The sequence below is a fragment of the Hemicordylus capensis genome, chromosome 1 (assembly GCF_027244095.1).
Source record: "Hemicordylus capensis ecotype Gifberg chromosome 1, rHemCap1.1.pri, whole genome shotgun sequence".
Lineage (NCBI taxonomy): Eukaryota > Metazoa > Chordata > Lepidosauria > Squamata > Cordylidae > Hemicordylus > Hemicordylus capensis.
The window spans coordinates 334,610,823-334,755,001 of NC_069657.1; positions in this window are offsets into that span (position 1 = coordinate 334,610,823).

Genomic DNA, 144,179 nt, shown 5'->3' on the forward strand with positions numbered 1-144,179 from the left:
TCCACCAAAATAACACATTGACACTCACACAGCTACCTGAGGGAAGAAAGACTGCTGAGTGCAAGTGGATTTTTAAAATTAAGCAAAATGCAGAAGGAGATGTCCAGCGTTACAAAGTGAGACTGGTGGCAAAGAGATTCTTGCAAATATATGGGAAGATTATGACAAGACATTTGCTCCCATTGTAAAACACACCTCAGTAAGGACACTCCTAAGCATTGCAGCAGCAAAGAAAATGCAAGTGGGTCACATAGACGTCAAAATTGCATTTCTTCATGGAGACATCAAAGAAGATATTTATATGGAGCAGCCTCCAGGTTTTGTAGAACCTGGTAAAGAAAAACTTGTATGTAAGCTGCAGACATGTATTTATGGACTAAAGCAGGCTGCAAGAGCCTGGAATATAAAACTATACCAGTTGCTAGTCAATGAGGGATTTACCCAAGGAAAGGCTGAGCCTTGCCTGTACCTGAGGCTCAAAGACAACAGATGGGCCTATATACTTAATTTAGTTGATGATCTGATAATTTGTTATGAAAACAGAAATATTTCAAATAGCCTTGAAATAATAAAGAACCTGAATAGTGAGATATAAGTAAACGCACTTGGGCCTATTTTACACTATCTTGGGATACACACACATAGAGAGAGAAGAGGATGGGAGCTGTTTGCTTAACCAAAAACAGAAAATAAATGTTTTGCTAGCATATTTGTGACTTACAGAGGCCACAGCAATGAGTACACCTATGGAAACAGGTTACCTAAAACAGGAGGAGGAGAGTGGACTTCTGCCAGACAACAGTGAGTACAGGACAGCAATTGGAAAACCTTTATATGTAGCTATGATAACAAGGCTGGATATAGCATCATCTGTGGGAATCTTGAGTAGGAAAGTAAGCACACCCAGCAAAGATGACTGGACTGAGGTAGAGAGACTAGGCAGGTACCTAAAAGGGACAATCCATCTAAAATTAAAGTTGCCTGCTAGAAGTGGACACAAATTACTAGGTTATATAGATGCAGACTGGGCTGAGGATCAAGCAGACCAGAAGTCAACCAGTGGTTATGTATTCTTTTATGATGGTGGAGCAGTCAGTTATGTAACTGCAAGCAATCAATAGTTGCACTCTCATTTACTGAGGCAGAATATGTATCTGCCGCTCAAGTATGTCAAGAGGTGGCGTGGCTGCACAAGCTAATGTTGGATTTCAACACACATGAGCCAAAACCCATTGAGATGTTTAAGGATAATCAAAGCTGCATCCAGATTTCACAAATGGAGAAAATTAAATTTAGAACAAAACACATTGAGACCAAATATCATTATGTGCGGGATGCACAAGAAAATGGACTTGTAAAATTGATGTATTTTCCAAGTGAACAAATGGTGACAGATGTGCTAAATAAGTCGTTGCCCAGGGATCGTTTCAAAACCTTGAGAGAAGTTGGGACTTATAGACAGCAGCTCGAACTGATGAGAAAGAGTGTTGGACCCTGGAAGCATCAGCAATCAGCTGCAATGTCTCATAGTGACTGCTTGGGTGTGTGTGTGTTAGGGTCATGGATAAAAATGCTGGACTCCACCCCTCTTTGGTCTTGCCGTATTAGTCTCCATTTTGTCTCTCCAGAAAGGCTATTTGTTTTGGTCTCTCTCTTCAGCCATGAGCTACAGCTGACATTTAGCTGCAGATTTTTTCACATTCGTTTCAATGTTTTATTCTAGATTCAAATACTGTTTCTGTGTTGTGTATGTTGTATGGTTGAAATAGGTAAATGTTATACAAGATATACATGTTAGATAAGAGGAAATGCATGTGTGATGAAGCATTATGTGATGTTTTTCTTTAAATGTACAAAGAAATAGCATGAAGTTTAATACAAATTGATGGTGGTGGTGGTGTGTGCGCATGCTTTAATTTTATTGTTCTGGTATCTTACTGCTCTTTCTGGTGCTGTAACCATTACTGCACCTCCCCCCCCCCGCCCGGTCTATGGACCGCAGTAAATTGACTTATTGATTGATATATAGATAATCGGCTAGGACCCATAAACTTCCATGGAAGTTACACTGGAATAAAGACTGTCATGCTCAGTGTTCCCTCTAACAGGGATTCCCAGATGTTGTTGACTACAACTCCCAGAACCCCCAGCTGCACTGGCTTTTGCTTGGGGATTATAGTCAACAACATCTGGTAATCCCTGTTAGAGGGAACACTGGTCATGCTGTTACTAGATCATTAAAAACAGGGAATTGTAAAAGTGGCTGACATTCTGAAAAAAAATACTCAATGGAAGTCCCATTTAATTTAAGTAGATCTTTAGAGTAACTCCTAAATAGTACTATCAAGTAACTTTTCTGGCTGTAAGTCACTGTGACCTGGAAAATGTAAGCCATAGCACAAAGCTTCAGTGAACCCGGCTTTACATATAGTCTTATTCAGACAGTGAGGCTATTCTCACATACAACATAACCCAGACTAGGGAAGAGAACCTAGCCGGGATTGGACCTGATCCTGATGGTGCAGCACTTTCTAGCCTGGCTTTGTTGCCCAACTTTTCGCCTGGGTCTTCAGTGTGACACTCCCTTAACCCAGGCTCTGTGATCACAGAGACTGACTCCTAGAGTGCCTGTCTCCTGGAGCAATCTCCTAATGCACCATTGTGGGATATGTGGAGGCTGGTATGCATTGTCCCAGCTCTCCAGTGATTGCTCATTTGGGAGTGTGGTTCGTGCTCCCAACAACATTCCCTCAGCTGTTTGTGGGGAAGGTGAGTGAAACACTGCCTTCCCGCACACACACACTCCCCCTCAACCACCCAGTTGTGTGAATAACTAGTAGTGTGCATGGTTTTGGTTCGGCGCAATGGAAAAGCCCTCCGGACCGGTCCGGAATTCTGGCGGTCCGGAGGTTCGGATGGGCGGGGGACTGTCACTTTAAGCAGGGGGGTGGTAGTACTTACCCCACCCCCGCCGCTCTTCCCCCTCCGGCGCTGGTCCTTTAAAAAATCATCTTGGGGCGGCAGAGTTTCTCCCTGCCACCCCTGCCCTTGACGTTGTCCTTTCAGCCTCAAACAGAGTAGAGTCTCTGCCGCTGGCGTGCACGCGCCACATACATTGTGACTATTGTGATTTCTTCTGAAGATATCCTAATGCCTTCCTGGCAAGTCCATTTATTAGGTGTGCATGGGAAGGGCTGTTCATCCGAATTGCCACTCTACACATGCTCTGAATAGTTTAAGCTAGTATTTGGACTAAATGTAGAACAGTCATTGGGTTGAATACCACCTCCCACCCCATGTGACAAAGGGACATCAATAGAAGACATCACAATGGGTGCACTCTCGCCACATCTCCTTTCTAATTGCATGGAGGGTAAGGTATAATCCATACCAGCTGTGTGCATAATTGTACAGATCTGTACGTGCATACACAGTACTCGGATTGTATGTGAGTTAAATATAATATGTAAGTAGGCCTTAAATCTGATAGTGTTTGCATGGTACATGTTCTTCTGCATAGAGGTCCAAATCCCAAGATCCATGTACATTGCACATGCATTGCTGTTTTTTTATTATCTGTGTGTTTCTCATTGAGCAAGTATTATTGGGCCTATAAATAGCATTGCAATTCTTGACAATAGGAATGACCTAGGAATGACCTATTAAGGGTGATGGTCACCTTAAGTGGTGCAGCAGGGAAATGCTTGACTAACAAGCAGATGGTTGCTGGCTCAAATCCCTGCTGGTAAGTTTCCCAGACTATGGGAAACACCTATATTGGGCAGCAGTGATATAGGAAGATGCTGAAAGGCATCATCTCATACTGCGCAGGAGGAGGCAATGGTAGACCCCTCCTGTATTCTACCAAAAGAAAACCACAGGGTTCTGTGGGCGCCGGGAGTCGACACCGACTTGACAGCACACTTTACCTTTATTAAGGGTGATGAGGTCATGAGGGGTCTGGATTTAGGGCTTCTTCCAGTCAAACACATTGTTAGTCGTATGAGCCCCTGGTGGCGCAGTGGTAAAACTGCCGCCCTGTAACCAGAAGGTTACAAGTTCGATCCTGACCAGGGGCTCAAGGTTGACTCAGCCTTCCATCCTTCCGAGGTCGGTAAAATGAGTACCCAGAATGTTGGCGGCAATATGCTAAAAATCATTGTAAACCGCTTAGAGAGCTCCGGCTATATAGCGGTATATAAATGTAAGTGCTATTGCTATTGCTAAGTGCTAGTCCTGTCAGATCTGACTATGTTAATTGTCCATCTGGTCATGTAATAAATGGCTGCATTTGCAACCTTGGGTGTTGCATATTGAGGGGCTTTTAAATTTTTATTTTCCATGCATAGGAACCAATCCCACAAGGATCTCTATAAAAAGCCTTATTTCTCCATGTGGCTTGCTCTTGACTGATCAGGGTTTGAACTCTAAAATCGGGGGAGGGGGGGAGAATCTGACTAGGATGCAAGTGTGTGAAGTTGCTTTCATTTCTGTCCCCCCTTCTGATGTATCCCATAAAAGCCCCTCCTCCCTAAAGGGGGGAGCCTCCAGAGCAGTTTTTTTTGGGGGTGGTGGTGGTGTAAGAAGCTGCTCTTTTCATTTTCAGACAAGGAGAATGGACTCAGGATATCCATCACAAGATATCACAAGATACCTGTGATATCCAGTCATATGATAACTTATAATAAGATCATATGTTAAGATATAAAGTGACAGCTGCATTAATCGTGTAGATAAGTTGGTGAATTTACTGAAATGTAGACCAAAAGGGGGAGAGAAAATCCTTCTGGTCAAAGTTATGGATTATTATAATTTGATGAAGATATATTAGTTTTCATATTTGAATATTTTAAATGTGTTTGGTTGCTCTCTGTCTCAAGAATATGCCCTAGTCAGAGGTGGGATATTATGTGGGTTTGGCCCTAGAGAACTGGGATAGTTCTCAGTTATAGGTTAGACAATTCTGGCTGCATGGACTATGCAAGTTGAAGGGAAATTATCCCTGTGAGGTTTTAAACATGTAATAGTTTGTGAGCAACACCAAAATCAGCAAGCTAATTAATGTAAAAAAATTAAGGTTGCACCAACAGAGCAATAAAAATTTATTAGGCTTGCCATTGCCACATGTTTCTAAAAACAAACATTAATTCAAACTACATGAGAAACAGTAGTTGTTGATTACAAAACTGTTGTAAACAAATGAATAACTGCCTTTTACTCTATATAGCTATTTACCTGAAATATCATGTGGATAAGGAGAGATATCACCACAACACTTTTAGTCTCCCACTGTGCAATGTGGAAATCTATAATCTAAAAATGAACTCTAATCACCTTCCAAACAAGATAGGTAGATGGATTTTTAAAATATAAATATATTTATATAAAATCTGTTGGCCATTTTGGGGGGGAAATTAAAATATATATTTTCACCATAATCACATGGCTGCAAAGATGGGGAGGTTCATTTTCAGAGATTGCCTGGATAGGAAATAATTTCTGATAAGGGATGTGCAGAATTGGTTCGATTGTGAACTGGACACTGTGATTCGCAATCACTGAATCAGTTTGATTGTGACCCGGATGGCTGGTTCGAGCAGTTCGACTGGGAATCGCTTCAAACCAGTTTGAGCTGGTTTGTTCAACTGACCAGCCCAGCTGATTGGTTTGACTAAACCGGTTTGCATACCTGCGATTTGGTCTGATTCAGTCCAAATTTGGTTCAAATTTGGACCAAACCACACCAGTGCACACTGTTTGTGATCTCCAGTAACTGAGCGTCTGTAACAATGTACTGTCTGGTTTACATTAGTGATGTGCTATATCCTGCCCAACCACCCCCACACAATTATTTGGGTTTTTTAAGCATTCCTCTCAAGAAACCCAAATAGTTAAAGGGCAAACCCTCTTTCTTGACAGTACCTCCCTCTCTCTCTCTCTCTCTCTCTCTCTCAAAAAAAAAAAAAAAAAGCATTACAGTAATAGACAGAAGGGAGGACCCTCTTATAATCACATCTTTCCCCAAGGAAAGACTTTTCTAGTCCCCCCTCCCCCAAAAAGGGGGTAATCTCGGAGCAGGCAGGGGAGCAGCAAGCTGCAAAACCCATTTCAGACTGGATCCAGCTTGAAGGGGTTTCAGCCTGATAAGAAATTAGTCCAGACTGTTTGAAGAGGAGCAGTTTGCATACCTAGCTTCCTCCATTTGAAGTCCTGCACTATCACTTGTACCCACAGGCATTTCTCTATTTTGTGCTGTACTATAGAAAGGGTCACATGGACAAGAACCAAACATGGTCATCTGCACTATGACCTCATTTTCATCCAGCTCATAAAAGCCTATGACCAACTCACCAAATTACATTGGTATCAAAGGAAGCTTCCCTTTTGGGGCTAATATTTAGGGCTGTGGTTTTGATTGGGACCATGAGAAAGAGAGGGAGAACTAAATACAGCCCCCTCCCTGCATGCTGCAGTCTAGTGGTGTGCAAGCTGGCTTGGTTTGAGCTGGGTGTGACATCGAGCCAGCTTGGCTCAACCAGTTCGGAGTAGAACCGGGTCAGCCTTCGCTGGTTCAGAATTCTACTGGTAAAGGGGAATCGGGTGAGATTCCCCTTTACAGTAAAGAGGGCTGTCCTAAATGTCGAGGGGCAGGAGGGAAGTAAATAGGTACTTACAAGTGCTGCATCCAATGGCTGTGGCAGTGACCACAGGGAGGTGTAGGGGTGGCTCTACCCCACTGGCCTCCCCCAGAATAGGCAGGGCCAGTGGCCCAGTTTGGGCCTCTGTGCATGCATGGAGACCATTTTAGCAACCTCTGCGCTTGTCCAAAGGTCATTTGCATGAAGCCATGTGCATGTGCATGCATGGAAGTCACTAAAATGGCCTGCACACATTCACAGAGGCCTGAACTGGACAGCCACTGACCCTGCTTACTATGGAGGAGGCCGGTGAGGGTAGGGGGAGCCAAACCTGCCCCCGACACACACCCCCATGGCCTGCACAGCCACGTACTCTGGCCCTACTTCACTCGATTCCCCTTTACCAGTAGAGCTCTGAGTCAGTTTAACCAGGCTTGGTTCGACCGGGAGCAAAACTGAACTGCGCCAGGTTGACTCTAATCTGGTCCGGATTCAAGCCGAACTGGCAAAACTGTTTTTGTGCACACCCCTACTGCAGTCCTTATCCTGCTCTCTACCCCATAGTTGCTGTTTAATGTTTTTAAAATGATGGACCAAACTGCATGTTTTCAATATAATGCGTAATTTGCCCCCTTGCTTCTGAGTTATCCTGCAGACCTCCTGTAGATATATCTTAAATATGTATCTATATATCTTAAAACATGTAGTCAAACTTACAATGAGATATTTCTAGCTATCTTGTTATCTTGAGAATCCTGCAGAAATTACTGCAAGCTCCAGGAGACACCTTGATGAGAAAAATCAACACAAAACAAAGCTTGTAATGATTACATCTGCATTATCTTCAGAATGGATCACAGTTCAGCAGTACTGCTCTGTGGAGAAAGTGAGCAACTTGCCTAGGCAAGGAAAGGAAAAGCGGCATCCTGCTTAATATGTGATTATTACACTACACTGACTGTACACGAAATGACAGTTCCAGTCAGCGCACTTAATATATGAGTACATGTGCTTATTTAATGCTTACTGTAGTATGCATTACATTTGATGGGAGAGGACTTTTTCAGGGTAAAGAGATGCCAGAGTGAATGTGCAGTCATTGTACATTCTAGCTTCTTTTCTCCACCCCCCCAAAGCAAATGCTATAGACAAGGCTGCATTGCAATTTCCATTTAAAACCTGGGGGGCTTTACAAGCGCCAGTGGCATTTTAAAGAATTCTCAAAGTTTCCCAGAATTTATGTCAGAGCAGATGAAAAAAATAAGCAATAATTGAGAGGATTTTAGAGATTATTCAGAGGTAACTGTATCAGGGGAAACAAACTTCTACTTGTGCACCCTGTCTTATTATTCAGCTCCATGTTGGAAAAGGTATCATAATTGGTCTAGAGATTAGTTTATCAGTATTTGAAGGATAACTATATTTGGTTTATTGTTATCGTACCCTACTTCCAAGGAGCTTATGTTGTTGTACATGATTCTCCTAGTGCCCACTTTATCTTCACCACAAATAGGCAGAGAGATAGTGAGGCTGTTCTCACGCGCAGCCTAGGGAAGCCCAGCCTGGGTTAGGTGTCCAATCCTGGTGGGGCAGCAGCACCTAGCCTGGCTTTTAAGCTCAGCTTTTAGTTGGGGTTAAGGAAGCAAGTGCTCCTTTAATCCAGGCTCTGCAGTCGTGTGACTGCACGGGGTGTTTGAAGCCCACACGGTCACAGAGATGGGCGCCAAGAGCATCTGCCTCCTAGGGGAATCTGTGCATAGAGCTCTGCACTGCAGTGGAGGAGCACAGATAATCAGGCTGCATGGCAGATTGCTGAAGACTAAAAAAATAAAAAGATTGTCTCAGGGGAAGGGAAGTGGAGTGCAGCTTTCCACCAACCTGCCCTCCCTGCTGCCCACCTGGTCATGTGAATGGGCTCAATGACTGCCCTAGGGTCAGCCAGGTCTTGGTCCAACACACTAACCAGAACACTATACTGGCTCTCAGGATATATGTAACCCTTCTGATTAGCAATAAGGATTGTGACGTTTGGCTCAGATCCTGACCGAGAAACACAGAACTGGCTGTCTTCAGTGGCTGGGCCAAGAAGAACCCATTTCTCCAGACCAGTTAGAATAGCAGGTCATGGTGTTGGCATTATCTACCTACCTACCTACCTACCTTATTTGTCTATCATCTAGATTTACTAAGTGTCCAGTATATATATAGGCTGTTTTGGCCTCAGGTGTTCACAATGGCTCACAATCTCGCCTCCCACAATGGCCACATTCACATGTAATGTGAAACCAGAGGTTGCCAGACCCATGGTTAAGTTTTTCAAATGGTGCATTGCATCGCAGACATTCATCCAACTGCAATCCAGCAACACCTGTTTTCAGGGCAGGGGAGTCCATCCTCTAGTCCACTGAGGCCACATCCCAACAAGCTTTGTAGCCCTCATGTTGCCAGACTATCGGCAGGGCAACAGTACATCAGCAGGGTGGCAGCCATTGGCCATGATCTTCAAGGGCATGCCTTTTCAGAATAGTCCACCCACCCTCAGCCAGGAAAGGGCATATAAATCCCTTTAGATGCTATGCCATTAAAGCCCTTCTTCTGACAACAGCTGCACTTCTGCCCTTGTAAGAGCCCCGAAACAAAACTGTCTTGCACAAGCACAATTTTTGGGGGGTGGGGGGCACCTTTGGGAGCACTATTTTGCTGTTACTCAGGAAAGGGAGGGGAACATGATGACTTCCTAGGAGGGAATAGGGAGGACGAAGGATCCTGGGGTCTGGCCTGCTGTGACCAAGGATGCTCTTGCGATGGCTCACCCCGGCAAAGCAGTCCAAGGAGACCAAGCCACACGCCTGCCCCCATGGCGGCTTGCCACCAGGGGACAAGCACTCTGAGGGCCAGTCTACTGGGGAGGACCTTAGGCTTGCCAAACTTTGGTCTTGCATCGGACTGCATGCTCATGAGTTGAGCTAACCAAAAAAGCCCCCCTCTCGCTTGCGTAGGGGCCCTGTTCTCTTGGATTAATGATAGATCTTTTGCATAGCGAACCCCTCCTCTCCAGGGAAGCCTTTGATGCACCCAAAGGAGATTTTAACACTCCATGTGTCCAGGCATAGATGGGTGGATGGACTGGTGAAACACCGGGACTAGGGACAGAAATTCAAATTTTCTGGGCTTGGACCAGTGTTTTGCTGTATGCAGATTGAGGGGAGCCTCAATTTCCAGCAACCCCAGAAGAGTAGTGTTGCTATTCTGGGCAAATATAAAGATGGGCATGTTCAAATGGTTAAATGGGCTGGCAGAGAGCCTGCTTTGACAGCTTCTTCATGGCAGTCGCCTAGACAGGGCGAGTTGTTGCAGGGGTACTGTCCCCGTGGCTTGCTTGTATAGAGCAACCTGGCTGCGTGACATCTGCCATCCGGCCCACATGCATCGTGAGAGAACGGTCCCTGGGAGAAGGGATGTCAGCACACATTATCAGTGATTCAGCCCGTCACCCCTGTCCCCATATAATGGTTCTTCTCATGAGTTATGAAGGAGTATCCCCATACATTGTCATGTGTGAGAGGTCTGCTCAGGAACAGCATCCATCATCATAACAGATGTGGATTTGCTCCTTTCACTGGGGCAAGGCTGCTGCTGCTGCCTGACGCTTCTCACGAGTAAGCCTAGGGACGGCATACTTTCCCCCAAGGGGGAGGTGCTGGGTCCTCTTCCCCAACATCATTGTGCAAAAAAATAGAGCAGAGCCATTCAAGAATTCCTAGTTGTGGCTGCCACTTGGAGCTGAGTTCAAAATCTCCACTCAGCCATGAAACTCACTGGGTGACTCTGGGCTAGTCATGTATCCCAAGTCCTAACCTACCTTACAGGGTTGTTGTGAGGATAAACATAATCATGTACGCTGCTCTGGGCTCCTTGGAGGAAGAGTAGGATATAAACGCAAGTCAGTCAGTATGTAAACAATTTTTAGAAAATGTTGCCATCCCAGCACTCTGATGGGGTTGCCCTGCTTATGTTGCCACCGTGAGTGCATGTGCTTGTTAACATACATCTTCACTGCTTCATTTTCAGAGAGCAAATCACATAGTGCCCATCTTGCCATCCTATCCACTTTCTCTCCTGACTGCCAGGAGGAAGGAAAAAGGGACAGAGTAGGAAGAGGTCATGACCCATGTGATTTTGCTGTTTGGCATGCTGACAAGCTTGGAATGGGATGTAGCAGCATCCCTGTTGCCAGACAACTGCTTTGTTGGACTGGAGACAGGGAGTGGGCCCCTGTGCCATGTGCTCGGAGAGATGGCCAGTGAGAAGCATCGCAGTCATGGAGCAGGTGTGATCCCTGGTGGTTCTGAACCCCCCTCTCTATGATTATGGTTTCAGAAACTGCACAAAACTGCAGTTATGGTGGTATCCACATTCAGACATAACGTTGCCACCAAAATAACCTCAGGTTATGATGGCAAAACTCACTACAAACCAAAGGTTCAAACTGGTGTTTGGTGAGGCAAACCTCAGGATGTTTTTGCTGAGGAACCGCAGTTGCCCGCATTTGGATGTTCACAAATTCAAACCTCTGTGCCATTTAACTCCAGTTTTATGTTACGTGTGAATGCATCTAATGTTTTCTCTTTGAGTTCTGTGCAGCAGTTGGCCTTCTTATAAAGCTTCCAAATGATGCTAGAATGAAGCCCTGATCTAAACACCAGGATGATGGCCAACTGCTGCACATCATGATGGAGTGACTCCACTGATATCAATGCAAATTCTTTTGTTTGATACTATGGAATCTTGCCATATTTTGCCCATCTGGCCTAAATGTACATACCCATGGTCTTTGCAACTGAGAAGCCTTAATTTAAGCCTTGAAGTACACACACACACACACACACACACACACACACACACACACACACACACACTTACACACAGAGAGCTTTTATTATTTCTTTTCTTTTCTTTTGGGGTCTTGTGTATATCCATCTTATGCTTGAGCAAACTGCTTTGAGAACTTTTGTATTAGAAAGCGGTATAAATTGTACTAGTAGTATCTAATATTATCTCTGCTGATGTAACCCTTTAGCAACTTCCACCTGTTTATTATTTGAGTAGTGCCAATTACTAGTCAATTCCAGTTAAAGAACAAGGAGGAGGAAAACACTTGCAACAGGACAGTGTTCTCTCAGTCTACAAATCAGCTGGTGACTTGTTTGTAAAAGTTCATGTGAAGCTGTAGACAGAAAACGGTAGCATTAATTAATATCATCTTGACTCAAACTGACTTCCTCACAGAAATAAGAGAAGCAGCATGCCAAGCTGTCTCCTTTCTGTTCCTCACAGATCCACACCATGACTTCCTCTCCCACTCCCAAGCCAGCCTGAAGAGAAGGCCACTCTTTCGCCTTTCTGCAGAAGAAACTGCTAAACAGAAACCTTCTGCCGTTTCAAGGGGAAGAAGAAGAAAAAACCAAATAAGAGAATGCAAAGTGTCCTATGTGAAAGTTCTGTTTCTCAAAGCAAGCAGAAGTTAGATTTCCATAATAGTACATTTAAAGACACATGGACTAGCCATTTGTTGTTCAGAAGCCCATTTTAAATCTTCTGCTGCAAATACTTTCTTTTCCTTTCTTCATCTATCACAGTGTTATTGGGAGCACAAATATCCAATGGAAACATTACACTAGAAACTAGAAACTTATTATTTTTGTTAAAATATGAGTCTATAGAGACTGAGTAGATGGGATGCTACTTTGTGGCGAAATAATGATGATGCTGATTTATTGATTTATAGAATGTCTACTCTGCCTATTTCAAATAGACTTACTACAAAGTTACGGTTGCCAAGTCCAGATGATGAAAAATGTCGATATGCATCACTAAAAAATTGGAAATAGAGAACACCTTTCACCAAAAAGAGTGTCCAGAAAGTCTCCATTTTGCATGAAATTTGCATATGTTTATTGGTATTATATAGGCATATTTGGATAAAAATTGGATAATTTGAGAATAAATATAGCTCACCACTGTGAAAGTGATGACCACGTGAGCTGTATGTTAGGGATGTGCAAACCAGTCTGGGGGTTCAGGGGTTCGGTTAGATGGTTTGGGGTTGAACTGAACCCCACCAGTTCTGTCCGGACTGGAACCAAACCCCTTGCGCATCTGTGAACTTATAAATATGTATGTATGTATGGTATGTATATACCTTTTAGTCCCTTCGGGGGGCTTCGTCTAGGTCGCAGGGATGTCTGTGAAGGTTCCCTCTCCCCTCACCAGCCTCTATCATCACCACGGCGGCCCGTCCGGCTGCTTTTTCTGGCCTCCGTTTCTTGGTGCGGTGGCCATTTTGGACACCTCCGCACATGTGTAAATGCATTGCCCAGGGCCTCGCAGAGGCCATTTGCGCATGCACATCAGCATCCAAAATGGTTGCTATGCCAAGACATGGAGGGCTGAATGGGCCAGAAAAAACTGCTGGATGGGCCGCGGTGGTGATGATGGAGGCTGCCCCCTGAAGAGGCTAAAAGGTTAAAAAAAACCAACCCTACATTATTATTTTTTTAAAATCATGAACCACCTCCTGGACTGAACCGAACCGGGGCGGGGGGTTTCGAGGGGGTGCGGAACTGAACTGGGCCGGTCAGGTTCAAGTCCAGTTTGGACTCGAACCAAACCGGGCCAGCCGGTTCCATGCACACCTCTACTGTATGTCTGCTCAGTCTGCTGTCTAGTTTTAGAGTTCTCAAGGCCCCTGCTGCTTAACCATAAATTCATCTCCTGGTTAGGTTTACCAAACACACAGTCCTCTGTCCTCCTGTCCCATGGATTACCCAGCTTGTTCTCCCCAGCCAGGCCTTCAACTTCACTACTTGGCTCCAGGCAGGGCAGCCAGCTCGTTACTGAGCCAGCCTCTTTGCACGCTGGAGCAGTGGTGCATGCACCATCTCTCACCTGCGTGCTGTTCTCTACGGCTGCAAACCTTTATATATGGCTTTTCAATAAAAGGTTTCACAGTGGTTTTTAGAGAAATAATAATAAAATGCTCCCCTGTGCCCAAAAGAGCTCCAAATCTAAAAAGAAATGCAAGGTAACACCAGCATCAGCCATTGCAGGAATGCTGTGCTGGGGTTGGATATGGCCAGTTGCTCTCCCCATGATAAATATAAAAGATTCACCACTTTAAAAGGTGCCTTTTTACTCCATTGGCAGGGGTAACTGCTACCAGAGTCAAGTTAATTAGCTAACCGCTAACTTCTCACTGCCACCGCCGCCGCCACCACCACATGAAGAGAACAAAACCAGCATGGCTTCTGCAAAGCTAAATTTTGCATCGCCAGCCTTATAGAGTTCTTTGAGAGTGTCTACAGGTATGTGGATAAAGGCGATCCCGTTTACATAGTATACCTGGACTTCCAAAAAGCTTTTGACAAATGTACTTGTCAAAGACTCTTGTGAAAACTTAGCAGTCATGGGATAAGGGGACAAGTTCACATGTGGATTGGTAACTGGTTCAAGGAAATTGAGGTAAGCAGCAGTTGGCCAAATCTGCAGATAACACCAAACTATTTAGGGCAGTGAAATCCACAACAGATTGTGAGGTGCTCCAAAAGGATCTCTCCGAACTGGGGGAGTTGGTGACAAAATGGCAAATGAGGTTCAATCTTAGCAAGTGTAAAGTGATGCATATTGGGGCAAAAAATCCCAACTTCTTATGTACACTGATGGGATCTGAGCTATCAGTGACTGACCAGGAGATGGATCTTGGGTCATGGTGGACAGCTTGTTTAAAGTGTTGACTCAATGTGCAGCAGCTGTGAAAAAGGCCATTTCCATGCTAGGTATTATTAGGGAATTGAAAATAAAACTGCTAATATTATAATGGCCTTATACAAAACTATGGGATGGCCACACTTGGAGTACTGCATACACGGTTTTGGTCACCATACCTTAAGAAGGACATTGAAGGACTAGAGAAGGTGCAGAAGAGGGCAACCAGGATGATCAGGGGTCTGAAGCACCTTCCTTATGAGGCAAGGCTAGGCTACAACACCTGGGGCTTTTTAGTTTAGAAAAAAAGATGACTGCACGAAGACATGATAGTGGTCCATAAAATCATGCATGGTGTGGAGCAAGCTGATAGAGAGAAATCTTTCTCCCTCTTACATAACACTAGAACCAGGGGTTATCCCATGAAATTGATTGCCAGGAAATTTAGGACCAACAAAAGAAAGAACTTTTTTACACAACACATTAATACATTATTAATATTGGGCCCTTTGCCCAGTCCCCCTGAAATTGGGGTGGTAGCTTCCACCCATTGGGCACTACCACCCCACCCCAATATTTTGCCCCTGGGCCCCTTTCCCCCCCCGAATAGATTCAGATTTGGATTCAGATTAAATCCAAATCCGAACCGAATCAAGGGTAATTCGGGTGGCCCATATTTGGGCACAAAACAGAAAAGGGTGATTCGGTTCGGGTCCTGAACCGAATTACCCAAAATCCGAATTGCACACCCCTACTGCCAACACTTGGCCATCCATGCTCAAGACTGGCTCCAAGAGGACTCTCATGATCCAAATCCCTGCACTTCTAGATTCCAGAGTGCCATGGCACTCTGTGCTGATGCCACTTGTATGGTGTCTGACTTGTTCTGCAACCGTGCCCTCTGCTCTCCTTGCATTCACACTTGCCTGAGGAGGCAACCACTGAATGCGGGGAGAGTTTCTCACTAAGTTCTAGAACCCTGAACAGCCAAGATTATGAAATTGGTAATTGAGGAGAAAGTCTTCCCTGGTTCAGCACATGCTTCTGCACAACAACGTCATGGACTTGTGACGATCTATTCCAACAACGCAGGTGTGCTGGAGGCCATCACAGTTCTCAAGGACCACTGGGCCAGACGGACAGGCCCAGCAGCCGCTCTGCCCACCACAGGGAGTGGGGAGGGGAGAGGCCCGCTCGGCTCAACCCGACAACCTGGCCATGCGCATGGCAGCTGAAATTATGGAAAAGATCAGTGGTTCAGCATGACGAGGCAGCAGTGGGGAGGGCGTGGGGAGGCGGCAGGAGCCTCCCTGTACATTTGGAGCCCCCCCAGACCTTGGAGGCCATGGACTGGGGCCCCAATGTCCAGGGGTAAGAACACCTCTGGAGCCAGGAGCGGCCTTTATAAGTCTCTGCTTATGTCAAAATGTTCATGGGATCTGTCGTATCCTACACATGATCAGCTAATCTGAATGGAAAATTATAGAAAACTAAAGGTAAAGGTAAAGTGTGCTGTCGAGTCGATGTCAACTCCTGGTGACTACAGAGCCCTGTGATTGTCTTTGGTAGAATACAGGAGGGGTTTACCATTGCCTTCTCCTGCACAGTATGAGATGCATCTTCCTATATCACTGCTGTCTGATATAGGTGTTTCCCATAGTCTGGGAAATATACCAGTGGGGATTTGAACTGGCAACCTCTGGCTTACTAGTCAAGTCATTTCCCGCTGCACCATTAGGTGGCTATATGAAACTATAGCTCCCATAAGCCCCAGCTAACTCCACTTAAGCAGAGGCTGCAAAGCCTCTCTTGGTTTCAATGACCTCTCCCTATTGCTGGTTCTGCCACCCCATACGTATAAATTTGCTTGTAGAGGGAAGAACTGGCAGGGATGGCTGGGGGCAATCATTTTGAAGGATGCTCTGACAAAACTTGGAAAAACCAAATGCTCTCCAAGTCGAGCCAAGGGGTTCATGCATCACTGTATATTACTGCTAGCTGATGATAAAGTCAAGTGCAGTTAACAACAGTGCTGTCCACAGGCACATAGAAATTTCAATGGACAAATGCAGACTGAAGCATTGTCTTTGTGTTCCTTTTGCAAGTCTTCTGATGACATCCAATAACAACTAAGACACTGGCCTGGGGATTGCACATTGCACCTGATCTGAAGGTGAAACTATACATTACATGAAGCTGCATACTTCTTTCCCCTGACTTTTTTCTTCAACTGAAAAGCAAAAGCTAAAAAAAAAAAGTGGAAGGATGATCAAGAATGAAGGGAGGAGATCTCAAATTTGTTGGTCCAACACATTACACATCCATTGCTTCTTTCAAAATGTAACCAAACTGTCTTCTGCACCATTTGTTTATTTATTTTATTTACTAAAATTTTCTTATATACCGCCTCCTCCAAAGACTCTAGGTGGTGAACAACAACAACAGCAATACCAATTATTTTTTAAAAAAATTAAAGGGCAAATGCCTGGCAAAACAGATTGGCCTTAAAAACAGCGGAGGGGTCTGAATGAATCTGGGAGGATGAGTGTTCCAAAGAAGAGGGGCGGCCACAGAGAAGGCCCTCCTATGGGCCCAGGCACCACACACTACACCAGGGCACAGGACACTAAGGAGGGTCAGCTGAGAAGACCTCACAGGACGGGATACAACCGGCTGAGAGAGGTGATCCCGGAGAGTAGAGAGGATAATTTTGATTGTCTTTTGAAAGAGCTAATGGCTGATTCAAAAAACATTTCTCCAGTCCATAAGGTTCAAGGGACATGTCTAGAGTGCATCCATCCTGGCATATTTGGTGGACATCCTGACATCCTCCTGGTGCACTCCTTTTTCACATACGGAGGGAGACAGTTCATCTGAACCACTGCTGTACCACCACTTGTAGAGTGGCAATTTAGGCAAACTGTCCCCCACCCAATAAAGGAAAGCACCAGGAAGATGTGAGGCTGTCTGTGGAGGATGCCAGGATGGACACACTCCTGTCACCTCTACCTTTTAATTGTGTGGGCTGGGAAAATATTGTCTAAAGTGCCCCGAAATCATCGCTTGCCCCCTTTGGAGCAATCAACATTCTAAAAATGCATTGTCCAATAAATCATCCTCTGTGTTCAAAACTACACAGAGGTATCCTGTTATTGAAAAGCAGCCTTTAAAACTGCCATCAGGAGCAGAAAACAGCAGTATGAGGGGAAACTGCACCAGGCCCCTGGCTCAACTACTTTCCCTCAAATGTTATCCTGCCCCACTATTTTACCTCAAGTGAGTATTTTCCCTCTTGTGGAAAAGCAGCTGGGGATTTGAGTGAACAGAAACAGAAAGTGTTATCAGTCCTTCCCCTCAGTGCTCTTCTATGGCAGCCTCCTGCTATTCATTTTTTTAAACCCCCACCCCAAAACTTCTTTCTCCCTGAAAAAAAGGCCTATAGAAAGGCAGGATGCATGCAAATGAAACACAACAGCCAAGGCTTAGTTTTTTTAAAGGTGGTTTACACAATATACTTTGGTCATACAGTATACATAGATCTGCTCCCTCTGGGCATGTCCTCCTGCATCCCTCAGATGCTGTTGTAGCTGAAAATGTTGCTGTCCCTCTTAGAGGAGCAGCATCTGATCATATCTGTATAGTTACCTGGATCACATATTTTCTTTGTCCCCATAAACTTGTAGCCAGGAATGACCAGAAGTTTTCACTTGGACAAAAAAAGCTTCATGCAATTGAACAAACATTTAATGTAGAAACAGAAACCAGTATACAAACTTGACAGACACTTCAACATCTTACTGATTGTTACAGCACTTGGGAAACTCAGGCTAGCTTTACAGATACTCATTTGAGGGCTTCACCTAATGTGAAAGTCTTACAGAAACCCCACATCCAGTTTTGCAACATTCTTAGGCCCTGCAACTATTTTCAAGAGTTTTCCTGCAACTATGTCAGCCATTTCCCTATTAAGTAGGTCGTCTATATTCATGGGTGTGACTCAACAAATACCATACTTTCAGGGCAAAGTTCAAAACCTATAGATGCAAAAGTGGTGGTGGGGGATTGCTGAAATAGTTAACCAAACAAAACTTGGAAGTTAAATAGTTATGAACAAATGCCATTCATGAACATAAAAGTTTTACTTTTCAAACAAATGTTTAATATCAACAATATAGAAACTTAGAACACACATAAAAATGAGCTATGCACGGAGGGCTCGTGATCTAAAGGTTAACAGCTAGGACTGCTCACTAAATTTGGCCATTTGGATGGACAGTGAAATGAGGGAAGGGGGCAAAAATATAGGAGCCGCACTGGCAGTCCTGGGTAGGCATGTGGGAGCTGGCTTGATTTGAGATGGGCTTGATATCCAACTGGCCCAGTTTGGGTGGTCCAGGTTTGAACCAGCCTGGCCGCTGGTTCTTTAGTACCAGTTTGCTGGCTGGTTTGGGCATACTTGTAAATCCTCCAGAGAGGATTCCTCTTTACAAGTAAAGAGGGATTGCATAACATAAGGTTGGCGGGGGGGTGAGTGGACAAACTGGTTCTGTGCACATTCCTAGTGCTGGGGCTCCTCTGGACAACTGGCAGCCACCATTTTTCTTTCTCGCCATTCTTCTTGGAACAATGCTATGGGGAAATGTCTGTCTTTCTAGGGGATTTATGGGAAATAAAAATGGTGGTTGCTGCTTGCCCAGAGAAGCACTACAAACAAATACGAACGAGTTACAATCTCAGCATGCTTAATTTCTTGAACAATATTATTAGCGATTCCCACAATCACCTATATATGCTTATACATATTACTAGCCTGGAATTAGCTTAATTACTACTCAGTTCTCAAAACACTCTGCAGGAGAAAAACAGTCTGAAATACAAGAGCTTGATCTTACAACATACTAAGTTCGTTCACATGATCATAAATCCTTGGGTCAAGGAGGACAGGGTGGAAGGCAAGAGCATTCTTACCTTCCCTCGAATGACCAGCTGTTAGTTTCCTTCTCACAATGCCAGGTGGCCACAAAATTGTCATTTAAGCGAGCAGCATGGTGAGAAGGAAGCCTGGGAAAGGATGCCTAACCTCCAGAAAGCCCAAAATGCACTGCGCTGCTTGTGTGGTGCATTGCAGGCAGTCTAGAGGCCGGCACACTCCTTCCCCCAGCCTCCATGGTAAGATGAGCTGCCGGCAGCCTGAATAGGGCTGCAAGCAGTCTGTACTGCCACATGACCAGGGACTGGGGTAAGAGGGCATGCACAGACCCTCTAACTTCAGTAAAAGCCTGGGTAAAAATCCTGAAGGCCGTACACACAAGCATTGTTGCTGGTGGGTTGGAGGGCTGTAGAGGAGGCAGGCTCCTGCCTGCTTCCCCACACATGATCTCTGTCCCTGTCTAGGCTCTGCTGCTCGCTGAAGCACACGAGCTGTGCCACGGCAATTGGCAGAGCAGGGAGCTGGAAGAGGAAGTCCTCCGGCATCCCTCCATGCACTGCACGAGGAGCACATTGAGGGGTCTTCCCTCCGCCGGGCACAGTTAAGGGCACCCTTGCACCCTAAACCCCGGCTGAAGGCTGGGGTGAAAAGTAGGCTTAGGCAGGGTGGCAGTACTGGGATCGGCCCTGATCCCAGCGATGCACAGGAGCAGCCTAAGCCTAGGCTGGAGCAGCCTAGGAGCTACCCTAGCCTGGGTTAGGCTTTTCATAAGAATCGCCTTCTGGGCTACCCGGTGGGGCAATGCCAGGATCAGGTTCGATCCTGGCTCTCCACACAGCCTTACCTGGGTAGGCTGCTCAAGTCCAGGCAGTGTTGCTCATGTGAACAGCCCCGTGTTTTACTATACCATGACACTTATTAAAATACCCAGAGTTACCAGGGTTCCCCACCCCCCTTCCCCGACCTTGATCCTGCAATCATACACACTTATAGTTTAATTTTATTCACTTGAATAGCCTAATTGACCTGAATAGGTTTATTTAAGAGTGAAATATTTCTAGATGTTAACAATTTCCTGCTTCACAAAGGAAGTCATTTTGACTCTTACTAATTAAAACTGAAAACCATGGCTCTCCTTTGTGTTTTTGTTTGTGCCGTAGTACTTCAAATAACATCTCATCTGAGGTACTTTCTGCATATGATGTGCGGTGGAACTCCAGAAATTACAATATCAAGGCTGCCGTTTTCCCTTGTTTGTTTTTATTTAGTAAATTGGATGTGACTGATTTTCTAATTAACCACAAAATGCCAAACTATTTTAATTGCTCAATTTATAGAGCACATCAATCACACAAACAATTGTTGTAAATATAGACTTATTCCAGACACACCAGTTTCTACATGTTGAATATTTCAGGTTTCAGCTAAATGTCTATATGAGAAACACTGAGGGCCAATTTATTATTTTTCCTAACTGCCAGCCCAAGAGCCTGATCCAGATTTGGGCCATGGGATGGCAGCCAAGGAATTTTTAATAAAATCTTTCCCCTCCATTGTGGTTGGAACTGTTCTGCCACACTGCTATTTCCCTCAACAAGGAATCTCCCCTTGCTATCAGTGGGAACAACTCCCTGAGAGGAAAGGACAGCTGAAGGAATGCCAATCTGAATTGGGATTGCAGCAGAGCAAAGGGTTAAAGCTAGGGATGTGCAAATTGATTCAGGTACAAAATGACTTTTACCTACATCTGGCTGATTTGGGTGATTTGTAGACACAATCACCCCTGTGCTCAGTTGCCCAGATTTGGGTACAAAACAGTTCACCCCAGATTAAGAACCAAAAAATTCAGAGATTCAGAGATACGCCAACTTCAAAATTTATTTAAAATCACCCTTTTATCCCATTTCTTTGAAATTTGGGTGTTAGCTTCCACCCATTGGGCACTACCATCCACCACACTCTTTTGCCCCGGAACCCCTTTTTTGCCCCAAATCAATTTGGATTCAAATTCAGAAAATTAGGGTACTAATAAAATCTGGGGTGATTCGAGGAGGCAGATTTGGACCCAAAACAAATCGGGGTGATTTGATCTGGGTACAAATCTAATAGAAAAAATCAATTTGTGCACATCCCTAGTTAAAACTCTCCTTCCCACACATGGATGTCAAGAGGGAAAGAGAAAGGGAGAGGCTGGGGGAGATGGAGATAGAGATGCAAAGCTTATGAAGCATTTCTTGCTTTTTTGTTTGGGTACAATAAGAAAATAAATAATCTCTGAGAAGTGTCTGGATAGTTGGAGATAGCCTTGTTTAAGAGTCTCAGAGTGTGGTTATAATGCATTGGTAGAATATGGCATCTTCTGTTAAAAAGGGATCTCAAGAAGCTGAGCTAGGAACAATCTCTTTCTAAGACCTTGCAGAACTGCTACCAGGCAGTGTACACTGTGCTGCGCTAGGTTAGCTAAAGTAGGCTTGATGGACTAGGTGTGTTAGATAAACTAGTTTGATTCAGTATAAAGCAGCTTCATTTGGGCTGTGTAGGCCTGCCCTCTCACGTGGGAGGGTATAGCCCATGCCTTCCTCCTTGGCCCTTTCTGGTCATTCAGCTCCTTAAGGCTTGAAGTAAGGGATTTGAAGTAAGGGATAACTCACCCACCTCTGGTTATATGGCCCAGCAATGATAACTGACCTCCCATTAGCTGATAAGCTGGTGATTCTCAGGTGCCATCTAAAGAGATTTCCCCTAAGCTGCTCCTTCTTGCCTATGAGACCCCCAATCATTTTCAGGGAAGACTCACAGACTAGAACTAGATATTTAGCAGACATACAGATCAGGAATCCTACTTATGCACACACAGACTGCTTTTCCCTGGAGCTTTCAGTTGTTTCCCTTGTAATGTGTTGCCAGCAAGCCATATTTTGGGGAAGCACAGAAAGCACTCCTCTAGCCAAATGTCTCAATCACACTGGATCATGGGCTCATGATCTTAGTACCCACTTTGCTCTGTCTAGTCAAAAGAGTCTTGACTCTTGGCTCAAAGCAGGTCGATAAGCACAGTTTATGCTGGCAGTGTGCCTTTAGGTCTAAGCTATCAAGACAGACTGAAACCAGGGAGCACCCGTATCAAACTGAGGGATGCCAGACTATTCAGATCCTACTTCAAAGCCAGCTCACTGATGGGAGACATCTCCTCGCTAAGAGAGATAACAGTGAAGCACTCTTGGGAGTAATGCAGATAAAGCGGCACATGTTCCAAGCTCGTCATGAATTAACAAATTGGCTGGCAAGGATTCAGTGGAGAGGGTCATAAAAACTATATATATGTAATCTTTCCACACCTGGTCTTCAAGTAGTCAACCGATATAGTCCTATTCACCACATACATCACATTTACATAGCTTCTTCCTTCCTTTGTTGGACAAGCTACCCACAGAGGGATTAAGTTCGTGGCAATAGATTTCTTTGTCTTTCAAGAAATCTGCCACTCTCTGAATAAGCAGAATGGCTTGGAAACTGCCCCATGGTATGTTTCAAGGCTACCTCTAGCCAAAACACATAGCCTCAGAATCTGCTAGGATAATTATCCTACAGACTCTCATACACGCAGGTTGTAGCCCTTCGCTCCTTGCTCTTCTTCTTCACTTTCCTTCCTGTTCCCTAACAGGAATCCTCCCTGCCAATGGGCAATGAATGCACCATCTTACCTGGAAAGGATAGGTAAACTGACCTTCCAAAATCTCCTCATCGCTCAAACCTAGATGTTCCTAAGGTTCAAGCTAGGTTTGAAAACAAAGATAAGTCTCGAACCTAGGATGCACATCCTCTAGATGTTCATTTACATGGATAGATAACATTTCACCCTTAATAGCACATAGGTTTTGCACTGTTGAAACCAAGGAGACTCTTGGGAATGGGCAGAATAAGCTCAGCTGGAAACAGCACATATGGCCCCATACGCTGTAGCCTAGCCTTGTAAGGAAGGTGCTCCAGGCCCCTGATCATTTTGGTTGCCCTCTTCTGCACCTTTTCCAGTTCTACAATATCCTTCTTGAGATATGGTGACTAAAGCTGTACGCAGTACTCCAGATGTGGCCACACCATAGATTTGTATAAGGGCATTATAATTTTAGCATTTCTATTTTCAGCTCCTTGCCTAATGATTCCTAGCATGGAATTAGCCTTTTTCACAGCTGTTGTGCACTGAGATGACATTTTTAATGAGTTGTCCACCATGACCCCAAGTTCTCTCTCCTGGTCAGTCACTGACAGCTCAGATCCCATCAGTGTATATGTGAAGTTGGTGTTTTTTGCCCCAATGTGCATCACATTACACTTGCTTACACTGAACCACATTTGCCATTTTGTCGCCCAGTCCCCCAGTTTGGAGAGATCTTTTTGGAGTTCTCACAATGAGTTGTGGATTTCACTACCCTAAACGGTTTAGTGTCATCTGCAAATCTGGCCACTTTGCTGGTCACTCCAACTTCTAGATCGTTTATCAACAAGTTAAAGAGCACTGGTCCCAGTACCAATCCCTGAGGGACTCCACTTCCTACCTTCCTCCATTGTGCAATCTGTCCATTTATTCCTATACTCTGTTTCCTGTCCTTCAACCAGTTACCGGTCCACACATGAACTTGTCCCCTTATTCCATGACTGATAAGTTTACTCAACAGCCTTTGGTGGGGAACTTTATCAAAAGCTTTTTGGAAGTCCAAACATACTATGTCAACTGGATCACCTTTAGCCACATGCCTGTTGACACTCTCAAAGAACTCCAAAAGGTTAGTGAGGCAAGACTTTCCCTTGCAGAAGCCATGCTGGTTCTCCTTCAACAAGGCCTGTTCTAATCTATATTCTTAATAATTTTGTCCTTAAGTATGCTTTCCATCAATTTACCTGGCGCCAAAGTTAAGCTGACTGGCCTGTAATTTCCTGGATCCACCCTGAATCTCTTCTTGCCCACCTGAATCCCTTCTTGAAAATTGGAGTTACATTGACTACTTTCCAGTCCTCTGGTACAGAGCCTGATTATAGTGACAAGTTATATATTTTTGCTAGGAGATCGGCAATTTCACATTTGAGTTCCTTCAGAACTCTTGGGTGGATGCCATTTGGCCCTGGCGATTTGTTACTTTTTAGCTTTTCGAGACAGTTTAGAACATCTTCCCTTGTCACCTCAAATTCACCCAGTTCTTCAGCTGCTAAACCTGAAAAACTCAATTCTGGAGAGGGTATATGATCACACACTTCACAAATGCTTTAAACATCACCCCTTTACCCAATTCCTTTGAAATCTGGATGGTACCAGGCACCCATTGGGGCACTACCACGCAACCCACTCTTCTGCCCCAAATCCATCCCAAAGATGCACAAACTTCAGAAATTCTTTTAAAATAACCCCTTTGCCCAATTCCTTTGGAATCTGGGTGGTGGCAGGCACCCATTGGGGCACTACTACTCGAATCACTGTGGCACTCCTAGGAGGCACCCACAGGCACAATTGGGCACTGTCTGTCCCCATTGTCCCATAGGATGGATGCAGCACATATCAACAAGAGCAGAGCTTTGCAAAGAACAAGGTTTCCAAAGGTCATGCACATCCACTGTGTCACTCACCACACCCACTGTGTTCCACCATACCCCCCCAAACAGAAATGCAATTGATCTACACACAACAGTGTGCAACAACAACAATGAAATACACTGCACCATGCACCCCCTCCGAATGCAGGGTAACAGCAGCAGCCAGCAACAAGCAAGCAAACAAGCAAGTGTGATATCTCAGATGCAGCAGACTAGGGGCAATAACAGCATCAAATGTGCCCTGCCCTCCCTCCCCCAAGCATTTCATCAACAATGCGTGTGTTGACCACACGGTGACTTGCCTGCCTGGTGCGAAGGTTACAGACATCACACAGCATCTGGATAGGCTCTTAGGCAGTGCTGAGGAGGAAACAGCTGTCGTGGTGCATGTCGGCACCAACGATGTGGGGAAATGTAGTCGGGAGGGCCTGAAAGCCAAATTTACGCTGGTAGGTAGCGTATTAAAGTCCAGGACCCATAAGGTAGCATTCTGAGAAATGCTACCTGTTCCACGCACAGGTACAGTGAGACAGGCAGAGCTGAGAGGTTTCAATGTGTGGATGAGACGTGGGTGCCGGGAGGAGGGGTTTAGATTTGTTAGGCACTGGGATACATTTTGGGGTAAGCAAGGCCTGTACAAAAGGGACGGGCTGCACTTGAACCAAGATGGAACCAGACTGCTGGCGCTTAAAATCAAAAAGGTTGCAGAGCAGCTTTTAAAATGATGCCTGGGGAACAGCCGATGGGAGCTGGGCAGTATCCCGTTCATCAAAGGCTATCCTTTAAAGTGCGAGGGTGCAAAGGATTCAGATAAAACAGAAGGGGACAGAGCAATACCGCATAAAGAGCATACGGGAGACTGTGCCAGCAGGTCAAAGAGTCAAAAGAAAGATAGCGTACATCAGGTGAGAGATTCAGCGAACAGTACATCAGGTGAGAGATTCAGCGAATATTGGCTTATATGCCAATGCCAGAAGCCTCCGACCCAAAATGGGTGAGCTGGAGTGCTTGGTGGCTAACGCAGAAATAGATATAGTGGGCATAACAGAAACATGGTGAGAACCAGTGGGACACTGTTATCCCTGGATATAAACTCTATAGAAAGGACAGGGAGGGGCAACTTGGAGGTGGAGTAGCACTGTATGTTAAAGAAGGCATAGAATCTAACAAGCTAGAAAACCTGGGTGGACTGGAGTCCTCCACAGAAATCCTGTGGGTGACAATACAAGGCCTGAAGGGGAACATGCTACTGGGGACGTGCTATCGCCCTCCTGATCAAAATGCTGACAGTGACTGGGAGTTGCAGGAGGAAATCAGGGAGGCATCAAGGAGAGGCAGGGCTGTAACCATGGGTGACTTCAATTACCCACACATAGACTGGGTCAATTACAGTAAGGAAGTGAAATAGGTCAGTTTTCTAGATATGCTGAATGACTGTGCCCTAGAATAGTTGGTCTTGGAACCAACCAGAGTGAAGGCGACCTTAGACTCAATCTTGAGTGACACCCAGGACCTGATGTGTAATGTCAGTGTCATCGATCCTTTAGGGAACAGTGACCATAGTGTGATCAAATTCAGCATACATACGGGGAGAAAATCACCAGGGAAATTTAACACAGACATTTTGAATTTCAGAAGAGGAACATAGGAACATAGGAAACTGCCATATACCGAGTCAGACCATTGGTCTATCTAGCTCAGTATTGTCTTCACAGACTGGCAGTGGCTTCTCCAAGGTTGCAGGCAGGAATCTCTCTCAGCCCTATCTTGGAGAAGCCAGAGAGGGAACTTGAAACCTTCTGCTCTTCCCAGAGCGGCTTCATCCCCTGAGGGGAATATTTTGCAGTGCTCACACATCACGTCTCCCATTCATATGCAACCAGGGCAGACTCTGCTTAGCTATGGGGACAAGTCATGCTTGCTACCACAAGACCAGCTCTCCTCTCCTTTTAGAGAAGGAAACTTCTCTAAAATGAGGAGTATGGTGAAAAGGAAGCTGCAAGGGAAAATCAGGAGAGTCACTTCGCTCCAGAGTGCATGGAGTTTACTCAAAATCACAGTACTAGAAGCCCAGTTAGATTGTATACCCCAAAAGAGGAAAGGTTCAACTAAGTCTAGGAAGATGCCAGTATGGCTAATGGGTACTGTCAAGGAAGCCATAAAAGGGAAGACGACTTCCTTCCGAAATTGGAAGGCCTGTCCAAATGAAGAGAACAAAAAGGAACACAAACTCTGGCAAAAGAAATGCAAGGCAACAATAAGGGAGGCGAAAAGAGAGTTTGAGGAACATTTAGCTAAAAGCATCAAGGGGAATAACAAAAACTTCTTTAAATACATCAGAAGCAGGAAACCTGCCAGGGAGGCAGATGGACCATTAGACAATGAGGGCGTGAAAGGGATTATTAAGGAGGATATGGAGGTAGCAGAGAAGCTGAATGAGTTATTTGCATCTGTCTTCACTGCAGAGGATACTGAGCATATACCTGTTCCTGAACCAGGCTTTTTGGAGATGATGGCTAAAGAACTGAGCCAGATAGAAGTGTTGAGAGAGGATGTTCTAAACTGTCGGGAAAAAATGAAAACTAACAAATCACCAGGGCTGGATGGCATCCATCCAAGAGTCCTCAAAGAACTCAAATGTGAAATTCCCGACCTCCTTGCTAAAATATATAACTTATCCTTGCAATCAGGTTCTGTACCAGAGGACTGGAGAGTAGCAAATGTAACACCGATTTTCAAGAAGGGATCCAGGGGTGATCTGGGAAATTACAGGGCAGTTAGCTTAACATCAGTTCCAGGCAAATTGATGGAAAGCATCCTCAAGGATACAATTGTAAAGCACATAGAAGAACAGGCCCTGCTGGGAGTGAGCCAGCATGGCTTCCGCAAAGGTAAATCTTGCCTGACCAAACTTTTGGAGTTCTTTGAGAGTGTCAACAAGTGTGTGGATCAAGGTGATCCAGTTGACATCGTATACCTGGACTTCCAAAAAGCTTTTGACAAAGTTCCTCATCAACGACTCCTGAGGAAACTTAGCAGTCATGGGATAAGGGGACAAGTACATGTGTGGATTGGTAACTGATTGGAAGACAGGAAACAGAGGGTAGGTATAAATGGACAGTTTTCACAATGGAGGGAAGTTAGAAGTGGGGTCCCCCAGGGATCTGTTCTGAGACCGGTGCTTTTTAATTTATTCATACATGATCTAGAAGCAGGGGTAATCAGCGAGGTGGCCAAATTTGCAGATGATACCAAACTCTTTCAGGTAGTGAAATCCATAACTGATATTGAAGAGCTCCAAAAGGATCTCTCCAAACTGGGTGAGTGGGCGACAAAGTGGCAAATGCGGTTCAATGTTGGCAAGTGTAAAGTGATTCACATTGGGACGAAGAACCCCAACTTCAAGTAGACGCTGATGGGATCTGAGCTGTCGGTGATGGACCAGGAGACGGATCTTGGGATCGTGGTGGACAGCTCGTTGAAAGTGTCGACTCAATGTGCGGCAGCTGTGAAAAAGGCAAATTCCATGCTAGGGATCATTAGGAAAGGGACTGAAAATAAAACTGCTAATATTATAATGCCCTTATACAAAACTATGGTGCGGCCACACCTGGAGTACTGCGTACAATTCTGGTCACCACATCTAAAAAAGGACATTGTAGAACTGGAAAAGGTACAGAAGAGGGCAACGAAGATGATCAAAGGCCTAGAACACCTTTCTTGTGAGGCTAGGCTACAACACCTGGAGCTATTTAGTTTAGAAAAAAGACGACTGCAGGGAGATGATTGAGGTCTATAAAATCATGCATAGTGTGGAGAAAGTGGATAGCGAGAAATTCTTCTCCCTCTCCCATAACACTAGAACCAGGGGTCATCCCATGAAATTGATTGCCAGGAAATCTAGGACCTGCAAACAGAAGTACTTTTTCACACAATGCATAATCAACTTGTGGAATTTTCTGCCACATGATGTGGTGACAGCCAGCAATCTGGATGGCTTTAAGAGGGGTTTGGAGAACTTCATGAAGGAGTGGTCTATTGACAGCTACTAGTTGGAGGGCTGTAGGTCACCTCCAGCCTCGGGAACGGGGTGCCTCTGAGTACCAGTTGCGGGGGAGTAACAGCAGGAGAGAGGGCATGCCCTCAACTCCTGCCTGTGGCTTCCAGCGGCATCTAGTGGGCCACTGTGCAAAACGGGATGCTGGACTAGATGGGCCTTGGGCCTGATCCAGCAGGGCTTATGTTCTTAAGCAACACACAACTACATCTGTGGCACCCGGCCATAAAAGTGGGTTAAGTAAGGATGCAAAACCACATTCTGCCAGTAGAACAGCAAGGTGTAGCCCCCTCCCCCACCTACTCAAGTAGAAGAGTGATGATGACAATGATGGCACACAATTTTTGGGTGCATTAAACCTGCCTATCAGGGTTGTTGTGATGAGAAACATAACTATGTACCCTACTCTGGGCGCCTTAGAGGAAGAGCAGAGTATAAATGTGTAAATAATTAAATAAATAGATAGATAGACAGATAGATAGATAGATAGATAAATAAATATTTTTGACATTTCTGCAATGGATCGCAGCCTGTGGTACCAGCACAACCTTTAAAAAATATATATTTAATTTTTATTGGTTTTTAACAATAATAACCGTAACATCAATAACAAACATAACAAAACATAATTGGACTTCCCGCGCACCTCTTTTCGTGAAATAACAACTATAAACTTTATCTTTTTATAATATTAATAAAAGACAACCAACCACAAATTTAAAACTTAAAGGACAAAGAAAACCATTAGTCTACCCAACCTGCATTTCAAACTTCAAAACCAGCTGTAAGATCCATATTGATGAAATAATTCTTTAAATACAACAAGAAATATTTCCACTTTGTCCATATTGTAAATTCTGCCATCTCCACACAACCCAAAGTCTCTATCATGGTGCCAGCACAACCTATTGTTGATGCAAGCAATCTAGTTTGAATAAAAATGCTGATGATGTCACAATCTGACCCAATCTGCATTGCAACATTGCTAGACTTTTGATTATGTAGGGGGGAAGCATAGTATATCTCTGCGTATGTGCATAGTATATAAACATAGTATATCTCTGTGAAAGGGTTAGTGGGTTTAGGGTTAATTTTGCCATGGCCTCAGAATGCTGCAGTTGGGGTTGGGGGGTAAATGGGCATAGGGAGGAGGCTAGAGTCTGTGCCTTCCTGCCCACTCAGAGCCTGTCCACTGCTGGGCAGAGAATATTAATACTGATATATTATGGGCACAGAGGGCTGGAGGACAGGCTTCTGTTTTTAAAAATGCCAATAAATAAATAAATCTTTGGAATGGGAAAAAAGACAGAATTGTTTTTTAAAACCATGAGTCTACGCTACCCTTCTAACCACCTACTAGTACTAGCTAACGGATATCCACCCCACACAGAACCCCTGTTTAAGCTTCTTCTAAACTAAACAACACACAACTTTTAAAATTCAATTGCGAACCAAAACTTTCCCCCAAACAGGAACCCCCCCCACAAAATACACAATTCCAGATACATGTGTGTGTGTATAGTGTATGTGTGTGTTAAACGGGTACTACTCACTCATTCTAAGGCTTCACCCACATTGCGCCCAGTATTCCACTTCTGTGGTCTGGTCTCTGAGAGTCTTCTCTTCTTCAATCTTCAGTCTTTAGATGGGGGTGTGGGGTGGGGGCTCGGGGAAAAGCCTGGAAAAATCTGTGGGGGGAAGGGGGTGGCTGGCTGGCCAGGTGGCCAGTGGCTGCAGGCACTCTGAGGCTGGTGGCTGGCACAGGCAGGCAGTGATTCTCTCAGCAGCAGGAAGAGGGTGAAAAAAGAATCAGATAGAATTCTCTCCCCCCCCCCCAAATTCTCTTTTTCTCTGCAGAAAAGCAATGAATGCAGCAGAGAATCCACCCCAGGCTGGCACAGGCACTGGCAGGCTGGGTGGCACTGGCAAGCAAGGCAGGCTGGCAAGGAAGAACAATAGGCAGCAAGGCAAAGCAAAGCAAAGCAAAGCTCTCTCTCTCTCTCTCCTCGCACAAGGCAGAAAGGCGGCTGCTGTCTCTTTAAATCTCTTTGAAAATTCCTCCTTGAACTCCCCCCACCCTTGCCCCTTCTTCGACTTCCCCCTGGCCAATGCGTGGTCATTTGGCACTTGCAACAGCCAAAAGAGCCAATCTGGAACAAGGAGACAATTGTCAGCAGATCAGCCCATGCTTTTGTTTACCAGTCTGAAGCCTGGAAGGGCTGGAAATTAAAACTGATGTCAAACACAAAATGGAGACTACACACAGAGATCACCACAAAATGGAGGTCTGAAACAACAAAACCTTCGGCTCCGAAATTCAGGCGATTTGTTTTGGAGCCAAATCTTTTGGGACTTGCAGATGGGCGATTTGTTTTATGCACAAATCGCCCGAAACAGGCAGATTCGGCTACAGATCTTTCTGTATGCGAAACGTTTTGCACATCCCTAAGATATATACACATAGAGAAGCATGCCCCATACATAGAACTGAGACAGTGTCTGTGACAAAATCCCACCACTTTCATCTATTAAAACCCTGATCCTAAATCAATCTGCATGAAGCTCATACCATTGACTAGTGGAAATTACTTTCAAGTTCAATGTGCTTAGGGTCATAGCCTAAGCATGTGTCGGATATTACCTTGAAATAGGATTAGTTGGTATTTTGGCCATTTAAAACTTCTTATATAAATGCCTCCTTAGGTTTAGTTAGTCCAATCACTACTTAATTGCAATCATGGAAAAGATAAACATTCAGAAGTGCCATTGAAATAAATGGGAAAGTTCATAGTTAAATGCTTCAGTCCCTTTAGGTTCAATGAGTTTTTCTGGGCTTCAGTGCTTTCTCTGTATTGCACCCAAAGTCTTTTAGCATTTGATTAATTGCTCTAATGCCAATAAAATACTTTGAGGATTAAGCTGTCCAAGTTTTCTTATGGTACCAATTAGGATGTACTAGCAATGAATGGCTTGTTCACCTGTCCTGAAAACACAAGAGAGAGACATAATTGGATCTCTAATGTGAAGGTAATTCATCTTATAGCTGCTAAAAGAGTTTTACCTGTTGATTACTTTCATCACAAGTGAAAAATCAGCATAATATAGTTCAGGTGAATGAAATGTAGGGAGTTAATTAGTTGCATAGCTGTATTTCCGAACAGATTTCTTTGGAAGTTATTATACTGTTTAGGATATCAGTTTTGTAACAGTCTGTTATTATACACACTATATATACATCGTTATTTGATAAATATAAAAATGTATTCCTTGCCTTTCTCTATACAGGTCCAAGACAATTTTCAGTGAAATTCAAAACCATTCATAAAACAATTACACCACCTTAAGTGGTGCAGTGGGGAAATACTTGACTAACAAGCAGAAGCTTGCCGGTTCGAATCCCTGCTGGTACTATATTGGACAGCAACAATATAGGAAGATGCTGAAAGGCATCATCTCACACTGTGCGGGAGGAGGCAATGGTAAACCCCTCCTGTATTCTACCAAAGACAACCACAGGACTCTGTGGGCGCCAGGAGTCGAAATCAACTTGATGGTTTACTTTTACTTTAAAACAATTACAATTAAAACCATGTCTAAAGCATATGCAAAAATAACACACCAGATCAGAGTAGCCAGTTAAAATTGCCCCAATACAACAAGACCAGGGACAAAAGAGATGTACACAAGCTTGGAAGAAGGGCCAGGTTCCTACCATTCTCTGGAAAATAGGGAGGGAAGCCAAGTCTCACAAGTCTGATAGCAAGTCAGGCCATTGGTCTACCTAGCTCTGTATTGTATTGACTGGCAGCAGGATTTCAGAAAGGGGTCTTTTGTAGCCCTATTTGAAGATGCCAGAGTTTGAACACATTCTTCATATAAAACAGGTGCACTACCACTGAGCTATGGCTCCAGAAGGAGTTGCCATAAAAAGGCGGGTCTTATGGCAAACCCGCCCCCACCCTTCCCTGTACCTTCTGTGGTTGTTCCTGCCCCTTCTGAAGTGGCAATTTAGATGGTAAGTTCTTCTGGGCAGAGACCTCTTATGGGACTCTGTAAAATGTCACAGCACTATACAGAGGCATAGCAAGATTGAAGTGGGCCCTGGGACAACAAGTGAAGATCGGACACACACCCCCTTGGGTCCCCTTCTGTGGCCCCCTGGATTCTTCTTCTCCCCCCACTCCACATCATTGTGGATAATTTTCAGGGCAAGAATCACTATCAAGTTCTGTTTTGAATTTTACGTGACTTCATCATTTCAAGTAGATTGGCACTGAGATTAAGCATGAATATCCTATTGGGACTCTAGGATTGGTAGAGAAACCAATCCAGGAGAAATTTTGAGGAAGCAATGCACATATAGCCTTAGCAAGATAACAAACTTGCTCAAGGTGAGGGGTTCTCTGCCCTGCTCAGAACGGATTCTCAAATTTCAGTATTTGAAGCAGTGCTCAAGACATTAGCACTATGCAGATAGTATATTATACCTGTGTTCAAATGTCTCATGTGTGTACATATGTTTATGTGAATGACTCTAACTACATTCATTTAAAAAGTGAACCTGGGTACAGACCTATTAAAATACTTGCTACAGACAGGAAGTGTACTACTATTCCTATATTCAACATAACTTGTGAATAACTGTACCTTGGTATCTGTAGCTGTGTACGCTGTGCACACAAATTGTACGAGTGTTGAACATAACATGTAAATAGGGCTAGATGTATGAGTGTTGAATGTCTGAATAGGGCTTATCTCTTCACCATATTTATCATGATTCAAAGAGTGATTTGCAGCATATCTCCAGCACGTTTAAAGTGGAGGAGAGCAGGTACATACGTGCTCCTCCACTGCTTACTGCCCCTTTCTGTATTGGTGGTGCTCCCCACCACCTATCTTAGTGTACGGGTGGCATTCTCCCTCAGATGCCCTTGTGTGATGCCGGCATGCACAAGTCCTCCACACCTGCATTCTTGCGTGCCAGTGTCACCTGCGAATTGTGCTTCGAATCATGATTTGTGCACATCCCTACCATATTTCTTTAAACTCAGATTTCACAGATTTAAATTGTTCAGCTCCAGGAACATTTGCAGTGAGGGTAAAATAAAACTTTAGCAAGGTAATGTTTGTAGTGATAATAGAAGAAAACTTTAGCAAGGTAAGGCTGGTTTACTATGTACTTCATTAAGAAAACAAACTACATTCATACGTATAGCAGGGTGTGTGTGTGTGTGTCTGTGTGTGTGTGAGAAATGTTCACTGGCCAGAAAATTGAAAAATCATGACTGAGTTGCTTCACTCCCATTTCATAATACCTAGATTAAAAATACCAGATTTTTTCTTTCCTTCTACTGCTGCAATGAATATAGATCGAGTTCCACTTATCTCTTGTCTAGCCTTCTGTGCTACTTTTGCTCACATCAGCAAATATTTCCTTTCATGCAGCTAAAGAGAAATGGCATGTACCAGTGACACAGGTATGCTTGTTGGTGAAAATCATGGATTGAATAATGCTTTTGAGGTGCTTTGTTTTGCACTGGCTTTTCCCAACAGCTCCTTACCTCCAGTTCCAGCCTGTGATGCCCGACTTACTGTGATGCTAAAGAGTAAAGAAGCACTTTTCAAAGTGTTGATTCTCTTTATATTAAGCAGGGAGAGAGCAACTGGCCCTACTTAGCACTCCCTCCAGTGGCTGCTGCTGCTGTCCACCTTAAGTTTCTTTTTTAGACTGTGAGCCCTTTGGGAATAGGGAACCATCTTTTTATTCTTTTTCTATGTGAACCACTTTCAGAACATAGCAGTGAAGCTTAATTCTTTGTTCCTTCAACATCATTTAATCATGGATATTGCAGATTAGGTGGTTTAGGGTGGCTGCTTTAACTGCCTTTGCAATGCAGCCAGATATTATGAGCAATAAAGCAGTTATATCAGAGTAAAGGGATTTAAGACAATGAGGTCATTCACACAATTAAAAACCAGAACTATTCACATGACTGGGTGGGCAGGGGAGTTCATGGGAGGGGGGAAGACAGTGCAGTCCCTACGTTCCCCCCAGACAAGTGGGCAATCCATGCTGGATTGTTCCCACACAACCTGATCTCTGGAGGCCAGGAAGATGTGTTCTAGCCTTTGGGTATCCCACTATTAGGGGTGTGCATTTTGGAATTTTCTCATTTCAATTTGTATCCAAATCGAAACACCCCCATTTTGTTTTGTACCTGAATTTTTTAAATCCGAATCATCCCTGTTTTGTTTTGTACCTGAATTTTTTGAATCTGAATCATCCCTGTTTTGTTTTGTAGCTGAATTTTCAGAATCCGAAAAAAGGGTCCCAGGGCAAAATGATTGGGGTTGGTGGTAGTGCCCAGTGGGTGGAAGCTACCACCCAAATTTCAAAGGAATTGGGCAAAGGGCTGATTTTTTGATAACTTTTTAAGTTTATGCATCTGTTAAGAATTTTCCCATAGGGAAAAATGGGGATTCCAGCAAATGTATCACTTCACATTGAGGGGGAAGGGGTGGCCCAGAACAGAGTGTGGTGGGTGGTAGTACCCAATGGGGGCAAGGAAGCTACCAGAATTATTTCAAAGGAATTGGGCAAAGGGCTGATTTTTGTGTGTGTGTGATTTGTTGATGTGTACATGTCTTTAAGATTTCTCCAATAGGGAATAATGGAGGTTTCAGCAGCCCCATAATTCCACTTGGGGGGCACTGGGGTGCCCCAGAGCGAGTGGTGGTGTAGTGTACATAGGGTGCCAACAACCCCAATACCACAAGCCTATGAGGGACTGGGTTTTGTTGTTTCTGAGGTGTTCAGTGTAGATTCTCTGGTAGCATATGAGATTTTCAGTGAAAAACAAGAATCCACTCTCATATGCTACCAGAGAATCTACACTCAGAACTCCTCAGAAACAACAGAACCAAGCACCCCCTGGGTTAGCAACCCATGGGGGTGGTTGGCACCCTATGTGCACTACACCACCACTTGCTCTGGGCCACCCCAGTGCCCCCCAAGTGGAGTTATGGGACTGCTGAAACCTCCATTGTTCCCTATGAGGAAAAATCTTAAAGATGCATAAATTTTAACAAATCACAAATAATCAGCCCTTTGCCCAATTCCTTTGGAATCTGGGTGGTGGCAGACTGGCAGGCCACTCTTCCGCCCACTCTTCTGCCCCTGAATCCATTCCCAGGCTGACATGCAGTAGCCATAGCAGATTGGGCTGAGGCTGGCAACAAGGCAGGCATAGGCAATGACATGGCATCATGGCAACTTCAGGCATGCAATGCTGCAAAGTAGTTCTCTCTCTCTCTCTCACTCTCTTCAATGAGGCAGAAAGGCAGAATGGTGACTACTAACTTGCTGAATGAATTGAAAACCCCTTCTTGAACTCCCCCCCCACTCTTGCCCCTTCTTCGACCCTTCCTCTGGCCAATATGGGGGCAGTAAAGAGTGGAAAGAGGCAAAAAAGCCAATGGGGAACAAGGAGGGAATTTTCAGAGGTCAGCCCATGCTTTAGGTCACCGAGCTGGAAGGGCGGGAAATTCAAAGAGATGTCAAACACGAAATGGAGACTGACTCAGAGATCACCACAAAATGGGGGTCCGAAACAACAAAACATTTTGTAGCCAAAACAGGGACGTTTTATTTTGTATACAAAACTTTTGGATCTGGAAAATGGGTGTTTTGTTTTGTGTACAAAACACCCAAAATGGGCTGTTTTGGATACAAAACGTTTTGTATCCTAAATGTTTCACACATTCCTACCCACAACGCACTGTGCACCAAGCACAGTGCATTGAGTGGATTCCCACAAGAGATGGGCATTCTAGGCACTCGTTTCTGTGTCACCTGGGGCTCAACGTAGCCCGAGGAGCCACACAATCCTGGAGCCTGGGTTAACTACTGGCTGGGCTAAAAAGCCAGGATAGGCAGTTCTTCTCCACCAGAATCTGGCCTGATCCTGGCAGTTCTCATGCACAGCCTGACTCAGTCTGGGCTTCCCTAGCCTGGGCTAGTCTGCACATGGGAACAGCCTCATTGTGTTCTACCCAGGTTTGGGAGTTGTGTGTGCTCCCAATTTTTGGTTGTGTGGAAACAAGGTAGGACAAAAACCTTGGTAGAAGTGATTGTGTGGAGGCAAGCTAGGAGGAATACCTGGGTAGCTTTTCCTCCTTACCTTACTTTCACACAACCAAAAATTGGGAGCGCACACAGCTCCCAAACCTGAGTAAAACAGTTTTTGATTGTGTGAATGATTTCAATACCTGTTTCCAATTTTCAGTGTTGAGGAAAGGAATTTAAATAGGAGAATAGTTCCTAATGTTTCTTACTCATGTAGCTTGCTTGCATTGTGTTCTGACCTAGCATTTTCCATGTATACTCTCCGCATAAGCCTTTCACTATAGGTAAACATATTATATAACATATATTGCAAATCTTATATCCCCAGTTTTTACAGATTGAGCCTCTTCAGTTCAACATACATAGCCAAGTCCATTGAACTTGGACTGAAACTTAAACAGGCTTTTAAGGCTGCTGATGGTTCATCAATCAGATTTTTCATTCATCCTTTACAGATCAGCATCACACAGTAAAGGAATCAATCCAGGATAAGCAAGTATTAATGAGTGTTAAAGCATTCTTACTTTCTAATTATTTGGTTGTTCTTGGTTCTGCCCAGCCCTGCCCCAATTCTGGCTCATTGGTATTTAGAAGTTGTTTTAAATATTTGCTCTTCTGTTGATGAAAAGGGGCTAGGTCATGTTGTCATCTAAGAACTGTGTAAAGGCAAATAAATTATTAAATGGAATTGAAACCAAGGTGTCAAAACTACATATCCAGTACAGTGATGAATCAGTGTTTAACATTTGGAAATAATTCAGCTATTCAACTACAAATTGTTTTCATTTATTTTTTGTGTGTACCACAGGGACTTTTCTTTCCACTGAAATGTGTCAGAGTATCTCAAATGCAACACATCTAGTAAGAAAAAAAAAATCTTGGTGCTGGTGTGTGCCTAGTAACAGACTAATACTTCTTTTTCACACACAAGAGTAATGAAACTTGAAACAAAGACATTGCTGAATGTCTCCAAAGCCAAGGTTAATTATCTGCAAATATCACTAGCATCTGGTTCACTCTCTTGATCCAAAATAGTAAGAACATAGAACTCCAATATTAAACCTCCAGTACAGGAAATTCAGACAAATATTAAAGATTCATTTATAAATTCTGGGTGTGATGAATCTGTGGATCTCCATGTGTGCAGGAGTGACTCTGGTCTTGGGATGTTCCTTTTCCACAATGGGGAATTTCCATGATGTGCACAGAGAACACCAACACCAAGCATAGAATGGTATAGTTCTCAGTGGGTGGTGCACAGCAGTATCTCCCACATATGCATTGGAGTCACATGATTAGGTTAACGGATAATAATTAAGCATCTCTTGCATTGCTGGTATTTATGGAACTTTCTTTTAGAAGACAATTTATTTTTCCTTCCCTTATGTTTCTGATGGATGAGACACTGCTCTGGAACAGGAAGGGAGTAATAAAGTCTTAACTGGTAGCTTAATGACAGCACAGCTATGGGCATCAGAGATTTTTTAGTCTGCCTGCCCTTGAAGAATTCAAGGCTGCAGTCTTCAAACCGCTCACTTTAAGTAGCTATGTTCACTTCAGACAGGATTTCTCTAGAGTACCATTTAGTGTACTGTAAGTGATTTGAGGATTGCAGTTAAAGTAAAAATAGGTCAGCCTTATAGAGGAGGAGGTCATGGGCACAGAGGTTAAGGAGAAGAATATACACACACGGTAGAAGAGAAAGTAAATTGTACTCATTTCTCACTGTTAGACAATGTTTCTGGATGGAAAAGAGTTTGGAAATAGTAAATAGCTGGAAGAGGACAAGTGTGATTTCAGTTTTATAACCACATCTACCGCCTGCTACCTTTTTAATCGATTCATCTTCTTCACCATACAATTGCATTTTTTTTTTTGAGGGGTGGGGTAGGGGATCACAACACTTCAGCTCCAGTAAAAATCCCCCAACTGTTTTCTTTTGATGCTCTCAATCTCCTTCAAATTTCCATATCTGCAGTTTTCACTCTGGTGTCATTTCTGGTGACAACATTTATGATAAATGTCTGAATATATTAAAGTGTTTGAGGGACACTCGGGCTGTCATGATAAGGAAAATTACTCATAGTAGTCTCATTGAAATTAAAAGGACAAATTAGGCACCTTTTAATTTCAATGGGGCTACTTTGAGTAATTTCCCTCAACATTTCAGCCACTATCTTTATTACAGTTTTTTGTGTCAAGACAGATAGCAATGCTGAATACATTTGCTACAGTCTACCTATTCATGGTCATATGTGGAAGCGCCAATCCACACAAATTTCATGCAGTCGGAATCTTCCTTATTGAATAATTATTCAGGGAATAATTTCCACATACAGTCATTCCATACAAGAGAACTGCCTCTTGAATGGATTTCTAATGCAGAATTCTATGTACTCATCCAGATTTATAAAGAGCTTTGGATCATGACCACTGCATGGAAATAATTAAGACTGGACTCAATAGTACTTCACTGTGTCTGAGAACCCTGCTGACTTTTGCATGTATTTTTAACCCAGTGTAGACTTATACCTGGTTTATAGATTTTGAGGCTGTTCTCACAATCAGCCAAGCTCAGGCTTAGACCCATGCGGATCCACGGCAGTACCATGGTGCCAAACCCAGTGCCGAAGCCCGGCTCTTATCCAAGGTTAAGGGTGCAAACATGCTCTTAACCCGGTTGCTGGGATCGTGTGTCAATGCAGGCTAGTTGCAGCTCATGCTGACACAGAGATGGGGGCCTAGAAGACCTGTCACCTGGGGTAATCCCCCAGTGCACCATACTCAGTGAGCAGTGCATTGTGGGATATCCAGAGGATGGAGTAATGAGTCCATGCCTCACAGCGATCTGCCCTACTCTGAGCTGCACTGAGCAGAGCGAATCATGTGGGGATGCACTCTGCACTCCCACCAAGCAGAGGATGGTCATCTGGGAAGAAGGCAAGGTTTACAAAGCCTTCCTGCCCAGTGAATGGTAGGTCATGTGAATGGCCCCTTTGTCTACTTATACAAGAAGTATGAAAATAAGGAATTATTAGTTTTGATGTAACTGTGTTTTTTGTTATGGCAATGGGTACATGAAAATGTCTGTTCCTTATTTGGGGTACAGACTTGTAGATACAAGTAGTCGTAACTTTTATTATATGTTGGTACAGAAAATGGTGGTTCATCTCCCCCACTAAATATGTTGTGGTCTTTATGGACTAGTGGAATTTACAACCTCACCCTAAGCATATTTATTCAAGAGAAAGCTCAATTGTTGTAAACAGGACTGAGTTGGTTTATGGCTCAAATCCGCTGCACATTTATCTGAGATTAAACCCTACTGAAAACAATAGGATTTATGTTTGAGTAAAAATGCATAGGATTATGTTACATGGGTACAATTCTAAACATATTGAGGCTCTCCACAAGCAGTGTGGAGAACTGGATGGGGTTTGGCATGGAGAGCGGGCTTGGCCTGCTCTCCCCACAGATGATCATACAGCCCTCCCTGGGTGGCCAAATCGACCACTCACATAATAACTGGTTCTGTCACAGAGCTGGTTGGGGCTGTGAGGATTGGGGGCCAACTGGTGCCTGGAAGTCCCAGAATGCCCCACACAAGGGCATGGGGCGTTCTGGGAAGACCCCCGAGGCTGGGAGGCTTGTTGCAGCCTCCTGGTCAAGGGTTTCCTCACGAGTCACCATGGCGTGGAGCAAGCCCGGTGGTTCCCAGGACCGCTGGAAAGTGGGCTGGGCTCCCTTAGCCTGCTTTCCAGTGGTCATGAAAATAGCCTCTGGGTCATGAAAATAACTGGCTAACATCCTGACTAAATTATTCATCAGAAGTCTCACTGAACTAACTTGGTCTATTCACTTCAATGGGATTCTCTCAAGTAATGTAGTCAGGATGTCAGCCACTGCTTCCAGACTAATTCAGCACATGTGTTATTGGGGAGCGGCAATTTTTGCCAATCTCCCCTTTCCTCGGAAGTCCACTGTGCTTGACAAAAAATGTTCCTGAGAGTTGTAGCACCAGCACCAGCGTTGTGTTAATCTGAATGTCAGCCACTATATTAAACAAAAAATAACTCTTGAGTTTATTATAATTATTGGAAAATATAGAATTAGGAATGTTTATTATTGCTTAATAAATAGGAAGTTTTCTGGGGCGGGGGCAGTTTTTAAACATTGAAATCATCAACAGGAAAACAGAATTGCTCTGGAAAAATGTAAATGTTCAAGCAGGAAAATATATAAATGTGTCAAAATCAATTGTCCTTATTTTCTTACTTTTACCCAATATTTCTCAAAAATTCACTCCTGAGATATAACCAAGAATTAACATGTTTAAACAATAAAATAGAGAGGAAGAGAAGTTTGTGTTTTTTAAATTTGCAAAATGCACTGAAAAAGACATTTTAGAAGGGAACTTTATCTAAAGATAGGAAAGGCTCTGGTTTCTGACCAACATTAAGTGCTCCTGACATGATGCATTTCTTTGCCATCCTCCCATATCCTCGGAACCTCAACCTTAACATCTCAGATAACCTATTTGTTCTGGGTCTAACCCTGCCAAGAAAACAGTGTACATGATATGACTATACCCTAGATAAACATCTGTAAAGAATGTGGTTTAGGATGGGATTGCCACATCATTGGACATATTTGTGATTCAGAACTGATCCAATCTCTGGTCCTGTTCCATATTATGTAAGATAATGCACAGGCTGTTTCTCATCCTTTCCCAATAGCATTTTAACATACAATTAAGTTCTAAGACAAATTTAATTACCAATGACAAGAGTCTAGTGAAATACTGTCAGACCAGTATAACAGGTCTGCTGTTACACTGCCAAGGCCAATTAGGTAGAGGGCCCTTTCCCCCCTGACAATTCCCAGTGGAGGAAATGAAGATTTAACTCTGTTTGACAACCTATAGCCACTACCAAGAGTATTTAATCAGCTATGGCTCTGGTCCATATTACTTGGAAGTAAATCCCATTGAAATCCATGGAACCTGCATACCAAGTACAGGTTTTTTGGGCAGGGAGTTAAATATTTAAACTGACGGTTCAGCGAAAACTAAGCTTGTTTAAACATCCCACTGATTTTGATAGGAGAGTTAAGCATGCACTTCAACTTTCTCATTTAAATGCATTTCAATCCATAGTTTTAAAAAGTTATTACATTTGGTCTGATTATGTCCTGGATTTGTTGGATGATCCAGGCGGACTATCCCTTCAGTGACAACGACAAAGGCATTATTTCATACTGCACGGGAGGAGGCAATGGTAAACCTGTATTTTACCAAGAAAACTACATGGATAGACAAAATAGAGAATCTATCTATGTGGTCACTAAGAGTCAACCCCTACTTGACAGCACTTAATCAATCAAACAATTGTTGCTAGGGCTCAGTTCTGACATCACAAGAATTGATGGTTTAATCCTGGATCCATGAGACATTTACAAGTCTTAGGCTCATGCAACTCCCTCATTACCTTCATGCACAAGGGGCAGACAGTTTCCATTTTCACTCTCAAATCAGGATTTGCTGTAATTTCCGAATCCTTTCTCAACCTAACCCACCTCATAGGGTTGTTGTAAGGATAAACATAACCATGTACCCCACTCTGGTCTCCTTGGAGGAAGAGAAAGATATAACTGTAAAAATACAATAAATAATCCAGTAATCTATATCCAGATCTGACACTTGCTCTGTCATTCAATCTTAGGAATGCAGCTATGTCCAATTCTTTTGTTCCAGTGGCATTAGTTGGTGAGATTTCAAGATCATGGATCCAGGAATTTATCAATATGATGGCATTCAACAATTAACTTTATTGCTCTGTCTTTGTGATCTTTCTGCTTCTTTGCCTCATGGTTACTCTGGCTTTTCTTCCCTTTCAGTATTAGAAAAAGTAATTATTACACCCAAAGTTTTGTACAAGAACTTAAACAAAGGAGCCATGAGAAATATTATGAACTACGTTATTGCCTAAGTTGTGTCAGAAATATTTCCAAGTGTGTATTGACTTGCATTATATGCAACTAGAGAGCCAGTGTGATGTAGTGGTTAAAGTGCTGGATTAGGACAGGGGAGACCTGAGTTCAAATCCCCATTCAGCCATGATAATAGCTGGGTGACTCTGGTCCATTCACTTCTCTCTCAGCCTAACCGACTTCACAGGGTTGTTGTGAGGAGAAACTCAAGTATGTAGTACACCGCTCTGGGCTCCTTGGAGGAAAAGCGGGATATAAATGTAAATATAACAACAAAACAACAACAACAACTGTAAGACACATAAATGTATTGTTACAAGTGCTGTTTCTAAAAGTGGTGCTACTTCTGATCATATGTACAGTTCATAGTTAACTATTAATAAGAGTGATATAATATCATGATTAACTATATTTATTGCCAGGGATCCAAAAATTATGACTGTGTTTGGTATTCAAAAAACATTTTGATAATCAGCAGCAATTGGCTTACAGGAATATCATGGGTGCGGCAGCTCCAACAGAGCTCCAAAAAACCAAGGAAATTTGATGACCCATGATGCTCACGCCATGAAGGCATGAGGTCTGACGTCCAGTTTGAAATATTGTACTGGCCAACAAAATCATAACTATAGAAACAAAATTTGGTTAGGTCCTGTATGCTCCAACCCACTACCTGTGTAGACAAGTGGAAACAGCAAACACTGGGGATTAGTGTTACAGCAATGTTTAAGAAGCATTTGATAACATGTTCCTCTGAGCATATGGTGAGTTCTGTTACCCCACCTAGTAAAAAGTCCTATTTAGTTACGTTCGATGAGGTCATTCTCACGACTGGGTGGGTGGGTGGTGGGGAAGGCTGCAGAAGCCTGTCTTCCCCACAGACGATCTTCAAGGACTGTCTGGGTGCATGGATCTCACGCCCAGAGGGTCTGCTGCTGCCCCAGGGAGCGTGGAGGTGCAGGGGCTGGGACATGTTGTCCCGACCCCTAGAAACCCCACAGTGCACCACACAAGTGCATGGTGCATTGTGGGGATCCCCTCCAAGCAATGGGAGGGTACCCATCAGTGCTTCAGCACCGGCTGCAAGTAACTGGTCCTGGCAAACAATCAGGGGAAAGTGGTTAAGGGAGCACTCGCTCAGCAGGTGCTCCCTAGATGCTGCCTGGAGCTATGTGCCTCCCAATGGTTCTTATGGGCAGCCCTGCCCGGGCTTGGCTTCCTTAATCCGGTCTTGGCTGTTCACGGGAACAGCCTCTATGTGTGTACAGGTGTCTGTACACAAGTACATGCTTTTGTACAAATGAATGCACCTGAGTTCATTTTAAAGGTGAACCTTGGTACTGATCCCCTCAAATGCAAGTATTTAGTGTCCTTGCATTGAACAGACACATGCACTGAACAAATAATGTGTGAATAACTATATGTGTATGGATCTGTACATGTGTACAGTGTACACAGATTGTACATGAGTTGAACATAATGGTCGACATCCAGACTGATTCAATGCTAGCAAAATAAATAAATTGCACACATGCAAGAAGGCCATGTAACTGCAAGGATGCTCACAATTGTACAGTTCCTTGCACTCTCCATCAGCTTGTGTAAGTATTAGCAGAATAGCAGAATATATATAGCAGAATAGCACAGCAAGGGTATAGCAGAATAGCAAAACAAGGGTAGCAGAAGATGATGTGTGCGCATCTGCTTCTGTACCTAGTTGCACAAGGGCACCTTATTGTACTAGTGCAACACTAGTCTGGAATGCAAGCTCCTGCCATATCGCAACTAGCTAGCATGACAGCTTTGCGCTAGTGCAACATATTTGCACAAGTGCAGTGTTGAAAGAGCCTATTGGATGGCCCTCCGCAAATATTGCTCTTAGGATCAAATTATTCCCATAGAGGAAGAGTGGAACAAATGTAACAAATAATCAGTACTAGAGTAAAGTCATTATTGCATGTAAGTCTACATGCAATGTTGCATCTAGTGAGAGATGAAATTCCTTCAAATTCAAAATTGGGTCAGCAAATCTAAGCATTATTAAGGAATGTTTTTTTAAAAGTTTTTTTTAAAAACTGAGTTCTGTACAAATTCATAATGTTGACTGCACATTATGCAGTCACATATATGCAGCCTTATCATTTTAATTGCCCTAAAATATTTTCTACTTTTTGTCTAAAAATTCCTAAAGAGGAATTATTTTTTAAGGCTCCAGGCAAGTTTGTATTTTGAACCAGGTAACTGTGAACTTCAGCAACATAGTTATTTTTAACAACTTAGAACAAATAATACACTAAATGTATGCTATTCCTATCAAAGTAAACTGCCCTGAGCCATTTTTGGAAGGGTGGTATAGAAATCAAATAAATAAATAATGAATACATAATAATAAAGTGCCCCTTCCTGCAATATAAGCGTTTCCCCTTTAGTTTCATGGAGATTACCACTCCCCCCCCTTTTTGATAGTCAAAATTATTTTTCTTTTCTGTAGTCAAAATTCAGCATTGTGTTTATTTTCTTTGACATTCTTCTAAGCTTATATATGAAGGTTTCCCCCACTCCCAGAGATCACATATTTAAAATTGCTTTCAGAAACAAACTGTTTGAAAAGTTTGCTAAACTTGTATTTTTACCATGAGAAGGCCCCCTTACAAAAAAGCTTAATCATGGGAGAATGACAGTCAACATTTGAAGAATCTGTTCTGTCAAAAATGGCTATAAAACACATCCTAAGTGACACAGAAGTAAACACACGGCTTCATGGAGAAACATATTATGTACACTTACAAGTGAAAAATGGTTTTAAAGTACATAGTAATTCCTATGGAAAATTCTCAGCATCTGTAAGGCAGCTGTATATGGTTAGAGTACCTTGTACTGTGCCATTGCTTTTAATTTTATGAGAATATTTTATTTACATTGACATTCTATTTGGATGATGGTGACAAAATAACCTGTTTTCTTGAGTTACCTTCTCAGCTAAATAATAAAATATGAGTGCTGACAAAAAAAAGTACTTTAAATATTAAGAACAAAATCTGGACAATTTAAATCTCAAATGGACTCATCACCTGATTCATAACAGGTTTTTAAATCTAAAGAAGCAAGATTCCCAGTACTAAAATACCTACAAAGAGACCTCTCTCCCGCCTTTATGTGCATACTACACTCCAGTTAATGCAAGAACTAAATTTTAACAAGGCAAATGTTTCCTGACATTTCGCACCTGGGCCTTCACATGTTTTCACACCCACTTGATCGCTTTTTACACTTACTCACGCAGAAAGAGCTGAAAGAGGAAAAGTGGAGTCAAGGTCATTCCCTGCCTGAAAAAAAAACATATATTCAGAGCAGAAAATATACTTTTAGTTTAGGCAGAATTTTTAAAATATACTAAGGAAAATCCTTGGTGTGATGTTGGCCTATTCACAGTGTTTAATGGTCATCATCTTAAATTGAGGTGAGCTCATTCATCAGTTCTTTTAAATTAGCAGTGCCAACTGTGTCATGTAAAACCGTGGGGATCTGGCATTGGTACTAGTGTCTCAGCATGAGCGAAAGCATTCTAGTACCAATTACCTCAGCTTACGATACTCCCTTTGCCAGGCAAAGATACTCTTCTCATTCACACACCATTCGTTTTCTTTGCCTTATACTTTTCATCCCCGGCCCTCCCCGACAAGGCAATTAGATGCACTGCGATAGCATTTCATGTTTATCCCACTCAATTAAGAGTTCATTAACAATTTGCAAAGAGTTCAGAGGACAAACAATACGACTTTGCTGGATAAACAAAACACTTTATTTGGGAATGGCCAGACATTATCGAAATTGACTCCATGCCCTGAGTTCATTATATGCGTGCACAATGAAAAGGCCACAAACACTTCCAAGCTAAATGTTTTTAGAAAATATTATTCACCCTGAAACAGTGACTGCTGTTAAATAAATTAGAGTTAAAACAGTTTTAAACATATTTTGATAGAAAATTCTGCCTCACGCAACAAACTTAAAGAGACAACTGGAAACACACACACCAGAAAATAAGGCTATTCAAATGACCAGAGGGAGGGCAAGGGGGGAGGCTATGCTGAAACTACCTCCCTCCCCCACCCCTAACAATTTCCTTGCTCTCCCTGCCAGCTCCTGGCCATGTGGCTTGGCCACTCCCACAAGCAGCTCTCCCGGGCAGCCGCACAGCTTTCTGGAGGCTGGGACTATGCATCCAAGACTCCAGATATCCCACAATGCACTGTGCAATGAGCACAGAGCATCGGGGGCGACCCCCGTGACATGGGTGCTCTGCCTGCAGCCCAAGCATATATATGACCCTGGTGCCGGGGTTAAGGGTGTGCTCACATTCTTAACCCTGGCTAAAGGCTGGGCTTAAAAGTAGGGTAAAGCTGGGTGCAAACGGCGAGATTGGGAGCGATCCTAGCACTGCACACAAAGCAGCCTAGCCCAGGCTGTGCTGCCCTGGGCTTGAAAATGTAGCTGGTTCTCATTTCTTTCTCTGTAAATATAAACATGCATGTTATTAGGAGATCCTCTGACTCCACAAAAACAATAAGAATTCTGAAATAAATACTAATGTGTCCGTTATTTTGAAACTTTATTTTAGTGTATTCAAGTTAGTCATTAAAAATGGCAACTAATACTAGGCCAAATATTAATGTTCCCTGTAGGAGTCTGATATTTGCTTATCATGCTCTCTAGTATTAATTCCAATATTTTAATACATCACTTCTTTACTTAGTACATTTAATTAATGGGGATTAAAGTGCAGTTTTCCTTTCTGCTTTATCCCATGATAAAAAATACATTATTGGCTGGCATCCTGGTGTGAGAAACACCAGTGCTGCTGACTTACTGATTAATACAGCACTAGAACTCATATGGTGGGATTCTGATAATTCCCCTTCCCCCTGAAATGGTCTGTGCCACTCAAAAATATGTATCTGTGGTCTGTGCAACCCTCGGGGACATATTTTCAGTTGGCACAGAACTTTTCAGAGGGAAGGGGAGGTTGTCAGAATTTACCCCTCCCCAACGCAGCACTGGCACTTCTCAGGTAGCACTGAAACTTCATTAGGCAGGATGCCAGCCACTGTGTCCTATAAACTCTGATTACATAAAAATTGCTTGCTGTAATACACCAAAGATTCCTTGGTCTCCAGTAGTGTTTAGCTATCACCCTCTTGGAAACATGTAAGTAGGTTATGGTAGTGACATTCCTATTTGTTTGTTCATTGTGTCTGTTATTCAGAGGTATACTATCTTGGAACATGGAGGTTCCATTTAGTTATCATGGCTAATAATCAATGATAGGCCTAGATCTCATGTATTGTCTGAACATTTTAAAGTGACTGTGCTTCACTACCACATCTAGTACTAATGTATAGTCAATCCAGATTTATTGCTATTAGATATTAGACAAAAAGGAAAATGGTCACATTACATAATTAAAATAGATTGAAATGCCCTGCAGCATAGGACTGCCCATGCTGCTTTGAAGCTCTAACACACAAGCTCATAGTGCTGCACAAGGGCTGTTCTAGTCCAACTCACCCTTGCATGATCACAGGTTGTGTGCTACTTGTATTGTGAAGAATGCAATGTATTATTCACAGTGTTCAGTTACCCCTTGTGCACAGTTACACCAGTGTGCAGTTACATCCTTTTGATTGCATGAGAGTGAGTTGTACCAGAATAGCACTCTTGCATAGCAGCATGAGGGTGTGTGTTAGAGCCCTGCAATGGCATGGGGGAGTTTTGAACTGCCTGTGTTATACTGTGGGGTATGTCAGTTCTTGTCAATACACATCACATTTTTAAACGATTGTAGCAATCAGAAAGCATGGCACTTGAATAAAATAATTTTCATTTTCCAAAGCACACTTGCATCACCACCACTGGTAGGCACTTCTCCAAAATGATGTGAAGTGTTCGTGAAAGCTCTGGAAAAGTCCCAACACCATCTCCCCAAATCTTCCTCTTCTCAAATGAATTTCATTGAAATGTTTTTTGGCAAAATTTCTTGGGTGAGCTTTGATTATAATGTCTGAAAAAATATTCTGAAAAAACTTTACGCAGATTTTAGCTGCAGTTGAGACGAAAGATGCTATCCATGAAAACTAGTACCTTTTTTTAGTTTTCCTCATTTAGGAGATGTAGGGATAGGTGCTCATCGTCATGATGGGAGATAGCAGCGTGCAGAACCGGTTCGAATCAAACCTAGTTCTATTCGAAAAGGCCTGTTAAACCAGTTCAAGCTTGAACTGGATGGCCCCCGCAAAAGGGGCCAGTGAGTTTGAACTGAACCGGGTCTGATTTGGATTGAAATGGTTTGGCCCAGTTCGACCGGTTCAACCATGCTTGTAAAGGGGATCCGGTAAGAATTCCCCTTCAAAAGCAAAAGCGAATCCTTACTGGATAATCAAGTTATGTGATTGTCTGCAGCACCAACTTCAGGTTCCCGTCACATCTCAGACTGGGGGAACCTTAGGTTCTACATTATGTGTGAACCTGGCCTAATTATGTCATCTGGAAATGTAATTTTGTCTTAGAAAAGGTTAAAGTACATGTTGAGGTGTACAGAATATGACCAATTCAGCAGTTATTGTAATGTGGCCACAATCTCCATCAATTTCTCCTTGTTTCTCTTTCCTTCATTAGGAAGACTTAGAAACAACATAGTGTTCTGGCAGTTTAAAAGCCCCCTAACCCATGCCATATAGTTTCTCTACTGGATTCAGGCCAATATATTATCTTTCTTCTGAAGTAGCTATTGTTCCCCTGTCCCTCCTAAAAATATTTTACCATATTTGTGATAAACCATAAGCACCTTCAATTCATTATGACATTAGCCTTTGAGGAAGGGTTGAATGACCTGTACATTGTTCACTCTAGTATTAATTAATGTATAATATGATAGGCTGAAGACGTCTATATTTTTTCATTAAAGAGAGAAAGCGCCAATATTGTATTTTCATTGTGCTTTACTCATTGACATAAGTATAATTTAAAAGCAAGCTGGTGATAGTTTTCTGTTTTTCAAATCTGAAATATCAGATCAACTTGTATTGGGGCAAGGGATTTCGTCATATAATTGGTGCAACAGCTCTGCTTGAACTTAATACAAATATAGTGTAGCATCACACAGTATGGATATTATGACTTATACATTTCTGACAGGTCCTGAAGCTTGTTGCCATGGTGCCAGCTTGCATTCTAGGGCAGAACTAAACCATATACAGTAACTCTTCTTGCTTTCCAGCTGTCACTGTGCTGCAGCCTGTACTCCCATGTTATCAAGAAGAGTATTTGGATTTTAAACCAAACTCTAGGAATATGAAGAATGGGGAGACACACTCGCACATGTTTTCCCATAGCTGTTCTGTAATTTCAGCAAATATGCAAACCCACAGAAATCTAATGCTTCCGTTATGAAGCACATCATAAAATGTATCAATGCCTTTTCTTCTCGCTCTCCAATCAAAGTTGCATTTCCCGCAAAAGTGCGCTATGCAACCTGAGAGGATAAAACTCAATATCAGTCTATACACGCATCATTAAGAGTGTTCAGCGATCGCAAGCCTTTCCCACTGAGATCATTAGAACATGCCTATGGCAGCTGCTATTCTGACATGGAAAGATGTGAAAGGAGGGACTACATAACACACTATATAACTGAAAGTAGAGAAACCTATGCCAATAACATTTTAGAGTAAATGAAGACAGCAGCAACAGTCACAGCAAAGACACACAGACCTGGGTCAACTTCTAAATCTCCAATTGGATTGTGCATTGCTCTGTAATGAATGCCTAGTGAATCTAAACTTTGGTACAGGCTGTTTGAGTTGGTTTTGCATCAAGCTGAAATATCTCAAAACACTGACATCATAATGCAGCAAGCATGGCCAGCTTGCCATGAGCTTGACTGAGGTGGTCGCTTCAGGCAGTGGATGAGTGTTGGCTAGGAAGGCACTGCCCCTGCCCCATATCTGTTCACTCCTTATCTCCCCAGATGGCTGCCTCTGGTTAGCCTCTCTCCAGCACCCCACTTTCCTGGTGACACATCAGTGGTGCACTCCTGCTGAACCGTTTCTTCTTCCTCCCACTACTGCTATTTATAAAAGAGGAGAAAAGAGCTTGGATCCTTATATCCTATTCAATGCAGACCCTATTGGATAATTTTACATTGGATCATGTCTGACATTGCCCAATAAGGTCCAATCCAACTGGGCTGATAAAAGGGTAACAGTGTACCCCCTGTAGTGGGTTAGATTGGGTTGGTGGAGATTGGATTGCCTTATCTGGTAGAGACACAGTAGGCTCACCTTAAGGTAGCAGAAGTGGAATATTTATTTATTTATTTATTTATTATTAAAACATTTTTATACTGCCCAAAACTTACGTCTCTGGGTGGTTTACAACACAATAAAAACAAAGTAAAACATTAGTTAAGACAAAAATGAAAAAATTAACACATTACAACAATTTAAAATTTAAAAGAATTAAAAGAATATTTTAAAACAGCATTAAAACAATATTAATTAAAAGCCTGGGTGAAGAGATGCATCTTTAAAGCTGTCAGAGATGGGGAGGCTCTTATTTCACTAAGGAGTGCATTCCAAAGCCTCGGGGCAGCAGCGGAGAAGGCCTGTCCCTGAGTGGCCATCAGACGAGCCAGTGGCAGCTGCAGGTGGTGGGGTTCATGCCGAAGAAGGCATTCTCTTAAATACCCTGGGCCCAAGTTGTTTAGGGCTTTATAGGTTATAACCAGCACCTTGTATTTTGCCCGGAAACATATCGGCAGCCAGTGTAGCTCCTTCAATACAAGAGTTATATGGTCTCTCTGAGATGGCAGCGAAGTGGAATTTAAAAAGTCTACTTTGTTCCCCAGCAGCTGGCCCATAATGCCCTAGGTGAGGAAGCAACATCATGACATTATTTCCTTTCCTGGGGTATTTTGACTGGTTGCCAAGGAGGAAAGTGGAGTTTTTAACCACCGCTTCTCCTGCCTATTGAGGCAGCAGCTTTCTGAATTTTGAAGGAAGAAGGAGACTCCACTATGATATCACCAGCTAAAGGTAAAGCCCTGAGACATTGACACGATCCAACAGCACAGTGTGCTGTTGTATTAGTTGTGGGACCACCCTGCTCCTATTGCACTTGTGAATCAATGAGGGGTGATCCAATCTGAAATTTTTAGCAATATACAGCCATATTTTTATTTTGATGTAAACCACCCTGAGCCATTTTTGGAAGGGCGGTATATAAATCAAATAAATCCATAATTACTGTAATCACTATTAGAAGCCATTAATATGCCAATCATTCTATTCCTGTTTCTTCCAGTTAGCCATTTCATCCGTTCCAATGTCAGAAACCACATCCTCACTTGATAGTCCATGCTCATTGGCCCACATTGTTTAGGTGATAATATCTCAGTGATGCAAAGGACCTGGATGTGCGGCGCTATCTAGGTGTGCGGCCCAGCAGAGAAAGGCAGAAATGTAAACAAATGCTGAAATTCAATGCTCATTGACTGGAAATAAACCTGTTACACACAGTAGATCTTGCTCTGAGTAAATATGCATAGGCTCAGTATATATGGAAGATACATCTCACAGTTTCTCGACTTGTACAGGGCCGAGACCAACTGTGCTGCTCAGCTGCTATGGAGAAAAACTACTTTTGCATAGTCTGTGCTGAGATTATCTAATTTCAGAAAGCAATGTTGGACTGACCACTTATTCTGTAATCACAGAAAGGCAAGCATCTGTCTTGGAAATTTTCATCTTGTTACAAGTCAATCAATCCATACAATTTTCTTTTGCTTAAAAAATGTTTATAAACTACACAGGAAGACCACAGATTGGGAATCTCAGGGTCCCTGAATCCCAGTACCTTAATTTTAACAACTAGGTCGCAACCCAAATTCACAAAATACTTTCTAGCACTGAGCAATGAATTGTGCTGACAGCTTATATAAATCTCCTGCTTTTTGTATTCACTAAAGTCTAAACTAATGGCTTTTTGGAGCTTTGTTACCCTCCTTAGGGGTGTGTGCATAAGCCAAAAAGGAGAGAGTGAGCAGAGATGGTTATAAATACTTGGCTCTAACATCTGCATTACAGCTGTTCACAAGGGAAGGTGTGAAGAATGTTTTAAAACTACAAGCATGCAGTTAAAGGTGGCATATCATTTTTGCATCTCAGCCTAAATTGCAATAGTATATAACAGCCACATCATTTTATGTATTTACTTTATTTATATCTTGCCTAACCTAAAGTGGCTCAGGGCGGTTTAGATTAAAAACTCAAACCATTTAAAATATTAACACAAAACATAACAAGAAGTTCTAGTAAGAACTAATCTGCCTACAAATGTTCATGCATTCTCCATCTTCAAATGGGGTGTATAACGTCATCACATACTATGCAGTTGAGGTGTCCCTACAACTGTACCCAATTTGGTTCATATTGGTCCAGGCATTCTGAGGTTGATAGGGGGACGGACACACACACACACACACACACACACACACACTCATAAGCTTACTTTCCTTAAGTAAAGTAGGCTAAAAAATAGTTAAAATATTAACATAAAACTCATTTTAAAATCTTTTAAAACCAGTTAAATATTATTAAAAGCCAGGTTGAAAAGATGGGTCTTCATGGCTCTCTCCTGAAGGCCTCTGAAGATGAGAATCCTCTTATAACTTATGTAAACTTGTCTACTGCAGTGTATTGTGTGTGGGGCTGCCTTTGTATGTACAGTAGTCTGGAAACTGCAGTTGGAAACATATTAATCATACTATATGAGCTACACTGCCTCCCAATATGTATCTGGGCAAAATACAAGGTGCTGGTTATATCCTATAAAGCCCTGAACAGCTTAGAACCTGGTTATTTAAAAGAATGTCATGAGTCCCACTGCCCATTGAGATCATCTGGAGAGGTTGGTCTGCAGCTACTACTGACTTGTCTGATGGCTACGCAGGGACAGGCCTTCTCTGTTGCTGCCCCAAGATTCTGGGATGTGCTTCCTGCTGAAACAAGAGCCTCCTCATCTCTGACATCTTTTTTAAAAAGTCTCTAAAGACATATTTTCACCGGAGCTTTTTAACTGGACTGCGGTTTTAATTTTTTTTTTTTTAAGTTTTCATTTCTAATCTGTTTTATGTTGTCGTAAAATGCCCAGAGACGGAAGTTTGGGGGTGTTCTACAAATTCGAAAAAACAAAACAAATAAATACCCACTGGGAGCATGTTCCACAACCTAGGGGCAACAAATGGGAAGGCCTAATCCCAAGTTGCCACCAGATGAACTGGTGGCACCTGTAGATAGACCTCTCCTGATGATCTTAATAAGCGGTGGGGAACTTGCAGAGAAAGAAACTCTTTCAGGTAACCCAGGCCTAAGCCATTCAGGACCTTAAAGGTAATGACCAATAGGGATGTGCAAACTGATTTGGGTACAAAATGATTTGTACCCAAATCTAGCTGATTCACCCCTGTCATCCATTGGCAAGATTCAGATACAAATTGAATTGTGCCTGATTCGATTCAAATCACTTTGAGATTCTTATCCCTCCTATTAATTCCCCCATATTCCCAGCTTTCATTAAAAAAAAAAAAAAAAGCTAAGCTCTAGCCCTTGAAGAAGTGGAGTTATGGAGCAAAAATAAACTAAGTACCCTAGTGTCTGTGTGTGTGTGGGCGGCGGGGTGGTGGTGTAGTTGGCACATGGCAGTTGACAGTTCGAACTGCCCAGTGACAGTCAAAATGAACAGTAGAAATGAAGGTGTGCAATAAATCCTCATAGGGATCCATTATGAGGAAAAATTATTAGACACCAAAGAATCCAAACACTTGAAAAATAGTGACTGCACATTTTGCTCCATAACTCCACTTCTACAAGGGCTAGAGCTTAGCGCGCTCTCTCTCTCTCTCTCTCTCTCTCTCTCTCTCTCTCTCTCTCTCTCTCTCTCAAAATGAAAGCTGGGGATCTGTTTTAGGTTTAGGATATGGCAACTTCAAATCCCCATTGTTTCCTATGGTGGAAATGTTCGAAATCAGTAAAAACTATAAAAATTCATTAAAAATCAACCAAGTCTCCCACTGACTTGAAATTTGGGTGGTAGGTGGCACCCATGGGGCCCTACCCACCACCCAAATTTGGTGCCTCTAGGACCTTATTCAGTGGTCCTAATCAGTCCAAATCCAAATCAAAGCAAAGCAAATACAAATTGAATCTGGGGTGATTTGTTTTGGGCACAAATCAAATAAAAAAAAATTGATTTGTGCACATCCCTAATGACCAGCAGTTTATATTTCACCTGGAAACATACTGGCAGCCACTGCAACTATTTAAGAACAGGTATCATCTGGTCTCTCTTAGTTATTCCAGAGACCAATCCAGCTGCCCCATTTTTGATGTTTCAAAAACTATGTACAGAAACTGATGTTTCAATGATCAGAAACTGATGTTTCTGAACTATGTACAAAGGCAGCCCTTCATAGAGTGCACTGCAGTTGTCTAACCTGGAAGTCAGCAGCTGGTGCACCACGGTTTGAAATCATTCTCTTCAAGGAATGGTCAGAGCTGTTGTATCAGCTGAAGCTGGTGAATAGCATTCAGCCTGAGACACTAGGGTAAGACCAGGATCCAAGAGCACTTTCAAATACATACATTTCGGTGTGAGTGTAACCCCATCCAGAACAGGGAGATTCTATCCCATTTTCCAGATTAAGATCCCTCACAATAAGCACCCCTGCGCTACTTGGTTTCAGCTTCAATTTATTATCCCTCATCCAGCCCATTAGTGCCTGAAAAGCCATTTCCAGATAATGATGATATGGACAGATAGAATTGGGTGTCATCAGCATATTTGTAACACCTATCATCAAATCCCCTGATGACCTCAGCCAGTGGTTTCATCTAAATGTTAGAAAGCATTGGTGACAGAATGGAGCCTTGAGAAACTCCACATGACACCCCCATTACAAAGAGCAGCTGTCAACTAGTGCCACGATTTGAAATCTACCTGAGGGATAGGAGCACAAAGCAGTGCCTCCTGTTTCCAAATCCCTCAGGCAACCCAGACATCCACAAGGGGCCTTGCTTATGTTTCAACAAAGGTTTATCTGTATTCCTTATGATGGCCATTTTGTCCCTTTCCAAATATGGTGTGCATTTCCCCCCCTTTTAGTAATACTTTAAAAAGTTCAGTGTCCACTGATATCCTTCTTCCTTCACTGGTTCACTGTAGACATAAGAGGTGACTTGCAAATGACGCTTTGTAAAACCATGGGCTTGTGTGCACCCATTCTTTGCCCTACCCTTCTCTGGCACAAGTTCCTCCTTCCTCTTATGGTTTGTTTTAGCTGTGGTTTATGTTAATGAGCCATATGTTTTATGTCAGCTATGGCTGATATTAGCATGGACATAATTAATGCTAACCATGATTTTTATATAAACATTTTTTTTAAACCCACTTCTAGTCATGGTTATGAGGGAAATCCTGGTTAGCTTTAACAATGTTAGTGCTGTACATAGGAACATAGGAACATAGGAAGCTGCCATATACCGAGTCAGACCAGTGGTCCTTCTAGCTCAGTATTGTCTTCACAGACTGGTAGCAGCTTCTCCAAGGTTGCAGGCAGGAGTCTCTCTCAGCCCTATCTTGGAGATGCTGCCAGGGAGGGAACTTGAAACCTTTTGCTCTTCTCAGAGGAGCACCATCCCCTAAAGGGAATATCTTGCAGTGCTCACACTTCTAGTTTCCCATTCATATGCAACCAGGGCAGACCCTGCTTAGCTAAGGGAACAAGTCATGCTTGCTACCACAAGACCAGCTCACCTCTCCTCAAAACTGTTGAGAGAAGGTACCAAGGTGAAGCACATCAGAACAGTTTGTGTATGCACAGGGGTAACTGCACATATTCACCATTTTTAAAATGGAAAAAAATTAAAAACCAACTTGAACCCACTATCCTGATAAGAGGAACTATATATGTAGGAATAGTGTATAAAGACTCCTGCCAGGACAATAAGGCATAAAAAGAAATTTAAAATATATGTTAAAGAATGGTTGCAGACACATTCTAAAGTTCCTCAGTGAGTATTAAACAACAGGAATCAGATAATGTATGTATTATCTGAGGATAAATTAAGAATAAAAGATTCACCCCATAGATATGAAGGGGAAAGGTTACTGCAGGCTAATTTCACCACATCAAACATGCACTTGAGAACTGGGCCGTATCCAGAGTTAGAACAGTGCCATTTCATGTTCTTTGCAAGGACATTATGTGCCAATTCAGAAAATGCCATTTCATGTTCTTTGTGAGGACAATATGTTTTCATTCAGTCACACAGATGGCATGGATGGGCTTTATGGGAAAATCTGTGCAGTGTCTAAGAAAAGTCTATTTTTCTTTCTGCCACCTCAGCACCAGTACAAAGAATGGGCAATTTTACACAGCCTCTGAACTGGCTGCGTGCTCCAGACTTGTCCAGTGGATATGGCAGTGTTTACAACCATATGGTATGGTAGCGTTGGCACAGCCCATTGTGGGGTGGACTAGATGGGCTTTTGGCCTGATCCAGCAGGGCTTCTCTTAGGTCCTTATACACGAAATATACTTAGTGGCCTTGCATGGAATTTTGGTTTTCTGGGGCAAGTCCTAGACTAGTTAATAGTAATTAAATACAATTTGTATTTTGTCTTTAAATGATCTTACTGTTTGCTTCTTTTCAAGTTTATGTACAGTTTGCAAATACACACATTTTGTGCATTCAGTTATTAGACTCCTGCCCAGGGGCGTAACTACCATTAGGCAAGGGGAGGCAGTCGTCTTGGGGCCCCACTGCCTCAAGGGGCCCCCCAGAGGCACGTCACATGACTCCCTACCCGCCCATGTTGCATCCCCTATGAATTATGTTGAGTCTCTTGGAGATCGGCAGGAGCAGAGAGTAAAAAAACTAGATTCAATGTGAACTAGATATTCACCGTATTCATAATGGGGATGTGAGTGTGAGTGCACTATATTGTGAAGTATGTTTGTGTGTGTATATCAGCGAGGGGCCCATTTTAAAATCTTGTCTCTGGGCCCCCTCCAACCTTGCTACGCCCCTGCTCCTGCCATGTTGTTACATGCTGAATTTTATTTGTTCACAGAAAAACTGAGCTTATAGCTCAGTACTGCCTAAGCGTGTGTGTGTGTGTTTCATTTTTACTATCATGGTTGTACATGTATTATTAAAACCGTTGGCACAGTGCCAACAATTTTCACTGCAGCTGAACACAGGGCAAGATGCTGCTTGTGCCTACACAGATGTAAATTCAAAGTAGTGCTGAGCATTGCTTAGAACACACACACACGTTCTATTTTTTAAATGATGTTTTGCTTACTAAAGACTTCATTTATTTTCAGAGGCAGTAAAAGCAAGAAGACAGATAAAGCTCTCATGCGAACATATCACAAGATGGAGCCAAAGAGACTAACTGCAGGAAAATGCATAGCCAAAAAAAAAAAAACCCCAAAAGGAAAAAAATCCCCAAAATGTAGATTTTGAAGAGGAAGTGGCATGTATTTTACTAGCAGTCATATAAGATTCTCGATTACGACTCTAATTAAGAATTCAGTCTAAGGAAATCTGGTTGAATACTGAAGCTTCTATGCTCTTTGATCTTCTTTTGGTAGAGGCATAGTAGGTGTAGCACAAGAAAATTTTCCAGCAGGAACTAAAAAAACCCCTCAAACTGTCACCCATGTTAAGCTGCCATATATGGTCACTGGCTTTGGAGTCACAGAATGTCCAAGGTGACTTTTTATTTTAAAGTGTTGGCTATTTCATCAGGTATGGAAGAAATCACTTTTATTAATTAACTAGCTGGGCCAGGCACAGAGCATCTGTGTCTCTAGTTACCACAGCCATTTTCTCTCCCCCGCCCCCACTTATTTTCCTGGCTGGCTGGCCAGACAGCCACCCGGCCGCCCACCCTCCCACTGGCTGCCTCGGCCCGCCAACCCGTCACCTCCACCGGCTGGATGGCCTGGAACCACCCGCCCACTCCCACCGGTGGCTATGTCTTCTCATCCACCCAGCAACACTTCCTCTCGCCGGCTGCCTCCTCTGGCCCACCGCTTCCTCCTGCCGGCCAGCCACACTTTCTCTTGCCAGCTGGCTGGCTGGCACACTCCCTCCTCGGCTCCACCGTCAGCCACCATCACTGTTTTCTCCCCCGTCCTCATCTCTAACCCCCCCCCCGCCACCCGGCAGCTGCTCACAAACTCTCGCGAGAGCTGCCATGCATGGGATTAGCCACATGTATGTCTATATATTTATATATATATAATATATATATATATTAATATAATTAATATATAAAATTGTTTAGGGCACAGGTTGTTGGATGCTCCTTTGTTTGTTTCCTCTTTGCATACTCACTTAAAGGGACGGTCACCTGTCAGTGCTGCCTTTGCAGTCTCAACTGTTGTGGGAGGACATGTTTGCCTCCTTAATTGTGGGTGAGAGAGGCCATGCATGTTTGTAGAGAGCAAAGGCAAAATCCTTCTCCAGGTGACTCTGCTATGCTCTATTCAGTGGACTTGGCTTAATCTGCCTTGGCCTAAAATTACAAGAAGAAAGGCATCTCCAAGATCGTGCTCTCTATTGGATGGTTCACACATACATATTCATCACTGGGTTCATTAATTTATGATTTTTGAGCTGCTTTCCCAACAGTTAAGTGCTCAAGGCATACAATAAAACTGAACCACATCCTTGTAAATGAAAATAAAATTCTATACCAACAACACAAAGGTCACAGGCAGTTCACCAACCGAAGTTGCTGAAAGGCATTCCAAGCCACGGTTACCACCCTTCAGTCAAAATAGATGACCTAAATACCTGCTCTTCCAGGAGCATGTTAGAAGTCACAATGGGGTCAAGAATGAGCAATACTCCTAGCTCCACCATTACATATCTGTTTAGCACCAGCTACTCTTGTTTCATCAGAATAAGCTCTAACTCGTCAGCCTTCATCCAGCCCATACCAGCGTCCAGGCTGTTCAGAAGCTCTCTTGCCCCTGGACTTCTGGGCCAAAGTCCAGGGGCCTCCACACTCTCTGGGGGCCCCCAAATCCCTTTGAGTGAGATGGTGGGGTGAGGTGGTCACAGCACTGCTGGCCCACACTGCACCAGGTGGCTGAGCATGGCTGTGACCTGCCCTGGGCTCTAAGTGTGACCTCTGCTTTAGAGACAGAGCAGGGAGTGGAGAAAGAAACATGTGGCATGGGAAAATCTTAAGTTGTATGTCGAAATATTTCTGCTAATGCACATTTCTATAAATATACCTATATTTCTATAAATATTTTATATTCTTATATTCTTGTGAGTTCAGTTACTGTTTGTGCCCTCAAGAATCCATGTGTTTAAAATACTGTGTGTTTCATGGTGTGTGTGTGTGAAGGGGGATGATACTTAACTTGGGGGGGGGGGGACACACTCCAAAGACCTTTAGGTCCAGGCTCCAAAATTACCTAGGTGTACCTCTGCTAGTGCTATCTCATAAAAGAAAAGCAGAGTTGGGTGTCATACGCATATGACTTTCATTGGCTACATAACAATATTGAAAAGGATTGGGTACAAGATGGAAGCTTGCTGTACCCTGTGGCATAATGAATCCCATGGGTGGGGTGAAGCAGCACTCTCCTAATAATGATTACCTTGACCCATTTCAGACTGGCTTTCGGGCTGGCTATGGGGTGGAGACTACCTTGGTCGGCCTGATGGATGATCTCCAATTGACAATTGACAGAGGAAGTGTGATTCTGTTGGTCCTTCTGGACCTCTTGGTGGCTTTCGATACTATTGACCATAGTATCCTTCTGGAGCATCTGAGGGGGTTGGGACGGGAGTTGGAGGCACTGCTTTGTAGTGGTTCCACTCCTACCTCTCAGGCAGGTTCCAGATGATGTCCCTTGGAGACTGCTGTTCTTCAAAATCTGAACTTTTGTATGGTGTTCCCCAGGGCTCTATATTGTCTCCAATGTTGTTTAATATCTACATGAAACCGCTGGGAGAGATCATCAAGAGATTTTGTGCAGGGTGCTATCAGTATGCTGATGACACCCAAATCTATTTCTCCATGTCAGCATCATCAGGAGAGGGCATAACCTTCCTAAATGCCTGCCTGGAGTCAGTGATCGGCTGGATGAGGGATAACAAACTGAGACTGAATCCAGCTAAGATAGAAGTACTCATTGTGCGGGGTCGGAACTCGAGAGATGATTTTGATCTGCCTGTTCTGGATGGGGTCACACTTCCCCAGAAGGAACAGGTACGCAGTCTAGGGGTGCTTCTGGATCCGAGCCGCTCCCTGGTGTCCCAGGTTGAGGCGGTGGCCAGAAGTGCCTTCTATCAGCTTCGGCTGATACGCCAGCTGCATCCATTTCTTGAGGTGAATGACCTCAAAACAGTGGTACATCTGCTGGTAACCTCCAGACTGGATTACTGTAATGAGCTGTATGTAGGGCTTCCCTTGTACGTAGTCCGGAAACAACAGTTGGTCCAGAATGCGGCAGCCAGGCTCGTCTCTGGGTCATCTCGGAGAGACCATATAACTCCTCTATTGAAGGAGCTACACTGGCTGCTGATATGTTTCTGGGCAAAATACAAGGTGCTGTTATAACCTATAAAGCCCTAAACAGTTTGGGCCCTGGGTATTTAAGGGAACGCCTTCTTCCGCATGAACCCCATCACCCACTGAGATCTCCTGGAGAGGTCTGTCTGCAGCTGCCATCGGCTCGTCTGGTGGCTACTCAGGGACGGGCCTTCTCCGCTGCTGTCCCGAGGCTTTGGAATGCGCTCCCTAGTAAAATAAGAGCCTCCCCATCTTTGACAGCTTTTAAAAAGTCTTCAAAAACACATCTCTTCACCCAGGCTTTTAATGAATGTTGTTTTAATGGTTTTAATGCTGTTTTAAAATATTATTTTAAAATTTTAAAATTGTTGTAATGTATGCTTCCCCCCCCCCTCATTTTTGTCTTACCGAATGTTTTGCTTTGTTTTTATCCTCTTGTAAACCACCCAGAGACGTATGTTTTGGGCAGTATAAAAATGTTTAAATAAATAAATAAAATAAAATAAAATAAAATAAAATAAAATAATGCCTTCACAGAATCAACAAGAAGCATGAATCATCCTCTACAATGAGTCCAGAAGAATTTGATGCCTGATAATATCAACTGTCACTGAGAACCACAAGAACCCCAATGAAGATTGTCCACAAGGGCCACAAAAACAGTCTCTCTTCCAAATCCTGGCCTGAAGTTTGATTAATATAGTTCTAAACTCCCTGGAATACATCTTTCCAATTGACAACGGCAACATGATTTGCATGCATGGATAAGCCATGGCTGCTCTAAAACCACAGACATACTATGTTGTTTCACCCCACTTAGGCACAATGCTCTTCAAGGGAGCCTCTTCAACATTCAGCTGCCAATCATCAAGTGTAGAGCAAATAAGTACTAGTGTACTTACCTGAATCCAAGACTTGTTCCCTCCCCCACAAGTTCTTTGATGTTAGAAAGTGGAGGGGCGGGGTCATCTTAAATTGAAGCTCCTGGAGCCTCTGGTCCTCCCTAGTGGAGGACCCTCACAAGAAGGCTAATCCCCAGTCAGCAAGCCAACACAGGGGCCAGTGGTCCCTCTGGTTTTTTTCCATCTGTGTGCGGAACGAGTTTTGCTCTGGGTGGCAGTATCAAGGCAGTGTGTGTGTGCACATGCATTCAGAATGGGGCCTTCCTGATTCAATCTGAGCACGATCGAAAATGAACTGAGCGGACTTCCAAAAACTTGTGAGCGCGAGCATGTGTGCATGCCTTAGAAGGAACAGTGATGGGGGCAGGAGTGTATTGGGGGCTTCCTGGACTACTTTGACCGGGTCTGCCATCACAAGAGCATCCTTTGTCACAGTGGACCAGACCCCAGGATCCTTTGCACGCGCGTGCACACATGCGCGCGCGCACACACACACACACACACACATATTCCCTCCTAGGTAGTCACCATGATCCCTTTGTGAAATAACAGAAAAATAATGCCCCTCAACATCCCCCCATTACCAACAATCATGCTTGTGTGAGACTGGCCACAGTCTTGAGGGGGCAGTGGCACAAGTGTTGTGAGGAAAAGGGTTTAAATGTCATTTAAAATGATTTAAATGCCCTTTCCCTGCCAAAGGCATGATCTCACTGGACATGCCCCTTGAAGATCATGGCCAATGGCTGGCATCCTGCTGACATGCTGACACCTTGCGCTAAGTCTGGTGACATGAGCACTACGGAGCTTGCTAAGATGTGGCCTTGGCAGACCAGCGACTTAAGGGCTCCTCTGCCCTTAAATCAGAGGTTGCCCGACCTGGGTGAGAAGGTTGTCTGTGGGACAATTCCCGTCTGCAGGATGATTCAATATTTAATCTCAGGTTCATCAACCCATGGCTTGGCGTTATGTGCAAAGGCAGCCTGATTTTGTTTTGCAACATATGTGCACATGTGGGAATGTTGCTAATGCCAGACAGTGCTGAATATAGCCAATCTGAAACAGGCCATGTTTCATAGCCACTGCAGACTTTAGATGTGAGTTCCAGATTTGGAAAATGTAAATCGCACATTCTCAAATCATATGTGAGAATGCTCTTCTCCCATTCACCGTATGTATTTGTGGTCTACATTTGTCTTGCATAGCACTGTGAAAAGCAGCATCCATGGGTACAATCAACTTCAATTTAGCATTCATCTTTATCTATATCTATATCTATATCTATATCTATATTTATATCTATATGATTTAACCATCAGATTGCAATAAACCTTGGTACAATTGTTTTGTTCTACATAACTCCTCCCCTTTTCAAAGTGGCAGAAGACCTGTGGGTTGTGCAAGCAATCCAGCCACTTGGCTATTGCCAGCGTAAAACTGCCATCATTTTAAATGTTTCTGCAGTGATGCTGCTATTTCATTTCCCTTGGTATGTTTAGACACTAAAGGAGGAATCAAATTATCTCCATTTTGTGTTCAGTGTGACAGAGCAAGGGAGAGCTGTACAATGAATTCTGCATAGATCAAGGGTATCCCATCTGAGCAATACAAACTCATATTTATTTTAACATATCCATCTGCTATGATTCATGTTTTATCAAAGCTGTTAGAAATGCTTTTGGTTGTGAAAGCTGCTATAGAAAGCAACAGGAATATGTTGCCATTTTAGGATGTGATACGTAAGGCCAGTCCACACAACACTGCCCCCTGCCACACACCCCACATCTGGGCAGCTCAAACGTGTCCTCAACCATGGGCAAGCCTGAGATGAGGAAAAGTCTATGTGAGCAGGGCTGTATGCAGATGCTGCCAGAAGCAATTTCATGACAGCACTTTTTCTAGCCATGGTGATCATGGGAATTGCTGTGGCCGGCTCTGTGTACACTGACTTTCTCCTCAACGCCTATTTCTGTAGATGGCTCCCGGCTGCCTGTGCATAGGGAAAAATGTCATGGGAACTAAGCCATAGCTTAGCCCTGGAAATCTGCTTCTTGCATACTGCTGTTGCCCTGTTCAGAGTTCATTGCTCCAAACTGATTAGTCCTAAATATTTTAATTGATTTTTAAGAGTTGTTAATGGTTCTTTAACAGTTTTAACATTGTGCTGAATTTTAAATTGTTTTTAATGTTTTAATGTGTACTGTTTTTTATTGTAAACCGCCCAGAGACATAGGTTTGGGGTGATATATGCCTTTGTTAAACAAATAAATAATTAAATAAATAGTAGTTCTTTGCCAAATAATCCCTAAACTGAATATGTCTCCCCCCCCGTTTCTACAGCAGTTTTAATGAACTTTATACCATGCTTCCAGATCTCTTTTCTGTGTAATCATAGCCAATTTAGACTGCATCATTTTGCAATGCATTTACTTAGATCTGCAATTTTGTGGCCCATTAACTCAGTTTGGAGATGTCATTTTGCAGCTCTTCACAGTCTGTTTAGGATTTTACCATCCTGAGTAACATGGTGTCATCCACAGGCTTGACTTCTTCAGTGTACAACATGCATCTAAATTTATGAATAAATTAAACCACACTCAGTATAGATTCTTGAGGGGGGCACTGCTTACTTCCCTTTAGTGTAAAAACTGTCCACTTTATTCCTCTCAGAATAAAGAATAAATCCCACGGGCATAATCAAACTAAGAATTGCATATGCACAAAGAGGGGAGGGCAAATTTTTAGCAGTCATACTTTCTCCTTGCAGTTACCTGCATCTCTTGAAATACACCCTGAGCATTATGCAACATACAAGGAACATACAAGGCATCTAAAAATGTACAGCCAGATACAAAACATACACAAAAGTGCATGTTCTAAACCTAAAGAACATTTGTACAATTCACAAATTCAAGACATGCAAAAATTGAAAGATTTTAGGTGCTGTAACAAGTGACTTATAACAATGAGAAAAATAAAGTGAGCACTCCAAGCTCATCTAGATTCCTAAAAATCACTCAGTTTGGGCATCTTTGGCCCTTTCCAGGCCTATTCCCTGGTGCAGTGGCCGTTTTGGAGACCACCACACCTTCCCAGTGAGACCCTGCATGCCCAGGGCATGACTAAGGCCTGGAAAGGGTCAAAGACACCTGAACCGGGCAATTTTTAGAAGAGGAAGGCTGGCAGGAGGAGGAACCTCTGCGGATCCCCACCACCACTTTGGTGCAGCCCTCCAGGGGGGTAAGATTTTTAAAAAAAGAATTAAAAACAAAAAAAAAGCTTCATGAACCCTCAAACTGGCGGTGTGTGTGTTTGGTTTGGGGTCGAGCGAATCTGGGGGTGGTTTGGCTCAATACTGAAATTTTGAACCAAATTGGTTTGATGTTGAACCAGGTCAGATTTAAGCCGGTTTGCACACCCCTATAAGCAAGCCCTAACCTGCTCTACTGCTACACTGCCGCTTTTCCGTGCACAGCCCTATTTCTAGCAAATCCCACATGTGTCAGCAGTACTGTTCCTTACAGCCTGCGCACACGGTATCGGCATGCATATGGCCAATGCACATGTGCAGTGCCAATGTCATGTGTGCATGTTGATGTCACGTGCATGCGGCCATGTGCATGCCAATGTCATGTGTGCAGGCTGCAGGGAACGATGCCACAGATATGTGTGTGCTTTTCTAGAGTGAGCGCTGCTGCTGGAAAAGTGGCAGGCCAGCAGCGGAGCAGGTAAGGACCTGCTTCTTAAGGGAACTACTGCCCGCCCTGCTGAACCGGATCAGCTGTGAGCACCTGAGCCAGTTCGGTGTTTCCCAAAGGAGGAGCTGAACCGGTTTGTGCACATCCCTAGTTATGGTCAGATTGCACTCACAAGCCACTGAGCAGTTCTGAACTTTTCTTTTTTTAAAAAATCCCCAAACCTTGGGGATATCTATATCTTTATCTATATCAGCACAGGTAGCTGCAGAGTGAAGGTGGGGTTGTCAAAAATAATGCCCCCCCCCCCACTGTATACATGTGGAAGTGCTCCTCATGCACAACTCTTGGTTTGGACATAGGCCACTGATTTCAATGGGGATTTCTTGCAAATGTGAACAGAACTGCAGCCATTGCCGAAAGCTTTCTGCAAATCCCAGTTCATCATTTTAGTCCATTGTATTCTGAGCAAGTTTCCTCCTGGCTTTCAGCCCATATTTTAGAGAGTATTGCAGTGATTAAATCTTCATCTAGTATAAGCAGATATAGTTCCTAGCATCAATGGAGTGCTGCCAATTTAAACCAGTTGAACTTTGTTTTTGTAAATGACAGAGAACATAAAATATGCTTTGGATACTACTACATACTGCATTATGGGATACTATTTTCTGGAAAACAATAGTAACCCATTGAGACAGCTGGAGCAAAAGTGCATGCTATTGTTGCCACTGCAGTTGCTGCTGCTACGACTACTACAAGATCTAGATGTTGTATACAGTACCTGGAGAACGTATGACATGTAGTAGACAGACAAGATGCAAAGTGAAGCTACAGTCGTTCCAGATAAGCTTTGTTAAAGAAGGCCTTGAGATGGGATTCAGTTGGAAATGCTTGGGCAAACAGACAAAAGGAAACCTTTCCACAAAAGGAGCAGAATAGCATGGAGCAAAAGCAGGACAAAGGACCAGTAACAGTTTGGATGATACTTTTCCAGCCCATACAGTTAAGGTGAGGATACATTGAGAGTGTGTCCATCCTGTCATCTTTCACAGACATCCTGATGTCCAGATACCACACTTTCCTTTATTGTGTTGACGTGTGATTAATCTGAATCATTACTCTACACGTGATCCAATTAGTAGTTTAAAGTAGTTCAGTGCGAAGCAGCCACTGCCCACTCCATGTGATCAAGAAACATGGTGGGAGGTGTCAGGACATCCATGAAAGATGGCAGAATGAGTACACTCTTGGTGCATCCCCTTTAATAAAGGAAAGCATTGTCCAGCCCAGCCCATAGTGACCAACAGGAAAGGGGCTTGTGGAGATGAATGGATATTTGGCATGATAATCTTCAATGGATCATTTCACTGCATCAGTTTCACAAGGCAAATTGTCCTCTCCCATGGTAAGAGCTAGTGAGTTATAGCCAGAGAAAAGTTTGGGCTCCTTTGTCCTTCATTTTTGCTTAGAACTTAGAATATTTTATATGGTGCTTTTCAACAAAAAAAGGTTCACAAAGAAGTCTGCATAGCAAAAGGAGTGAGAAGGTGGGTCCCTATCCCAAAGAAGCTCATAGTTTAAAACACACACACACACGAAAACAGCAAGGAGTCACTAGAAAAGACACCATGTGATTTATGGAGGTGTGTGCTACAGTTATGGTGTTTCTGAGGATCATCAAGTCTGCACTGGTGTGGTGGGAAGGGCTACTGTGCAATTAAGTGAAGACTTCTTCCACCTTTGTGCATTACTGGGGTGGGTGGGGGATGACCATACTCTACATTTACAGGGCATGACAATTTTGTTCCAAGTAATGTGCCAGGAAAAGGATGCAACATCATTCATTAACTTTCCTAGTGCATTATAGGACAAGGCAGGAAAGGAAAAGCAGCAGTTTGAAATGCTGCTGCCACAGCTGCTCAGAAGGCAGCTTATTTCTTTGGAGAAGCTGGCTCTTCAACAAAGGCAAACCTCCCACCACCAGCCCTGTGCATTGAGCCAATATCAATGTATTGGCTTGATGCAATCCACATCACCCTGCAGATCGAGTGCACAATTTAATCATTACCAAGATTGGGTTGATCCTGATTCTGATCCCAATAACGATGGCCATGCACAGCCCTAATATTTATATTGGATTGTGGCTGCTCCCTTCTTTCTAAAGAAAGCCCCATAGCTTACTAAAATGATATTTCATACAAGTTGTTTGTATAATATTTTGAATTTTTCATATAGGAAGGGCCCATATAATAATTGTATGTCATATCTGAATGTCATATACTTCTGTTTACAGGATACTTCTTTAAATGGTTGGCTTCCTCCCTCCCCCTTTCAAAGACCAGATATGAGTTCTGTGATATATCAGCATTCACATTTAGTTGCTATAATAAAATGACTTAAAATACGTTTTTTCTAAAATATCATTTAAAAGGAGTTGTGATCAAATAAGTGAATAGTGAAGGGAAACAGATTCCTTCTGGTGATCTTAATTTTAATATCTGAACCTCTAAACTCAACAAAACATATTCAGGACAAGAGCTTTGTGCTTTCTTCAGATAGAGAAGAATCATTCAATGAACAATTCTTCTGTATCTGAAGAAACACCAAATTGTCAAGTATTGATATTAACAATTATACAAAATGAATGAAATAAAGCAACTTTTGAAGGGTTTCTTTTAATATAAGCTTTTAAAAGAATTATTTCCTCTTGAAACTTTAGTGAATTTCCCTTTAATGCCATTATAAAAAGGAATAAAGTATGAAATCGGCACACTGCTTCTAATTCTCCAAGCTGCTTTTATTTTGTACCTAAGGTGCTCTTTTTGTCCACATTGATTGTGAGTGGGGTGTACAACTTCCACAGCTACAATGGAGAACATTCATTCATAGACTCAGAATAACCCAAATCTCATGATGACGAAGAAGAAGAGAGAAGAATGTAGAAAAGAGATTGAAATTTTACATAGTATCTGTGTACATGCATGCACGACGGAAACCAAACACTTCAACTGAGCAAAACCCTGCTAACTGGGCAAAGAAGTACCTTGTAAAGTTGTAGCTCTCTTATATTTTAGGTCGGAAGCAACTATCCTTCCTATTCATCCCAGCACAGCATCCCTCCCAGGGGCTGTTGCTGGTGTCTTTCAGGGCTTTTTAAACAGAAAATTAAATACGTGAGTGTGTAATACACATGCGTAGCATGCACTACTACAGCACACACCTGTGCATTTTGTTTTCTAGAGTCACATTTTCCATGACATATAGAATAGGGGTGTGCATTTTGGAATTTTCTTGTTTCGATTTGTATCCGAATCGAAACATCCCTGTTTTGTTTTGTACCCAAATTTTCTGAATCCGAATCAGCCCTGTTTTTTTTTTGTAGCCAAATTTTCTGAATCTGAATCCGAATCGATTTGGATTTTTAAAAAGGGTCCCAGGGCAAAAAGAATGGGGTGGTGGTGGTAGTGACCAATGGGTGTAAGCTACCACCCAAATTTCAAAGGAATTAGGCAAAGGGCTGATTTTCTTTGTTAATTTTATGTGAGTTTACACATCTTTAAGAATTTTCCCATAGGGAATAATGGGGATTCCAGAAAATGTATCGCTTCAGATTAAGGGGAAAGGGATGACCCAGAGCAGAGTGTGGTGGGTGGTAGTGCCCAATGGGGGCAAGGAAACTTCCAGAATTATTTCAAAGGAATTGGGCAAAGGGCTGATCTTTTGTGATTTGTTGAAGTTTATGTGTCTTTAAGATTTCTCCCATGGGGAATAATGGAGGTTTCAGGAGCCCCATAATTCCACTTGGGGGGGCACTGGGCTTGCCCAGAGCAAGGGGTTGTGTAGTGCACATAGGGTGTCAACCACCCCTATCCCCACAAGCCTGTGGGGTACTGGGTTTTGTTGTTTCCAAGGTGTTCATTGTAGATTCTCTGGTAGTATATGAGATTTTCAGTGAAAAACAAGAATCTACTCTCATATGCTACCAGAGAATCTACACTAAGAACACCACAGAAACAGCAGAACCCAGCACCCTATAGGTTAGTAACCCTTCCCCTGGCCAATGTAGGGTCAGTAAAGAGTGGGAAGAAGCAAAAGAGCCAATGGGGAACAAGGAGGGAACTGTCAACAGGTCAGCCCATGATTTAGGTCACTGATCAGAAGGGTGGGAAATTCAAAGAGATGTCAAACACAAAATGGAGACTGACTCAGAGATCACCACAAAATGGAGGTCCGAAACAACAAAACGTTTTGTAGCTGAAACAGGGACGTTTTGTTTTGTATACAAAACTTTTGGATCTGGAAAATGGGTGTTTTGTTTTGTCTACAAAACACCCGAAACAGGCTGTTTTGGGTACAAAACGTTTTGTATCCGAAACGTTTCGCACATCCCTAATATAGAAGCCTACACAGGGTGGGAGAAAATTTTCCAAGCTGAGAATTTTAAAGCACTATTGCAGATGAGTGTTATATTCATTGGGGAACACTTGTGGCAAGAAGCGGTGGAGTCTACAGGAAGCATATTTGTCAGGGGAAAGAGAGATGAGTACACTTGATAAGGTTTGGATTCTAGAGGAGCCTGGACTACTCACTTTACTTTTCTCATTGTAACCAACCACTTTTTATTATCTAATATAATACAACTTTTGCCTGACTTGAATTGTTGAACTGCACAGATGTTCTTTTTTGGAAGTGCACATTTAGTGTCTGGTTGCACTTTTTTTAAAAAGCCCTGGTGTCCCTCCCTGTTATGTTTGTTTTCTTTATGAACTTCTTTGGGTCAGGGAACCATTTTCTTATTCTTTTTACGACAGAAACTGTTTTAAGAACTTTTTTTGGTTGAAAATCATTATAACAAAAACAACAATAAGCATAAAACCCTGACCCAGTGTGACAGAGTGGATAGAATACTGGGTGGCATGTGAAGACTGTCTGTTGTTCAAATACTTATTAAGGCAGAGCATTCCTGGATAGAATTGGGCAAGTTACTGGCTGACATCCAAACTAACATTACAATGCTGAAAAAGATTTTGTGTGTGTGATGGGAAAGAGGTTTTCTTCAATGATCTCCCCAAATATGCCCTTGAGGGTTGTTCCTCCCAAAATATGTCCTTGAGGGTTGCAGCACAATATATGCCTCTGTGCCTCCTAAAATATGCCCTTGACGGTTGCAGGATCCTCAGGGACATATTTTTGGGAGGTACAGAGAGCTGAAGAAGGAAGATCAGCAAAAATCCTTGCTCCTCTGTTGTGCATGTAAAGCAGATTGTCTGTGTATTCATTGACAAAATGTGATGGGCTTTCCATGTAATACTGAGGAGTCGGGGGGCTACCCTGCTTTTGTCCTTCATTCAGCCATTTAAAATGGAAAAGGAGTAGCAAGCAGAGTTCCTTTTTGTGGCTGATTTTGGCAATGACTGTTACATGACACTGGAAATCTACAGTTGTGTATCCCAACCCCAGTCATGACACAGCTTCTTCTACCAGGGAGCCCAACAATATGGTTCCCTTTTTTTACTCAGTTCCAATGGTTTTTAGGAAGGGAACATGTGATGATCATGAAGCCTTGCAAAGCTATCTGAATGTTTCCCTGAACACATTAGTGAAATGAACATGTTTTTCTAAATGTGCTGAGAAGTCGTGCCACCTTACAAAACTCACCAATTTAAAAGAAAAACCTTACCAGTGTTGTATTGCCTGAACTGGCTCATAGTTCAATGAGTGAAGTGGTAAGGTCACACTTAATAAGATTCACCAGTACGGTTGCACATTATATACACAGTTGGATTCCAATTGGCTGTAAACACTTAGGAAAGAGATCTTGGCATCATAGTAGAAAGCTTATGGGAAATGTCAGATCAGTGTGTTGCAGCAGTTAAAAAAGTCAAATGCAATGTTCTGAATGAATAAAAATGAGACAAAGTAAAATGGCAAATCTCATCTAGAACATTATATGTATCTATGGTGCATCCACTGGTGCATCCACACCAGTAGTGATTGACAACACTAGGAAAAAAATGAGGGAGGCACAGAAGGATCAAAATGCATTTCTGGGTGGGTGATCTGTGTTCCACATGCTAGATTTCTGAAACTGAAATGGGGAGCAGGTGTGTGTGTGTGCCAACCTTGATCTATACATACAATACTAGGCAGGTTCCAATCATCCCATCTAAGAGCAATAGACAAAGGTGGAAACAACAGGAACCTACAAACACCAGGAACTAAATTGTTTCAGGGGACAGAATAGCTCTTATGAAGAAAGGATTAAACAACTGGAGCTTTTGAGCACAGGAAAAAATATTGTTGACTAGACCATGATAGAGGTTTAGGAAGTCATGGCAGGCACGAAGAGATGTAAACGGGGTGGAGAGGGGTGAGTTTCACTCATAAAGTGGAACATGCTCTCTTTCATTTAAATCAATCTAGGGAACTCGTTCATGCATTTTGATGCTGGCTAGCATTAGTGGTTTTAGGAAAGGATTCAATGAATACATTTATGATAGATCTATCAGTGTGTAGCTGCCATGGTTATTATGCTTATAAAATTACAAACAAGTCCCCCCCCCAAAAAAAAATTAATCACTAGTCATATAGGCATGTCTTTGTTAGTCACTTTGGCCTAGATACAATTATACATTGCATACAAATTAAAATCACAATTAGAAAAGACACGAGCTATATAAGATGCAAAATGCTTTCCCACCCTCAGAAGAGCAGCTAGTAACAATACATCATAGATGTTCAAAGCATGTCAAACTGTCAATCATGCTCGACAATCCCTCAACAGTCCTTCCTTCCTTCTCTACATTTTCATGTCCCTGTTTGTCTAAAACATAAGACTGCTTTTCATTAAACAACATTTCTAAAGGGATGCCATCTCCAATCCTTTTTAATATAGAGACCTCATATCTTCATATGCTGCCATTTATCACAATAATCACCTCCTTTGCTGTGTCACTCTTGTCTCTGCAAGACATTTCATTTACTGAATATAACATGTATAAAATGTCTATTCTATTGCACTGTAAAAGTAAGATGACTAAATATAACACTGTGTGTGTTGTTTAAATGTTTAATTGGATTTGCATTTTTATATTGCAATTTAATATTTGTATTGTTTAACTGTTTAATAGTGTTATATTGTTTAAAATGTTTTATAAACTGCCTTGAGATTGTTTTAATAAAAGGCAGTAAAACAATCTAATAACCAATTAACCAATCAATAATATGGAGTCATATCTTCACCCCCCCCCACCCCCAATAAAGCCATTTACAATAGAATGTAATAAATGCTTCAGGGCCTCAAGATCTAACAGTGGTTACTTGCCATGGCAGCCAAAAGTATACTGGCTGACTTTTTATTCTTGGCTCCTAGATGCATGCCCAGTGTCATTCTATGGATGGAGGCCAGTCTAACAAGAGTGGGGGTCAAGGTTTGGATGTGTGTATTTGGAATAAAATTATCCCCCCCTGCAAAGGACTAGCCCCCCTCGTTTTGGAAGATGGCTTCCAATCTAGTTGGTGTAAATGACCCTGTGATATGCTGGGCAAGCATGGATTCGCTCCTCAATTTTTAATGCCTCTGGATCCTGATGCTGTCAAAGGGCTTATAGAACAATGTATTGCAGACATTGAAAAGCAGAGCGATTTGGCATGAATCTTAGCAAGAAACTTCCTTGGTAGTTTTACAAACTACCCTATGCCAGCCCACTATTTCATGAGTTTAACTACTCTGTCTCAGAGAAGGGCCTTCTCCCTTGCATGCTTTAATACACTCCATCGGCTGTATTGGAGGGTAGTTCTCACAAAATTGCTATCACTAACCGGATCTGTCCTTGTGGTCAAGGTGTTGAGACTGTGATGTACGTCCTTTTATAGTGTTCATTTTATGGGGATATTTGTGTCTCTCTTATCTCCCCACTCTTATTAAATATCCCTGTTAGATGGATATGCATCCTTTTTACTAGCTGATCACTGTGTACCCATAACACTGTGTGTGGCCAAATTCTGTGTGGCCGCATGTAAGATTAGGTCTGAGCTGGTTGAGTTATTGGTATTATGAAGACTCTGACATTATGATTTTTATTTGTATTATCTTTATTGTGATTTGTATTGTTTTTCTTTTGTGTTTTGGAGTCAATGACCGTAATAAAGTATCTACCTATCTATCTACTGGCTGACTTGCAGAGGAAGGATGCAACGAGGGAGCAGCCGAACATAACTTCTCAACTAACTGCACTCGTGCAGGAGGGAAGTGGCAAGTTTTGGTGCCCTCACCTTCCCCAGGAAAAATCTGTTCTGCAGAGGACTGCAGAACCTTTCATGATGTCTGAACCCACCAATGTTAGATGGCCAAGCAGTCCTTCCTTCTACAGATCTGACATCTGTATCCAAGATCTGAAGTTGGGTGGCAGATGTTGGGTGGTGGAGGGAGTGCTACTTGGCAAGTGATTGATTGATTAAGTGCCACCAAGTTGCTATAGACTCTTAGAGACCACATACTCAGCAAGTACAATCACAAAATGTGCTAAATTTGCAGCTCCTGCTGTGAGTGCACATTCACTGGGAAATGCCAGTTGGCAAGACCTTACTTGCCTTCATTACATCTGGAACCTGCCTACAGATCAGCAGCTGATTACTCCTATACTGAAAGTATATAATGTCCTGGTTGGTGAACCTTCCTGTCGTTTCTGCAGTCCCGACTGATAGGCAAGGTGCTGATGGTCATTTGCTTGGCCCACTCTGCTAATTCTTATGTCTCTAAAATCACAGCTACAGGGGATGCTCTCACACTAAAATAGAGGGTTACTTCATGAAAATAAAGGGAGCAAGTAAGCACCAATAAATCTAATACCATTCATCAAGGTTCTTCAATCACTTGACCATAAACATATAATTATGTCAAAGGTAGGGACTGTTTTATGTGTGCTGCTGTTTATATCTTTACTTTTCTTGCAGTCTCACATTACTGTCTTTTATAGATGTTTACATTGTAGAATCTAATCTGAAGACCCTGAGGTATAGATTGTGACATGACATCTGTAGTCTCTTATGCTACAATTGCATACACAGCTGTGTGGAAGTAAAGCTCACTGAAGTCAGTAGGCTTACATGCAAGTAAACACCTAGAATCAGATTATTAAAATTGTCTGGAGCTTTTTTATTTTTGTGATTTCTTTTCCAGCTGCTTTATTTCCTATTTAAGATACAAAGCAGAGAAAACTCCATCATTTCTACAAGGCAAAGGCCATAATATAAAACTCAGCATACTGAGCAAAATTCATCAAAATACAGGACACACTCCAGGTAAAATTTTTCAATCCCGTTGGTTTCAATAGAAGCATTAACTACTTCCTGGTGAGGTCAATGGGAATTTAACTGAGATCAATGTTGCTTAAATTTTGCAGGACTGACATCATCTCATAATAGACTATCTGATCCCATCACAAAAAGCAGAAACAGTCATGAAAAAAAGATTCATTTCATGTGAAGAGCCTAATCTCAAAGGTGCACAAGATCAATTTAAGACATGTTAACATTTATCAAATGTGCCCTGTTTTGGCTGCTTGCCTAGGAAAAGAATGCCATACTTCTATTTTGACCAATTTTTCTCCTAACAGTACTTTAGCCTTTTACCAAGTGTAATTAATTAATCAATCAATCAATCAATCAATCATTTGGATTCTATTTATTGGACTTCCATTTATTGAAGCAGAGCTATGCTTACACAAGCACCCTTTCTATACACAAATTTTTCTTTCTTTGAATGGGAGCTCCTTCCATTCAGCGAGTGAAAATTTTATATCCAACCTAATAATCATATTGTCATCATTTATATAGTTCTTTACAGTGCTAATAACTAGGGATGTGCACGAATTGGTTTTTTAAATTCGATCTGAACCCAAAGTGAATCACACCCTATTTGTTTTGGGTCCATATCTCCCCCTGCCTCTGAATCACCCCAGATTCTATTTGTAACTGAATTGTCTAAATCTGAATCGATTTGGGGCAAAAAGGGGGTTCTGGGGGGAAAGAGTGGGGTGGGTGGTAGTGCCCAAGGGGTGGAAGCTACCACCTAAATTTCAAAGAAATTGGGCAAAGGGGTGATTCTTAAAGAATGTCTGAAGTTCACACATCTTTAAGCTTTTCCCCATAAGGAATAATGGGGATTTTGTCAGCCTTAGTTATAACTCCATGGGGGTGGGTGGGCACCAGGGTAGCCCAAAGTGGGTTTCAGCAGACATATAGCTCCATGTGGGGGGCACGAGGGGGCACAGAGTGGGTTGTGGTGGATGGTAGTGCCCAATGGGTGCAAGGAATCTACCACCTATATTTCAAAGAAATTGTTTTTAAAAGATTTTTGAAGTTGACGCATCTTTAAGCTTTTTCCCATAGGGAATAATGGGAATTTCATCAGCCTTAGTTTCATCAACTCTCAGAACACTTCAGACATTGAAAACAACAAAACCCAGTGCCCCGTGGGCTTGTCGTTCTGGGGGTGGTTGGCACCCTTTGTGCCTTACACCATAACCCACTCTGGGTCACTGTGGTGCCCCCAAGTGGAGTTATGGGGCTTCTGAAATCCCCCATAATTCTCTATGGGGGAAAAGCTTAAAGATATGCAAAATTCAGAAAAAAATTAAAACTCACCCCTTTCACCAATTTATTTGAAATCTGGGTGGTAGGAGTCACCCATTGGGGCACTACCACCTGACCCATTCTTCTGCCCCGAAACCCCCTTTCTGCCCTGAATCTGCCACAAACACATGCCAACTACAATTCTTTTAAAAAAAGAACAACCCTTTGCCCAATTTCTTTGAAATCTGGGTGGTAGCTTCCTTGCGCCCATTGGGTGCTCTAACTACCTACCACAACCAACTCTGGGACACCCTGGTGCCCTCCACATGGAGCTATAAGGCTGCGGAAATCCCCATTATTCCCTATGGGGAAAAGCTTAAAGATGCACCAACTTCAAAAATTCTTTAAATATCACCCCTTTGCCCAATTTCTTTGAAATTCGAAAGGTAGCTTCCACTCCTTGGGCACTACCACCCACCTTGGCCACAAAAAGGAGGTCTGAATCTCCAAATTTTTCAGGTCTGAATCTGGGTTGATTTGTTTTGTAGCTGAATCTGGGCATTTGAGTGCAGGGGTGATTTGTTTTGTCTACAAATCACATGAATCAGCCAGATTTGGGTACAAATCACTTTGTATGTGAATCGTTTCACACATCTCTACTAATAACATTTCACTTACTTAATATCTCATTACAATGAGGTGGGAGGAGCAATGTCACCTAGCAAATTTATGGCTGAAGTGAGATTTGAATGGGTGACTGTTCATTTCCCATTCTTTTCTAATATAATATATGACACCTCCTTGATCTGTTTCAGAAATTATCCAGCTATAGCACAGGCTCCTGCTTAACATAAGAACAAAAGAATATAAGAACAGCCTTGCTGGATCAGGCCCAAGGCCCATCTAGTCCAGCATCCTGTTTCGCACAGTGGCCCACCAGGTGCTGCTGGAAGCCACAGGCAGGAGTTGAGGGTTTGCCCTCTCTCCTGCCATTACTCCCCTGCAACTGGTACTCAGAGGCATCCTGCCTTTGAGGCTGGAGGTGGCCCAGAGCCCTCTGACTGGTAGCCATTGATATAGCTCTCCTTAATGAATTTAGCCAAACCCCTCTTAAAGCCATCCAGGTTGTTGGCTGTCACCACATCCTGTGGCAGAGAGTTCCACAAGTAGATTACGTGTTGTCTGAAAAAGTACCTCCGTTTGTTGGTCCTAGACCTCCTGGCAATCAATTTTATGGAGTGACCCCTGGTTCTAGAGTTGTGTGAAAGGGAAAAGAATTTCTCTCACTCCACTTTCTCCACACCATGCATGATTTTATAGACCTCTATCATGTATCTCCGCAGTTGTCTTTTTTCTAAACTAAAAAGCCCCAGGTGTTGTAGTCTTGCCTCATAAGAACGGTGCTCTAGTCCCCTGATCATCTCGGTTGCCCTCTTCTGTACCTTTTCCAGTTCTACAATGTCCTTTTTAAGATGTGGTGACCAGAATTGGACGCAGTACTCCAAGTGTGGTCGCACCATGGTTTTTAATAAGGGCATTATAATATTAGCCGTTTTATTTTCAATCCTCTTCCTAATGATCCCTAGCATGGAATTGGCCTTTTTCACAGCTGACGCACATTGAGTCATCACTTTCAATGAGCTTTCCACCACGACCCCAAGATTCCTCTCCTGGTCCGTCACCGACAGCTCGGATCCCATCAGCATATACTTGAAATTGGGGTTTTTCGTCCCAATGTGCATCACCTTGCACTTACCAATACTGAACTGCATTTGCCATTTTGTAGCCCACTCACCCAGTTTGGAGAGATCCTTTTGGAGCTGCTCACAATCCGTTTGGGATTTCACTACCCAAAAGAGTTTGGAATCATCTGCAAATTTGGCCACCTGGCTGCTTACCCCTGCTTCTAGATCATTTATGAATAAATTAAAAAGCACCAGTCCCAGTACAGATCCCTGGGGGACCCCACTTTTTACTTCCCTCCATTGTGAAAACCCTCCATTTATACATACTCTCTGTTTCCTGTCTTTCAACCAGTTAGCAGTCCACACATGTACTTGTCCCGTTATCCCATGACTGCTTAGTTTCCTCAGGAGTCTTTGATGAGGAACTTTGTCAAAAGCTTTTTAGAAGTCCAGGTATACTATGTCAACTGGATCACCTTGATCCACACACTTGTTGACACTCTCAAAGAACTCCAAAAGGTTGGTGAGGCAAGATTTACCTTTGCGGAAGCCATGCTGGCTTACTCCCAGCAGGGCCTGTTCCTCTAGGTGCTTTACAATTTTATCCTTGAGGATGCTTTCCATCAATTTGCCTGGAACAGATGTTAAGCTAACCAGCCTGTAATTTCCTGGATCGCCCCTGGACCCCTTTTTGAAAATCGGTGTTACATTTGCTACTCTCCAGTCCTCCGGTACAGAGCCTGATTTCAGGGATACGTTATATATTTTAGCAAGGAGGTCGGGAATTTCACATTTGAGTTCTTTGATGACTCTTAGATGGATGCCATCCGGCCCTGGTGATTTGTTAGATTTCAGTTTTTCCCGACAGTGTAGAACATCATCCCTTGTCACTTCTATCTGACTCAGCTCTCTAGCCTCCATCCCTAAAGAGTCTGGTTCAGGAACAGGTATATACTCAGTATCCTCTGCCATGAAGACAGATGCAAAGAACTCATTCAGCTTCTCTGCTACCTCCATATCCTCCTTAATAATCCCTTTCACTCCTTCATTGTCTAATGGTCCAACCACCTCCCTGGCAGGTTTCCTGCTTCTGATGTATTTAAAGAGGTTTTTGTTATTCCCCTTGATACTTTTGGCTAAATGTTCCTCAAACTCTCTTTTTGCCTCCCTTATTGTCACCTTGCATTTCTTTTGCCAGAGTTTGTGTTCCTTTTTGTTCTCTTCATTTGGACATGCCTTCCAATTTCAGAAGGAAGCCTTCTTCCCTTTAATGGCTTCCTTGACAGTACCTGTTAGCCATGCTGGCATCTTCCTGGACCTAGTGGTACCTTTTCTCCTTTTGGGTATATAATCTAACTGGGCTTCAAGTATTGTGGTTTTGAGCAAACTCCATGCACTCTGGAGTGAAGTGACTCTCCTGATTTTCCCTTTCAGCTTTCTTTTCACCATACTCCTCATTTTGGAGAAGTTTCCTCTTCTCAAAATCAAAATGCCTGTGTTAAATGTCTGTGTTGATTCTCTCCCCGCATGTATGCTGAGTTTGATGGAACTATGGTCACTGTTCCCTAAAGGGTCGACAACACTGACATCACGCACCCGGTCCTGGGTGCCACTCAGAATTGGGTCCGAGGTCGCCTTCTCTCTGGTTGGTTCCAAAACCAATTGTTCTAGGGCACAGTCATTTAGCGTATCTAGAAATTTGACCTCTTTGTCCTGACCTGACTGTGAATTTACCCAGTCTATGTGTGGGTAATTGAAGTCACCCATGATTACAGCCCTGCCTCTCCTTGACGCCTCCCTGTGTCACGCCCTCGATCTCCAACAGCGAGGAGGAAGGGGAAGTTGTCAACTTTCCAGGCGATGCAGGAGTGTCTGAGGGGCAGAGCCTGGCTGTCAGTGTTCATGAAACAGCTGTGGATAATGACTCTGAGCAGGCACAACAACCTGTGGCTGCAGAAATCGTGAAAGAGCAATCGGAAGAAGAGCTATGCAACCAACCCCCGCTGACCCCCCAACAGCGGCGTGTCACGAGACGCAGGGATCAATTGGAGAATATTAGGAAAAGCAAACGCCTCTTGTAGAGGGCTGATAAGCCTTAAATCCCTGCCCGCTGGGAGCTCTCATGGCTTGCACTATAAATCACGTCATCAGTCGGCTACTCCCTGCTGAAAAACAACATTCGTCAAACTATATGTCGACAGCATGCAGCCAAGTCCGGTCAAGACCTTGACACCCTGATTTCCTCCTGCAACTCCCAGTCACTGTCGGCATTTTGATCTGGAGGGTGATAGCACGTCCCCAGTAGCATGTTCCCCTTTAGGCCTTGTATTGTCACCCACAGGGTTTCTGTGGAGGACTCCAGTCCACCTAGGTTTTCTAGCTTGTTAGAGTCTATCCCTTCTTTAACATACAGTGCTACCCCTCATCCAAGGCACACCTCCCTGTTCTTTCTATAGAGTTTATATTCAGGTATAACAGTGTCCCACTGGTTTTCACTGTTCCATCATGTTTCTGTTATGCACACTATATCTATTTCTGCGTTAGCAACCAAGCACTCCAGCTCACCCATCTTGGCTCGGAGGCTTCTGGCATTGGCATACAAGCCCCTATACGCTGAATCTCTCACCTGATGTGTGCTATTCTTTTGACTCTTTGACCTGCTGCACAGGTTCCCATCTGCTCTTTATACGGCACTGCTCTGTCCCCTTCATTTTTATCTGAATCCTTTGAACCCGCACACTTTAAGGGATGGCTTTTGACAAACGGAATACTGCCCAGCTCCCATTGGCTGTTCCCCAGGCGCCATTTTAAAAGCTGCTCTGCAACCTTTTTGATTTTAAGTACCAGCAGTCTGGTTCCATCTTGGTTCACGTGCAGCCCGTCCCTTTTGTACAGGCCTTGCTTACCCCAAAATGTATCCCAGTGCCTAACAAACTAAACCCAGCACCAACATCTCATCCACACATTGAAACCCCTTAGCTCTGCCTGTCTCACTGTACCTGCGCGTAGAACAGGTAGCATTTTTGAGAATGCTACCTTGTGGGTCCTGGACTTCAATACGCTACCTATCAGCCTAAATTTGGCTTCCAGGACCTTCTGACTACATTTCCCCACATCATTGGTGCTGACGTGCACCACGACAGCTGTCTCCTCCCCAGCACTGCCTAAGAGCCTATCTAGATGCTGCATGATGTCCGCAACCTTCGCATCAGGCAGGCAAGTCACTGTGCAGTCAACACACGGGTTACAAATCCATCTCTCTATACCTCTAATGATCGAGTCACCCATTACAAGGAGGCCCCCACCCCCCAGAGGAGTTTCCCCTGTGCAAGAGGATATGGGCTCATCATCCATGGAAGGGGTCCTTTCTAAAGGAGCATTTCCCTCTTCCTCAGACCGAAGTCCTCCTTGCCCAAGATCTTCATTCTCCCTGACAGCAGAGGAGCTACCAGCCCTGGAGTGGGATGCTTCTATCACATTCCCGAGGGTCTCGTCCACATGCCTCTCTGTCTCTCTGAGCTTCTCCAGATTCGCCACCTTGGTCTCAAGGGAACAAATTTGTTCCCTGAGAGCCAGGAGCTCCTTGCACTGAGCACACACCCATGACTTCTGCCTATGGGGCAGATAGTCATACATGTGGAACTCTGTGCAATACACTGGGAAGTGCCCCTTCCCCTGCTGACTTTCTGTCTTCATACTGTTTTTGGTTGGCTGTTTACAGTATTTAGAAATAGTTTATTAGAAGTAGTTTATTATCTGTTTGTTAGATAGTTTATTAGAAGGATAGTTCTCCGCTGTAATGGTCAGCTATTTATCTGTCCAAACAGCCTTTCCCAAGAATATGAGGGATACGAGAGAGGGATTTTTACTTACGTTCTCTTCTCCACCAGGCTCCTTGTGATCACAGGGGTTTGTTCCAAACACACCCGCACACTTCCCGTTAAACTCCTGCAAAACTCCTACGTCCTGTTTGCTATCCCTGTTTGCTATGCTCTGACTTCTATTCTCTCGGGCCTTCACCTCTTATGCAGAGTCGCCTTCCAACTGAGACACAGGATGTGAGTCAAAGGAATGTGGGGCATCTCCCAGCCCTAGCTGACTCCATCCCCTCCAGGCAGGGACAACAAAGTAAAACACTGGAGTTTGGTAGCCTTAGCAAATCCTAGCCCTGGGAAAATCTAACCCTAGCAAATAACACACACACAGAGAGAGAGACTAAGACCTACCCTTAAAGAGAAACAGTCCCTGAAAATCTCCCCTCTTCCTTTTAGTTTGTTTGAAGGGGAAAAGGCTAGATGTTTAAAAAAGCTTGCTCACCTTCTCAGCTGTGTCTGCTCTTCACAGAGTAGCCTTCCAACTGAGACACAGGAAGTGAGCATGCAATCTGTACTATAGTTAGCTATACAGAATTTTGATATGACTAAATCCACAGGAGTAAATACTTCTAGTAGTAGGAATAAAGCTCTGTCTTATGGTGAATTGGTCCAACAATCCCTCTAGTTTAGGACTTAATAATGACTGATTGCCACTAAATGATCTTGGAACATGATTTTCCCCAGACAGTCAACTTAATTTTAATTGGGTATTGAATTTGAAAGTAGCATGCATGTAACATGGTTTACCACACAGAAATTAAAAGGGATGCAGAACAGAGGCCACTGCTGAACATTTAGACAACTAAGTACAAGCCAATTAAAATTATTTTAGTCCATCCTCTAAGGTAACATTGGTATAGTTTGCTAAGTCCTTCATGGTCTCTTGCTAAGGAGGTAGGTGATGGAATGGGTAGGTCGCAGCAATCAGTATAACAGAATTGTTAAATTGTTAACCGAATTTAACAACAATATTAGCTTGCTGTATGCATTGCAATAGCAGATTAATAAAAGCCACATGTGACTCAAATTTCTGCACAGTTGTGCTCCCATCTGTTTCCCATGGATTTCATTCTTACTTCAGTTTGAAAATTAACAGTAATTATTTACTCAATCACATAAATTGTACTTCCATATAAATTGCAGCCTGTTGGGGAACCCTCCATTTGTCCTGCATCTTCCTGAGCCAATTGCAATATACTTGACTTCATGCAAAAAAAGAAATATTCACCTTCAAAAAAGTGACTTGGGGAGTGGAAAAAAATCCTGTTTACTAGATCAGAATGTCTCCTTTAATGGACTGAATGGTTGGAAAGAGATAATCCTCTGCCCTGATACCTACTGTACCAGAAAGGTTCTGGCACTTCCTTGGTTGTTCCCATAACAAGCCAGGTAAGTGTAAAGACAGCTCCAATTTGGTTTTTCCTTATGGTGCATACATATCATGCAAGTAAGTCCACTTCTCAAGAGGTCAGGCATCACTTGTGTGCTATCTAAAGTACACAAGCTGTCTTCACACAGACTGGTTTGAGAGGAGAAGGAGGGAGCAAGAAGCTCACACCTTGAATTCAGGTTCACACATGCATGACTACTCAATATCACTTGATGACTTCACAATGAAAGAACACTACACTGAATGGACACATGGTTACTCAACAGTTAATGAAGTTCTTCTCACAATCAGTGAGAAGAGCTTCCTCGAGGTCTGTGGGGAGAGCGGGTTTTCCCGACCCTCCCTGCAGACTATCCCTTACCCTTCCCTGGGTGGTCAGATCGCCCGCATAGATGAGAGATTAATCTCCTGCAGGCCGCCCATGGCTCACCCGGCAGCTCTGGGGGTTTGGTGCTAGGAAGTGCCGCTGCATGGTGCTCCAAGCCCTAGAACCCCAATAATACACCTTGCGAGTGTGTGGTGCACTAGTGAGAGGCCCCTCCCCCCTAAGTGTGCCTGCCATGGCTGCAAGCAGCCACAGCAGACACACAACCAAAAAACCAAGCCTAGGGAGTGCTCGCTCCCTTAATCTCATTTAAGAGGGTGGCTATTTAGGTGGGCTTGCCGTTGTGGAGCCACCAGGCTCGCCCTCAAGCCCAAGGGTTCTGATGAGCGTGCAAAACTTGGCTGGGTTCCCTTAGCCTGGTTTTGTACGCTCATGAGAATAGCCTCATAGTGTGAATTAGCACCACGGAAAGTTTTTTTTTTTTTAAACCCTAAGTGTTTGAGGTCATATAGAAGTCCTTTCTCAGTCATTCTTTGATCACAAACTCACTGTGGGGCTAGTAACAAAGTCATACTGGAAATAAGGAAAAGGTAGCTTGGGATGTTGCTCCAGGAACAGCAATTTCCCTTTTGAGGGGCAGAGATAGGCTAGCTTAAAAAGCCTTCCTCTGTCCCTTTAAAGAAGAATTGCCTGGACTTTGAGGAGCCATGCCTTATTCTATGGACACTGGCTCTGGTGGGGTGGGGAGTGTGGCTTCATGCTACTGCCTCTACTACTGGTGGTTCTGGAGAGGAGTCCTTTGATAGGGGTGTGCATGGACTGATTGGAGTTGTTCAAATTGGGACAAAACCATTCTAAAGTGAACCAGTTTGGTTAAACCAATCAGCTGGGCTGGTCAGTTCAATGAATCAGTTCAAAGCGGTTCAAAGCGGTTCATGATCAGACTGCTTAAACTGGACCAATTCGCAGTGGTCCGGTTCTGGACATCCCTATCCTCTGATGGTTCTGGAGATAACTGTCAGAAAAGGGGGAAAACACTACTCTTAGGCACAGATAACGGCAGTGTTGCTGGTCCTGGGCCTACCTTCCACGGGAGTTTCTGATTACTTCAGAGTCTCTCTCCTGGGATGTTTCCTAATCCTAGTCTTTCCCATCCTCTCTGTCATCTGAGCCCTCCTCTGATAGCAAGCGGTCTGAGTCCTGGGCCATGTGATACAGAAGAGTGAAGTCATTCTCCATGCGGCTGTACACCAAAATGAACAATTTATGCTGCTTGAATAGATTCCACTGTGTAAACTGAGCTTCTGAGAGAATATATGCTATGGAGAGCTGATTATTATTAAAGATGCAATCCTGCCAATAATGTAACAATGTCATTTTAAAATTAATAGAATTATTTAGGGTTGCATATTAGACAATAACATGCCTCTCATCCTATGAAAATCCTACCTGTACCCCTTTCTACAGATAAAATAGAATGATTTTCGAAAAGCACAGTGATGGCAATTCCACTGGATTCTATTGCCATTCATTCCATCCAGAGGTATTCTTTATTTTGATGGAGAAACATCTGGACCTTGTTAAGAGTTCATATCACAGTGGTGTACATTAAAATGTCACTCACGCAGCTAAAGAAGATATGTGTAAACGTCAGCAGTAATAGGACTATTACAATATTATTCAGAAACAGAAAGTTTTGCTGATGGGTTTTCTATCATGCATTTTTCATGAATATTCAAGTTTCCTATCTGTCAGTTTTTAAGTTTTCTGTTCATCAATTGTCATCCAGATGTTGGAAACAATTCAGAGTATGGGCTGCATTTATAGTAACTTTTCCATCTTCCAAGTGCTCCAATTTGGGGGCTTAATTTTGTTTCATGGTTAAAACATATATTCATAAAATGAACGATACATTAAACCTACAGCTATCATGATAACTGTGTGAATGTCCTATACTTTCATGGATTATTAACTTCCTGTTTAACAGCATTCCAAAGTTCTACACTAAGATTTTAGCAATACAAATACCATAACAGTGATTTTCTTCAAGTGGACAACTTATACAGGAATCACAACTGTGCAGATTGCAGTTGGTTTTGTGTAATGTTTCTTTTTTAATATATTGTGGAAATATATTGTTATGCTAATAACAGTAACGATAATAACAATATAGAATCACAATTGATTGCAAACCTGTAATTATGGAAAACTGGAGCCTAACTGTACACATTTCCCTCCCCAAATGATAATTTTTACAGACAGGCAAATGAATACATTGTCTTTGTTTGAAAACAAATGTTGTGAGATTATGGGAAATCCCTCCAGTGGTCTTGACATTTTTCCAGAAGAAATTAAGAGCTCAATTCATCAAACATTTAATGTTAAGAAGTTAGAAACTTGGAATGTTTGTCCAGAGTCCCAAGCCCTACAGAAAACTTTGTCATCCTGCCGGGCTCCAGTCAAAAATTGGAGCCAAAATAAACACAGACAGAAACTGCATCTGACTGATCCTGTGGAAACAGCTGTAACCACTTAGGTGGAAAACCACCTCAGATTCTTCTCTCAGAAAACGCTGATGACATGAGAGAGGGCAAGCAGGAAAACTTTGTCAAGTTCTCTTCAGCTGTGGTCAGGAAAATATTTTCTTTCTCCACAACTGTAAATAGATGGTTTCAGCCATGATCACAATAAAAAAACAAGCCACAGGAATGCTAAACTCCTTTTGCCTCTCTTCATTTCCCCACCTTGTATACTGCTGAGCATTTGGTGTTCATCTCTTTCCACAAATCTCTCTCCTACAGCCTAAACAATGAGGTCCTGGATATTTATATATAGAATTCTAAGGTCTCCAATCTTGGCTGTAAGATCTTTATTTCTTGCGAGATTTCTCTTTTGCTTATAGAAAGAGTAACTCTTAAATTTAATACACCTTCTGTTCAGCTAATGAATGAATGAATGAATGAATAAATAAATAAATAAATATTCTCTGAAGAAGCTTTTTTTCCCAAGGGCAATCCCACAGGAATAGAGGAAATGTGTTAGAAGAACTAACAAACATGAACAAAGTTGAAGGAAGGGGAAAAAAATACCTCAGGCATTTGGGCTACAGCTGTCCAAGCTGAAAATGACTTAGAAAACGGAAACAAGGAAAGAATGGGAAACATCAGAGGAAGGAGAAAGGAAGTTTGGAAAATAGCCTTTATGTTAGAGCTGTGGTTTCTATGTTAGAAGTATCCACTGGAAGTTAAAGTAGATTAGCTTACTATAAAGCTACATTCCAAGGTCATTTTTTGTTTTCCACCATATAAAATGTATATGGCTTTGTCATGAAGTTAATGAATTCCCATATGGCTATAATTCTGTAAAAACTTTGGCAAGACTATCAGTGATTAAATAGTGTCTTGGTTCTGCAAGGGGTGGGGAATGCTTTGCCCATACTTTTATGTTCACAAAATAGTTATTTCAGATGGAAACTTTAGTTTTAGGTGGGTTCCATCTACCTATGGTACTTCCCCAAAAAGAAATGAAGAAGGATCAGAATTTTATTCCACCCTAATATTTGACATTTGATAAGTCATAAACATCGGTGAGTGCCCAGAAGAAGAAGAATATAAATGTGTAGATATATGATGCAGTGTAATATAATATCAATGAAAACATTTCCAGCTGGTGTCAAAACAGCAATAAGAGGCCCATTCACACATGATGTTCAACCCTCATGCAAAGAGTGTACAGTGTACACAAGTACAGATATGTACACAAGTACAGTCATTCACATTTTATGTTGAGTAAAATACAGAAGTACACTTCCTCTCTGCACCATGTATTTGAAGGGCCTATATCCAGATTCACTTTTGAAATGAACCCAGGTGCAGTCATCCATACAAACAAACACATGCATGAGTGTACAGACATCTGTACATTCCATACAGCATGTCTGAATCAGGCTAAGGAGGAGGGCAGATGGGTTTCCTAGCCAGGGAGTTCCAAAGCCTGGCTGCCACAACCAAGAAAGGACTTGCATGTATTCCTGACAATCATACCTCAGAAGGAGGTGAGCTGCATAATAGGACCCCTCCCGTTGAAATAAGTGGACATCAGGATCATATGGGAGGTTGTCCTTTAAATATTCTGGTCCCAAATCATTGAAGGATTTACACATAATAACTAGCACTTTGAACTGAGCCTGGAAACAGACTAGCAGAAGTCACAGAGGTGGTAAAAAAAAAGTCTTATGGTCTGGTTCCATATGCTGACAAGTTTTTAATATTCTACATTGGTACATTTTAGCATGTATGGCATCTATCTTTATTTAGAGCAGCAATGTCTAAATAATGTTCTCTTTATTCTATGAAGCAATTATTCTCAAACTATTCTAGGGAACCCTTGAATAACTTAAATTACCAGTGTTTCTTCAACAAGGGTCAAACCAACTGTGGCTGAATAATGTATCATCTCCCCTGCTCCCGCCCCCCGCCAGTGTTTTTTTCTTTACAAGCAAATGTAGCCATGGAGGCTATACACTGAAGGCCAGAGTGCATGAAGGAAAGGGCCTCTTAACCCTTTCCCCTCTGGTGGTTTTGTCAGTAAAAATTGTACCCACAAACAGCTTTCCCCCACATAACAGCAAAGATACAGATATTTTCATCATCTCCTGCTAACTTGGCAAAAAGGCCAGTGTGGTGACTGTCCCTATTTAGCAAGGGGAGAGTAACTGGCCCTATCCACTCCCAGCACAGAACCTCCAGTGACTGTTGCTGGTGTCTATCATGTTTCTTTTTAGATTGTGAGCCCTTTGGGGACACATCTTATGATGTATTATTTTATTTATTATTTATTATTTTATTAGGGAGCCATCTTATGATTTATTATTTATTTCTCTGTGTAAACCGCCCTGAGCCATTTTTGGAAGGGCGGTATAGAAATCAGATAAATAAATAAAATAAATAAATCTGATTTACAGAGTGAAAAGCAGATTTTTCAAAATAGCAATCGGGAAATAGGGGGAATAGGGTAAGAATGAAGAAACCCCTCTCACCATGAGTGCTGGCCTTTCTCGTTAGATTGCAGTTTCTGTAGCTGCATTTGGGGGAAAAGGAAAACTTCAGGGGAAAACTATTATTATTATTATTATTATTACATTTATATCCTGCTCTTCCTCCAAGGAGCCCAGAGCAGTGTACTACATACTTGAGTTTCTCTTTCACAACAACCCTGTGAAGCAGGTTAGGCTGAGAGAGAAGTGACTGGCCCAGAGTCACCCAGCTAGTTTTCATGGCTGAATGGGGATTTGAACTTGGGTCTCCCCGGTCCTAGTCCAGCACTCTAACCACTACACCATGCAACTTAGGGTCTTGGGTATTTTGAGAAAACAAATAATAGCTTCCCTGGGAGGCTTTTTTTTTTTTGCTACTCCTAATCATCCTCTGCAGTGTGTAGCTGTAGAAGTGTTGGCTGCCTTCTGGGATAGGTTCTCAGTTCAGCAGGATGACCAAAACACCCCCAGGCTTAGCCAGTATCCTGCGTGAGCCAGTGTGGTGTAATGGTTAGAGTGTTGGACCAGGACCGGGGAGACCTTAGTTCAAATCCCCATTCAGCCATGAAATTCACTGGGTAACTCTGGGCCTGTCATGTCTCTCTCAGCCTAATATACCTCACAGGGTTGTTGTGAGAATAAACAACCATGTACACCACTCCGGGCTCCTTGGAGGAAGTGTGGGTTATAAATGCAAAAATAAATAAAAATAAATAAAACTATGCATGTATCCTAATATAGTCTCCAGAATTCTCCCCAGTGAACAGGGGTTCCTTGGCAGACAGGCAGAAGTGCAAAGGGTTCCCTCAAATTATATTATGTGGAAAATACTGCTTAGAGATTGGCAATGAGCCAACCAATGGTAAGCACGTTGAAGCCCCTTGCGTTAAGACCAGACATATCTCTACCCTATTAAAATAAATGGAACCTAAAAGATGCTTAACCTTGACAAGATTGCCTGCTGCATTCTTTAGAGCAATAAAGTCTTGCTAATAACAATAGAATCACAATCACCTCCGAGTCTGAAAATCCTTTAATTTGGGAGGGGCAGCAAGAGGCTTGGGACTAAGAAATGGATAAAGGAGGGTGTGGATTGGAGGATGAATCCCCGAGAAATCCAATTACAAACTGAACAAGCCCTACCTTGATAAATCAGTGCCAGGATGATGTAAAGCCAGAATGAGAACAAGAAGATTCCATTGTTATGCGTCCTTTTGCTACAGCTGCAGCTGGATGACAGCCCAGGAGGCCAGAAAAGCCAGCAAACCTTTTTCCTCAGAGGAACAACAGGAACATCTGCTGTGGCAGAGGAGGGAGAAACTAAAAGTAACTGTGCATATAGTAGACAATCTTTTTGCTGAGGAGAAATGCACATTTCTTTTCAGTCAGAACTTAGTTCAACCTCTGAATAGTTTGTGCATTCCGGGGTAAATCAGAGGCCAAAACAAGCTGGAAATGAACCACATGATTTTGGGACCTGATCAATGCCATAGTTCATTGTATGTAGAGTTTAGCATTTCTAGTGGCATGAACTCTAGGACTTGGACCAATATACTTAGGATCTGAGGCTGGAGAACTCTGATGGAAGTGATTTCTGAATATTTTCTTTTCCAGCATATTCCCAAAATCAAGCCATTAAAATTGGCAGGATTGCTTTCAACAGTCACCTGGAGATTGATGCCAATTCTTGGAGACTCCAGACCAGTCCTGGATGGTTGGTAAACCTAGGCTGGGACCAAGTTTATGGGCTAATAAGGACTGTGTGTGCACAGACTTCACAGACTTCTTCAGGTGCAGGTGTCTCTCTGATAATGTCTAGGAACAGTTACATGTGATGTGAAAACATAGTGTTCAGAATCTGTCCACCCCTTGCAAGCTGTAGTCAATGAACTGGTGTAGAGCTGGGGAAAAGGTACACATGATGATGTCATGTCACAACAAGGGTAGCTCGGCGGGGGAGGGAGCAGGGGGTAAGCACCCACCTCTAGGAAAGTAGCTTGCCCCCCCCCACTGCCCCCATCTCTGTTTCAGAAATCTAATATGTGGGGCCCAGCTTGCCCACCTATAAATGCACTTTGCCCCTTCTGTGCCCACCTTCATTTCCCCCCCTGGTGCTGTCACTGTGTCTTAAGCATCTTTTACTACTAGACATTACCAGGAAGACATGCAGGTGTTGTATTGGCTGGCAGCAGTCAGATGGTAATATAGATCCATTTGCTTCCTGAAAATTTCCAGTCTGAAAAAGAAGAAAAGGCAATATGGAATTAGCTTCAGCTGTACAAAAACATGCTCAGCTACTCATCAGCATCTTTCCTAGGCTGCCCAGGGGCGTAACTATAATACGGCAAGGGGAGACAATTGTCTGGGCGCCCACTGCCTTGGGGCCCCCCCCAGAGGCAAGTCACATGACTGACTCCCCCAGCCACGCACCCATTTGGGCTTCCTTCAGTTGCATTAATCCTCCAAAACTGATGTGGGTGTTAAGACCTGGAGCTACCAGAACAGCGTCTTTCTCTAGTACCATTAAATGATTTGTATGGTCCACAATTTACAATACATACATACATTTTACTATGCTTTTTGTTACCACTATTCAGTCTCATTTAAGATTTCTTTACTTCAAGAGCTGAGCTTCAGTGAGTGGGGGGCCCATTTTAAAATCTTGTCTCTGGGCCCACTCCAACCTTGCTACGCCCCTGAGGCTGCCTCACTTGTTTATCAGCACTACTTATATGTCATCTACAAAAGCATGGGTTATTAAGGCATGGGAACATCTGGCCTGCTGAGTCAAAGCAAGATTCACCAAGAACTTTTCTTGACTGCGTATGCAAAGTTTTCCCAGCCACAGCATGTTTTACACAATAATGGGGAACTTTTCCTAATGCTGGGAAGGGGATGCTTTGCAGTGAAGGCAACAGGAGATGCACTGCATCAGGCTGGAGTTAGGGATTAACAGGGATTTTTTGTCTGTTGACTGATGGTGGGACATCTTGTAACAGGCAGGAAAGGGGAGACAGTAAAGGGTGGGGGTGTCAAGGAGCTAGCCAAGCAGATCTGCTGGGAGTTTGGTGTGGCAGGGAAGTGTTTTAGCACCTCCTGCAAGTTCACACCTGGGTGCACCCTCTGTGGAAAGAACCACCTTGGTGCCACCTGCTTTAGAGCAGGTTTTGGCAAAGAGCCAGGGAGTGGGCAACAGCAGTCCAAGCAATGAGTGAGTAATGACTCCACAAAGGGATATGCTGCCAGCGGGCACCAACACTAGTATGGCTGGAGTATTTTTTTAAGTATTTAGCAGTTTACTCATGCTGGGTGGGCTCCAGGTATTTGGGACAGGATTTTAAATTTGATTTGAGGATACCCTATGTGGTTGATAATCAGAGGAAGTGTCACATGTCAAACAAACTTGAGGTCCATACAGGATATTGTTAAGACCAGGCCTGATCTATACGCTAAACATGCTCATTAGCCAGTATATAAAATAGGTCTGGACCATAATGTCACCAACGTGACCTTGTTCTTTTATATTAGTGACCATGTGTGATCTGGATTGCAAAGAAGGAAGGAGGTCGAACCAGTCCTCAAAGAGGTTCAATGGGCTTTATTGAGTATAAAAACTAACAACATAATCTAGCAAAGCAGAAAGCAGAATACTCTATTAATATCAGCAACAGTATTTAAACAGAGCATCCTAACCAGTACCAATATTCACCATGTGCCTAACTAAATTATGTGTGGGTAATTAAATCTTCCTAGATTCTAATTAAATTAATTCTTCCTACATTTCAGAGACAGGCAGAAAAGAGGGGGGTGGGTTTGAGAGAGGCTGGCAGGCATGGTTTTGGGGTGATTAGTGGAGGGAAAGGGGGAGGAGAAGGGAGCAGGGAAAGAGGAAGGGATGAGGGGATTCCAAGCAGCATATTTACCCCGTATACGAGGCTGTCACTAATATAAAAGAACAAGGTCACGTTGGTGACATTATGGTCCAGACCTATTTTATATACTGGCTAATGAGCATGTTTAGTATATAGATCAGGCCTGGTCTGTAACAATATGGAAGGGGTGGCTCAAGTGAAGCGAGCCAAGGAAATGGAGGGTGGGAGGGTTGACTTCAGAGATGACAACACTGCTATTGTTTTCGTTATTATGCCAGGCTACAAGAAAAGTGAGCAGGACCAGCTCCAGGCTAAAGGGGGACCCACAGCAAGCTACTTCAGTGGGTCCAGACAGAATTGCTCCACCACCACCACCACCACCTGAAGGCCTTGGGCACAGAGATGGTTTTTGAAATCAGCAGTGGGCTCTTCTGAGGGCCCTGGCTTCTCAGCCACTGAACAACAATGCCAATCCTGCTGAACTCAAGGTGAGTGAAGATTTTCTGATTTTGCAAAGCGTTGCTGTGCACTAACCCATGAATTCAGGCAGCTATTATTTCAAAGCAATAGACACACCTTTGGAACTTGCTAGTTCCCTAAATGGTGATCTTTCTGTTTCAGCTCCTTGCTGATATTTCCCCAAATACATTAATTAATCATAAAATAAAACCGAGACTTTCAGGAGCTCCTGGGTTGCTCAGGGTGATAGAATCACAGGATAAAGACCCTTCCCCTGACCGGCTCTTGTTTTTAATCTTATCAGTGCCATAAGAACCAAACAGGGTCGCTTGCTATCATTGACAGCTCAGCCAGATGGCTTATCTATGTGAAATAATTGGTAATGTTGGGACAGCTTGTAGTAGCCAGATGTCCACATCATCACACAGACAAACAAATGAATCCACAGACACATGTTCTATGATGGCTTTGTTGGCACCCACAGCAGAGAGGCCAAGTGGGAGTTGAGAATGCTGGACCCAGGTTAGAGACAGTGATAAATGAGTTCAGGGATCCTGGCAATGCCCATATCTATACTTTGGACCAAAAGAATGATGTGGAGTAAAGTTGTCAATTAAACATTATTGCAGGCAGAGCATTTATCCTAAGATGGAGAGAAATAAATGTTTTAATCACTTCTTTTTTGGAAAAAATGCCAGTGACTCTTTTAGTGCAATGCTATTGATATCAGAACCATGTACTTTTTATCCACTTTTCCTGACAGGCACATCATTCAATTCCTATATGGGCAATAGTAGAAACAGCAGGTAGGGCATGTTCTTCGAAGACCTCCATCTTTCTCAAGAAAATAATTTTTTTCTTAGTTACACCAAATTAATAAACTCTATGGATTTATATTTTGTTCTATTATGGATCTGTTTTAATATCATCATGTTTAAAATGTGCCTCTTTGCCCAGTTAGCAGGGCTGTACCCCTGCTAACTTGGCAAAGAGGCACCTTTTAACGTGGTGATTCTCTTTATTGAGCGGGGGAGAGTAACTGGCCCTATCCACCCCCAGCACAGTGCCTCCAGTGACTGTTACTGGTGTCTATCTTATGTTTCTTTTTAGATTGTGAGCCCTTTGGGGACAGGGAGCCATCTTATTTATTTATTATTTCTCTATGTAAACTGCTTTGGAACCTTTTGTTGAAAAGCGGTATATAAATATTTGTTGTTGTTTTTCTTGTTGTATAGAAATGTGATGATACGTAAATATTCCATCCTCTTTAAACAGACCAGTAATCATTGCTGAAATAACAATACAACCATTATTTTTTTAATCTCTACTAACTTTCTGGGAACCATGTTTCAAACCTGTGCTACTGCTGTGCTTAATGGCAGATGCCATTATGTTGTAGATGTTGTGGTTTAAAAATTCAGGTCATCTGCTAAAAAGTGTTGTTGATGGAGAGAATCACAACTGCTCTGTGCTTAATTTCAACTTTGCGGATTATGTGCCGGTTCTGTTCCTTCCAGACAGATTATAAAGGATTGTGTTTGGCAGTTGTCCCTCTTCTTAGAGAATACTAATCAGTCAAACTGATTAATTCCATCCCCATCTCATTCATCTCATGCTAAAAACCCAGTAGAGAGAGCAAGAGCCATGGACCTCAGTGTTGTCAACCATGCAGCACTGATACCATCTGCATATAGACCTGCTGACAATGTAGCTACATTGTGTCTTTCTAGGGAACATGGACTCCCTTAGGAGCCATCTTCATATCTCGTCCTTCTAATATATTGAGATCCTGTATCTTCTTTTCTATGCTTGATGCAGGTCCTGTGTACCCCTTGGGAACCTTGGATTTGGCTCCAGTTTATCTCCTGGTGCTTGTACAACCCTCTGAATTTGAGTTTCTTTCCTTGGAATTGTCAATATGGCCACTTCTCTGCCAGTGTTTTGCATTTGTCCATTGCACCAGTTGCTTAGATTCTCATCCTAAATCTAATTCTGCATTGTTTTTATCCTGATGCCAATCTCTCTTGATTAACCATCTGTTTCATTTACATATGTGTGTATTGCTCCACATCAGACCCCAGATACGTAATTCAGATTTGGAGTCACAGATCAGGAAGAGGAATAATACATTTCACATGGTTGAAAGTGTTTTGCCATAAGAAAAAGACTGTGGCTGCATAATTTGTGTTCTCAGTCCCTGATGCCTGAACAAGTGTTGTGGTATGTCTGCCAGCACAACATCCTTCAGGTACCAGGGTTTGAGGTTGTTGGGGTTTTTTTTTGCCATTGCATTGATACAGATTCAAACCATGATAGGAATGTACTTGCACATAGGTATGTGCACGAACCTCAGTACATGCACTAGTTCAAAGCTGAACCAGTTCGGTGCGTCGAGTGCAGCATGCAGGCGTGGAGCAGTGAGCATTACATTTAAAAGTGAGGACAGCAGGTCCTTACCTGCTCCACATAATTTGTCCGAAGCAGAGGCGTATCTAGGGAAAATAGCACCTAGGGCAAACACTGAAATTGCGCCCCCTGTCCAAAGATCTGACACCCATCTTTCAGATAACTTTACCATAATATCAGCTCAAAAATACAAATCAAGCTTGTTAATCTTTTAATATTTCAAAAACTATTTAGCAGTGGACATAGCCAGACCAAAAAAATGCTGGAAAACTACAAATATCAGTATGCTGGTGCTCATGAAATACCCAACTACTATGTGGAGGGGTACTGGGAAAACTAAACAGAAGTGCCTGTCTAATTCTCTACTATGCATTGCAGCATCACTATTACATACGTTTTAAAAATAAATGGAGAATTTGACTTTTCCCAGATAATAATCTGAAAATAATTAAAGGATATGCAGAGTAAACTGTGTCAATGTTTGGAATATATTCTAGTATTTCAGAAAGACAGTTAAAATGCGAGAAAGAGAGCAAGAAAATCCCAGTGGGCCTTAATACTAAGGATTTCACACTGATTCAAAGACAAACTCATCATTAATAGCCATATTATTAAGACATTACATTTAACTCACTTATCACAAGAAGCAAAGTAAGAGCAAATTAATACAATCCTAGCTCATAAGCTTCAGCTCAGTATTCACAAGCCCTGATTCTCTGTACATAGTGCCAAACTAAATATGTGTACAATGACATATCATATTAATTTTTTTTAAAAAAAATTACCTGTAGCCCCTTTGGGAGGCTTCCTAAAGGCCGTGGGGGGGGGCCTGCAAAGGTTTCCCCTCCCCCCTCTGGCCCCTAGGGCCTTGCAGGGAACATTTGAGCATGTGCGGTGGCCATTAAAAAAAAATTTTTTTTTAAATGGCCACTAAAAACAAAATGGCCACCACGCATGCTCAAATGGCCTCTTCAAGGCCTGGCATGGCATAGGGCCTCACAGAGGCCATTTGAGGATGTGCAGTGGCCATTTTGTTTTTGGAGGCCATTTTTTTTAAAAAAAACTTTTAATTTTAAGAAATGGCGCCCCCCCTTATAGTGGCGCCCAGGGCACCTGCCCTGCCTGCCCCACCCTAGATACACCCCTGGTCCGAAGTATGATAGTTTGAGCCTGGTCATTTGTGCCTTGAGTGGAAATTCTGAATTGATTTGTTCTATGATCCATTTGTTTGTTTTCCTGGCTATCATGGTATCCTCAAATGTCTTCTCCAGCACCAAAGTTCAAAAGCGTCAATACTTTTTCTATCTTGCTTCTTCGAAGTCCAGCTTTCGCATCCATAGAGTGTTGTGGGGGAAACCATTGTCCAAACAATTCTAACCTTTGTAGGTGGAGACACATCATGGCATCTAAATATCCTTTCCAAGGCCTTCATTGCAACCATACCAAGTGCTAGTCCGTGGCGTATTTCTTGACTGCTGGATCCTTTACTGTTGATGGTCGATCCTAAAAGGCAGAAGCTATCCACCACTTCAGTGTCTTCATTATGAATTCTGAGGCTGGTTGCTGTACCCATTGTCATTAGTTTAGTCTTCTTTGCATTTAGTTGCAGTCACATTTTTTCACTGTGTTCTTTGGCTTTTAATGGATTCGCTCCATTAGGGTGCTCCTTAAGTGAGATTTCTGGGTAGGAAACCTCAAGACAGACAGGGAATGGGGACAAACATTGGCAGGAAGCTATTTGAGTCTGTTCCCCATGAATTTTAGTTAAGTAATTGTTCTGCCATCCAAGCTACCTGTTCAAAGCCTTTTTGTGTGTCCCTTTAATAAAGTTCCAGGCAGGCTTTTTTTCTTAAGTCATTTACCCATAATTATAGTATCATGAGTTTATTTGATCTCAGTGCAACAGACCTAACAAAGTATTTATTTGCTGGTACAACAAATCATAGCCATGGCCAATGCCCAAGTTCAATGGCCTTTACTGTATAAACCTTTGGAGCTAGTAGACTACAAAATAGTGCATGAATGTGTCATCTGCTAACTTGTCCTCATTTGCCCCCTGCCCTCCTGAATTACAGAGTTTTTCTACCCAGAGTTTTGCAAAAGAACTGCTTTCTTCATTAAGAGAACTTATATGATAAGCTACCATCCAAAGGGAATTTTCATCCTTGCATTAAAATATCTGTAAATACTGTTTTAGAATGGAAAGCAAGACAGCTCTAATCTACAGCGTCACCAACACCGTGCTTTAATACCCCTATCATCTCTTTGCAAGTTATGTCACATAAATATGTCAAGATACTTGTCATGCTGTGAATGCTGGCAAGTAAAAAATGGAGCAAAATTTACATAAATACATTCTAGCAAGAGGCTTGACTCTAGAAGCCAAACATAAAGTCTGTGAAGCCAAGGAGATAATGGCTCTGAATTTCAAAATATAATGCATTTCAATGTATAATTTGGCCCAGTTCACATTTGCATTAGTGTTTGTCAAAAACTGTTGATACCGCCAATGTTATTTGTGTAAATTAGGTGGCCTAGTACATCTGTTAGGTCTCTTGGTCCACATTTGAGCTGAACTGCAAATCTGAGGTGGAAGCACTGTAGTTCAAATCGGAAACATAATCTACATTTAGTAAATGTACAGCCTGAAAAGAAATATTGACTACCAGAAACATGATGCTGAACATTCCTAAAGATTTATAGACTGACATCAGAATGTGTATGTTTAACTGAATCTTAAAATGTCACATGAAGTAGTGTTGTCTTATGAATTGCCATTCTGAAAGGCTGCAGTTTGTGTAGAATAATAGCAAGTAATGATTCAAATCTGTTAGAAAGGAAGGTCACTTATCAGCATGTTTTGGCATTCCTGACAATCAGCTGTTATTATTTCTTGTTTACACTCTCAGACAAGTGTTATTGACTGGTTTGTTTTATCCAGACATCGAGTCCTTCCCAAGGACCTGGGATGGCTGAATTTTACTGTCAATTGTTATAGATATCGTGGCAGAATATAGGCTGTTCCCAGTAAAGTTACTTTCTGTAACTGGCTGATGGTGATTTCTGTGGCCCCTATGGTGCTGAGGTGCTCTTCAAGGTCTTTTGGAACTGGGATTATTTTGGTCTTTTTCTGCCACAGCCTTTCAATTTCAATTTGTAGATCTTTGTATTTGGTGACTTTTTTCTATTTCTTTTTCTTCTATTCTGCTATCCCCTGGTATTGCTATGTCGATTATTTTGACTTGTTTTTCTTTCTTCTCGACTACAGTTATATCTGGTGTATTATGTGGCAGATGTTTGTCTGTTTGTAGTCGGAAGTCCCATAATATTTTTACATCTTCATTTTCTTCAACTTTTTCAATTTTATGGTCTCACCAATTTTTGGCTAGAGGTAGCTTGTATTTTTTGCAGATGTTCCAGTCTATCATCCCTGCTACCTTGTCACGCCTTTGTTTGTAGTCAGTCTGTGCGATCGTTTTACAACAGCTGATTAGGTGGTCCACTGTTTCATCTGCTTCTTTACAAAGGCGGCACTTGCTGTTTGTAGTGGATTTTTCGACTTTTGCTCTTATTGCATTTGTTCTTAGTCCCTGTTCTTGCGCAGCCAGTATTAAACCCTCTGTTTCTTTCTTCACGTTGCCGTTCTTAAGGCATTGCCCGGTCATGGTGATGTCTGATTTCCTGTTATAGTGTGCAAATATTGACTATGCAGGGGCTTATTTTTCCATTTTTCTGCTCGGTTCTTGACTTGTTCTTTCTTGCAGGCCTGCTTTGTTTCATTGGTGTTGAATAGTTTCTCGTTATTGACCATTTGAAGTGCATCTTCTTCACTGTCCTTGATATATTCTTCAAGGCCTCTTTTCTCCTCCTCTACTGTTTGATGGACTTGCAGCATTCCTCTTCCACCTGAGCTGCATGGGAGGTAGAGCCTATCTACATCACTGCTGGGGTGCAGAGCATGATTGATGGTCATTCTTTTCCTGGTCTTATGATCTAGCATCTCTAGCTCTGCCTGGGTCCAGTCTATTATTCCTGCAGTGTATCTGATAACAGGTATAGCCCAGGTGTTGATGGCTTGTATGGTGTTCCTGCCATTGAGTTTGGATTTGAGGATTTTTCCAACTCTCCTGATGTATTCACTTCCAATTTTTATTTTAACTTCAGTGAGTGCAATGTTATCAGCCTGGAGAATGCCCAAGTATTTGTAATATTCTTTCTCTTCCAGGTTCTTGATCTTGCTTCCATTGGGCAGTTCTATTCCTTCTGTTTTTGTTATTTTCCCTCTGTTCATTATTAATGCAGCACACTTGTCTAGTCCAAACTCCATTGCTATATCGCTACTGAATACACGGACAGTGTTTAGCAGTGATTCGATTTCTGACTGGGACTTTCCATACAACTTCAGATCGTCCATGTACAGCAGATGGTTGATTTTCCACGATGTTTTAGATGTTTGGTATCCAAGGCCTGTTTTGTTTAGTATTTGTAAAAGTCGGGTCATGGCGATTACAAACAATAGAGGGGATAGTGAGTCCCCTTGGAAAATGCCTCTTCTAATGCTAACCTGTCCAAGTGCCTTGCCATTGATTGTTAACTGTGTACTCCACATGCTCATTGCTTTTTAAAAAATAAATATCTGAATGTTTTTGCTGACACCAGTTGTTTCTAAACATTTTAATATCCATGTGTGAGGCAAAGAGTCGCAGGCTTTCTTGTAGTCAATCCATGCAACACTTAGATTGGTTTTTCTTCTCTTGCAGTTTTCTAAAATCATTTTGTCAATCAGCAGCTGGTCTTTTGTCCCTCTGGTGTTCGGGCAATTTCCTTTCTGTTCACCTGGAAGTTGTTTGTTAATTAATAAGTGTTGCATCACTTCATCTGCTATTATTCCAGTTAATAGTTTGAACATGGTTGCAGGCAGGTTATCAGTCTATAATTACTTGGAACTGCACCTTTTGCTGGGTCTTTCATGATGAGATGAGTTTTCCCAGTTGTTAGCCATTGTTCAATATCACCGCCTTGCATAATGTGATTGAACTGTTTTGATAGTAGTTTATGAAGGCTTGTTAGGTATTTAAGCCAAAAGCCATGCAGTTCATTGTTGCCTGGAGCAGTCCGATTTTTAATTTTCTTTGCTCTTTCACTTATTACTTCTGGTGTTATTATTAGATCTTGTATTTGTTGGTTACATATTTTGACCTCTTTCATCCAGCCTGCTTTTTTATTATAATCTATTGGATTGTCCCATAATTTCCCCCAGAATTGCACTGTATCTTCTTTATTTGGTGTTTCTGCGTTTCCTGCAGTTTCTCCTTCTATGCTTTGGTAGAAACGTCTCTGATTCTACTGGAATTTGAGATACTGCCTGTGTTGTTTAATTCTGGCTTCATATCTGCTAATCTTCTTTGACACTGCTGTTATTTGCTGCTTTATTATTTCCAGGACTTCTCTAATTTTCCTTGAATCTAGGTGGTATTTTCGGATCAGATACTGTTTGGTGTTTTCATTCTTCAGCTTCTTGTCTTTCATATCTTTCAATTTACTAGCATCTGATCTAAGCCTGGAGATTTTATTTTCTAATCTAATCTTCCATTTAGATAATGTACTGCTTTCTTTTTTGATAGGTCCACTGATCTTATATCCGAGCTCTTGTGTTGTTATTGTTGCTGCAATGTACAGTAGTTGGTTTGTTTCTTGCAAATTCTTGGTTATTATTTCTGCAAGTGCAGCATTTATATCTTTTAATGCCTGAGCAAGTTGTTTTTTGGCAACTTTTTTAGAGCTGGAAGTTGAACCCTGGTGGTTGTTTGGGTCATGTGCTCAGTTATTTTTTGCTTTAGTTCTTGTTGCTTTTCTGTTAAACGGCATTTTGGTTTTTGAGGTGATGGCAAAGGGGCGGTTGCCTTGATTTGATTTTGAAACAGTTCAGCAACAGTGGCATCCTCTATTTCCAACACGTCCTCCACCTGCGCCTGCACAACTTCTTCAGTTGGTGGCAATTCTTCTTCCATATCTTGAGCCTGTGTTGCTCTTTCCAGTTCTTCCAGCTCAACTCCTGTGAATACTTTATTTCTTATTATGACTCTTCTCTGGTCTGCTAGCCTTTGTTCTGTTATTTCTGTATCTGGATGCTTCTCTTTCCAAATTTGGTACATTCTTTCTAAATAACCTTTTCTAGTTGGACTAGACTTGTAATAGCAGATCATTATTTCCTTGTTGGCATTTTTCGTATATTTTTTCCAGTTAAGCGATGTTTCTTCCAGTAACCTTGCAGTCTCCAGCCCTGGTTGCTCAATTTATTATTTCTTATTTACACAGTCAGACAGGTGTTAATGACTGGTTTGTTTTATCTAGACATCGAGTCCTTCCCAAGGACCTGGGATGGATGAATTTTATTATCAATATTGTAGTTACTATTACAGATATCATTGCAAAATATAGGCTGTTCCCAGTAAAGTTGTTTTTTGTAGTTGGCTGATGGTGATTTCTGTGGCCCTGATGGTTTTGAGGTGCTCTTCAAGTTGTTTTGGAATTGTACCTAGGGCACCAATTACTACTGGGATTATTTTGGTCTTCTTCTGCCACAGCCTTTCAATTTCAATTTGTAGATCTTTGTATTTAGTTATTTTTTCTATTTCTTTTTCTTCTATTCTGCTATCACCTGGTATTGCTATGTTGAGAATGAAGAAGAAGAAGAAGAAGAAGAAGATTTATTGGCTGACATGTTCTCCAGTGTAGCGCAGTATAACGTGGGTGGTGCAGAACTGCTCACACTGCTCTGGGGCTCCAATGCTGCACAAGAGGGCTGACCTGGTACAGCCCTCTTGCACAATCACCCAATCACATGCTACTTGTATTACTCCTAATGCAAATAGCATGTGACCTGCAATCATGCAAAGGTGAACTGTACCAAAACAGCCCTCTTGTGCATCAGCATCACCATGTGTGTTAGAGCCCTGTAGTGGCACAGGCAGGTCTGTAGCAGCTTCATTAATTTGCAGAATGCGTTGGCCACTATTATTACAATTTTAAACATTTCCCTGTTATTTTAGTGAGTAATTAAATATCTCTAGAGTGGGAATTAATTTATTCACAAAAATGAAATGGAGATTTGATGGCCGACATTCTTTGGATTATGCTCCCTACTGAAACAGGAGCATCTCCTTCTCTGCTTGTCTTCAGGAAGAACCTCTGGACTCTCCTGTTTTCACAGGCTTTCAATTAGAATTAATTTTTAATACTTTTATGAACTTGTTTTAATAACTATTTGATTCTATTGTTTTTATGGTCCTGTATTTTAATTTGTGACTTTTAAGTTTTTTAAATTCTGTACACCTCCTAGAGATGTACATATCAGGTAGTATAAACATATGATAAATGAAATAATAAAATAAATAAATACAATAATATTCTCCAGATGAACTCTGGATATTTAAATATTCTCCAGGTGTATATGATATCTGCATTTTATACCCAATGATATTTGATGTCATGATATTGCTTTGTCATTTTTGATGTTTTGCCATTTTTCTAGGTGACATGCAGCACTAATTAATAGGGGTGTGCATTTAGGAATTTTCTTGTTTCGATTTGTATCCGAATCGAAACATCCCTGTTTTGTTTTGTACCCAAATTTTCTGAATCCGAATCAGCCCTGTTTTGTTTTGTAGCCAAATTTTCCGAATCTGAATCTGAATCGATTTGGATTTTTAAAAAGGGTCCCAGGGCAAAAAGAATGGGGTGGTGGTGGTAGTGTCCAATGGGTGGAAGCTACCACCCAAATTTCAAAGGAATTAGGCAAAGGGCTGATTTTCTTTGTTAATTTTATGTGAGTTTACACATCTTTAAGAATTTTCCCATAGGGAATAATGGGGATTCCAGCAAATGTATCGCTTCAAATCAAGGGGAAAGGGATGACCCAGAGCAGAGTGTGGTGGGTGGTAGTGCCCAATGGGGGCAAGGAAACTTCCAGAATTATTTCAAAGGGATTGGGCAAAGGGCTGATCTTTTGTGATTTGTTGAAGTTTATGTGTCTTTAAGATTTCTCCCATGGGGAATAATGGAGGTTTCAGGAGCCCCATAATTCCACTTGGGGAGGCACTGGGGTTGCCCAGAGCAAGGGGTCGTGTAGTGCACATAGGGTGCCAACCACCCCCACAAGCCTGTGGGGTACTGGGTTTTGTTATTTCCAAGGTGTTCATTGTAGATTCTCTGGTAGTATATGAGATTTTCAGTGAAAAACAAGAATCTACTCTCATATGCTACCAGAGAATCTACACTAAGAACACCACAGAAACAGCAGAACCCAGCACCCTATAGGTTAGCAACCCTTCCCCTGGCCAATGTGGGGTCAGTAAAGAGTGGGAAGAAGCAAAAGAGCCAATGGGGAACAAGGAGGGAACTGTCAGCAGGTCAGCCCATGATTTAGGTCACTGATCAGAAGGCTGGAAGGGTGGGAAATTCAAAGAGATGTCAAACACAAAATGGAGACTGACTCAGAGATCACCACAATATGGAGGTCCGAAACAACAAAACGTTTTGTAGCCGAAACAGGGACGTTTTGTTTTGTATACAAAACTTTTGGATCTGGAAAATGGGTGTTTTGTTTTGTCTACAAAACACCCGAAACAGGCTGTTTTGGGTACAAAACGTTTTGTATCCGAAACGTTTCGCACATCCCTACTAATTAAGTATTTGAAAAGAGCCTATGGCATATTATACAATCATGCTGTTTGTGTTGACATACAAGTGATGAGAATGAATGTACTTGTGCGAACCTCAAGGATATATTTTTGGTTATTAAAGAGTCCTTCTGTGTGAAGGGAAGATAGGTGAAAATCACCTCGCTTCCAATGAGCACCACCACAGCTTTAATCTAGAATGCAGCATGCTGCGTTAGTCAGGATGTTGGCCCATGAAAGCAGCAATGTAAACTAGTGCAGATTGTCTAAACAAATATGCTGTTCAGCATTAGCATTTTGTAGCATTTTGTACATGCCCAACACATAACCAACACAGTTTCTGCAAGGGTAAATCTTGTCTCACTAACCTCCTAGACTTTTTTGAAAGGGTCAACAACCATATAAGTAATGGTGATCCAGTAGATTATTATATGCTTGGACTTTCAAAAAGCTTTTGACAAAGTCCTTCACCAAAGGCTCCTGAACAAACTTTTCATCCATGGGATAAAAGGACATGTCCTCTTATAGATGAATATCTGGTTAAAGAATAGAAAGTAGATATTAGTAATAAATTGACAATTTTCTCAGTGGAAGGATGAACAAAGTGGATTTGTACAAGGATTGAGCTGGTGTTTTTAACTTGTTCATAAATGATATGGAGTTACAGGTCAGCACTGAGGTGGCCAAGTTTGCTGATGACAACAAATTATTTAGGGTGGTAAAAACAAAAATTGACCTTAAAGAACTCCAAAAGGATCTCTCCTACCTAAGTAAATGGACGTTAAAATGGAAAATGTAGTTCAATGTACGTACATGTAAAATGATGCACAGTGGGGCAAAAAGCCCCAACTACACATATACTATACTGAGCTGGCAGTGACTCACTAGGAAAAAGAGCGGGGTCATGGTGGCTATCTCACTGAACACTAGTGGAGCCAGACCAGGGGTGGCCTGTGTCCAGCTGCCGCAGCAGCCCCACTTGCCCTGCCCCCTAGATCTGACATCAGACACAGGGGTTAGCCATGCCCCTGTGTCTGATGTCAGATGAGGGGGGCGTGGTCTGGCTCCTGAACGGGGCTGTGTGGCCCTGTTCAGGAGTAAGATTCAGGCCAGCACAGGAAAGGCAGGAAAGAGTCACTCCTGGCCTTGCTGCTCATGCAGTGCCAGCCATTTAACTCCCAAACAGGGCCCCGCCCCGCTCGAGAGCTAAACCAGCACCCCCCGTGTCTGATGTTAGATGCGATGTCAGGTGTGTGTGTCAGGGCCGCAAGGTGTGGCCCCTGAGGGGCAGCGACCCGGGTTCCTTGAACCCGGTCACCCAATGGTGGCTATGCCCTGTCACTGAAAATGTTGACCCAAATTGCAGCAGTTGTACAGAAGGCTAATTCCATGCTAGGGATCATTTGGAAAGGGATTGAAACTAAAATTGTCAATATAGTCATATCCTTATATAAATCTACGTATGGTGTGACTACATGTAGAATACTATGTGAATATTTGTTCCAGCTGCTGCAGTGCAATCTTTGCAGTGCAAAATTTTTGTCAGAATTTAGTCCCAGTATGCTCAATGAGATTTAATCTTACATAAGTCTGCACTGGATTGCAGACCATATATCTATATCTATATCTATATCTATATCTATATCTATATCTATATCTATATCTATATCTATATCTCATAATGGTTAGGGCCACGAGTAAAGTTTTTGACCCCCCCGCTTGCCTAAATTCTAGTCGGGTGGGAGTTGGTTGAGGTTAGAAATCTCTGTTATTTTTGTGGGGGTACTCACAACATTTTCTTGTGAGGAGGTGAGGGGGCTTATATGGCAGTGAGACATCATGGTGGTGTATATGTTGCTGAAGCTAGTGCCTTCCAACTCTGTGGACAGAAGCAGGTGCAACAGTGTGACAATATAACATCATTCCTACGAATATTCTAGGAAGTAAAACAGCACCAACTGGGAGGCAAGTGGTGCTTTCAACATTGCTGTACCTGCAGCTGCCCACTTTGCTGGAAGGCACTAGTTTAAGAACAAGAAATCTACTTCCATGGGCCCATTTGCTGACTTAGGTAAGCTCTCAAAATTCTCAAAATTCATCACATTTTGAGGTTGTTCACATGACCAAGCCAGCAGGGTGGCTGGCAGGCAGGCGGGGGAAGGCTGCCTGAACTCACCTTCCCCCTAGATATGTACTGTTTTGTTGCTCAGAGCGTGAACCATGGTCCCAGACGATCTGCTCTATGTGCTGTAGCTTAGAGGTCCAGAGGCTGGGACAATGTGACCTAGCTGCCAGAGATCCCATAATGAACTGCATGACACATGTGATGCATTGGGGGATTCCCCCTGGAGACGGGCACTCTAGGTACCCTTCTCTGTGTCCGCTGGAGCTAAACATAGCACCAGCAAACACATGATCCTGTAGCCAGGGCTAAGGGAGCACTGGCTCCCTAAACCTTGGGTAACAGCCAGGTTTAAAAGCTGGACTAGGCAGTAGGAATGTGCAAACCAGCTCGATGTCGGGCCAGTTTGACATCGAATTGATCCACCCCCAGTTCAGTCCAACCTCAGACCGAACACCCACTGAATGTTCAGGGGGTTCACAAACATTTTTCTGTTTGTTTGTTTTTTAAATTAAACTTACTCCCTTCTGAGGTGTTGCTGGAGGCAGTGTAGGGGAGGGAGGTCCATGGAGGTTCCCCCTCCCTGCATCAGCTTTCTATATGCTCCCCTCCAGCCAGTTCGGTTGCTCTTCGGCCAGTTTTCAGTCTTCACTGCTTGGCGTGGCGGCTATTTTGGAGGCCGTGCACCTGCATGATTAGCCTCTGCATGGCCCAGGCCATGCAGAGACCAATTGCGCATGGCCTCCAAAATGGCCACCATGCCAAGCACTGAAGGCCAAACAGCGGTTGAACTGGCTTGAGGGGGACATATAGAAAGCCGGCAGGGGGAGGGGGAACCTCTGCGGACCCCCTGCCGCCTTTTTTTACACATAAAAATGTTTGAGAACTGCCCCTGACCAAACCGAACCGGGGGGGGGGGCGTTCAAGGGGGTGCTGGACTGAACTGGCCCGGTTAGGTTCGAGTCCAGTCTGGACTCAAACTGAACTTGGCCAGCTGGTTCCATGCACACCCCTACTAGGCAGTGCTGCTCTGCCAGGATTGGGCCTGACCCCAGTGGTTCTCATATGTAGATAACCCAGGCAGGGCTTCCCTATCCTGGGTCAGTCTTTTCGTGAGAACAGCCTCTTTCTTGAGTCCTCCATAAAAGTTTTCATTCCCTTTGCCATTCTTGCTCCCAATGAAAACTTTGACAAAAATGGGGAAAGGGATTCAATGAAGCCCTAATAATGATTAAGATTACAATCTTTAAAGTGTCCTTGTTTGCACTTGGATGGGGGAGTATGTCTGAGCACTATCTGCTGTCAGATATTCCTCTTAGGAGATGGGGCCATAGCTCAGGGGTGGAGCACCTGCTTTGCATGCAAAAGCTCCCAGTTCATTTCCAGGTTGGTAAAGACTCCTGCCTGAAAGTGTGGAGAGCCACTCCAGTCAGCATAGACAAAACTGAGCTATATGAAACAATGGTCTGACACAATATAAGGCAGCTTCCTATGTTCCTATATTCATCCCCTCCACCCATCTTCTGGTATTACCCTCTTCTGCTCTAGTGCCTTTTGCAATTCACTCACTGGAGGTTTACAGTGTTAGGACAATTATCCAATGCGGCATGGACCTCTCTCTCTCTCTCTCTCTCTCTCTCTCTGGTTCCCAGCCCTACAAAAAGCTCTGAAGAAGAAAGAGATTGCTAGCAGCTAGGGATATGTGAACCGGCTCGCCCTCGAGCCCGTTCAACAGCAAGCTGGACTGGGCCCGGTTCATCTCAAGGGTGAGCCAATCCCCCCAAACTGGCTCAGGGGTTCTATGTGAACATTTTTTAAAGCTTACTGCCTCTGATGGCCTCTGTGGATGCTGCCACAGCCACAGGAGGGAGTCTCCGGTGGTTCCCCCTCTCACGACCAGCCTTCCCCCAGTCTTAAAAGGGCAGTTTTGGCCCATATCTGGTCCCTTTTGGCCCTTTCTGCATAGGCGGTGGCCATTTTGGAGGCTGCCACACATGCACACTGGCCCAGGGATGCAAATGGCCAGTGTGCATGTGCTACAGCCTCCAAAATAGCCACAGCCTACTCAAAAAGGGCCCCAAAGGCTCCCTAATGGGCCAAAACTGTTATTTTAAGACTAGGGGAGACCGGCAGGGAGAGCGGGAACCACTGGAGAGTCTCCCGCAGATGCAGCAGCACCCCTAAATGCCACTGGAGGTGGTAAGTTAAAACAATCCTTCCTTGAACCAGGCCCGAACTGGGGACCAGCTCAACATGCACAAAAACAGACTGGGATCGGTTCTGCTGAGTCCTGTTATACCTGAACTGGGTCCAGCTCAACATGCAGAAAACCGGACCAGTTCTGTTTGAGTCTGGTTCTACTCAAAATGAACCAGGTTTTCCGTTTCTGTGCACAGTCCTACTAGCAGGTTAGTCAACAGTTCTATGCTCATAATTCCTGAATCTCCCAGGCCGAGCTAGCTACAGGCTTCAGGGGACACTTGACAACAGTGTGGTGTAGTGGCTAGAGTGCTGGACTAGGACCGGGGAGACCTAAGTTCAAATCCCCATTCAGCCATGAAATTAGCTGGGTGACTCTGGGCCAGTCACTTCTCTCTCAGCCTAACCTATTATTATTATTAATTTGATTTCTATACCGCCCTTCCAAAAATGGCTCAGGGTGGTTTACAAAGAGAAATAACAAACAAATAAGATAGCTCCCTGTCCCCAAAGGGCTCACATTCTAACCTACTTCACAAGGTTGTTGTGAAAGACAAACTCAAGTATGTAGTACACCGCTCTGGGCTCCTTGGAGGAAGAGCAGAATATAAATGTAATAATAATAATAATAGTTTTCCCCTGAAGTTTTCCTTTCCCCCCAAATGCAGCTACAGAAACAAACCAGTCAATAACACCTGTCTGACTGTGTAAACAAGAAATAACAACAACAACAACAACAACAACAACAACAACAACAACACATGGATCTTCCCCAGATGTCACCTTCCTAAGTTTTGTGTTGAGGCTTACTTTTGTAGATGAGATGAGAGAGAAAAGGCAACAATGAAGCAACTCTCTTGGCCAAGACAACATCACACATAGGCTATGGGCAAAAGCTCTTGGATTGGCAGTGGGAACAAGGAAGTTCTGGGTCCTTGTCAGCTGTCTGACAATGCCACGTCCTGATGCCAGCAACATTCCCAGGCTTCATATTTGTTTCTGAGGATTTTAGTGTTGGGGAAAATTATCCATTCCTATATGTTCACCTATAACTAGGGCTTCCTGGTCTTGTTCTTGACGATATTAGTACTTAAGTCTACCTTCAGATGAGGTAAAAATGTTTCAGTCTCAAGGCATCCACAGATTAGAGTATCCAAACATTGACTTCTGGGAAAAATCTTAGGCAGTGATATCAGTTGCCTATCTGACCAATGGAACAGCTGGTTTTGCATGGCTCCTTGCTTGATCTTGTGAAGATAGATATAAGTTTATTCGGTCATTGACCAGCAAATTGATCTTGTGAATATAAGCTGTTGCCTGATCCAGTAACCAGGCTGGGTATCAATACACACTGTCAATGAAAACCAGTGTGGTGCACTGGTTAGGGAGTGCTGGATGTGGAGCAGGGAGAATTATTGTCCATTGCCTGCTTGGCCATGAAGCTCAGTGAGCTACTCACTCTGTCTCAGCCTAAGCTCCCTCACAGAATTGCTATGACAATAAAATGGGCTAATTTGTCTATACATTTCCCTTAGTTCCTTGGAAGAAATATGTGATCTGAATGTGAGGAATTAATGAAAGAGATATTGTGGGAATTGTGCCTTTGAAACTGCACCTTGAATATGGCTCTTGGTTTTCCTTCGCAGAATTCCAACATGTCTATTAAGAAGTTTCCTTCTTACTGAGGATCAATTTGGCTATAAAATAAAAGTGCCTTGTTTGCATTTTTAAAATATATTCAGATTGTCTGAGACCACATTAGAGAGTTTAAAAATCCTAAACCCAAGTGACATGTTTTAAAGTACTGGTTAAATGATATGTTGATCTACTTTGAAAGATTCAATTGGCTGGAATGAGGTGGTGCTGTTCAACTTAGCTGCCTCCCTCTGAGATTTCTGGCAATTTTCATTCTGGAAATCTCTTCTGTATGATTTCATTTTATTAATTCTATGGGTTCTTAGAACTTGGGAGTCTACATATTTATTTTCCTTATTATTGTAAGATTTAAAAAAAAAGAGTCATGCATGGGGGTGTGGGTCTAGAGTATCAGTTTTCTCAACAGCCAAACATTCTGAAGGCAAGTTGCTCCTGAAAGGGAAAACCTTCCTTTTCAGCAGGGCTCTGAAATATGACACCTTGATCACCACAGGAACATGGGAAGGCAGCATTTTTTAAAAAAATACCCCCCCCTTCAGATTCATGTTAAATTCAGATGTTTCCATGCTAGAGACAGCTTTACAGAAGATCAGATTCTACCACTGGCCTGCTGCCTTTTATTAGTTTAAGCTGTCTCTGGCTGCCCAGAATGGAAAAGTCTCTCTGCCGCCAGTGGTTAGGAGTTATTATTAACAGGAGAGCCAAAGAAGGGCTCACATGCCTCAACAATTTTATTCAAAGATCTTGTTTAAAAATGTGAAAGGCTTTACAGGCCACTCACAAACACAGCTGTCATTCATTAAATGTGTTAGAATTAGGGAAAATGGGGCTTATTGCTCACTGCTTAGTAGGGAACACCATGCAGAAAGGCAGCTGTATGAAGGGGTTAAATGTGCCTGTTTTCTGGACACCATGCAGTAGCAGCTTATTCGTATGGTAACTGGAAATGTGTTTTCTGGAAACGGAGGTATTTAACTGCTTCAGCCAGGCATCTGGTTCATGTGGTGTTCCCCACAATGCAGACAGAAATAAGCCTAATTGTGAATGGGGATGTCCCTTTTCACTTTTTAATCATTATTGTCATCATTGTTGACATCATCCTCACCATCAACTATCAATGTACTTATAACACAGAGCCAATGTGGTGTAGTGGGTAGAGAGACTAGCATCAAGGAGACATGGTGGATTCAGAGAGCACAGCCATGCAGCTTATTTTTAATCTTGGGTCAGTCCCTACTAGAGGCGTTCTTACCCCTGGACTTTGGGGCCAAAGTCCAGGGCCTCCACAGCCCCTGAGGGCCCCCAAATCCTCTTTAGTCTGTACCAGATGATGTGGTTGCCTGGCCGAGCATGATGATGCTTAATTTGCTGGGGAGGGGATGGCCTCCAAAGGCCTTTAGGTCCAGGCTCCAAAATTATCTAGATGCACCTCTGGTCCCCACATCTCAGTCTATCCTATTTCATAGGATCATTGTGGGAGTAAAATGGATGGGAGAGTAAAATGCATGACACTCTAAGGTCCTTCAAGGAAGTATAAGTTAACTATGGAATAAATATGCCAAAAGTGGGGTGGGTGGGTCCTATTTTGTACCATCAGGGCTAGCCGTACTGCAAAATGGGCCATTTAAGCAGCAGATTGGTTCACAAGGACAGGACAGTGTCCCATCAGCACCACCCTATGGATGACCTGCAGAGGAAGGAAGGTGAAATGCACACTGCTTTTGTTCTTCCCTTCTTCATAGAAAAGGGAGGGAGGAGGAGAGATTTAAAATAAAGAAGGAATAAGGACATAATTTTCATAATAAAAAGAGAAAGGACTGGGAAAGAAGGTAGAAAAATATCATAGGGCCAGTTCAGATGGTACCTAACCAGCCTACATTATTAGGACATCACCAATACAAACTCCCTCCCAGCACATCCCTTTATAATGTGTGAGATGGCCATTTATTCAAAAGCTGCTCTACACATTCTCCAAATTCCAGTTTAACCCTCATCCAGATTTTGGGGTAGATTCCTAGCCCCAGCTGTGTAAATGTGCATAAACAGGCTGAACTCCCTGTTTGCAGTAGGTACAGATATGGCCCCTCACCAGCTATATTTATGTTATTAATAAATATGACACAGGGTAGAAAACTACCCAAAAATGAATGGACTCCCTATGGCAGAGTAGTTTCTATTCCATTCCCATGTTAAGTCAATTGGGAGAAAACCCACCCCAGAAATGAATGGGCTTTCTATCGTGGGGTGGTTTCTATTCCATTCCCACGTTAAGTTCTTCAAGATAGCAGAGAACACCCTGTTTCTCTTTGGAAACTACAGTTTTCTTCCCTTGCAAGCTCAGTTCTTTGAAAGATGATAATATCTGAAAAATAGTCTGAGACCCAGCATAGTTCTGTGTGTCCTAGTTAGGGCAGCCCCTCCCACAATGCCAAACCTAGAGGCTGTTCTTATGCACATCTTAACCCAGGCTAGGGAAGCCCAGCCTGGGTTAGGCTGCACATGAGAACTGCCGGGATTAGGTCCAATCCTGGCTGAGCAACACCACCTAGCCCAACTTTTTAACCTAGCCTTTAGCCAGGGTTAAAGGTTTGAGTGAGCCCTTAACTTGGGCTCCAGGATCATGTGTTCACTGAGGCTGTGTTCAGCCGCAGTAGACACAGATATGGGTGCCTAGAGTGTCCCATCTCTTGTGGGGCTCCCCCAATGAACTGCACGTGTTGCGTGATGTCTGGAGGCTGGGACACATTGTCCCAGCCTCTGGAGCTCCACACTGCAACATGCAGCGTGGATCATCTGAGAGCACAGTCTGCGTACCCAGCAACATTCTACCAATGGCCTGCGGGCGAGGTGAGTTGGACCAGCCTGGTGTTTGGAACAAGTAAATCCTTCAGAAACATCTGACCTTGCAGAAGCAGGAATGCTAGCCACCAGAACAGAGCTAAAAGGATTGCAACAGCAGCAACCACAACACCAGTAAGCCTGGTCACTCACAGTACATCTCTGATCTTTCCCCATTTCTCCTATTGGGACACAACCCCCAAAAGGGCTGCTGTAGCCCTGATGTTATTGTGTGTACAGTGCTGTGTTCCTCCTGCCCTCGGAATATTGTGGTGGGGAATAACTATTTCCCACAGTGTGCAGATGGCAGAGGCTCTCCTGAGCAAGGGGTTAACTCATGTAAGCACTATGAGACACAAGACAGACATAGCCCACAGAGATGCAACCACATTCACAAAAGGAAGCATTGTCATCTGTGTTTTGCTTGGATGGACAGAAGACATAGCGTTTGTATGTATACAAGGAGTGTGTGCCTGAGGATAGCTGACAAGAAACCAAACAAAAGATGTGATGACTGTGGGAGACTGACCTATAGAATGTACTTGACCAGCTAACAAACATGTGATGATTGCCTTTAGGTCAGTCACAGTGTGTTATTTCAGCAGCAATGCTGAGAACTGAGATGTTGAAGCATGGATCCTCATTAGTGTAAGGTTTGAAATGTTCATTTTTCTTAGCTAACAACAAATGAGAGGAGAGCTGGTCTTGTGTTAGCAAGCATGACTTGTTCCTTTAGATAAGCAGGGTCTACCCTGGTTGCATATGAATGAGAGACTTGATGTGTGAGCACTGTAAGATATTCCCCTCAGGATGGAGCCGCTCTGGGAAGAGCCAAAGGTTCCAAGTTCCCTCCCTGGCTTCTCCAAGATAGGGCTGAGAGAGATTCCTGCCTGCAACCCTGGAGAAGCCGCTGCCAGTCTGGGTGGACAACAGTGAGCTAGATGGACCTATGGTCTGACTCAGTATATGGCAGCTTCTTATGTCCCTATGTAATTCACATGCTCTGTGAGTCATGGGGTCACACAAGGTGCCATGCTTGGAGTGTGGGAGTCACCCCTGCACTCCCCTGAAGTGAAATATTAAATTATTGTCAGGTCTGTGGTCTGGAAAAGTTGGCGGGGGGAGGCTCCAGTTTAATGGGACTACTTGGGAGTAAGAAATCCTACTTGTAAGTAAAAAAAAAAGACTCAGGATGAGGGTTAAACAAATAATAGAAGTGTGTGTAGAGCTGAAAGTCGGATGAACAATCCCCCACCAGTGTATTAAAGGGACACTCTGGAAGGGTGTCAGGATCTCCTTCGAAGGTGTTTTGACAGGGTTGCTCTATTGATCTGTTCCCTTCCTAATTGAATGGACTGGTAAGGTATCATTTGAACTAGCCCACTGTAAGATGATAAAAGTATTGGTTCTAGGGATGTGCGAAATGTTTTGGATACAAAACGTTTTGTACCCAGAACAGCCTGTTTCAGGTGTTTTGTAGACAAAACAAAACATTTGCTGGAATCCCCATTATTCCCTATGGGAAAATTCTTAAAGATGTGTAAACTTAAAAAAAAATCACACACAAAAATCAGCCCTTTGCCTAATTCCTTTGAAATTTGGGTGGTAGCTTCCACCAATTGGACACTACCACCAGCACCACCCACTCTTTTTGCCCTGGGACCCTATTTTAAAAATCCAAATCGATTCAGATTCGGATTCGGAAGATTTGGCTACAAAACAAAACAGGGCTGATTCGGACTCAGAAAATGTGGGTACAAAACAAAATGGGGATGTTTCAATTCGGATACAAATCAAAACAAGAAAATTCCAAAATGCACACCCCTAATTGGTTCTTTACAATTTAGGTTTGAAATTGGGGGAGAATGACAGGAGAGGAGGAGGCAGGCAAAAGTTAATAAGGCAACCATGTGAATAAGTAAAATTACATATATGTAGACTTTGTTTCATGTTGTTATTGGCAGGTGCTCTTTCTTGCTTGACTCTGCCACGAATGCCCCAGCACTTCTGCTGTAGAAAATCTAATCTATGTGAAAGGAAGTAATTCTACAGCAGGCCTAGCACTTTCTTCCATTATAAAGTTGTCATCATATATAGTGAATACCATCGGGTCTAGGAAAGCTGAGAGCTAATTGGCAAGATCACCACTAATAATTGCAGATATACTTAAGTATATTTTGATATAGAAAAAGCTGTTTCCTGATATTTTTTTAAAATAACTTCTTCCTATGACATTCAAAGTTGTAAACCTCTTTTCCAAATCATTTTTAATTCTGAGGTTTAATAGCAAGCAAATTTGAGTACAGAACAAATCATCTTAGCACAAAGTTAAAAATACATGTGAAAAATTGACACTGTTATCTGCTAAATGTCATTAAAAGATCTTTAGCAACGCTTTAAGTTCTTGTTGAGAAATATTTTTAACCACATAAGCTCCTATCTCATAGGCCAGTTACAGCGCAAGACATGGTCATATCTAAATGTAAAAAAGCCAAGTTCACAATCTGTTGTGCAGGGGTGGTGCAAACTGAATTGTGAAAAACATGGATTTGCCTCTTAGGAAGCAATAATCTGACATCAGCAGGATGATTGGACTCATATTTTGTTTCACCTGTCTGGATTTAACATAGACAACATTAAAAAAACCAACCAACCAAGGAATTATTTGTGGTAAAACAATATATTTACTACGGAGAGCAGGTGAAGCCTTGGGGTTGTCTTTTAACGAAAGGCAGTATATAAATGCAAAAATAAATAAATAAATAAATAAAATAAGCATAATGGCTGAGAGAATGCACAGCGAAGCAGGAAGGACTTCCCAATGTTGGATTGCACCTCTGCACTGATCACCATAGGTAGTCTTAAACCAGGGTTTGACAATTCCCAGGCACCAACTTATCACCAGCCTAAATTAGGCCCACACTGAAGGGGGCTAGAGTTTTCCATCAATCCAGTGCTTCAAATCCTTTACTAATTTAAATAAAAGTTGTGCCACTTTCATCCAACATGCTTGTCTTGCGTTTATTGGCCTTTCGGCTTCCAGTTTCAAGGCATTTAGCCATTTTTATCACTGAGTGACTACTTGAAACATTTCATATTCTACTGATAGCTTTTTGTCTCCCTTCAGTCTCAGCTAGCTGATGAAATCCATGTATACTGTGACGTTTTATTAATAATAGGCAATAAATAAATAATTTGCAGGTAGCTAAGTAGGACAAAATACAAAAGTCAGAGGAGGTAGAGAAGTGTTATGTTGACTTAATTATGCAGACTGTGAAAAAAATATCTCCAGTTGCACAAAAAGGCTAATGGGATGAAGGAGCAATGGCAAGTCTCCTTTGAAAATCTAAAAGCCAGAAGTTATTTGAATCTGTCTCTAAAAGTAATTGGGGCACAAGCCTTGGACAGAGAGCAGAAATAAAGAAAAGTGTGTTAGTCCTTATTATATTAGCAAAGCTGAGATCTATTAATGATAGAATGAATACAATGAATATTTATATACCACTTTTCAAAAAGGGTTCCCAAAGTGGTCTCAAATAATACTTTGTCTATGAGTAAAAGGTGCCCCAACTACCACCTAATTAGACTTCCATTGACTCTTTACCTAGTACAAAAGGAAAGACGGTGCCATCAAGTCAGTGTTGACTCCATGTGATTTTCTTGGTAGAATACAGGAGTGGTTTAGCGTTTCCTCCTCCTGCGCAGTATGAGATGATGCCTTTCAGCACCTTCCTATATCGCTGCTGCCTGATATAGATGACTACAGATTTATTTCCTAGGCACAGTCTGGGAAGCACACCGGCAGGGATTTGAACTAACAGCCTCTTGAACTCTAGGCAAGCTGCTTCACCGCTGTGCCACCTAGTACAACCACTTAAAATTAATCTCCAGCTTTGCTAAACTCCATCACATTTCTTTACTTCTGAAGCTTCAAGGAAAACTCTATTTTCCAGAAATGCCCATGCCTCTCAAGAAAGTGGATAGAGAGAAATTCTTGTCCCTCTCACATAATACTAGAAACAGGGGTCATCCCATGAAACTGATTGCCAGGAAATCTAGGATCAACAAATGGAAGTACTTTTTCACACAACGCGTGATCCACTTGTGGAATTCTCTGCCACGAGATGTGGTGACAGCCAACAACCTGGATGGCTTCAAGAAGGGTTTGGGTAACTTCATGGAGGAGAGGTCTATCATCGGCTACTAGTTGGAGGGCTATAGGCCACCTCCAGTCTCAAAGGCAGGATGCCTCTGAGTACCAGTTGCAGGGGAGTAACAGCAGGAGAGAGGGCATGCCCTCAGCTCCTGCCTGTGGCTTCCAGTGGCATCTGGTGGGCCACTGTGTGAAACAGGAGGCTGGACTAGATGGGCCTTAGGCCTGATCCAGCAGGGCTATTCTTATGTTCTTATGTTCTTAACACAAAGGAAAGTGTCTTTTCCCTTTCTTTGAGACACCCAGGTTTTTCTAGGAAATGGAGTTACTCTAAGGCTTCAGCTGTTACTCTTGTGCCACTAAAGGTTCCCCTAGAAGCAGGAGTGGCCAATGCGGGCACCAAGCGGCGGGGGGTGGGGCGGTGGCTAGAGGCACCATTAAGCACAAATTAGTAGGTGCTTACCTCCGCTCTGGCTGCAGCTGTAATCTACTCTGAGCAGCAATCTACTCTGAGCAGAGTGCCCAGCACTCCCTGTGATGGTAGATCAGCTCTACTACTCACCTGGTTTCCGTGGCCAGCCACCAGTGGCCAGGTGAGTTGTGGAGCCGATCCACTGCCACAGGGAGTGCTGGGCAGTGTGCTGCTGCTTGGAACAGTTTGCAGCTGCAGACGGAGTGGAGATAAGCACCTATTAATTTGTACTTAAGCCACCTTATGGCACAGTGGGGAAATGACTTGACTAGCAAGCCAGAGGTTGCCAGTTCAGATTCCCACTGGTATGTTTCCCAGACTATGGGAACACCTATATTGGGCAGCAGCAAAATAGGAAGATGCTGAAAGGCATCATCTCATACTGCGTGGGAGATGGCAATGGTAACCCCCTCCTGTATTCTACCAAAGACAACCACAGGGCTCTGGGGGTGCCAGGAGTTAACACCGATTTGACAGCACACTTTACTTTTAATTTGTGCTTAAAGGTGCCTCTTGCCAGCCCTCTCCCCCGATGGTGCCTGCACTGGCTGCTCCTGCCTAGAAGAAGTTTACAGAGAGGGGGAAAATGTCTTTTAAACACACGCTCCAGAAGGGGTGTGTGTGTGCTCCCTGGGGACATAGCTATAATTGGACAAAAGGGGACAAATGTCCCTGGGCCCCTGGGAGTGAGGGGACCCAACAGGCCACTTCCCAGATTGGACACTAGAACAGTGTCACTACATGTCCATTAAGTGTGGTTCTGAACTGTCTGTGTTTTGACATCACAGTCCCTGAGCTGTCAGCAAGGTGCTGTTCACATTTCCGATGGCTTCTTTCTGATTTTATTGCTGCCTTACAGTCCTGTAACGTCATACGTGTGATGCAAATAAATAGCTGTATTTTCTGCAAATAAATAGCTGTATGTGTTTAATATAATGTGTGAAGAGGACTAAAGTATACCTAGGAGTGTGCATGACCCATTCAATGTTGAACCAGTTCACATCAAACTGAACCAGTTCAGCGGCTCGATCACAAACCAAACTAGGTTTGGTCTGCGATCAAACCGGACCAAGCCTGGTTCAATGTGAACCAGTTCAACAGTGAAGGGTGGTGAGGTGATGGCGGGGGAGAGGCAAGAAAGTTTGTTTAGAGTTTTTACTGGCTCATTGCCACTCACCACTACTTGCCACCCGCCAGTACACCCCAATTACTTCTGGATTGCTATTTTAAACAGGCCACCCATGTGCTGGTGGCATGTGGTGGTGGCATGTTTCCAGCCTTTTTAAACAGTCACGGGTGGCCCGTTTAAAATAGTTATTTGGAGGCAATTGGGGTATACTGGGGGAAGGGGGAGTGGTGAGCGGCGGCGAGCGGCAAGCCAGTAAGAACTTTAGCTAACCTTTCTTGTCACTGCCCTTTGGTGGATTCTCCCACCCCTTTACTTCGAATTGAGTCGGCTCACACATCCCTATTTGGTAGCAACATTCTGGTATACAAGTTCAGGATATGGCATCTATCGTCTTACATTCTTATGTTAGAAACCCCCTTCTAACTGGGCAAAGAGGCACCTTTTACCGTGGTGATTCTCTTTATTTAGAAGGGGGAGAGTAACTGGCCCTATCCACCCCTAGCACAGTACCTCCAGTGACTGCTGTTGGTGTCTATCTTATGTTTCTTTTAGATTGTGAGCCCTTTGGGGACAGGGATCCATCTTATTTATTTATTATTTCTCTGTGTAAACTGCCCTGAGCCATTTCTGGAAGGGCGGTATAGAAATTGAATTATTATTATTATTATTATTATTATTATTATTATTATTATTATTATTATTTTAACATCCTGTTTTTGCTCATTAAAGTGGTCATTTTGTAACTTTTGTACATTCTTACTTCAAAAAATTGGCTTACTTTCTGTGTGGTGGCAAAAATTAGGGGTGCACATGAAACAATTGTGTTTTGATTTGTAACCAAATTGAAACATCCCTGTTTTTTTCAGGTCTGAATTTGACACACACATACCCCGAAACACCCCTGTTTTGTTTTGTACCCAAATTTTTCCGAATCCAAATCTGGATCGATTCGGATCCAAAAAAAGGGTCACAGGGTGAAAAGAGTGGTGGGAGTGGTAGTGCCCAATGGGTGGAAGCTACCACCCAAATTTCAAAGGAATTGGGCAAAGGGCTGATTTGTTCTGAATTTTTGAATTTACACGTCTTCACGATTTTCACCCTAGGGTATAATGGAGATTCCAGAAAATGTATCACTTCATGTTGGGTGGAAAGGGGTGGCCCAGAGTGGAGTGTGGTGGGTGGTAGTGCCCAATGGGGCCAAGGAAGCTACCACAATTATTCCAAAGGAATTGGGCAAAGGGCTGATTTTTAAAGAATTAATGAAGTTTACTCATCTTTAAGATTTCCCCCATAGGGAATAATGGAGGTTTCAGCAGCCCCATAACTCCACTTGGGGTCAATGGGATGGGCCAGAGCGAGTGGTGGTGTAGTGCACATCGGGTACCAACCACCCCCATGTGTTGCTAATGCTAACCCTTGGGGAACTGGGTTTTGTTGTTTCTGAGGTGTTCAGAGTAGATTCTGTGGCAGCATATGAGATTTTCAGTAACAAACAAGAATCCACTCTCATAGAGAATCTACACTCAGAAACCTCGGAAACAACAAAACCCTGTACCCCACGGGCTTGTGGGTATGAGGGTTGTTGGCACCCTATGTGCACTACACCACCACTTGGTCTGGGCCACCCTGGTGCCCCCCAAGTGTAGTTATGGGGCTTCTGAAACCCCCATTATTCCCTATGGGAAGAAATCTTAAGGATGCTTAAACTTCAATAATTCCTAAAAAATCAGCCCTTTGCCCAATTCCTTTGGAATCTGGGTGGTGCAGGCACCCATTGGGGGACTACCACCCAATCCACTCTTCCACTCCTGAAGCCCCCTTTCAGCCCCCTTTCTACCCCGTATCTGCCCCAAAGTACATAAGAGCACACATCAACAACTACAGCAGAGCTTTGCAAAGAACCAGGTTTCCAAAGCAAGCTATATACAGACGCAGCAGAGTAGGCCCCAGGGCCAACAACAGTGCCCTGCCCTCCCCCTCCGCAAGCAGTTTTCATCCACAAGAAACAGAGACACAGCTACATCTGTGGCACCTGGCCATAAAAGCGGGTTAAGTGAGTAGGGGTGCAAACAACAACAATATTCTGCCAGTGAAAGAGTGAGATTTGGCCCCCCTCCCACCTACACAAACAGAAGAGTGATGCTCATTGATGAAGACAACAATGACACACAATTTTTGGCACATTTTTTGACATTTCTGCAACAGATTGGAGCCTGTGGCACCACACAACCTATTTGATGCAAGCGATCTAGTTTGAATAAAAGCTGATGCTAGAAGTCACAATATAGCAATAGCAATAGCACTTACATTTATATACCGCTTTATAGCCGGAGCTCTCTAAGCGGTTTACAATGATTTAGCAATATGACCCAATCTTCATTGCAAATAAGAAGTCCACACACAAAAACAAAGAGAGAGAACCAGGAAGGATGCCCATCCATGAGTTCCCCAAAATACAGCACAACAACAAAACATCCAAGGCATTTGAATTGCATAATATATATATATCTTGTAACTAGGAAACAGATACAAGGCAACAGATAGGGAGCAGTAAGGGAACAGAGACACAATAGCAGATACAATATAACTAGAGACTGAATAGAATAGATACAATTAATTAACACAACAATAATGACTAGGGAAGATCATACAATAGGCTGCTGGGCAAAGAATATCAGTTAGGTTATGGGGCAGAGGGCAGGCTTCTGTTTTTTAGAAGTGCCCCCCCCCCAATCTTTGGAATGGGAAAAAAGACAGAACTGTTTTTTTAAACCACAAGGCCTCTACCATTAACCACCTATTACTAGCTAACAGGGATCCTTCCCACACAGAACCCCTGTTTAAACTTCTTCTAAACTAAACAACACATAACTTTTAAAATTAAATTGCAACCCAAAATCTCCCCCCAAACATGAAAAAACCCCAACAATACACAACAATTCCAGAGTGGTGTGTGTGTGTGTGTGTGTGTGTGTGTGTGTAAATGGGGTACACTCACTCAGTCCAGGGCTTCACCTTTGTCCACTTCTGTGGTCTGGTCTGAGTCTACTCTTCTCCTTCAATCTTCTTCTTGACTTCTCTTTCTTCAGTTTTCAGATTTGCGGGAGCAGGCTGGGGGTGGCTGGGGCAAAAGCCTGGAATATCTGGGAGGAAAGGGGGTGGTGGCCACAGGGTCTGGGGCTGCTGGTGGCTGCTGGCACAGACAGGAAGTAGTCTCACGGGGTGAAAAATATTTCTTCTCAGGATTCAACACACACACACAAAATAATGCACCTGAGATTTAAAAAAATTCAATCGATTCTCAGGCTGGTAGCTACAATAGCCACTAGCCAGCAGGGGCAGGCAGACAGGCTGGGTGGGCAGGCTGGTCTCAGGCTGGCAAGGCAGAAGGCAATAGGCATAGGGGGGCAAATATGGCATGGCATGGCATGGTGGCAACTGCAAGCAAAGCAAAGCAAATTGCCCCCTCCTCTCTCTCTCTCATGAGTATGAGGCAGGCAGAATGGTGCTGCTGCCTCTTTAAATCTGAATGAATGACTGTATGAATGAATGAGAATGAACCCCCTCCTTCCCACCCTTGCCTCTTCTTCAACCCTGGCCAATGTGGGGTCAGTCAGGAGTGGCCAGAGCCAAATGAACCAATCAGGAGCAAGGAGACAATTGTCAGCAGATCAGCCCATGCTTTTGTTCACTGCTCTGAGGTGAGAAATTGAAACAGACGTCAAACACAAAATGGAGACTACAGTGAGATCACCACAAAATGGAAGTCCAAAACAACAAAACCTATGTAGCCGAAACAGGGACGATTAATTTTGTATACAAAACTTTCGGACTTGGCCATCAGGTGTTTCGTTTTTGCTACAAAACACCCCAAATGGCCTGTTTCAGGTACAAAATGTTTTGTACCCAAAACGTTTCACACATCCCTAGTAAAAATGCAATTTGCCGGGAATATGTGTTTTATATGAATTTGACGCCTCTTGTTCCCTGTGGTTTGCCTCATTGCTTTTGTCATCTAGAGCCATCGGCTTACATGGACACTTAGTTCTCATCTTCTTCATATGGCAACACTTGGGTCTGAATTGTTTTGCCCCCACCATTGTCCACCATGTAATGCTTTTGGCCTCCTTTACTTTGCTTCCAGCTTCATCCACTAATGAACAGGAAAGTCTTCTTGGTTTCATTCTGTTTGTTTCCAGCCAGGCAAATTAGTTGGAGACTAATGTACAAAGTCCCTGCTTATGCATCAGGGGCATAACTATAATAGGGCAAGGGGAGAGAGTTGTCTGGGGGCCCACTGCCTTGGGCCCCCCCCAGAGGCAAGTCACATGACTGACTCCCCCAGCCACGCACCCGCTTGGGTTTCCTTCAGTTGTATTCATCCTCCGAAATTGATGTGAGTGTTAAGACCTGGAGCTACCAGAACAGCATGTCTTTCTCTAGTACCATTAATGACTTGCATCGTCCACAATTTACAAAACCTTAAAAAAATAATTTATGTTGATGTTCTATTATGGCACATAGGTTACAGCTAGCTAGCTAGCTAGCTAGCTATAAATTTTACTTCAGTGAGGGGGGCCCCCATTTTAAAATCTTGTCTCTGGGCCCACTCCAACCTAGTTACGCCCCTGTTATGCATTCAATATATGACATTTAATATATGAATGTCCTCTGATGGTTCTTGGAAGTCAAGGCATGCACTAGAGACTACCTTGTTAGCCTTTCTATGTTAGCTTAGGCAATCCTTGCCAGAGTAGTCATCACCTTAGCACAAAATACCTTAGTGTATTACAATTAGGGTTGGCACTGGAATTTTATACAAAATGATATTTGAAGCTAATTTCAGGTTTCCTTCCAAGGCAAATGTTCAAGGGAAACCAAATTATTTTCTATAAGACAACTGAGATTTCTTCAGGGCTTTCTGCACATCCCTAATTACAGTATTAATATTAATAACAATAATATAGTACATCTCAAGTGTTGAAATTAGTTTGGTAATAAATGACATTTGAACAAGGACATTTATTAGGAACTTGATTTATTTCTTGTGTTAAGAACTGAAATTCCAACAGTATTGTCATTTAGCTTTTGGTAGGTCCCAGGACCAAGGGGGAAAAGTCATATTTTTCTACTCCCTGTAGAATGTGGGGCCTTTTGGTTTTGTTTGCTTTGCTTTTTGAAAGTATGACTTGTATTAACCCAGCTTGCTAAGCAAAATGCCCTCCTGGCTATCAGCCCAGAACACCAACTATAAACATATGTTTAGGTTTCAAGCTGCATTATTCTCCAGATAGTTTATCATTTCCTCACTGCAGTCGTTTGATTTCACGCCATTCATCAGACCTGAGCAAATAAATCATATCCTACAAACCTTTAACAGTCTCCCTAGGAGAGGCAGAACCCATCTTTTCTCTATTTGAAAGGAAGACCTCTAAGGATAATGTAACAGACATTCAGAATGCTTACTTGGCTTTCTACAGCCTTCAGTTGTATTAATCTTGCCGCTTTGCACCCTGTAGCTGCAATACTAATCATATCTATTAGGAAGTCAGTTACATTGGACTCAGAGGAGCTCACTTACAGGAAAGCATAGGATCAGGCTGTTAGATTGTGGCTAGGCTGAGTATCTTATTGAAGAGATGAGGTCCTCTTCAAATGCTAGACAATAGAAGGCAGAGCTAATAAAAAAAGCTAGAAGATACAAATATAGAACCAATATTCTGGCTAATCATTTTATATAGTGAGTCAGAAAATGGTATTAAGGCATGTGATTCAGGCTCCATTCTGTCACCAATGCTTTTTAACATCTACATGAAACTGCTGGGTGAGGTCACCAGGAGATTTGGTGCAGGGGGTTACCAGTACGCTCATGACACCCAAATCTATTTTTCCTCCTCCTCCTCCTCCTCCTCCTCTTCCTCCTCCTCCAGAAATGGCATTCATTCCTTAAATGCCTGCCTATGGGCTGGATGAGGGGCAACACATTGAAGCTGAATCCAAGCAAGACTGAGGTGCTCATTGTGGGGTATCGGAATTTGAGGAATGAGATCCTCCTGTCCTGGATGGGGTTACACTCCCCCAGAAGGAACGAGTATGTAGCTTGGAAGTGCTCTTAGATTCAGCCCTCACCTTGGTATCCCATGTGGAGGACACGGCCAGGAGCACTTTCCATCAGTTTTGGCTGATTCGACAGCTCCGTGCATTCCTTGACAAGAACAATCTCATAACAGTGGTGCATCAGCTGGTACCCTCTAGACTCGACTATTGAAATGCACTCTACATAGGGCTGCCTTTGTACGTAGTTCAAACCTTCATTTAGTTCAAAATACAGCAGCTGGACTGGTCTATGGGGTAACCTGGAGAGACCATATTATGCTTGTTCTTAAACAGTTGCACTGGCTGCCGATATGTTTCTGGGAAAAATACAAAGTGCTGGCTATTACCTTTAAAGCCCTAAATGGCTTAGGTCCATTAGCTGGTTGGGGTCATACAGAAATGGGTACTCATAGGTAACCCAAGATGAAGCCATTTAGCACTTTAGAGGTAATCATCAGCACTTTGTGTTTTACCTGGAAGCATCAGCAGCCGATGTAACATGTAAGCATTCTCTGATGTATCTTGGAGACCATTGCCTATTAATCAAAGAATGTGCAGTTTAACTAGACAATATAAATAATTCTGGAAATACATACTCTTTCTCAGGTGTTTCTTGGTATCTGTTCATAAGAACAGCTCTGCTGGATCAGGCACAAGGTCCATCTAGTCCAGCATCCTGTTTCAGTAGAGTAGCCCTGTATGTGCATGCCCTCTCTCCTGCTGTTGCTCCCCTGCAATTGGTATTAAGAGGCATTGTGCCCCTTAGGCTGGAGATGGGCCACAGCCACCAGACTAGTAGCCATTGAGAGACCTGTCCACCATGAATTGCCCTTTTTAAAGCCATCCAAGCTGGTGGCCATCACCGCATCCCATGGCAAAGAGTTCCATAGATTAATTATGCACTGTGTGAAAAAGTTCTTCCTCTTGTGGGTCCTAAATTTCCCAACCTTCAGTTTAATGGGGTGACCCCTGGTTCTAGTGTTGTAAGAGAGGGAGAAAAATTTCTCTGTGTCCACCCTCTCCACTCCATGCATCATTTTATATACCTTGATCATATCTCCCCTTAGTCACCTCTTTTCCAGGGTAAAGAGCCCCAGATGCTGTAGCCTAGCCTCATAAGGAAGGTGCTCCAGGCCTCAGAGCATTTTGTATTCTTCTGCATCTTTTCCAGTTCTAAAATATCCTTCTTAAAATATGACGACCAAAGCTGTACGCAGTACTCCAGATGTAGCTGCACCATAGATTTGTATAAGGGCATTATAATATTAACATTTTTATTTTCAATCTCCTTCCTTATGATTCCTAGCATGGAATCAGCCTTTTTCACAGCTGCCATGCACTGAGTTGACACTTTCAATGAGCTGTCCACCATGAACCCAAGATCTCTCTCTTCTGGTCAGTCACCGACAGCTCAGATCCCATCAGCGTATATGGGAGGTTGGTGTTTTTTGCCCCAATGTGCATCACTTTACACCTGCTTACACTGAACCGCATTTGCCATTTTGTTGCCCACTCCCCCAGTTTGGAGAGATTTTTTTGGAGCTTCTCACAATCTGTTGTGGATTTTACTACCCTAAATAGTTTAGTGTCATCTGCAAATTTAGTGTCATACTGCACTTAAATCTTAGTGTATGTTATTCATTGAAATTTTTACTTTTCCCAGAATATAATTTTGTAGTTGATTTAAGCTGCATGTTTTCAGTGGAGAATGAATCCTTTTCTTGTTTCATGAAATGAGAAAACTAGTCTGAACATATAAAATTGCCTTATACTTTATATAAGGCCATTGGTCCATGTGGGCCAGTATTGTCTCCACTGACTGACAACAGTTTTCCAGGGTTTTAGAGGGGTGCCTATGCCAATCCTACCTGTTAATTCTAGGGACTGGACTTGGGACTTTCCATGTGCAAAGCAGAAGAAGTCTATCTAATCCAAACTCTATTTCCATATAACTAACTAGATACATAAGGAAGGTTACAAACTGGGCACTAAAGCAACATCCCTACTGCTGCCTCAACTGCACAACTACAGGCTGGAATAAATTCTCCTTGAGCCTCCCATTTTCTAGCCAGCACAAACACAATAGAAAGTACACAAACAAGTCCCTGGGCTTAACAATCCACAATGATCGAAGAGCAGCTTTGCCTCAGACAATGAGACCTGCATGCTGTATGCAAACTGTTGTTGTTTTCCACTAGTTTGTCATCTGTATTAGCAGCACCCTGCCTGGTCTCAGCAAGTCTCATATGAACTGCACAAACAAGTTACGCAATGTTCTTCATCAGAAGACCTCTTCATTGATTTTGCCCAAAACATGTCTGATAGCACAGCCAAGCTTGTCTCGCTTTTTCACGTAGCTACATTGTTCACCTCTATCCTTACTGACAGCCTTTGTATTTTGACTTTCTTTTTGGCAGCTTGTTTCTGATATGGGATTGTGGATGCTCTGCCTAGCACATATGAAAGTAACATCTGCTGTAGAAATACATTCATTTTAAAGTGGCTTTATTCATGGGTTTCAAACTGAAGCCTACAAAAGCCAGTAGACTGCAGCATGCCAATGTTTATGTTAATATTATTTGTGGGAGTACATAATACGTAAATTTTATTAGGGGGATTTACTAGGGAAGTATTAACTGCATATTATCTGGCAGAACAACATTCCAATTTTCTTTGTAAGAGCTTTTTTCACCTGTTCAACAGCCGTAGAACAGAAGATGCCAAGTTTCAAATCCTGTAATATATCAATGAATGAGTGAATGAATGACCTCAGCGCAATATTGTAGTTAAAGTACTTCAATGTGAGAGGTCTAGATAACACATGCTAGCTAGAAAGTATCATCTGCACAAGGACATATTGTAAACTGAATTATCTCTTTCCCTTTTCTACCTCCTACCTGTGCTGTGATATGCCCCCTCCTCTATTTATTGATTTTTTGTCAATCTCAGATTGTCAGAAATATCGCCTTTGGGAGACGCTCAAAATACCTCCTCTATGTAGTCAAACTAGATGTGATTCTAAACACATCATTTGCCAATCTGTCTTTTTTCAGTAAATTACAGCCTCAGGGACCCTTGATACAGATCAGGGCCCAGGGCATGGAAGGAGGGAAACTTTAATCCTTTCCCATGGCATCACAGTCACAATGAAGATCTCCCACTGCTGCCACTATTTGCCCTAGGAAGGAAGCTACCTCAGCAGCTTCCCTTTCAGGGCAAATAGCAGCTTGGAGAGATGGTTTGTGTTGGGTCCATTGTATAGAGGTAAAAAGGTAACCCCTCTTCCCTATGCCCAGGCCAAAAACATGTTTAAAGTCACATCTAGTTTAGTTTGGACCAATCATCCAAATTGCCCCCCACCCCTGGATATCTGCATGCATATCCCATCCCCCCTCCTGACATGCCAACCTGCAGTCTCATCATAATGTGGGGATGATGTTTTTGAAACCACCCCTCAAACATTATTTAAACACTGTTTTAACATTGTGTTGTTAAATCACAGGGAGGAGAGGGGCAGGAAGGGGAAGAGAGGAGGCCAAAGAGAAGAGAGGTGGGAAGCTGACAGTTCAGAGACAGGCAAAGGATGCAGCCCTCCTGGGAGACAGAGGAATTGGGTGATTGACAGCAAACACCTTTCTCCCCCACCCACACCTCTAAAACTTCCATGGGAAAGAAAAACCTTCACATATAGCATTGTAATTGCAAGTGTGAAGCAGCTTGGATAAACCACCCTCTACATGATTATGAGGCCATGGGACAGCACACTGAAATGGGACCAGGACATGTGCACTCATATCCCAAAGCAGATTGGGCAGTCAAAATATACACATATTACTGTACCAGTAGAGGTTCTATTGTATTTGAAAGTACCATCAATAAGTATCAGAATCCAGAGGTAACATTTATTTTATTTATTTTATTTATGTATTTATTGATTTTTGGAAGTAAGAGGCACTGACTCCATTACCCCTGAACATAACTCTGTATTAGATTGTGGCCAATGAAGTCAAGCACTCTTTTAAGTATACTTATAAGCCGTTATCCCATTGACTTTTATGGGTCCATGAGGGACAATGGCCAAGGAGTAGAGTAGCCATCCCCCAGCATCACCTTCTAAGTATAACCCTCCAGGTAAGACCGGAGCCGCCATTTAACTGTGATCCCAAGTCCCAACCTAGAGAGGCAAGGCAAAAGGATGCCATGGCTGATGGTACGGAAAGCCACTGAGAGATCTGGGAGTATCTATAGAGTAATATTCCTTCTGTCTATCTGTTGGCATAGGTCATCCATCAGGGTGACAAAGGCAGTTTCTATCCAGCTTGGAAGCCACACAGTTTCTATCTCATACCCAGCTTGGAAGCCACGCTGGAAAGGATCCAACTAATCAGTTTCACCCAGTGCTGCCTGGAGTTGTGAGGCCAGTAGGGGCTCATACACTTTGCCCTAAAATGGAAGGTTCAAAACTGGCTGGAAAATTATTTAAAATGGTTGGGTCCAGCAAGGGCATTTTTAAAGATGGGCCTAATAACTGTTTTCCTCAGCTGAAGGGCATCATCCCTGAGTTAGGGACAAATTATTTACCACTCCCACCACCCACCCTCCCAAGCTACCTTCAATAACCATGAAGGGCACCAAGGAGACCACCTAGTTCCTCAGGCAACACACATGCAATCTTCATTTTAGGGGTCCAGTCCCTGTGTTGACTTTGAAAAGGAATGCATGTGCAGTGATTCATATGAAGATATGTATGCATGTACATAATGCTGGCAGTAATCACAGGTCCAAGGCAAAGCAATGGGCACTTCTTCCTCAGAGGTCCTGAATGTCCCTTAATCATGTGGAAGTCTTCACTTCACATCAGATCTTATATGTATATATTGCGTGGACCCTGTTTCTAGAACTGTACAAACACACACCCTATTGCATTCTATGCGGAGGTGATGGTCTGGAGCTAAGAGAAACACTCAGGAGAAGACATGAGGTGTAGTCCATGGGAGCCATGTGTCAGAAGCCAGGACTCAGGAGCCAATACCAAGGAGCATACAGGGGCAGGCAATCAAAGAACATGATCAAGGGAAACTGAGGATCAGAAGCCAAGAGTCTAAAGGGAGCAGCACATGGGAGCAGACAAGAGCATGGTCAAGAGCAGGTGAGGATCAGGAACCAGGAGTCATGACTAAGAAGGAATAACAGACAGGCACTTTGACAACAATGTTGCTTCAGCAGCAGCTTACTGCAGACTGAGCCCTCATATAGTCTCGCTGCTGGTTACAGTCTGTAGCTCCACCCCTTCTTCCAGATACTATGACTGTTTAAAGGGGCCAATTTCCTATTGAGAAGAGGTGATTTTTCAGGCCCTGGAGGAGGATCAAGGTTGTGTTCTGAGTCAGAGGATATGGGCAATGAGTATCCTCGGGGCCAGGTGCAGGTAGAGGCTCTTCAGGAACAAGTGTGACTTGGGTTTTCTCATCCTCGGAGCTTTCCTCACTCTGCCCTAATTTGGCTAGGTGATTGATGCAAATGATTTTCTGAGGGGAGCCACGGAGCTGGATTGTGCTTGTGTCTCCAGGGGACTTGAAGTCCAGGGTGATGCCTCTTCCTTTGAACTCTCACTGTCCACTTCTGCATGGTGTGGTGGTGGGTTCAGATCCATGACAACCCAGAGGGTTTGTAATTGGAAGAATCAGCCAATCCACCACTGGACAACCATTGTTTGTACGGCTAAATTACACAGTAGGGCCTCCATTCAATCAGCAGACCTGCTGTAGTTCTGAGGATATGGTGTATGTGCTCATGCCCTGTATTCCATTATTGCTTCCAGGAGTGAAGACCAACCCTTCCTTCCAAACTGAAATGAGAGAGAACTAACTGCCTGCATACTGGATCCAACTTATATGTACCTCAAGCTTGCCCTTTCCAAGACTTCATGGCACTAATTTTTCATTCATTGTAAAGTCATTGGCTTAGATAGCATGCAGTCCGCCTCAGTGGGGTGCATGTTTAGTCTCCCTGAGTGTGCAGAGCCCATTGACATTCCTTGCAAAAGTGCAGAGCCTCAATGGTTCTTAAGAAAAGCATTCATGCTGTAGGATGCTTCTCCCATCATTCTCAATGGGGAAAAATGTCCTTCTGTGAAGATGTGATTCTCACCATAGAGGCTCTGAACGTTTGCAAGGAACATCGTCAATGGGCTTACCACATTCATGAAGCCAGTGCGTGTGCCCTGCTGATGGAAGAGCAGGGGTTGAGTGGTATCTAAGCCAGTCTGTGTAAGGTTCTCGACATCTGCTGTTACTATTGATAGTATCTGATTTAATGTAGAGATGGGAAACCAGGTACAGGGAAGAATAAAATGAAAATGGGCATTTTAAACTGTTTGTGAGTTTTACAAATGGCTACATAAGACCTCTTGGAAGTCTCATTATTTTTGTGCATGTGCATGTTGTTAATAAGGGATACATCCATTAAGCTAACCATTGTTTCAGCTGATGACAGTATTGCACATGCAGAGCAGCTGTTCTGGGTATGCAAACCCAGAGAGGATGCTACTATCTGCTCTGTAGCTTGGATAAAAATGACAGGTCCAAAGAAGATCTGCCCTCTGCATATATGGCAGCACTAGATGTAAGATCTCATGGGAGAGATGACCAGCAGATGCAGGTGTAGATGCAAATTCACATGACCCATGAAATGTGATAATTAATTACCCAAAATGGACACGAATGTTCATCACCATATGCTGAAAGGTACAACTGCAAACAATATGCATGCACATGTTACTATCCCCTGGTTCGGGGTTGAGCTGAACCGGGGGTGGTTTGTCCTGACCCTGAACTGTCGAGCCAAGCCAGCTCAAAGTCAAACCTGTTCAGTTCCATACCTGTTTGCACACCCATAATGTCTTGTCAAATGTAAATCTAGCCAACATAGGTTTTAGATTTGAATTACATTGCTGAAATTGCAAAATGCTATTTAGAATCATGAATAACAGTTCTCCTACATTTGGGATCATTTCAGGATGAAGCCTGTGTATATTTACCAGAAAAAACCCCACTTAAATTGAGTTAAGAACACAGATTATTTTGAAAACAAAAAGTTGAACTATAAGAGCACAGCTTTTAACAGAACTACAAATTGCCTATCAAGCTTCAGTTGACCCGCAGAATGTCAAACACACATTTGAAAGCATATAACTAGAGACCTTGATTTATACCTTTCACAAACGTATTAGATTTTACTCCCTGCAGTCCTTTGAGACCTATCAGTTAAATGCAGCAAGTTTACTCTAAAATATTGCCAGGTTATTTTAGCACTGCATTCAGGAATTAAGCCCATGCTGTGCTTCATATTATTCTGAAGCCATTAACAATGCAATAGATTGCAGTAGAGGATTTCCATTAGATCTATTTCATCAGATTCTATTGGGTCTGCAGTATTAACGTCTAATAAGAATGCTGATTAACACTTTGAACATGAAGAATTTATTGATCATATCTGAGTCCTGAGTATGTGGTCTTGGTTTCCCATTTTGTGGGAGGAAGAGCTGAACCTTCCACAAAAACTTTGAAAAAGAGGCAATAGTAAACAGGAAGTGACCCAGAACAGGAAGTGGCCCAGGGATATCCTCACAAAGCACCCCATATGACATGTGTTTCAAGTGGGATTATGTTTTTAAGGAAAGGAGGCTAGAAATGAGCAAAGTAAGAAAACTATACTGTTGGACATGATACACAAACCTAACAGAGACGGAAGACATCAGGGCTCAGCTGCCGTGGGAGCAGCAACACTGTTGTTGCTGGCTGGCAGCTGTGCAAGCAGTATTCCCATTCACCCATTGTCATGAATGAGGAAACATCTGGAAATGCAGCTCCTGCAATTGCTGCTTCAAAACAGCATTTGGGCTGCTTTTGAAGTCTGAAGCTGCCCCATGAAAGGCTTCCATAAGATCTTTCATCAGGTAGTTAAAACTTTCCTTTTCAGACAGGCATTTTCCTGTTGTTGATCTGTTTACTATCGACTCTTTTAGTGCTCTGGATGCACTACTACGTGCATTTTAAAAATAATATTAGACTTTAAGTTGTGTTTTAATACTTGACCTTTCCCATTGTACACTACTTTGAGTACCCTTTTGGTAGAAGATAAATATAGACTAGGGTTGTGCTTCCCACTCCCCTGCTTTATTTTTGGCCCAAATCTGAAACATCCCCATTTTGTTCTTTGTTCGAAATCAGCGATCCCGAAACACACCATTTTTGTTCTTTGTTCGAAATTGCACAATTCGAATCTGAAATGTTTTGGATTTAAAATATTGTCCCCAGGGCAAAACTAGTGGTTGGTGCTGGTAGTGCCCAATGGATGGAAGCTACAACCCAAATTTCAGAGAAATTGGGCAAAGGGCTGATTTTTGGTGAATTTCTGAAGTTTAAGATTGTCTGTATAGGAAATAATGGAGGTTTCAGCAAAAGTATAGCTTCATGTCGGGGGGAAATGGGGTGGCTCAGAGCAGAGTAGGGTGGGTGGTAGTGTCCAGTGGGGGCAAGGAAGCTGCCAGAATTATTTCAGAGGAATTGGGAAGAGCGCTGATTTTTAAAGATTTAATGGAGTTTATGCGTCTTTAAGGTTGTTCCCCGTATGGAATGATGGCAGTTTCAGCAGCCCCATAACTGCACTTGGGGGGCACCAGGGTGGCCCAGAGTCGGTGGTGGTGTAGTGCACATAGGGTGCCAACCACCCCCATGGGTTGCTAACCCATGGGGTACTGGGTTCTGTTGTTTCTGAGATGTTTTGGGTGTAGATGAAACTCTATTCACTATTGCTTTTGTAAATCATATGTTAAACATTCTCTAATAAAAGTCAATCTGTGGTAGCATATGAAAGAGAATGCATGGCTGGTCATTGAAAATCTCATATGCTACCAGAGAATCTACAGGCTGGGCTCAGACTGGCAACAGGGCAGGCATAGGCAATGGCATGGCATCTCACACGGGGGTGAAAAAATTCTTCTCGAACAAAAAAGCAATGCAGCTGATACATCAATTCCCAGGCTGGCATGCAGTAGCCATAGCAGGCTGGCAGGCTGGGCTCAGGCTGGCAACAAGGCAGGCAGGCATAGGCAATGGCATGGCATCATCATGGCAACTTGAAGCATGCCATGCAATGCAAACTAGTTATCTCTCTCTCTCTCCCTTCAATGAAGCTGAAAGGCAGAACGGTGAAGGAGTAACTAACTTGTTGAATGAATTGAAAACCCCTCCTTGAACTCCCTCCCCCACCCTTGCCCATTCTTCGACCCTTCCCCTGGCCAATGTGGGGTCAGTAAAGAGTGGCAAGAGGCAAAAGAGCCAATGGGGAACAAGGAAGGAATCGTCAGCAGGTCAGCGCATGCTTTAGGTCAGGGGTGGGGAACCTTGGCCCTCCAGCTGTTTTTGAACTACAACTCCCACCATCCCCAGCCACAATGGCTGGGGATGATGGGAATTGTAGTTAAACAATAGCTGGAGGGCCAAGTTTCCCCACCCCTGCTTTATTTAGGTCATCGAACGGAAGGCTGGAAGGGTGTGAAGAGATGTCAAACACAAAATGGAGACTGACTCAGAGATTGCCACAAAATGGAGGCCCGAAACAACAAAATGTTTTGTAGCTGAAACAGGGACGTTTTGTGTACGAAATGTTTGGATTTGGAAAATGGGTGTTTTGTCTACAAAACACCGGAAACGGCCCATTTCGAGTACAAGACGTTTTGTACCCAAAACATTTTGCACATCCCTAATATAGACAGTTAATAAATAAAGAAAATACTTGTTATAGACTCCCTACCACTGTTTTGGAGAGGAGGTTTAAGGGTTTACCACATTCTGCTCGATTATTCCCTTGTGGCTCGGATGCCATTGAAACAACTGTGCATATAATTCTATACTGTGATTATTTCAGGGATGCTAGTTAATTTCTCCAGTTTTGAAAATTTTTCCTGGCCATACAGATGACTTTTACCTGAATCTTCTGCTGTCCAATTTTAACAAGATGATTTCTGGTATTATGGCCAGGTATTGCTATATTATTTGTATAACCCATTCTAATTTTATGTTATGTTTTTATTTTATATGCTGGTCTATGAACAAAATAAAGTGCGCTCTCTCTCTCTCTCTCTCTCTCTCTTATTATAGAGCTTGTAGGGGGAAATTAGTATTGCTGTACTGTCATTATACATATCACAGAGAAGTGTGTGGACACCTTTGCCCACAGGGAATTCTCTGCAAAGACTGGCTTTCCCTAAAGGGTGCTGAAGTGATGCTGAAGAAAGGAGAGGAGAGGAGAGCTGGTCTTGTAGTAGCAAGCAATGCATGACTTGTCCCCTTAGCTAAGCAGGGTCCTTCCTGGTTTCATATGAATGGGAGACTAGAAGTGTGAGCACTGTAAGATATTGCCTTCAGGGGTTGGAGCCACTGGGGAGAGCAGAAGTTTTCAAGTTCCCTCCCTGGCTTCTCCAAGATAGGGCTGAGAGAGATTCCTGCCTGTAACTTTGGAGAAGCCGCTGCCAGTCTGTGAAGACAATACTGAGCAAGTTAGACCAATGGTCTGACTCAGTATATGGCAGCTTCCTATGTTCCTATGTAACTCTGAGGTCAATAACCAGATGTGGAGTGCAGAATGTAGACTATGAGGGCAGAATGCATATGCAGTAAGGCTCAGTTCCACAGAGGTTCTTTAGGCACATACTAGGGCATGGCATACCTGAGATGATGATGATGATGATGATGATTGATTGATTGATTCTCTTTGGAGTGGAGACCCATAAAATGTCAAAATTCCCTTCAGTTCCAAAGGGTTAGGGTGGAGGGATATTTTTTTTAAAGCCTAAATCCTCCCTTGAGCACATGGAATTCATTGTGGGGTTTTGGGGGTCCCAGCCAAAGTGTATATCATCAAGTGTGATTCCAGACCACCCCTTTCTTCAGCAGATGATCACCACTGCCATCACTGAGAGTGCCAGTCATATGCTTGAACACATGGTAGCTGCTTTAAAATGAATCCACAAATTAGGGGTTATACTGAGTAGCAGCCGCAGTTCTCCAGAGTTTCAGACAGGAGTCTTTCACAGCACTACCTGGAGATAACAGGGATTGAACCTGGAACCTTTTGCATGCAAACTTGAGCTCTCTGATTGAGCTGTGGCCCCTCTCCGAATGGCAGGTGAGAGATTGTCCTGGAAACAGTCACATATATACAAGTAAATTACTCTTGTTTTAGGTTCATGTTGTTTCCAGGAGAATCTCTGTTAAGTATCGCTGAAGTGGAACTACTAGTCATTGCTTCTTTCTTAGTTGAACTGGATCTGGAATACAAATATGAGATTATTTTTAATGTGTAGCAGTAGTTAGCATCTGTCTGTTTTAAAAATCTTACTATTTCCACATTCTTCACTTAAACGTAAACCTTGCAATTCTTCCCTAAATCTTCAGGTAGGTTTTCATAAACAGCAACCTATTCTAGGTACCCATCCTGGGTAGCAGGATGGATTGAAAAGAGACAGAATCCAGAATCTACAATGAAATGAAGTTACATATTTCCTTTTTTACTTTCCTGTTGGAGACCCTGGAGCGAAGTGGAATGGAGGATATTATGTGATTCATTCTAATGCCACAATACTCTCAGGTTTCATCCCCTGAATCTGTAAGTATCTATGTAGATTTACCAGATCCCTAAGTTTCTAAAGCCTGTTCTTAATTTTTAGAACTACTGTACAACTGGCTCAGAATAACATCAGTTGAACAGAATAGAATCTGAACATCTTTAAACCCATACCTTTATATGTTTTCTGTACTATTCTTATTCCTGTTGATATCCTTGATAGTAAATGAAGTGTGCTTAATAAAGCTCATACTGTAAAAAATGCAACATTAATCACATGATCTAAAATCCATGAAAGAGTATTTTTTCTTCCTTAGAGGCATGCTATTCTTTTTTATAAATTGTAAAATGCATTTTAAGACTTTAATGCATTATTCATTCTGTATCAAATAAAGGAAAATGGGATTATTTTCACTGAGCGAGGCATTGATCACATCCCTGATAAATCTCCAGTTTATCTGCAGTGGTAAGAACATGGACCTCTATTCACCCCACCACCCCACCCTGTATTTGTCAATGGTCTTTCATTAAATACAAAGAGGCTTCTGTGGTCCTATAAAGTCCTTGTGTTCAATTCACCAATTCACCACTGAATTCCCAACATTTTTTCATGTTAAAATAGATGTTCTTCATTCTATATCTTTTGCTCATCTCTTTAGTTCTAAGGCAAATTTTGGTAATGAGTACCAGGTCACTGTTTGTCCAGAGGTGGAATACAGGACAAAATACATTGCCCTGTTGAATTTTGTATTGTCTTCAGTGCCATGATCTGGCCTTGAACACATTGCTATGACTTATTTTGTGTTCTTATCTGAAAGGCATAAGAATCAGATTCCAGTCCATACTACACAGAAACATGAAGGCTTAGTGTCTCAGAGACTCTGAGATGATCCACATTTTATGTTATTTATTTACTATATTTATAGACCTTTTAAACCATAATAGCTTCCAAGGCAGTTTACAATAACATTGTTTTTTAAAAAAATAATTTAAAAAATCCATGGCCCACTTCCCACCCCTGAAACTAAAAAGTACCTCTTTCCCCATATCTTAGCTGATTACATTTCTACAGAGGCGTAACTAGGGAAAACGGCACCCAGGGCAAGCACTGAAATTGCGCCCCCCGCCGCCCCCCCCAACATACATCTGACTGACACATGTGTTTTTTCCTCACAACAACCCTGCGAAGTTGGCTTGTATCTCAAACATCAGAATTATGATGCAATGAATGATGATACATCCTACATTACACTTAGGTTTTTCCTCACAACAACCCTGTGAGTGACTGTATGTATTTTAACAAAACGAAAACCAAGGACTCCAGAGTAATTCGAGGGACTAGGGTGATAGTGCTAAAGACTCCTTATTCTCCCGCTGTTAAAGAAAGACTCCCCTTTTCCAAAACCGTGCGCTATTTACACCAGAAAAGGTTTCAAATGGAGGGGGAACCAGCGAGATTGAAGTGGGGGGCCCTGCAAGTTTCACCAAGGGGTTGGCGTTGGGCTGCTCGTAGATGATGGGGAAGCAGCGAGATTGAAGTGGGGCGGGGCAGCCGCAAGTTTCACCAAGGGGTTGGGCTGCTGCTGCTTGTAGATCATGTAAGGCTGAGATGCCGAAGGAAGGAAGTGGCAGAACGGGCAGGGAATCGGGGATTGATAAGAATAAGAAGACTACACAACATGACAGAAGAGAAAACACACACCTTGTTGTGACTACCCGCCCGCCGAATCCGCCTGCCGGCCGAATCCTTTCTTGTCCGTGCCGCCGGGTGTTCATGTCCTCCTGCCTGTGCCTGCAGCCCCAGCCCCAGCAACGACGCTCTCCTCCGCGACCGCGCCACGTGCAGGCGAGCCTAGCTGGGAGGACGGATGCACGCATGCGTAGCGCGACTCGGCACGCCGGCCGAGTCGCGCGTGCGTGCATGACTAGAGACCCTCCCTCACCCTGGCTGGCAAGCCACTAGAGGGCCTCTTTCTGGCTGGATATAAGTTCCGTTGCGAGCCAAAGCAAGGCAAGAGCATGGAACTAGGTGCCCGCCGTGGCGCCCGCCAGAAAGCCAGGCCAGCAAAGCAATGGGGGCACGTGGGCGCGGAAGGGACCGCTCGTGGCTGCACCCCCCAAGTGACCCGCAAAGATGGCGCCCGGGGCACGTGCCCCCCTGCCCCCCTATAGTTACGCCTCTGCATTTCTATAGTTCTAATATTTCTCTCCCATTCTAGAAATACGCTGCTACACATACAAATGCTATAGGAAGGCTGTTTTTTCTCACATAACAATACTTAATTGCCACAGTATAACAACTGAAGAAGTGAGTCTAGTGGGAACTGGATATCTGCAAATTATGACAATCTTAAATAAATATTATAAGTATTTTTTAGAAAACAACAATAAAGCTATCTAGTGTGTTGTTATAAGAGATATGATAGCTGCTTGCTGATGACCAAATGTACTACTTTGTTCTATTTTCTTCAGAGAACTATAGACAAATTACATTGTAAACTGCCCAGAGATTTTTTAATATGGGACGGTGTAGAAATGTGCTAAATAAGTAAACAATAAGCTAGAAATAATGAGTTTGTAGAGATGAGTGCTTTGATAATGTTCCGCACAAAAGCTACCAAAAACCAACAGCAGAATTTATTATGGAAGTGTTACTAATTGTATTTGCATTATACTTTACTATAGGAATGTCTTTTTCTAAAACTGTGTACTAAAGACTGCTGAAGGAAATACTAGATTGATTTGCCCTGATTTACTTTTATTGAAAAGAACTTCTCTCCTCATTATGGATGAAACTACTATAAGGAAAGGAAAGAAGCAATTAAGTAACTTGCACTAATGCTCTAAACTTAAGCAGCAACTAGAGGTATGCACAAAACCGGTTTTCCAGGTTCAGTTCGAATCCAAACTGGATTCAAACTAGACTGGATCAGCTCATCACTGCCCCCCGAACCAGGCCCCTGGCTCAAATTTGAACCAGTTCAGGCGTGGGTTCGAATCACCTACTGTGTAGTAAAAAGGATTTAAAAGGGTTACTCACAATGACCACAGCGGCTGAGGGGGTCAGCGGCAACTCCCTTGACCCCTACTGGCCTCCCCATGAGTTTCAAGGGCCAAGCCGGGGTAATTCATGGAGTCCATTTGTTTGACCTCTGTGCATGAACATAGGCCATTTGCATGACCCAGGTCATGAAAATGGCCCGTGCACATGCACAGAGGTCAAACAAATGGCCTCCACACACAGAGAGAGGCCCAAAATGGTCCAAAGAAGGCCAAAATGGGCTGTGGAAGGCATGGAACAGCCCTGGACTGGTTACAGACCAGCCCTCAAGACTCATGGGGAGGCCAGCAGGGGTTAGGGGAACTGCTGCCACCCCCACAGTGCTGCCACAGTGATAAACCATTTTAAACCCTTTTTACTGTGCAGTAGGGGCTTCGAACCAGGCCCAAGCCAGCCCAGCCAGTTTGGCTCCACCTAGAACCAAATGGGGTCAAGTTCAGTTCAAGGTCAAGCCTTTGAACCAAGCTGTTTCGAGTGCAAACTGGCTCGAATACGAGCTGGTTCACACACCCCTAGCAACATCTATAGAAGTTACACATTCCTGAATAGGACAATAACAGCTGACAGAGCTTCTGGTTACCATTTCTTTTCTAGATGTTGTTAACATATTTCTCTGTTGGCTGAAGGAACTGCCATGCTGAATCTTTCTTGCTTTTCTATTACAGATTACAGCAAGAAACAATTGTCTTCCAAGGAACTTTCTAGAAAGTTGTGACTAGTTGATCTCAGTGAACTCAGGATATTTGCTGTTTTCTTAGTGCAAATTTTACAGCTTTCCTATTCCCTACATTTTTTCATTCATTCAAAGATTCATTCATTCCCTAAATGTTACACTATATTCTGAATAGTTTGTTACCACTTACATTAATGTCTATTTCCTTAACAGAGGACATGAATAATAGAATAAGGCTGTGGTTCTAAAATTGCTTGAAATCATTAGTATAGTCAAATATCTTTAGGATTGCAGCCTCCGAGTTCAGGCCTGAAACATCTGTCATCCAAACCATACAATGTATGTACAGAATATATTATAACATTTAAACCATTAGAGAGAAAATGAGAATCTTTAAATAACTTCAGTCAGAGAATAAAGGGAGCTATCTGACATGAACATAGAGGAGTCATAGTCTTGAATATAGATTTGGCTCCCTAAGATAGGGATTGAACTGAACTTGAAATGAAATAAACAGTGGAATCTCAGAAGTTTAAAGCTTAAAGGAAGTCATCCATCATAGGAAAAGAATGTTTGATCTGTCACGCAGTACTGTAGCTCGCAAACTTATCTCCAACAGCATTTATCTCTAGTCTCCTTTCAAATGCCAACGATAGAAGGCATCCCTTGAAGAAATTCAATATGTCCAATAATTGTGAACAGAAGTCTGTATGGAATGTATAGACTGTAGATACATGGGATATCTGTAGCAATACCATTTTTATGTCAGTGCATACACATTTTCATTTTTCATTTCTGTGATAGTCATTCATAGCCTTATTACATCCAAGCTGGATTGCCTTTGAAAAGTGTTCTGGTTCAGAACACTGCTGTCAGACTGTTGTCTGCTTTGAAGCAGTCTGATCATAATACTCCAGTTGCTGAACCATATGCAGCCATCAGAGTGGAGACAGGAGATTGAGGCTGTATTGGAGGTAAGTGTGTTGAGCCCTGATTCGATGCCAAAGGGGAAAAAATAGTGCCAGGAATCACCCTGACCCTGGCCTTGAAGCAGATGTTGACCCCTTCAAGGAGCCTGACCTGACCTCTGGTGATGAACCTATGATCAAGGCTCTACCTGAAAACACCAACCTCACGCAGTCCCCTGGACCCCACATCGAGCTGCCAGGTTCAGAGACCCACAGGAACTCTTGCCTGCTACAGACCCAGAGGATCTGGGCCATTCCCCTGCCATCAGGCCCTTCTTTATTTGACCTTCCCATGCCTGAATCTGCTCCTGAAAACCTGAATTCCGCTGGACCCTCATAACTAGCTGTGCCCCAAGACCCATCTTCCACCTCTCACCTACTCAGAAAAGCCCCTTTTAGATCCTCCCACCACAGGTGCTGCAGGGCCCATAAAATGCTGACGGTATGGCAATGCAAGCCTGGCTAGCAGCAAGTTGACACCAAAAGGGTTTACTCAGGAGGAAGACGAAGGGGAGGTCAACTCGAGAGTCATGTTTGTTTGGAGGAAACAGGGTATGGCCCTGATAGTACCTATATAAGCCTCTTCCTTTGCCCAGGGTCTTGCTGGTAATAACAGGTTGCTTTAGGAGAGCTTGTACTCTATTTACTGCCTCACCAATCCAGGCACTGTACTAGCCCATGTCTCTGTGGGGAACCCTTGTATTTAGGGATGTGCACAGAACAGGTTCAGAGGCCCTTTATGGGCCTCCGAACCAGTTCAAAAGGTGGCCTGTTCTACCGGTTCAATGGTGGCGAGGGTGCTGCTTTAAGAGTGGGGAAGGGTGCACTTACCCGTGCCGGCATACGCAGGTGCGTCAGATACTTCCGGTTGCATCTGGTCAATGGGGGCAATGGAGCAGCAGGGAAGTACACTGCCACCCCGATTAACTTTTGAAGAAAGGAGCACTGGTAGGGGAAGAGCAGAGGGAGGCAAAAGTGCACCCTCCCCTGCTCTTAAAGCAGCATCCCTGCTGCCATCGAACCACCTCCGCCAAGTTTCATGCACATCCCTAGTTGTACCCTGACCTTGCTGTTCCTCCCACCATCTTGCTCTTCTGCTGCCCTTGGCCTTCTTCTACACCTCTCCTACTGCTGGCATCCTTGGACCTGTGGGAACTTTCTGGAACAGTGAGCACAACACTGAGGAACAAAGTGAGGGCTCAGTGCCAAAGAAATACAAGGCAGCCTCCATGGGTCAGTGTGAAATTGTTGCTTCAGAAGTGGGCATGAGCAGGGTTGCAGGGTGCAGCAAGCAATTACTCCCCCACCATTCAATAAACCTCCTTGAGGCCACTGTCACCTTCCTTTATCTCACTGGGACATACTGTTCATTCCCCCCTCTTCATTCTTTTGGGGCAATTCTCTTTCTTTTTCTTGAATTATTCCTTTCTTGAAATAACTTTATTTGCTGCTCCTGTTGCTTTTATTTTGGCTGTTTAAAATTTCCCAGTTTATGTTAATATTTTTTCATTGATTGTTTTTAAATGTTGTATTGTAAACCATCTTGAAGTTCTCCATAGTTACGTAATGATAACCACGATGTGAACATGCTTTGTGGACTGTTCCAGGCTCTGGTTTATCATGGAGTTGAAGATGTTAGTCCTGTTGGATTTCTGAGCTCCCCTCCTATGACTTCAGGTAATGAAGATATCTCAGGTGACAGGCTTTTGAGGACAAGAGCTCTGGATTCTCAAGCCTATAATAAGAAACTTATCCATATGATACTTTTTCAGAGCTGTAATATTCTTCCCATTGTAATTCCCACTTCTTGTTTCAGAAATAATCCCAGAGTATATCCAAACAGAATTATTCTTCTTACATTATTGTTCTAAAGGGCCTTCATTTTTTCCATGTTTCCATGAAACTGGAACAAAAATTATTAAAAACTAGCTGCGCCACGCAAAGAGCATCTGCATCTCTGGCTGGCCAAGCCACTGCTGGTGCCCCCCCCCCCCCCGTCCACACACTGGCATGCCCAGCTTTCAGGCCGCCTGCTTCCCCTCTGCCAACTGCTTCTCCCCCGTTGCCCACTTCTCCCCCCACCTGTGCTTTCTGACGGCCTGGCTGAATGGCCTGCTTCTTCTCTCCCCCACCCCACGCTTTTTGGATTGCAAGCCAGCTGGAAAGCCGGCCCGCCACGTCCTCCTGGCACCTCCACCTAGCAGGCAAACATGCCAGGTTGGCCTGCCGCTGCCTCTGGCCGCCTTCTCCTCCAGGTGGCTGGGCCAGGCTGGCCCGCCGCCTCTTCCGGCTGACCAACGGCCAGGCTAGGACCAGGCCAGCCCGCCGCTGCCGCAATTGTCTTCTGTCCCCATCGCTATCTCCCAGGCAGCTGTTCTCATGAGAGCTGCCACACATAGGATTAGTGATGAGTACACTTAGGAGAATTAAATATATAGATAGAGAAGAAAAGGCCTTGTTATTGAAGGAGAACTACTATGGTTTATGCAAGGGAAAGTCTTGCCTCACTAACCTTTTGGAGTTCTTTGAGAGTATC